The following is a 108,745-nucleotide window of genomic DNA, read 5'->3' as shown; positions in this document are numbered from 1 at the left end:
TATTTAGACACTTTGACCCGACCATGTTTTGCTTAAGTGTTTTTTCTTTAATTGCTAATGCTACCTTTTTACTCCACAGACTGAACAAAATTACTAAGCATTGCTTGGTAATTAGTTGCCCTAAATTGGTATTATCTAATTGTGTACTTACATTTAACAGCTGACAGCCATTTGTGAGACAGCCTAACAGAAAGATGGCATTATCAAGATGAAGTTGTTCTGACACAGTTTAACTCTTGAGTTCTTGTCATATTTTATTACCATTTTCTAACTATAGTGAATAAACTGTGATAATGTGAGAAAAGTTGAAGGTGTCATTTTGGCTTGACTGTATATTTCTTTATTTTAAAAAATTACTTATTTAAATTTAATGTATCATTTTTTTCTCTAAACACTTCCACGAACCCCCTTGCGGCCTCCTGGACCCCAGTAGCCTATGAAAACCCCAGCTTTAATTAATCACATTTTGACATCTAGGACACTAAGGCAAGTGTTTTCAACCCAACCCTGTAGACATCAAAGCAGGCGTGGCACATATTTGCTCAATTACATAATCATATAAAGCAGAATTTTGGTACAAACATTGAATGTGTAGGCTATGCATCTTTGAAGAATCATCTGAGCGCAGTAGGCCTACTCAACAGTTTAATAAACAAGTCATTCCTATCAAGAGTATATAAGCGTAGAAACGCATTACAGACGGTGCATGATTTGTATTGGAAAATGTCATTGAAACACCTCCATGACATAAGTGCAACAAATATGTCCTCAAAGCTGCACGTAATTCAGTTTTAGGTGGCCTACCATATGGCGACCTCTGACGGTCACATGCTGCACTGCAGTCACTCAGGACTAAAAAAAACACTTCACTGATCCTACAGCTCTGATGATGTCAGGGGTCTCAGCTGAATAATAATGCATTTCCAAAGAATCGCGTTTAGCTCAAAATATTTGCAATAAATTGACAGTGACGCAGTCACTAAAAGGGTACAATGAAATAACAGAATCGACTGGAAAAGGAGTCATCCGAACCCGATGTGAAGCTACAAGCATGCAGCAGTGACATTTGACTATATGGAAAAGGTAGAGATCTATTCTCAGTATGACAAAGAACACTGAATGAGTTTTCAAAAACGTTTATTCCTTATCAAATACAATTAAATAAAATCATGTGTTAAAGTTGCATTGCGTCAAGGTCAGGCCATTTCCAAGATGTTTGCAGTCATGTTCTTACCAATTAGTTAAGCATAACTAACTAGAAAAATATACATTCTCCCTTTCCAGGCCTGATTTTAAAATCCCAAGACATTTCCAGGTTCTCCAGGAGTGTGGGAACAATGTTGATTAAACACAAATGCATCCATTAAAAGCTATTCTGTGTTCAAGAGTAAGTCCAAATAACTTGACAAGGATTATTATTATTATTATTATTACTACAAGGAAAGACAACATATCATTTACAATCCAAATACAGCAAAACTCATACATTCAATATGTTACAATAAAGTTTTATACGTACAAATCCATTAATGCAGTTTTTACACAAAAGAGCTTACAAAGCAACTACCCAGTCTTTAAAAACCAGTAGGTATCCTTTAGAGGCCATTCTCAGAGACACTGAAGGACGTTGTTGAGATGGGCTGAGAGGTCAGCGCACTTTTTCGTGAATTTTCAAATGGAAAGTCCCTTTCCAGGATGCCAGCTTCCACAGAGGAAGCTCTCACAAGCCGATGACACCTTTATGCTTCTTTGTATAGTCAGTTATGGGAATCTGTACACCCCTGCATTAGACCCCCACTGGCTTCCACACTGGGTCACGAAGTGCACATCAAAGAGCAGACATAGAAACTGGAGATGAGATCGAACATGGTGGGAGCACCAGCCACACTAGTGGGAGAGACTTTACCAGTCGGTATACACACTGTATAGTGTTTTAGTATCCATAGATGTCATTGTCCACCCATCCGGCTTCTACCGCCGAGGAGCTCCGGCAGGTCTCGTAGATGTCATTAGTGACAAAACCGCACTGCGCAGGGCGGCTCGGGATATTCTCATAGTCCTCAAACTGACTGATTGTGGACGTCACACTAAATGTTCTGTTAATTTCAGAGCTCATGTACTCCAGATGAGCTCCAGACTGGTTGAATTTGTCAGTGTGTTTATAATCATTCTGACTTTTTGGAGCTACTGGACGCACCCACTGTCCTGGCACGGCATAGGTTTCATTCTGTTCTTTTCTCCTGCAAAGACGCAGTCAGAGTATTTTATATGGCAGGATGACAGACAAAATAGTTCATAGAGAATAACAAACTAAGAAATGATTAAAAAAAAATTGCAGTGCGTTACACACCTCTTCGACATGACTCTGAAACAGAAAACCCCCGACACCACCAATATCAACAGCAGCATTACAGGCAGAGTGGCGAGGAGGATGTAGTAAATATTAGTGTCATCTGAAATAGAAACTAAGACAAAGTCCATAATTACTATAAAAAAATGTAATATCCAGAAGACAATCACACGTATACATTAGATAGCTAGATAGATAAGACAGATATTGGTTTTTCAACCAATATTCAATTGACCATTCTTTTCTCAAAAAATACCAGATGACTCAGAGAGTTCAGTTTTTATCCTGTCATTGTCCACTGTAATGGGCGGCTGCTTTGGCACCAGAGTCAGGTCATCAGTACCTAAAAACAATTACAGATCAAATCACTGAGCATGATGAATAAGCATTCATGGTGTTTGGCCTTGATGATTGACCTATTATGGATTTTGAGCTGGACTATGGCGAGCAAAAGTATAATTCCACTTCCACCACTAGAGGTCATCAAAAGCATTATTATTTGTCTTTTTAAACTAATAAATCACCCCAAAATTAAAATTCTGTCCTTATTTACACATCCTCTTGTCCTTTTAGACCTATATAATTCTATACATAATTTTTTCCATGTAATTACATTGAACGGGAAACTAAATTATTATTTTAGTATTTGTATTATTTTACTATTATTTATATACTATTATTATGTATAAATATTTTGGATTACCTTTTATTTAATTTTTTTTAAGCTTTTGTCTTTTTAATTTTATGCTTTTGTCTACTGATTTTTATTTTAACATTTCTATTGAGCTTTAGTTTTTCATCTAATATTTATTTTATTTAATCTTTATTTCAATTACTGAAAAGGATTTTAAATAGTTTTAGTTAACGATAATAACACTGGTAAATAATAAGAGAGTTTACACTTTATGGGGAACTATCCCTTTAATCTTCAAGTTATGTGGGCTATAGTTTTGTTTAATCTGTAATTAAAAGTACTATAAAAATTATAGGTACTATAAAACTACTAATATTTCACAATAATTTAGACACTTTCATATTAATGTATTATATATTAAGTAAAACAGAAGATTATTAGAACCATTATTGTGTCAGAACAAAAGTAGCAAATGCACCAGATAAAGCTTAAGGATTTGTTTACCTGTGAGTGTAGTGAGATTTCCTGCTGGAGTGGGGACAGGATGCTTCTCTAAACACATACAGAGGCGGCACAGTTTACATTTCAAGTTCTCTTACATAATATGTTTACACTAAAGATGCTTGTCTCAGATTTGTTGCCTATTAAATATCTAAATGTGACAGCTAAGATTAACATAAGCAAAAGCCTACCGTCTGAGTACTTGCAGATGAAATTATTCTTGGAATTGCAGTTGTAGTCAGTCCACTTGAACAGGTTGTGCTCCCTCTGGCCAGCAGAAGATGAGGGCCTGTAGAATAACGCCACACACTGATCAAGGCCACACGAGGGCTCTGTCGCCAGCCAATTCCTGGAAACACAACAGACTCACTGAAAATTCAGTTTTCTGTATCACATTTACTATTTTGCTTTCACTAAAAAGTGGTAGTTCACCAAATCAGAAAATACCTTCATAAATCAGAAGACTTAGAATATAGAATACATTAATTGAAAAAAATAATATTATTTTTATACTATTATAGTATTTAGTTTTAATTTTTATTTTCAATTAGCTTTTATTTTTACACTGTCAGCTTTCATTTTAATTTTAGTTGGAAGTTTTAGTAATTATGTTGTGCTTTTGTAATTTTTTAAATATTTCTATTCTATACACATTCACATTTTAGTATTTTGCTTTCACTGAAAGAACAGATCACCAAAAATAAAAATTCTGTCATCATTTACTTACCATCACGATTCAGAAGACTTAAAATACAGAATACATTAATAGAATATAGAATTATATTTATATACTTAGTTATTTTTTTCAAATATATATATGTTTTACATTTAGTTTTCATTTTAAGTTCTAGTAATTTTGTGCTTTTGTCATTTAAAAAAAAATTCTATAGCTTAAATTGTTTTATTTCCATTTGATTAATTTTAATACTATAACTTAGTTATTTAAGTGACTTGCCAAGGTAACTTTTATATTATTAATATGTGTATTATATACAGTCCCCTCCATAAGTACTGGAACAGTAAAGACAAAATTGCTCTGTTGGCTGTGGAGTCAACACATTTGAAAATATGATTAAAAGATGAATATGAGACAAAATTACAGAATGTCACATTTTATTATCAGCCGTTTCTACACATATATGTTTTACCAAATAAAAAGAACAGCACTTTTAGAATTCATCCCACTCATTGATGTGAGCATAAGTATTGGGACAGTTGAACATAAGGCAGATCAATTAGTTGCAGATCAATTTTATGACATTTTTGAGAAGAAAAGTCATCACAGGAATGACATGAGGATGAAGGAAATGATGAAAGAATTTTAATTCAATCAGTTGTCAGAATATTTCAGGATGTTATTACTGCAAATATCCTACCTGAATGTGGCCTTACTGTAATCCAACCAGTAATACTGTGATGAACACTCAGCATTATATTGTGGGCTTCTTCGTAGCCCAATCCAGAAGTCTCCATCAGAGGCCCTGAGCTCCTGAACAAATCTCTCCACCAGACGCTGCTCATTCTCGGTCTCAATGCTGAGCAGCTCTCCATCATCCTCCCTGCATTTCTGTCTGGCTGCCTCGAAGCTCGCTCTGAGCCTGCTGTCCTGGAAGCTTGTGATCTTATAGCAGGGCTTCTCTGTCCCTCTACGACATATCCTGTGATCTGCAAACCACATCACCAAAAAGCACTGATGTTGAACCTAAAGTACTATTATGGAAATACTGTAAGAACCGTTATAGGAAAGTTGGCACAGGGACATATACGAGCAAACCAGGAGGACTTCCACAAATCCTCTCAAGCAAAGTCATGTGTGCGACAGCCATCAGCCATATCCTCCCTGACTAAAAAACAGCTGTGACCCAAATATAAAACCCGCAAACTGTACATAAACACACCACTGCACACAAAGATAACTCTGTGGTTAAACGTTTGTTCGCTAAATATGGTTCTTCAACACAAAAACTTTGTTTAAAAAGACTGCACAGTCTCTTCCCCGAAACAATCGTATTATTAGACTATTATTCTTAAATATTGTGCATTTAAGATGCATAAAACCTCTAACGGAGTAAGATCATTTGAATATCACGGTGTATGAACCGACATTTTACATAAATAAGTACAAACTCACCACCGAGCGCGCTCGATGCGCAGCAGGGATGGAAACAAACTGCCAAAACAGTTCCGATCAGTTTCATGAACTCCATCTCTACATAGTTTCAATGGGTGTGCGATTGCAACGACACGACTGTTTCTAGATCCTAGCAAAACGTCCCGCTGTCAGACGAAACAAACGCAGGCAAGTTTTCGCTGTGACTCGAGAAAGGCTGATTGAGTCTCGGAACGAAAGCGTCTGCTGCTGCCACGAACTGCTGGAGCTGTTTTTGCTCTCCCACTCATTACGTGTGAATTTTAAAAGTGTTCCGAAGTAGGCTACTTTTTCTTTTTGTTTGTTCGCTATGTTAAATACACATAAGTAAATTAGTTAACAAATGTATAAAAGATTAGGATAGAAATGCATTTATGTGTGTTTACTTATTATTTACATGTAACTTTGGAAGCCAGTGTGTGATTTTCATTTAAAGGAATAGTTCACCCAGAATTAGAAATTTGCTGACAGTTTACTCAACCTCAGGCCATCCGAAATGAGTTAGTTTCTTCATTGGAATGGGTTTGGAGAAATTTCATTTGAACGCATTGCATCTCTTGTTCACCAAACAGATACTCTGCAGTAAATGGGTGCCGTCAGAATGAGAGGTCAAACAGCTGATAAAAACCTCACAATAACCCATACAACTCCAGTATATCAATTAAAGTCTTGTGAAGTGAAAAGCTGTATGTTTGTATTAAAAAAAAATGTAAAAGTAAAGTGTTTTAACATTAAACTGGTCAAAATACCATAAAAGAGTCCATAATCCATAATAACACTTCCTCCAGTGGGAAAAGTCCCTCTCCTGTTGTCCTCTCACCTCACCTCCCACCTTGGACTGCTTGATCTGTGCAGATTTCTCTCCTGATTCAGGCAATATGACTCTCTCACTGGAGAAAGCAATATTATGGATAGAGGACTTGTTTTTTAGCAAAGGTTTTACATTATAAAAAGGCTTAATGATAGAAGTTTATTATAAACAAGCAGCTTTTCACTTCATTAGATATTAATGGACTTTAGTTGTGTGATTTATTTGTGAACTGAAATGTTTTTGTTCTCTCATTCTGATGGCACCCATTAACTGCAGAGGTAAATTTCTCCAATCTGTTCAGATGAAGAAACAAACTCATCTTGGACAACCTTAGAGTGAGTTTATTTTGGGGTGAACTATACTCTTACACTGTTACACAATCTTTCAATTGGGAAATTGTTGTTTTGTTCTTATTTTGTAGAGCTTTGACTTTTGTATGTTAAATATGTTGCAGGATATAAGTGAAAAATATTAATGTGCAGCATCTTTTAGCAATGGTTTGTGCTTTTCCTGTATCACTAACACATTACTGTAAGCATCAATCACTGTGTAATCACTGTGGTTTACAGTTCATATAAAATCTGTTCAGAGACATGTAGTGTAGAGGGACCGATTTTCATTTGGCTCACTAGCAAACTGGCAGAGGAAATAAGATTACTTTTTATGAGGTTGACTGGTCTGTGCAAGTAAAAGGAGCTCGGTCACTGCTGTTGACCCTGCCAGCTCACAGTCAGACACACACGGTCCTCAGGAATAGGAAGCCAGTCAGGAAAGGAAGCACACAGTTTTTCAACAGTCGGTTTCCTCTTAATCTTTGTGGTTTGTTTTTTTGTCCTTTTTTATTTCCAGACATTTTCCCCTTGACCCGACAAAGAAAATAAATGCATTAAACAGCTTAAGCTGGGAAATATAAACTGTAAAAACTTTTCTGGTGTTCATGACAGTAACAAGAAGCCCAATTACAACACGGGTTAAATTCTTGGAAGAGGCAACCTCCTACTGTGTAATCATATATGCAGTGAAATCTTTGTAGGGTATTATGAACAGATCCTGCAGATGTCATGAGGTTTTGGAGAAATAAGGGTGAGGCCATCAGGCCAGTGGCATTGCATGTGTAGTTTGTTTGTGCTGATCTCTGGCAGGCTGCCCAGGCTCATTGCCCCTCCTCACTGAATGTAGTCGGTCATGTCCCTTTGATTAGGCACAAGTCACTTCTTTTAAGAACCACTTCTGAACGTATGCTTGACTTTTGTATTGAAACCTTTTGAAAAACAGCACAATTGTGAGGATTTTTTCATTGTTTTATTTACATCATTGCATACATATTTACATTTGTTTTTACATTCTTTTAACAGTTTTTACGTTAATATTGAGTAACTTATATTTTGGACTTTTCATGCCAATTAAAGGATAGTTCACCCAAAAATGCAAATTCTGTCAATAAATACAAAAAATAAAATGTAGGACCTTTGTTCATCTTCGGAGCACAAATTAAGATATTTTTTGATGAAATCTGAGAGCTTTCTGACCCTGACAGGAAAACAACTACCACGTGCAAGGCCCTGAAAGGACATTGATAAAATAGTCCATGTGGCATCAGTGGTTCAACCATAATTTCATGAAGCTACGAGAATACTTTTTGTGTGCAAATAAAACAACAATAACGACATTATTAAATAATTTTGCATGCGTAGTGGTATACTGCCCTGAACATGTCAAAGACTGATACGGAAGAGACGAAATGAAGCTCTCATATTTCATCAAAAATATCTTAATTTCTGTTCCAAAGATGAACGAAAGTCTTGAGGGTTAAAATGCTGTGATGGTGAGTAATTAATGAAATAATTTTCATTTTTGGGTGAGCTATTCCTATTTTTTCTCTGCCACCCCTTACGAAAAAGAAGTTTATTCAAGTGTGCTATTAGCATAGTTCTTTTAAACTAAAAAAATAGGAAAGTATACTTTTAGTCTACTTTTTATGTACTTCTCAGAGATAGGCTTCATGTACTTCTCAGAAATAGTTAAAATGAAAAGTATACTTGACATACATAGAAAAAGTCTAAATATATTTGAGCAATACTTGCGCCCCTAGAATCTGTATTTTCATTGTTATATGGTAGGGGGTGGTACTCCACATCTTCTGGACAAGAATTTCCAAAAAAACACAAGTGAAGAAGAAACCACAACAACAGATGCTTTCATGTGTAATCTAAACACGATCATCAGACACAAAACAGCATCAAAACTTTGTAATGTTATGGAATAAAATGTCCACCAATGAAGAGGTAATAATGACTGTCAAGTTTTGGGGTGTTGATCGACCCCATCTATGTTTTGATTACCATTCTGAATAGTCTTTTTTCAGCTTTTTTGTTCAAAATGTTGTTTATTTCTTTATTTTTAAATGATGAAACTTACCCACATTCAAGTGCTTAAAAAAAGAATGCATGAAGCTAGAATAAAATGTTTTTGTTTACAAGCATTTACCTGTTCTTTCTTTTGATGTTTTGTACGTTCAAATATTCATATAACAAAATATATACAAATTAATACAAAAATAGGGACATAGTAGTATACTTAAAGTATGATGTTAAGTTCACTTAAAGAAAACTTACTTGCAGTATAAAACTACTAAATTAGTTGTTTACTGGGACTATACATCAAAGTGTACTAAAAATGCTACTTAAGTATTTAATTAGCAAACTAACAGTATACCTATAAGTTCACTTTTAGTATAGCTGCAGTACAAGCTAAAAACTTTGATGTAAACTACTTGTGTACTCAAAGTTTACTACTGTTATACTTAAAGTATACTTTTATGTAGTAGAAAGTGGGCCAATTTAGTCCCAAGGAGTATTGAAATAGTACACTTACAAGTATACTAGTAGTACACCAATATTTGTATACTCGATACATACTTAAATATTTACTTGATCTTTACAACCCGAATTCTTGAAATGTTGTTTTTTAAATTTGAATAAAATGAAAACTTAAAGACTTTCACATGAGCCAATATTTTATTCACAATAGAACATAGATAACAAATGTTTAAACTGAAAAATGTTACACTTGTATCCACTAAATGAGCTCATTTCAAATTTGATGCCTGCTACAGGTCTCTAAAAATTCACACGGGGGCAACAAAGGGCTGAAAAAACAAAGGGCAAGAAATTTTGAAAAGATTCAGCTGGGGGAACATCTAGCAACTAATTAAGTTAATTGACATCAGGGGCCCGTTTCAGAAAGGAGGTTAAGTGAAAACTCTGAGTATGTTAACCCTGAAATCAGGGAAACTCTGGGTTTTCGGTTTCAAAATGGGAGGTTTGTCAAACCCGAGAAAGCAGGGTAAGTCAAGCCCGTTTCTGAAAGAGAGGTAACTTATATTCCGAGTCAGTTACCGTAGTAACTTACTCTGTGAACCTAACCTGGTCGGGAGCAGGTTTTCTTCGGTAAACCCAGAGTTTCTTTCGGTCTCCTCCCCCTTTTTATAGTGTTAGCGAAGTTTAAATACCTTATTCATTCATTCACGCTGCAAAATAGATTTTCTTACTAAGTATTTTTGTACTAATCAAGTACAAATATAAAAAAATTCTTAATATGCATCTTATATAATCGTCTACATTTAGTCTTTTTTCCTGGGGGATTTTCCTTTTAAGTGCCTTTTACATAAAACAAGTAAAATTGTCCGCCATAGGGTAAGAAAAATAATCTTAATGCAAACGGAAACAAGAATACTTTTAATTTCTTACCCTATTGGAAGATAATTTGCCAAATAAGAAAAATGCACTTTAAAACATCGGAGATGCAGAGCACATTATAGGTCTGCTGCATGCAGATTCTAAGGAAAGTGAGCATCCCTCTCACACTCATTCTGAGAATTTTTTCCTGGGCACAAATCCGTCAAAGAGGGGTTTCACAGGACTGTAGGTCAGTGGTATAAAAATTGGTTTAAATGAGGCTGATCTGATAAATGATGTTCACTTGATAACATCATTCTGTGACGTCTGGAAGTAACCCAATAATCCGAATTTCCTTCAGGACTTCCAGTGTGGAAGCTTGGATGCACTGATGACAAGCATATCCCCACCATCACCCCTTCTGAAAATGAAACCGATTACTTTATGGAATGGAAGGATGCCAGATGGAAGGGTAGTATAAGCCATAACCACCACCACAGCTGTTAAATAAACAAGTTAGTCACAATGTTTTGGTCATCTTTATTTCCTAATACAAAAGAAAAAGTTATTTTTATAAGTTACTTTTGGATTTTAGAAATCTTCCAATACTTGACCATCTCCTCTTCATCTGTCAACTTCATCTGTGGTGTAGGTGCAGGTTTTCCCCCCTTTTTGGGAGCCTCTGCCTTCTTGCTGTCGACAAGTCAGTAGTTAATTTTATTACTGTAATTAAGAAATGTAACAGGTTGGATTAGAGAATATTTAATTATGTGAAAAAAGCTGCAGCGCATTGAAATAGACACTGAATGATATTTAATGTCAAAAGTCATGTAGCCCACACCCATGAACCTTTCATGTTTAAAGCTTTACCTTGATTGAATTGTGTTTTTATACTTCAGTTTTAGCTGCTGCCACGTTCTTGTTTCTTTTTTCTGTCTTTTTCTTTCTTTCTTTTTTTTGTGATCATGAGATACCATTAAAATGAATTTTAGTTCAATAATTTATAGTTTTCACCTCTGATATTATAAAAGTTATTAAGTTATTGGCAGTTATTAAGAATTAAAGTTATGCATTGACGGAAGTACGCACGCTGATGTCTTTTTGGCGGGAGCTGTTGCCATGGTGAATCGTAATTTCGGGGCTCCGCTGATCATGACTTTTCAGTCATGGTGCACGAGCTTAACTCAGAGTCAACCTACTCAGAGTTGAGTAAACTAACTCAGTTCAGCTGTTTTGAAACCGAAAACTCAGAGTTTCCTGTCTCAGAGTAAGTCAACTCTGAGTTCATGTTTAAACTCAGAGTTGGTTGAACCTCCTTATTGAAACGGGCCCCAGGTCTGTAACATAAAATCAGAATCAGCTTTATTCGCCAAATGTGCGCAAACACACAAGGAATTTGTTGTGGTTTTTAAGAAGCTCTTGGTACATACGTGCATACATACATAAATACATACATACATATCTGACATGAGAACAGAAACATTTAAATAAGACTTAACAATAATAATAGTAATAATGTGTAAGAATCTGGAACAGAAGATTTATGTACAGATTTGTGCCTCATTTACTCTATATATACAGCTGTTTAGAAAAATATGCATATATATTTACAAAGTACTAGGGAGAGAGTCAATAATTACAGATGGGCAATGAATTACAGGCATGAATTACAGAACACCGGTAATAATTCCTGTGTTAGTTGTTTAGGCTGGAGATGGCATGGGGGATTTTTTTTTTTTTTTAATGCCTAGATGTTCTAGTGCACAGAGATCTGTAGCGTCTGTCTGAGGGGAGAAGCGCAAACAGGTCGTGTCCAGGGTGAGAAGGGTCTGTGATGATGTTACCTGCCCGTTTCTTCACTCTGGAGTAGTACAAGTCCTGAAGGCTGGGCAGGTGGACAGCAATGATCCTTTCTGCTGACAGTCTTCTTATATCTTCTTATATCTGATAGCTGCAGTCTTCTTATATCTGATTTGTTGGCTGACCCAAACCATACAGTTATAGAAGAGCACAGGCCCGACTCAATAACAGCAGAGTAAAACTGTCATGTGCACCTGTGGCAGGTTGAACTTTTTCAGTTGACGAAGAAAGTACAATCTCTGCTGAGCCTTTTTCACGATGGAGTCGATGTGAGTATCCCACTTCAGGTCCTGGGAGATGGTGGCGCCCAGGAACCTGAATGACTCCACTGCAGTCACAGTGCTGTTCATGATGGTGAGTGGGGGGAGAGCAGAGGGGTTTTTCCTGAAGTCCACTATCATCTCTACAGTTTTGAGTGTGTTGAGCTCCAGGTTGTTGTGACTGCACCAGACAGCTAGCTGATCAACCTCCTGTCTGTATGCAGACTCGTCATCGTTCTGGATGAGGCCGATGACTGTAGTGTCATCTGCAAACTTCAGAAGTTTGACAGAGGGGTCTTTAGAGGTGCAGTCGTTCGTGTAGAGGGAGAAGAGCAGTGGGGAGAGAACGCAACCCCGAGGAACTCCAGGGCTGATGGTGCAGGTGTTGGATGTGAGTTTTCCCAGCCTCACTAGCTGCTGCCTGTCTGTCAGGAAGCTGGTGATTCACTGACAGACGGAGGTGGGGACGGAGAGCTGTGTCAATTTATTCTGAAGGGTGTCCAGGATGATGGTGTTGAAGGCGGAGCTGAAGTCCACAAAACAGGATCCTTGCATAAGTCCCTGGTTTGTCCAGATGTTGGAGGATGTAGTGCAATCCCATGTATGTAGTGCAATCCCATGTTGACTGCATCATCCACAGACCTGTTTGCTCGGTAAGCAAGCTGCAGGGGGTCCAACAAGGGACCAGTAAAGTCCTTCAGGTGAGCCAACACAAGCCTCTCAAATAACTTCATCACCACAGACGTTAAAGCAACAGGTCTGTAGTCATTAAGTCCTGTGATTTTTGGTTTCTTGGGTACAGAGATGATGGTGGAGCATTTGAAGCAGGAGGGGACTTCACACAGCTCCAGTGATCTGTTGAAGATCAATGTGAAGATGGATGATAGCTGAACAGCACAGACTTTGAGGCAGGCTGGAGAGACACCGTCTGGGCCTTTGGCTTTCCTTATCTTCTGTTTCCTGAAGACTTTGCTTACATCTTCTTCAAAGATCTTGATTACAGGCTGAGAAACAGTAGGGGGGAGGAAGGGGGAAGGTGTTGATGGCTGTGTTGTGATACGGTCAGAGTGGGTGTGGCGTGTCAGACCAGGCTTTTGCAAATCTACAATGAAACTTGTTCAAGTCTTCAGCCAGTTATTGATTGGCCTCGGTGCTGGGTGGATGGGTCTTGTAACTGGTGATGGCTTTCAGGTCTTTCCACACTGATGTAGAGTCGTTACTTGAAAGCAGTTTTTTTAGCTTTTCAGAGTAGTTTTTCTTTGCCACACTTATCTCTCTAATCAGTGTGTATTTGGCCTGTTTGTACAAGGCTTTGTTCCCACTCCTGTCAGCATCCTCTTTGGCCTGGTGAAGCTGTTTGAGTTTTGTACTGAACCAGGGTTTGTCGTTGTTAAATGTTAAATATGTCCTGGTGGGTACACACATGTCCTCACAGAAACCAATGTAGGACGTCACGGTGTCAGTGAGCTCATCCAGATCAGTAGCTGCAGCCTCAAAAACACTAATCAGTAAGTTTGAATCAGGCCTGTAAATCCTGCTCTGCTTCAATAGTCCATCTCTTTACAGTTTTTACGACAGGCTTAGCAGATTTAAGTTTCTGCCTGTAGGCTGGTAGAAGATGAACCAAACAGTGATCAGAGAGTCCCAGTGCTGCACGGGGGACAGAGTAATACGCATCCTTTAAAACAGTGTAGCAATGGTCCAGTATATTGCTGTCCCTGGTGTGGCACGTGATGTGTTGTCTGTATTTAAGCAGTTCGCGGGTGAGATTAGCTTTATTAAAATCACCGAGAATGAAAGAGTCCGGGTAACGCTGCTCTGTGTGTGTGATTTGGTCGGCCAACAGTTCTAGCACGGCGCTCAAATGCGCATCAGGAGGAATGTACACACTCACCAGAATAAAAGAGGAAAACTCACACGGCGAATAAAAAGTCTTGCAGTTAATAAAGAGAGCTTCCAGGTTTGGGCAGCACATCTTCTTTAAAACTGTCACGTCTGTACATCTGCCTTCATTGATATAAAAACATAATCCACCGCCTCTCGTTTTCCCCAACGACTCAGTGATGCAGTCTGCTCTGAACAGCTGGAAGCCCGCTAGATGTAGTTAGCTGTCCGGGATAGATCCGTTCAGCTAGGTTTCCGTGAAACAAAGCGTAGAAGAGTTTAAAAAGTCCTTTTTTGTGCGGGTGAGGAGTTGTAGTTCGTCTGATTTATTTGCAAGGGAGCGGAGATTCGCCAGGTGAATGCTCGGCAGTGGAGTCCTTAAACCGCGCTGTCTGTATTTCAGGAGCGCACCAGCGCGCTTCCCTCGCTTGCGTCGCCTGGAGCGCTTGTATAGGAACACAGTTCCTCCAACTAAAATGTCCAGTAAAGCGTCCGAATGTTCAAACGTCAGCAAAAGGTTATCTGGTGTGCTACTTCTTATGTCCAAGAGTTCGTTTCTAGTGAAGCTGATCAGAAAAACTTTGCTTAAGACAGGACAAACAAACAAAAACAGAAATAGTACCAAGGAGCAACAAACTGAAGCGGCCATGTTCGGCGCCAGTCAGTAGAGACAAAAGATATGTCTTAGAGAGGCAGAGTCTCTCAGAAGTAAAGATGGGCAGAGGCTCTCCAATCTGTGATAGAGTGCATAAAAAGATTGTGGAATACTTTAAAAACAATGTTCCTCAACATCAAATTCAAAGGCTTTGCAAATCTCAACATCTACAGTGCATAACATCATCAAAAGATTCAGAGAAACTGGAGAAATCTCTGTGGGTAAGGGACAAGTTCCGAAGACCTTTGTTGGATGCCCTTGGTCTTCGGGCCCTCAGACGACACTGCATCACTCATCGGCATGATTCTGTCATTGACATTACTAAATGGGCCCATGAATACTTCCAGAAACCACTGTCGGTAAACACAATCTGCCGTGCCATCTGCAGATGCCAACTAAACCTCTATCATGCAAAAAGGAAGCCATATGTGAACATGGTCCAGAGGCGCTGTCATGTCCTGTGGGCCAAGGCTCACTTAAAATGGACTGTTCTATGGTCAGATGAGTCCAAATTTGACATTCTTGTTGGAAATCATGGATGCCGTGTCCTCCGGGCTAAAGAGGAGGGAGAACTTCCAGCGTGTTATCAGCATTCAGTTCAAAAGCCAGCATCTCTGATGGTATGGGGTTGCATACAGTATGGGCAGCTTCCGTGTTTTGGAAGGCACTATGAATGCTGAAAGGTATATAAAGGTTTTAGAGCAACATATGCTTCCCTCCAGATGACGTGTATTTCAGCAGGACAATGCAAAACCACATACTGCAGCTATTACAACAACATGAGTTCATAGTAAAAGAGTCCAGGTGCTGAATTGGCCTGCCTGCAGTTTAGGTCTTTCACCTATAGAGAACATTTGGCCCATTATTAAACGAAAAATAAGTCAAAGACCACCACGAACTCTTCAGCAGCTGGATACCTATATCAGGCAAGAATGGGACCAAATTCCAACACCAAAACATAATAACATTGATGCCCAGATGTCTTCAAACTATTTTGAAAAAAAAGAGGAGATGCTACACCATGGTAAACATGCCCCAAATCCAAATATTTTGAGACCTGTAGCAGGCATCAAATTTGAAATGAGCTCATTGTGTGCATAAAATTGTAAAATTTCTCAGTTTAAACATTTCTGTTATTTATGTTCTATTGTGAATAATATATGGCAGCGGCTATTTACACTAAGTGCAAATAGCAATAGCCGCGCTGTGGCAAGTTTCTGAAGCGGCTCTCTGCGCTGCATCATTAAAGATAGACACCTTGTCTATTTTTGACAGATAATAATAATAATAATAATCGTCTCGCTGTCGTCAAAGGCATCAGCAACAGGCGATATCTTTGACTATCGTCGATAAACTATACTATCGTCTATTGGCACCCTAAATTGAGTTGTGATGACGCTTTGTTTCCTTTCCATAATGTATTCTCTTGAAAATTCTTTATTGTAAAATGTGTGTTGAATGTAAACTCCTATTAGGAATTTAACCATTCAATGTGAATTTATCTGAGAATATTCTTAATTAAGGAAATCTATTCAGTGATTGGTCCATGCATATGTCGTCATCCAAAATACTGTTTGTGGCACAGCAAAGTGTCGTGAATCATCTCTATGACTGACACTTAAGATTTAGTCCTACACTTCGCTTAAATTACGACTGATATGGTTGATAACTAACTTTTAAGTGCAGCTTTGAGCCAAGAATTTTTTTTTTTTTCACTTAAGTCAATTCTTAGCAGTGTTATTGAGAGTAATTCTTAGATGCTTGATAAATACGGGCCCAGGTTTCACCAGCCCGATCTCACGGCAATTCGTACATATTTTACGAGGTGGCTAATTCGTACGAATTTGTACGACCTCACTCGTACAAATTCATACGATTTTTGCTTAATCGTACGTATTTTACGAGTTGCCAATTCGTATGAATTTGTACGAATGACTTACACCTAACCCCGCCCCTAAACCTACCCGTCACTGGGGTTTAGACAAATCGTACTGAATCGTACGAGTGAGGTCGTATGAATTCGTACGAATTAGCCACCTCGTAAAATGCGTACGAATTGCCGTGAGATAGCGTTGGTTTCACAGACAGGCCTTAGACTAAACCAGGATTAAGCCATTGTTCAATTAGGACATTTAAGTAATTTTGATATACATGCTTAGAAAAAAACATTACTGGGGTGCATATTGAGACAAAACAAAGGCCCTGATATATTTTAAGATCAGTCAGTGCAAGTTTATTTAAGTTGAAACAGCTAAGATTTACATTTTTGTCTGGGACTAGCCTTAAGCCTTGTCTGTGAAACCGGGGGATTATCTTTTACCTGCCCGTGTTATGTTACTTTTAGTACATTTTAACATTATTTTTGCTATATGAGTTTCAAGACATGCGCACTAGCTTTGGCATCTAATGACAAAACCTGACAGGCTTTTTGTGCTGCTAATTGCCAGAAGACCAGAAGAACATGCTACCCTGGTGAGTAAACATTTGATAATCTAACATATAAAATAATTTGAATAAACCGTTCTACACATATAATATCTAAGTAATGTTTATTTATAATGAAGTTATACTTGTGAGTTTGCTGACATAGTGCTAGTGTTTAGCTCCAACCATAATCAAACACACCTGATCTAGCTAATCAAGATCTTCAGAATTACTAGAAACTTCCAAGCAGGTGTGAGTTGGAGCTGGTTGGAGCTAAACTTGCAGAGCTGAGGTCCTCCAGGAAATGAGTTTGACACCACTAGTCTACAGTATTGCGACTGATCTCTCTTTTATTTCAGTATTTTTATTTTTTTTCAATCAGTGCAAAGAAATGCAAGTACTGGCAGTGCATCAGATGGAGAGATTGAAAAGTTCATCAAAAGATGGCTGCTGCTCACTTTGGACAGAGATGGGGTAAGAAAAGAACGGGCCTGAATGTTTACAAATTCTTCTAAAGGTATGTTCCAAATGTTAACATTTACCAGAGTTACCATTCATGTTATCAATCTGAGATTGTCTGAATAACCATATGTGTCATTGTCTGTTCCCCTTTTTGTCTCTCTTTCTGTCAATCTGTCCCTCTTTTAGGGTACGCTTACTTGAGGTAGCTCCTGGAGTTTGTCTTTTTGTTTTTTCCAAATAAATTCTAATATCACTCATTTTCATTGTGTCATTTTTATATTTGGGGAAAAGGAGCACATATGGATGTTATGGGGTAATTCATGGGGTAGTTGGTGGGGATGCCATAAAAATAAATGGGGTAAGGGTCAAACCCTTAGTCTTTGTAAAGGTGACGCATTTAGTTGACATGCATAAGTATATGTAGGCTTAACAAGGACACTGTAAAACATTTATACTTTATTTTAGTTGGAAGTAGATGCCATCTTAAGGATTTTAAGATAACAATGTCATTTTGTGGAAAAACTAATTATTCAAAGCTCTGGTTTTATGTAAAAACTGGAAGAAGTCTTTAATACACATTTTAGAAGTTATAATTCATGAGTAAGTGTGTATATATATTTTAATTTAGCGAACACGACTAGTACTGGCTAAGTGTCGGCATGATCGTGAAGCAGTGTCGGCTCAGTTTCAGTACCCAGACTCGGGCCAGTACTGGCTAAGGGTTTAATTTCTCGTTGGTGTGATTGTGGCCCAATGCCAGTGGTGTCGGCCCAGTTTCAGTATCCAGACTCGGGCCAGTACTGGCTAAGGGTTTCGTTTCTCGTTGGTGTGATTGTGGCCCAATGCCAGTGGTGTCGGCCCAGTTTCAGTACCCAGACTCGGGCCAGTACTGGCTAAGTGTTTAAATTCTTGTCGGCGTGATTGTGGCCCAATGCCGGCTGTTTTGGCAGCCGGACTCGGGCCACTGTATTTGGGCCGATTCTGGGGGGTCATTCATCCCATGTCTATGCAAAGTATGGCAACCGCAGCCGGGCCTAGTTATATCTTCCGGCCTGCCGGATCTGGGCCATTATCGGGCCAAACTGTTTTGGCTACCTGGGTAGATGCTAATGCTACTCTCACTATTTCTGTCATAGAAAGATATTAGAGAAATAGGAAGTATACTAGAATGCTTTTCCAGAATCGGAATGAACAATTCAGTGACTTGTTTATAAAGTCTTGCTGTAACAGTGTAACCTGTATGTAAGCACACTTGAAAAGCTGTTTGACCATTCAAATTTGGGGACGGGAGCTAGTTGTTGTGTATACCTGAATATAAAAATGACTATTTTGAGAGAATGCTGCCTTGGCATTTTCGAGGTTATGCTTATTTCACATAATCTACAGTAACATGCAACTTGTACAGTTTGTTTACGTATGTTCAGCTTGTGCCACCTTGTGTGGTTTCTGGTGCATGCATATTTATTGCACATGCATATAGATGGACATTAAAGTTTATCTCACCAAATGCAATGAATTTTCTATAACCTGAATGCAGGAAAGTAGTTATTGCCGCAGCCAGATATGAGTACTTAACAGGCCTACAGACTGCCTCTTATAATTACTAAGAGAGGAGTTTGAGAAGAAACCATGCAGTTTGACAATGGATTGAACTACAACATCTGTTAAAAATGTGAAAGCGATTTGAGACTCACCAGTTGGGTTATATGTTATGTTTAAGTTCAATATGCTGTCTCCTTATTTTGTGCTCGAACCATAGGCAAGATAATAGGCAATCGGGGACACACCATATTTAATTTGAAAAATATATTTTATTTAAAAAATATTGGTGTTGCTATTTTTTTAACCAGCAGGAGGTGGTATTGTACTAGTAGGCCTACTATTGTATTACTTTATGTTCTGAAGATGCTCAACAATCCCTGTCCTTCATTCATACTCTAATGCTGTAACAGTTGCCTTTCAAACGCTTTCCTCAATTTTATTTTCCAGTTGTAAAATTTGCCAGCATTGTATTGTATAGATTTCTTACATGGCATTAGGCCATCAATCATAAAGGAGTCATGAATCATGATTTGACAACAGAGTCTATTCTTTGCAATGGTGTTCCCGCTCTGTGTTGAATTCCTAGTATATCTTTTTACAGAAATCAAGAGGAATCTTAAATTAATTTTATATCCACAAAATATGATTAAATTACAATGTAGTGCTATTTTGCTGGAACATTTTACAACCTCTCCAAATCAGATTTAGTGATCTCTGCAGTCACATGAATTCATCTAAACTGAGAATAAGATTGAAGAACACAGAGTACTAGATTGCTTTCACTGCTTTCCAGTGGACAAGAACAGAAAATCATCAAGGTGGGACGCATCCAAGCATAATATGTGAAATATGTTCTCACACCAAGGGGCTTTTTGGCACAAACAAGTATATGTGCTTCATTCAAAGTTCTTTGTCAGATATCGCCATCACTCAGTCAAAACTGACCCTTTAGCCTTTAGCAGGGGTGTCTTGATCTAGCAGCTCTCAGAACACAATAGATGATGCTTGCATACGAGCCAGACTATTTTTGGTGCTCTGTGTTTCATACCTTGTGGCACATTATCACATTTCTCGTATTCAAAACGTTCTATTCCCAGGAGATGATGCAACATTTTATGTTTCAAATGATTTATACACAATAGACTCTTAATTTACGTTCTAAAGCTTTGAGATACAATACTGTTACAGAAAAAAAATATATTTTCAATTGGACAGTTCAGAAGTTCTGGACAGTTTTTACTGTTTAAAGATATGTTTTTTTTCTTTCTTTTTGTTCATGTAACTTACAGCAATATAACAAAAAAGTCTTACAACAAACCTGCATTTTGTACAAGTAAACGTTGCTCAGAAACTTTTACTCCCTTTTAAAACAAACCAATCAACAATTCAAATTTCAAATGACTGTAATAGCCAATAGGATAGTTTATTTCAATAAGCAGATTTAATTCATGCATTTATAGATGTCAATAGTTTCCAGCTTATACATAATGAATCCTAAAAGTGATTCTAATTGTACTTTATATGTAAAAAATATAAAAAGCAATGGTAAAAATGCTTTTGATTGTAGAATAATGCTAACATAAACCTATTAACATATGTCTTTTATATGTTTGTGGTCATAATCACAACTTTATCAGTCTTCATTTATTTGGCTTATCTGAAAATCAGAACTGGTGTCTCTTGGATATGCATCAAATTTGTCACTGTATTCAAGGACTTTTATTGTTAACCAAAGGCAGAGGATTAATTTTATAATGAGGGAAGGAACTGATATGGTAATTTAGGAGGAGGGATGAGACACTCCCTGCACCTGAATTACGCCTGGGGTTCAACGCTATATAAGAAACATCTCATCACCTTTCTCAAATAGTGTCCGTTCCCTTGCCTGAGAGCTAAACAGGTATGGTATACTGTTTCTTTACACTGATCTCTACTGCTTTTTTTCTCTTAAATGTAAAACAAAAATAACACAAAACATTCAAAGTAATTGCTTTCATCATGATTAACTGAAGTTAAGGTTGTAATATTGGATGATTTGACTTTTCAATAGGTGATTTTATGTCATGTTCTGCGGTTGCTCTGTAGCAGGAATGATGCTGTGGCTCTGCTTCTGTGCACTGGCTCTCGTCCTGCAGCCGGTTCACTCGGCCTTTAACTGCTCCACAGTGTTTAACAGGGTTCCAGGTGAGTCTCTGACCTTCCAGATGTGAGACAATCCTTCATTCTCTGCAATTTCCTCAACACTAACTCCTCTCTTTTTGGCTAGACAATAATGATCTGGTGGTAGACTGTGGCACCAACATGATCACTCTGGAGGTAAACCTGTGCACTGCTGAGTGGGCAGGCTTTGACCCCAATGGCCTGGCCCTGAACGGGGAGCGCAATAATGCCCAGTGCAAGGGGACCATTGATACCACTGTCAACCCACCTGTCATCCGCTACCATCTGCCAGTCAACCACAGCCAGGAGAACCCATGTAGACAGTCTCTGCAGGTGGGAAGAAAAAATATGTTTATGTCTCATCAATCTTCAAGAGCTGGAAAACTTTTTTTTGTTTTTATAAATCACAGTTGTGGTGTGGCAATTTATTTTAAAACAAAATAAAAACGACTAAGGTTATTAAAATGCTAAAAAAAAAAAATTGTAAAATAACCAAAACATTTTTATCCTTTTGCCTAGTTAATTTTAAATGGTGTAAAAAAATAAGGCCATAAAAGTTGCATGCATATAATTATAAAAAATAGTAAAACAAAAGTATAGCTTGTCTGGAAATGTTTAAAATATATGTGCATTTTTAACTATTTGTATACCATTTTAATCAAATTTTCTAGATCATTTTAAATGCTATTAGAAAATACAAAAATGAATAAGTTCATAAAAAATCGTTTAAGTACTAATTATAAAAAACATAAAAAAATAATAATTACACAAAGTATATAAAGTATATATTTTTTTATTAATACAAAAATGTTTTAAAATATCTTAAAGTATATACATATTTTTTTTAAAACAGTAAAATGTAGTAAATAATCAAAGAAAAATGTATTTTAAAAATGTAAAAATGGTTTTATATGTATTGCATTTTTGTACAGCACTTTATTGAATTTCAATTTGGACATTTTTAGATTGTGGATGAGGTGCCCAGCTCCTCTGGTCCATTCAGCATGTTCTCCAGCATTCAGTCCGTCATTATCACAGGATACATTGATACGCCCAGCTCCTCAGAGGGCGTCATCAGTTACTCCACAGACCTCTTCTACCACTTCTCTTGCCGTTACCCGCTGGAATATCTCATCAACAACACTCAGATTGTAGCGTGAGTATTCAGACATTCACAGCATACTTCAATGGCAGTATGACAGCAAAAGGCCTGACTTGGTTAATATTCTTCATGCAGGTCATCAGTGTCAGTGGCCACTAGAGACAACGATGGTACTTTCATTGACACTCTCAGCATGGGAGTCTTCAATGTAAGTGGGGATTTGTCTTAAATTGTTCACTCTGAATTGAAAATATGTACCATTTTAAAGATATTTTTGATTATTTCTGTTTTAGAACACAGATTTTAATAGCCCATTGGTGGTTCCGCCTACTGGATTAGAGCTGCGCAGTAAAGTCTATGTTGAAGTAAAAGCTGCCAATCTCACTGGAAAGTAAGAACACTGCAGTTTTCTCTTGGACAGTGAATGGCATGTTTCTTAAGGGTTTTATTGTGAAATGAAATACAACTTTTCTGCCTTTTTCAGTTTTCATCTTTTGCTGGACCACTGTTTTGCAACCTCATCATCGTATAATCACACCAAAAACAGACAGCATAGCTTTTTCACAGGGTGAGTTACTTCTTATTAAGAATTTATTGCTCATATCACTAAATTTGACTCTTAGTTGTTGATGTGTGTGTGCTAGTACGTCAATGTTTCTCTATTGTTTCATCACAGATGCGTAGTAGAGAACCGGACAACGGTGCTTTATAATGGCCGCTCCAAGTTTTCCAGATTTTCATTTGAAGCCTTCCGCTTTGTGGAGCACCGTAATCAAGAAATGTCTACTATATACCTGCACTGCATACTGCGACTCTGTGAACCGAACAAGTGCCAAGAACTTCTTGATGTATGAGTCTTTTTCTGTTTTAATAGAATGGATTGATTGTCCAATTATCATTTTACTTATTTTACTCGTACAGTCTTGCAGCTCTACCAGAACACGAAGGCGAAGGGCCCTAGAACCTTACGGATCGCCAGCTAAAGATTCTGCCACAGTGTCTGTGGGTCCTCTGTACACTGCAGCCCTGAGTAAGTCAGTCACATACACACATGAATCCAGAATGAGACCAGTCTGAGACCCAGCTTATTGTCAAACATACTGAATTCCAAATGAGAGCGAATTTGAGATGCCTTACTACTCTCTCTTTTTGATCCTGTAGAGAATGATGTTCCCTCTGCATTGGCCTCTGGTATGAAATTCTTTTTGAAACTTCACTTCAATCCAAATATTGCCTAGTTCATTTGAAATGGTGTTAGAATACCAAATTTTTAAAAATTAATATGGTCTTTAAAGCTGCATACATGCGATTTTATTAATGAATTTTCATAGGTAATTTTAAATTCTGTTAGAAAATACAAAATTAAACATTAATAAGGTCATAAAAGTTGCATGCACACTAATGGTTAATATAGTCAAATTTAAAAAATAAATTTTAGAAAATGTATAAATATATTTTAAACCATTGGTATACAATATTAATCACCTTTTGCATAGTTACTTTTAAATTGTGTTTGAAAATTAGGAAAACAATTCAATTAACAAGGTCATAAACCTGCAGACATAACAATTACAAAAATAGTAAAATGTAAAAAAATCTATTTTTAAAATACAAAATTTAAAAATGTAATGTATAAAAATATATTATAATTATGAAAAATATATAAAGTATAAAAAGGTTTTTAAAGGGGTCATCGGATGCCCATTTTCCACAAGTTGATTTGATTCTTTAGGGTATTAATTAAAAGTCTATACTTTGGTTAAAATTTCTCAATGGTAGTGTAAAAAAACACATTTTTTACCCTGTCAAAATCAGCTCTGTTTTCTGTAAGCCATTCTAGTCCATGTTGCTTTAAATGCTAATGAGCTCCGCTGACCCCGCCCCTCTCTTCCGTGGAGTGAAGAGCAGACTGTAAACTCCAGCTGCGAAACTGGCTAACTAGCACATTACTAGGAAAGGCGATTTGCAAAGATTAATAAAAAACCCTTATACTCACTTCTTCTGTTGGTGAGACTGGATCACGAATGATTCGTGCGAACATAGACACATTTAGGCAGATTGGGGATCGGCGCATTCACTTCAAAACAAAAGTAATGTTAATCCTCTGCGTCTTCAGCGGCTCAGATGTCGGGAGTAAATGACGACTGCTATATTCATTATTACATCCAACAACAAAGCACCTCAATCGCTTAATCGGAGACATCTTGTCTTCCCCTGTACCGAAGTCGACACAATGGCGGACAGCTCTTAGCTCTCTCAGGGCGGGTCTAAGACGGCCTTGTCAATCAACTATCGTGGGAGCAGCCTGTGCTGAACTACGTCATTCTGACAGGACTCTCAGAAACAGCCTAATTTGAGAAAGGGGATTTAAAAAAAAAAAAAAAAACACTGGATGGATATTTATCATTATAGGATGGATGTGTACACACTCTTCCAACACATATTTATGTTCAAACAACTTGTAAAGAGAATTTTGCATCCGATGACCCCTTTAAATATGATCAAAACTAGTATTATAAAAAGTAGCATTATATAGCATTTTATTTAAAAATAATAGGTCATAAAAGCTGCATACATGCTAAATAGTAAAATGAAAAACATAATGAATAATTTAATTTAATTCTTTTAAACACGTTTCTATTACTTTTTAATAATTATTTGACAGTGAAATGTGAAATAATTATTAAAAAGTAATAGAAAAGTGTTTAAAAGAATTAAATATATTTAATTTAAACATATATTTAAACATATTGCACTTTGATGTAACTGAAATTCAGATGAAAATACTTCAGCACTAACAGCACAGTGCCATATGTTGACAGCGACTGTTTGTTTGTCTTGTGAATCAGGAGGCAGCCAGCCATTAAACAGGGACAATATGAACGTGGCTGGAGTGGTGGTGGGGGTCATTTTTGCCACCGGCGGTGCTGTGTTGCTGGTTATGGCTGGATGGTTTGTGCTGAAGAGGTTTTGCTGGGCTGGTGCTCTGCCTCGGGCTTTCCACTAAGAGATCCATCAACTCACCATCTGTTTTGCATTGAATGAAGCTTAATTTGATATGCCGCTAAGACGTCTGATCACATCACAGCATCTGCACAAACCAGCAAAGAACTGCTTTGCATAATGCCTATTTAGCATATTTTAATCTATTTAGACAGTGCACTTGGAAGAAAACTCAGATGCTTAATTCTCTCATGTACTGCTATTGACATTGTTTGATATGTTTTAGATGTATGTTAGCTGAATTATAAGAGGTTTGTAGGCACAGCTGAAGTATTGAGAGGAACAAACTGTGGATGAAATCCTTTTGTAATATTTTGATTACACATTGCTTCTTCTACATATTAGCTCAGGGGTTTTCAAACCTTTTGATGCCAGGAACTTGATCGAAAGACCCTCTTCTTGAAATATAAAGGCAGCTATATTTTATCATGTATAAAGAACCATTTATATTGTGTGAGAAATATTAAGTTTGATATTATAAAGATGATGTTGTTTTCTAAAGTAAATAATTGGCTGTTAGTTGGACTGTATCATAAGCAAAGTCATTTTTCAAATAATATCTGGAAAGTTTTCTACTGACGAATTTGAATGTAGTATAAAAATAATGTTTTTAATTCAATTAAGATTTATTTGTAATGAGCTTTTTTTTAAATATATTTTGTGTTAAAAATGACTGCATTTGATAAACAAGTTAACTTTGACAGCCCTAAAATATAATTTTAAAAAGTTTTCTTTTTTAGTTTAAAGTAGTTTAGGGCATAGTTTTCTTTGTGTATAATTTTTCAAATTTTCTACGGACCCCAGTTTGAAAACCCCTGTATTAGCCAATGACGTGCTGCTTCCTACTCTAATATATCACAATTGTTTAGATGTGATTTATTTAGAAATAACTTTTATTCATATACTGTAGTTGAGGCAGTAATCGATGGACAACATAAATTCATTTCAAATATGTACAAATTGAACTTTTTTTATTTACATGTTTCTGAAACATATCCACACATTACACAAAATATATTCAGTAAAAGAAAGAAAGCTTTTCTGTTCTGTCTTTTACTTCAATGTATTTCACTGAACTTTACATAAGGTTCTTTCTGAAAACTGTACAAACAACAATATTGTTCTACAAAAGTTACAGGTCACAATGTACAATCCGAACATAAAAGCTATTATTACAGTACGTTACATTTGCATTTCTGATTGGAATGTTGGTGTGTTGTTTAGTTTAGAGTGTGTACGATATCTTGTAATAAGGCTGTGAGTCTGGTTGAGAAATCCTCCTGTATGGACTCTATGTTTGTCTGATGGAAACCAGCTGACTCACCATGGCTCTGGTTTTCTTGTAGAGTGGTCATCTGTTGGTCTAAGTTAGAAATAAACTGTTGATTCTGAGCTGAGGAATTCTGGCAGAACTGATCCACTTTTGAAGTCATCACATCCCTTGGAGGCTGTACCGAGGCAAGATGGCCTGCCAAAGCTATCTTGAGTGCCGCCACCTTCCCTTGTACCTCTAAACTGAAGGTACACACTTCCTGTCCCAGCCTGGCAGTGACTTCCTCCCAAAGCTCCTTTCTGCTGCTGTCTCGTTCCTCCTCTACAGCCTCAAATACTTTTGTTTTAAAGTCCTCAAAGGCTGCTGTCCTTTTCTGGTGGCTTTCATCCAGAGCTAGCGTGATCCTCTGCACTGCTTCCTGGTAGAGTGTGGCTTCCTCTGGGTTCAGGTCCTGGAGGTTCAGATTGAGTTTCTCACAGAGTTCCTGAGTGTTGGACTGGAGAGCCGTCTGGAGCTGCTTAGTGAAGGGGGTCAGGAACTCCTTGATATTGGTCATGGTGTGTTCTGGGTGGCTGGGGTAAGGAGATAGTCTCTCCCTCAGCTCAGCAAGCTCCTGCTTTAGACGAGCCCTCAGGCGCTCAGACTCCATACTCAGCTTTCTTCTCAGTTCAGCTGCCATGGGGTTGTGAGTGTCTTGGGAGTAAAGGTCACTGCTCACCACATGGTTCTTCCACACACCACTGCAAAACAGGATCAGGGGTCATTGATTTGGACAAAGACTAGAATGTGGACTAGAATGTCCATGTTAAAGAAAAGATAAGGCTAGTTTTTGCCAAGTTATTCAAAATGTACTTTTTTGTTTTCTTGCTAGTTTATATGGTTTAAGAAACTTTTAAAATTTTTCAAGAAAAGTTTCAATTTAAATGTGGTATGACCATCAAGTAAAAAAGAAATAACATTTTCCATACAACATGAAAACGTTTGAGTGTACACCTAATTTTAAAAATTTCAATGTATTTTTCAAGTTGAAAAGTATTTTTTAAATAAATATTAATTATTAATTCATAAATATCTTAATTTTTTGTGGGTTGCACTACATGACATGACAAAAGTTTTTAAATATTAATAAGCGGTTTTGTTAAAATATTTTTTTACCCTAAGAAATAATAATAAAATATTATTCCAAACTACATAATAAGGTTTTCCATTCAAGAATTTAATTATTTTTAATGAGGCATTTTTCTTCAACAGCTGTATCACCTTGACATTTAGAAATTAAACATGCTCATCACAAAAAGGATGTATTCAAGACATGGCATGTATGAATTTTATTTTTAATAAATCAAAATAAAATAAATGAGCATCAAGTTATTGTGCCTGTTAATCAACACTATGAGAGTGAACTTACTTTGAATCTTTGGCAAACATTTTCTTGTCAGTAGCCTGATTGTCTCTCTGCAAACTCCATGCTTCTCGACTGATCTCATTGAGTGGAAATGCTGAAAGGAAGGATGGTTGCATTAGATCAGTGTAAAATAATAATCATAATCCCCATATTAGAGGAAATGAACTTGAAGAGGAAACAAACCTGTTGTGGTAGCAAAGACCAAAGCCAGTGTAACAAGCTGCAGATTCATATTTATTTACTGAAGGTTATTCTAGAAAAAAAAAAACAGAAAGAAGATTTAAGTATTTAGATCCATTCATTTTAATGTTATTGACTGACAATATTTTGAAAGAGGACAATTTTCACCTCATCAATTAATTATTCTATTCTCTTACCTGTTGATGAGAAAATGAGAATTTGTTCTCGGGGTTCACATTTAAAGCAGTCCCTTATCAGAGGTTGTCCTGCTCTTCATCTGTGTCAACACGTACCACGTGGAGGGTCAGTTTGATAACGATAGGCCCTCGGAACCTAAAGGTATTTTGCCGACTGGCCTCTTCAAATCTGCTCTCTTCCAACAACACAAATTCAGAGTATTCAATGATGTCACATCAAGGACATTATTGACGCAATTCCAAGTCAGGCAAGGTCAATGCTATTGGGATATGTTTACTACTAACCGGAGGTGTTTGGTCAACTCTTACTTGAACAGGTTTGAATACTTTTCATTTCAAATGTGGATGCTCTGTCCCAGGACTTATGTTGGCTGTGAACTTAACTGCATGAAATTTGGCTTACTTTTATCAGTCATAAGAGACCCACAGCAATGACACAGAAATAAGTCGCAGAGAATGAACCCTCCAGGCCTGTGCTTGCTGCATTATCTCTGGCTCCACAAACAAAGGTGCTGTTTGTTTGTACTTTACTGAATGGGTCCTTTTTGGTTTGCTTTGAGTCTACAGGGTCGTAGTTAGTGATATACAAAACAGCTTGCTTTGAACATTTGATTATTCCAGTTTAGACCCACTTTCTGGCAGCTGTATAAGTGAGCATTAGGCAAGAACAAGGGAATTTTGCCATAAAAATGCCATAGTTTTAGTTACCAAACATTCTGTTTTGTGTATTGAGTAATGTGTTGTGCAAATCTAAAGCACTACGTCATTGTAATTTGCTCCATTCATTTTGTACCATGGCTGTCTGGGCAATAACATGATTTAGCCAGAGATGTTATGCCATCGTGCAACTATGGTGAACTTTTACCTTTTCCTTATATTTCCAAATATTATTAGTGTATCACTATAGTTATATTCCTTATCTAAAAAAAAATGTTGGCTGTGAAGTTATATCTTATCACTAACCCAAAAACTAAACAGTCTTTATGCAGACTTTAGACACAGAGGCGCTTGCGTCATTGGAGAGTTAGATCTTTAAATAACGACACAGTTAAAGAGTCCAGATGCAAAAGCCAGTAAGTGCCATTTGAAATAATCTAAAATGACCGTTTCTATCAGGCTGAAATGTGGCAATGAATAGATTATTTTCATTACCATTAAAGTGAAATAAATGAACATAAACATAGAAGCCTGAGAAAAATGCTTTTGCATCTGAACTCTTCAGTTGTTCTCCAGGAAGGGATCGCAGGCTAACTCTCCATGTTTGGAAACACGATATTGAGTTAAACTTACGATAACAAATTGTGCAACAGGTTGTTTTGTGGAAATGGGTATCAGTTAACTATATAATCATGTGGTTTTATTCTTTTTATTTTATCATTATGTTTTTATCATATTACCATTTTACAACTGCAACACTAAAGTTACCTCATTGAGTTAATTCTTACGTAGGGCTAAAAGTGTGTGAAATGTCAAAATATATTACATAATTGAAGTTACCATTAGGTCATAGTCCACACACACACTCTGCTAAAGTAATTCAGGGTCCAAGTTCACTGATTTTGAAGCACATTACAAAATAATTATGTCATCATATGTGTGGTTAGCATATAGTGTTTAACCGAATAGATTCATATTGTTTTTTCACTTCAATTTTTATGACCAGTTTACATTGTCAATGCTATGTAGGATTTCTTTGCACAGTTCAAAGATTGTAACAATTTTGTGTTCATTTCGAGCTTGTTTAAATTTGTATAGGGCTGTGGATCCTGCAGATTCAACTTTAACCCAGATATCGCAATCGGTTTACTAGGCTGACCATGGCCTTCTCACCTACTGTGTGCGCATCAAACAAATGAAGCCAAGGGATGTGAAAAACAAGGTTTGTTGTTTCAGCGTCCCATTGCTTGTTTGAATACAGAGTGCCTGGAATGTTCTCTTCTACTGCCAAAGCATTTGAGAAAGTGCACACTAGTAGAACATTTCTGGTAGGACTTTTTTTCATAAGACTGCAACTTGTGACTGATTTAATGTTTTTCAGATGTGCTGAAAGACATTTAAAGCACAGCCAAATACATTAATCAGTTTCACTGTGGCCTGTAATCTGAACTGGCAGCATCAGGTTGCATCTTTCTACCTATTGGCATGTGTGATACTTTATCTCTAGACTGTTCATGAATCGTTCAGCATGGCAGGGAGAGAGCTTCCTGTATGCCTTCGAGCTTTCTCTGGATAGTAAACTGACATGATGTGCTCATTCAGGGTTTGCCTCTGCTGGCCTACCCTACTTTGCTGGTTCTTTTCCCCAAGACTGAGCACAGTTGTTGGATCAAACGTAACTCTAAGACTTCCTGAAAGATCTTCTTGCAAACCAGGTAACTTGAATTTTTCTGGGACATGAGGATGTGAAATTGCATTAAGTGGGTGTTTATTAAAGTCCCAGGAGTTAATATTTATTGCAGTGTGAACAAGACAACTGACTTCAGCTCTTTACCTTGCCTTGATCATGTATGTTGGCTACTCTTATGTGTTTTAATAATAAAATAATAATAATATTTTACCCTTGTTCTGTTAAACTCTGAAAATGCATTATAAAAATGTTAAAATAGAAAGAGTGATATAATCATTTTGATCACTTGTGATTAATTTAATTGCAAGCAATGATATAATTTCAAAAAGAGTTCAAATTAATTTATGTATTGCTAGTTACAGAAACTGGCCTAATCAAGAAGAATTCAGCTATTTTTTGATTACATTTTAATTACAGTGGAAGATGTTGTTAGAAGACCAAGCAAATTAGTTAGAGTGTGAAAAGTGTGTTTTAAGAGCTTATTTTAAAAAATTTCACATTGCCAAAAATTACGTATTTCAAGAAATACTTAAAGAATAGGTTCACCCAAAAATAATCATTTTCTTCCAATTTACTCACCTTCAGGACATCCAAGATGTGGATGAGTTTGTTTCTTCATTAAAACAAACTTGGAGAAATTTAGCATTACCTCACTTGTTCACCAACGGATCCTCTGCAGTGAATGGGTGCCGTCAGTATGAGAGTCCAAACAACTGATAAAAACATCACAGTAGTCCACAAGTAATCCATATGACTGCAGTCCATCAATTCTTCAAACTTCTTGTGAAGTGAAAAGCTGTGCGTTTTTATTCATCACTAATAACGTCATAATTAATACCGATGCTTCTGACGATTTAAAGTTAATACGCTTTATTAAAATTGTTTGATTTGTTTGATGATTAGATGATGGACAAACACACAGCTTTTTAATTCATAAGACATTAATTGATGAACTGGAGTTGTGGATAACTTTTGGATTATTGTTATGTTTTTAGTCAGAAGTTTGAACTCTCATTCACTGCAGAGGATCCATTGGTGAACAAGCGATGTGATGCTAAATTTCTCTAAAACTGTTCTGATGAAGAAACAAACTCATCTAAATTTTGGATGGTCTGAGAGTGAGCACATTTTCATTTTTGTGTAAACTATTCCTGTAAGAATTAAATTGAGTTTGAGAAAGATTATCTTCTAATTTTGTACACTCTGAAGGTTTTTACTGCCCAGAGGGAGGTGAGGGTCCAGTTCCATGTCCCAGAGGAACATTTGGACCAAGTTTTTGGGCCACGTCCATAAACGACTGCATCAGCTGCCCACCACATCACTATGGACCTAGAGAAAGCTTTAGCAATTGCCTGCCCTGTGGACCCTGGTCACAGCAGCCTCTGTCTGGACAGGACAGCTGTACAGGTTTGCAAGGGGGTCAAGTCTTTCAGGTAACAGCTGATTACATCGTTTACATAAGTTCCCATGCATTTGTAGCTAATTGTGGAGAAGCAATCTGTAGACCTCTTCTCAGACATACTCTCATGTTTCAACCTAGTGGGAGTCTAGTTACCACTCTCACTGACTGCTGAATGCTCTTTTCATCAGTTACTAGTCACTAAGGAAATCAGTCAAGATTTGTTGTCTCTAACGGATGCCGTCTTCCCAATCCTGAATGTAGGCCAGTGACGGGCAGCGTCCATGTACTTTGGGATACACACAGAAAGGTGAAGACTGTGTGTTGAAGGTCTATGAGATCTGCAAGGAAGAGCACGTAACCAGAAAGGAGAATGTCTGGACCACAAGCAATGGAAACAGTATTGCTCTCAGCAGGTGAGCGTTCACTAGGACAGAGAAAACCGAGGTAATATTGAGAAACCTGTATTGCAGTCATGCTGTTTGCACAGTGATTATGACATACTCGCCATTCAGCCATTGCCATTCAAAATATTATGAATGGTGCATGACAACTTGGTTATTTTGCTCATGAAGGACAACCAATGTTCATAGTGTTGAATGGTTGACTAGTGTTTTCTAGAGCAAATCAGTGACCTCTAAAGCAAAACACCTTCCTCCATGAACTTTTATCACACACATAGGGGCCACTTGTGTACCACTGAACGTGATATGTGACTCAAGACCCAGTGACGCAGTTTTCTCTTTGAGCAATATGTCAATTGTTTTACCCCCCAGGTGTGTCTATCTCCTGAGCTGTATAAAGGCTATGATGGTTCCCTGGGACTGTGTGCTTGCAGAGGGTGTCCAGGCCTGAGCCAGACAGGGTTGAGTGTCTGGCTCAGCGGGGTAACAAATTATTTTAAGTTTAAATAACTATTTTTGTTTTACAGTGTAGATGCTTTTTTCATCTAATATTTATATTATATTTCAGCTGTATTTCAGTTACCGAGAATTGTTTTTGATATTTTAAGTTTTAGTTTTAATTTAAAAATAACAACAATGCTATACTGGGGGACAAATGCCTTTTGAAAAAAAAATCCAAAAGCAAAACAAAAACATATTACACTATGGAAAAGAGAGATTCTGGAAAGTTTTTAAAAACTAGTGCAAAAAGTAACATCCATAACAAGTATGCAATTCAGAAAAATAATTTATCATATAATTTCATAAATCAACATAATTTGAAAAAAGTAGTAAAATTAAACAATAAACATAAGAAATAAATTATGTTAAAAAAATATATATATATATCATTTTTATTTTATTTTTTATGATAATGAACAACGTAATAGAAATGTAAGTATAGTGTCCCAGTTGACTCTGTACAGATCCTCAACATCAAGCAAAGACTTGATCTTTTGAGTTTTTTATTCCTTTAGTGTCATAATCCATTGGACGATTTACTGCAAAAAAAGAAAGGAAACACAGTATGACTGGATAACTTTACAACAAAGTACACAATGTGAGGGACTTGCACAGGACATTGAGAGTGTAATACAGCCCTGTTTACACACGCTTAGCACAAACAGTGGTAGGATAACACCCTGACCTATTTGTCATTAAACTACCCTTGTGTTTTCTTAAAAGGTGAGCATGTCTGGAAGCATGCTGGAGATCGTCCTCAAACACTAGGACTCCCGTGGGAGCTTGGAATGCAATGTTCATCTCAACTTCTCCAGGCCTGTGTACACAGTGCAAACAGGGGGTGAGTGGCCAGAGACAAGGGTAGGAAGTACAGAGGGTTTTGTGACCACGGTTTATCAGCAGCTTGTGCAGAGGTGGGCTTCTTTGGTCTGCTTAATGCTGTCCCTGTGGAGGTCAGGAGGTTGATTCTGGCCCACAGCCAGCAAACCAACAGCCTTTTTGGACCCAGATACAGACCGTGGTATCTAATACATCATGTCTTATTTATACACGCAACCAGTGTATTAGACATGTTTAATGAGATACGTTTTATTAGGAAACATTAAAGACAAAGAGGAAGCCTGGGACTCTCATTGGTCCAGTAAATCATCAGCGTTTGGTACATCCGATATGAGGCCTGGAGGAGTCTTGAACCCAACAGCATGTCTACATCCAGGAGACATTCTTCTTTTTACCGTGACCCAACAGCACTGTCCTCAGTATGATGTATAAGTACATGCTGACATGTGATTCATCTGCTGCCCATCCATTTTCACTGTCCCAGATTGTCACAGAGGGAATGCTGCTTTTTCCACAGAGACAGCTTGTACAACACTAATGCTGCATTTGACTGGGGACCCTTCAGATTATTGGCACAGGACCAAGAACTGGCATGATCTGCCCACTCCCTTTTTCCATAAGTCTTTATGAGCCTGGGGTGTACGCTTTCAAACTCAGCAGCCACCAGCACAGGCAACTGGTATATGATCCATTTTCACATTACAGCAGATAACCATTATAAATGTTTTTCAAATTCTCTACTATTTAGTCTAAATAAAAATAAAATTTATAATCCCATATTTTAAATATTTAAAACTAAATTCAATTATTTTAAATGTAAAAGTAAATTTGAGGTTTTTTTCCCAATTATATATGTTTACACTCATACTTTGGCAAAATAACAGCTTTAAACAATACAGTAAAAACAGTAAACTTATTAGAATTTAAAATAACTTCTATTTTCATATGTTTTAAAATGAAATTTATTCATGTGACTCAAAGCGGAATTTTCACCAGCCATTAGTCCAGTCTTCAGTGTCACACGATCCTTCAGAAATCAATCTAATTAACTGATTTGGTTCTCAAGAAATATTTCTTGAGATTATAATGTTAAAAACAGTTGTGCTGTTTAATGGTTATGTGTAAACTGTGATACATTTTTCAGGATTCTTCGATGAATAGAAAGCCCAAAAGAACAGCATTTATTTGAAATCTTTTGTAACATTGTAAATATCTTTACTGTCAATTTTCATCAATTAATGCATCCTTACATAATAAAAGTAATACTTGTTTTCTTTTAAAAACATTGTATTTTCTTTATATACTATATTCTAAATGATAAATGATTATTTCTTAGTTTTTCTCACACATCACATCTTATATTTTCATCTCGTATCAACTTTTACAGGCAAATGTGTTTGTTATTGTGAAAATGACATGGTTGTAGTTTATTCTAATTAAAAAAAACTATCTATTCTTATTATCTGAAAATCTATTAATAAATCATTTTCACACAATAAATATTTAAATTGTTTATTGTTTTTATTTCACCTTGTTTAGTTTATCAAAATTGTAAATATTTAACAATTGTTCCTGTTTAAAGATTGAAAGTCTTGGTCTGACAATTTAAGGAAAAAAACAAAACAATGGAAATCATAAAAAGCAACTGAAATGTAGCAAAAGTAAAAAATCAAGGCATAATAAATAGTTTTCAAGACTTTCACATATTAATTGCTAGAATATTGGCTATTTTATAGTACTTAAAAAGCACATATTCTGCATGACCATATTCTACATCCTAATCCTTAACTTAACAATTACTTTACTAAGCAGTAATTAGGAGTTTATTGAGGCTAAATTGATAGTTGATAGTTAATTAATAGCAAGAATTAGACCTTAAAATAAAGTGTGACCAAAAGTTAAAATCTGTGAGTTGTAATAAAATTCAGCCACTATGTCATATATTCACTGATGCTCTTGTTTGGTCTCTTCAGTATGTGAGGGTAGTGCCTGCAGGTGGAGAGTGCTATGACACTGGACCCTTCATGGGCATTGCACAGAGGCGCCAACTGCTGCTCCGCCCCGATTGGCTGATGATCGGATTCGGTGGGCTTTAGTTGGAGCTGTGGTAATCCTGTGCTTGTGCGTCACAATATTGTTAAATTATAAGGGAGGCTTTAACAAAAACCTCAGTGTTAAAAAAGCTTGGCTTATTGAAGTGACTGAACACTGTGTTCTCACAGATCCTGTTCAGGGAGATCTGCAGCTTAGGTACAACATGTACGACTATTCATCAAAGGGCTCCAGGGTGGTGGCTGTGAAAAAAACACATCGAAATCTGCAGGTGGGGTTGACTGAGGATTCGGTGCAGAGAGGTAACCACTGACGTCACACATCACAGACACATGAGCAAACCTTTTTTTTGTACTAGCTGGGGCTACATATGCTGCTACAGTACCTTACACCATTATACCTATACCTTAAGTTACAAGATCACCTCTGACCCTGTGCATCCCAGGTTCATCCGATAGATAGATAGACAGACAGACAGACAGACAGACAGACAGACAGACAGACAGACAGACAGACAGACAGACAGACAGACAGACAGACAGATAGATAGATAGATAGATAGATAGATAGATAGATAGATAGATAGATAGATAGATAGATAGATAGATAGAGTGTGGTTTACGTTTCTAAACATGCGACTGATTGCATTTATATAATCAAAACTGTAATAAAAACTGTAATATATCAAATGCTATTACAATTTCATCAGCCATTACTCCAGTCACATGGTCCTTCAGAAATAATTCTAATATGCTGATTTGCTGCTGAATAAATATTGCTTATTATTATCAATATTAAAAACCTAACTGTGATAGTTCAAAAGGACAGCATTTATTTTAAATAGATTTTTGTAACAATATAAACATTTTGTAACATTGTGTTACCTTATATTAACAATGTAATCATTTTTTTGACCCAAAATTTGATCAGTAATTTAGAACCTTATTGTAAAATGTCTAAACATTAGATTTGGAATGATTTATAAAATAAATAAATAAATAATAATTGTTTCATTATTATTATTTTATTGTTATTTTCATTATTATTATAAGTTTTCCCTTTTCCACCAAGTACAAACATACTATTGGGGGCAGGAAGTAACATATTTCATATATTATTAAAAAACAAACATTATTTATAATGTAAAATATAAATAAAATATTAAAATAAAGTATTTTCTGTTTTTCGGACTGTTGGATATTAGATACATTCCTTTTTTGATATATTATTATTGTAATATGTACTGTACTGTACTGTAGATGCTTAAAAATGAATGATTTCAGGCATCACATCCATTTTTTAACAGTATCAAATTACACTTCACAATAAAAGAGAAAGCAATTACACTCAAAAGCTCTTTTCTTTATTTTCTCCATGTAGCATCCATTGCCAAGATTCCTTGTCTTCTTAAGATAACCATGATATCAGGCTACATTCATGATGGCTGTAGCAAAACTGACCTATTTTATCCTCATGTGGTTCAAGTTTTTAGGATATCCCTCCTAGTTTTGGCAGGACCACATCTCTGTTTGACAAACACTTATAGTCCTAGACAGCATTACTCTTCGCTTTCATTGCAGTGATTGTCAGGAGAAATATTGGGCGTGACACATTTGGCTGTGCTATGGTATTGTGTTGACTCTGTCCAGAGCTAGAATTCCCACAGACTGTGCTCACAGTGCCCGCAGCGGTGGCTCTGGTGTCAAATGAATTCTGGGACTACGAAGAGCAAGTGGATCTCGAAGCCTTCAGTTCCAGCACCTTCTACGACATCCTACTCAAGCACAGCGTCTCTGTCACAATACGTCTCGGGCACCTCAGAGGAGAGGTGAGACTCATAGACTGTGAACAACAGTCTATTTCCCGCCCCCTCTGAGCTTCAAATATCCCTCTCGTAAAGTTCAAACATATTTGCCCATATTTAATAGCATCACTGAGATGCTCGGTTGTAATTAACAGTCTCTCTTATGTCACTGTTCACTATGATACTGTGTGGGATACAGCAGTGAATTGTTACTTCCCTGGGGCGAAGTGTGTGGATTAACTTGTAAAATGAGTTGTAAGTATAGCGTTCCTTTTGTTAACTTGTTTCATTGATGGAAACGTGCAGGTGAAGCAGCTCTATCAGGGGGTGCTGGGGAAGCTGAGAGAGCTCCACCCTGGCTGGAGGATGTTTGGAGGGAAAACCGAAGGCAGGTGGAGCATGAGATGGTGCGACGGCGAGCACTGGGCAATCAGCTGACACAGCTATTGGACAGCCAGCTGCAGATCCTGCGGGTGGAGATGAGAGCACAGCAGGCCATGCAGAAAACCTTCAGAGTACGACTGAGAGAGAGCGTGAGGCTTCTGAGACTGCTGGCTGAGGGTCAGACCTCGCTCTGGAATAAACACATCAAGCAACAGTATGGAGAGGCAGATATGTATCTGTTTTATCTCTGCTTGCTTGTTCATGTGTATGTGTGCATTCGAAACTTGGTGACACACTTAAAGAACAATTCTCAACCACAAAAAAGTGGTTCATAACTACATTAATGCTGTCAATATTATCAAATTAATCATATTATATCTTGAATAATTAATAAAATTTTTGATTAATCATACTTAATCACATATGTGACCCTGGACCACAAAACCAGTCTTAAATCGCTGGGGTATATTTTTAGCAATAGCCAAAAATACATTGTATGGGTCAAAATTATCGATTTTACTTTTATGCCAAAAATCATTTGGATATTAAGAAAATATCATGTTCCATTAATATATTTGGTAAATTTCCTACTGTAAATGTATTAAAACACATTTTTTGATTAGTAATATGCATTGCTAAGAAATTCATTTGGACAAATTTAAAGGAGATTTTCTCAATATTTCAAAAATTTTTTTGCACCCTCAGATTCCAGATTTTCAAATATCTAGTATCTCGGCCAAATATTGTCATATCATAACAAACATACATCAATGGAAAGCTTATTTATTCAGCTGTATGAATCTCAGTTTTGAAAAACTGACCCTTATGACTGGTTTTGTGGTCCAGGTTCACATATATTATAATTAAAAAAGCCCCCAAAGACATGGCATTATTTTGCCAGAAAAAATGAATTGAATGGATATAACAAAAAAGTAACTTTAAAGGCAATATACAATATATATATATATATATATATATATATATATATATATATATATATATATATATTTGATCAAAAGTGATCATAAGGTTCATATGTCAAATGTCTTTCGGATGAGACGTTAAACCGAGGTCCTGACTCTCTGTGGTCATTAAAAATCCCAGGATGTCTATCGAAAAGAGTAGAGGTGTGACCTCGGCATCCTGGCCAAATTTCCCCATTGGTGTCTGACCATCATGGCCTCCTAATCATCCCCTTACGCTGATTGGCTTCATCACTCTGTCTCCTCTCCCCCAGTAATCTGGTGTGTGGTGGGCGTTCTGGCGCACTATGGCTGCCGTCGCATCATCCAGGTGGATGCTGCACACTGGTGGTGGACGAGGAGACACCACCCCTCACAATGTAGAGTGCTTTGAGTGCTTAGAAAAAGCAGAAAAGCGCTATATAAATGTAATGAATTATTATTATTATTATTATTAATCAAATAAATGCTGTTCTTTTGTACTCTATTCATCTAAGAATCATGAAAAGATTATCTTATTTCCACACAAATATTAAGCAGCAAAAACTTTGTTTTCTGCATTGATGATAATACGCCATGTTTATTGAGCATCAAATTAGCTTAATAGAATGATTTCTGAAGGACCATGTGACAATGAAGACTGGAGTAATGATGCTGAAAACTCAGCTTTGCCATCACTGAAAGAAATTACATTTTAAAATAAATAAATTCAAATAGAAATTTAAATGAAATTTTACTATACTTTTTAATCAAATAAATGTACATGTTGAGAGATTTCATTCAAAAACATTTAAAAATCTTACCAACCCCAAATATTTGAATGGTGGTGCTTTTTTTGTTTGTTTTCTATCACTGTCTATCACTGGCCTGCAGATCACTGTGATTTTTACAAGTACATTTTTTACAGATTTTTACAGTTTTAAAATTAAGTTGTCGATCTGTCCATATTCACATAGGATGGATTCTTTTATTTTTATTATTGTCATATTTTTTAAATGTACACATCCAGGCAGGACCCCTCAAAGGGGTAAAATTAACCTGTTGTAATTTGTGTTAGTGTTAACTAAAAGCAGTAGAAGTAGAATTTTATTGTGATTCTTCATTTAGATAGCTAAGTGTGTAAATGCAACTTTGTTCTCAAAATGGTTCTGAATGTCAAAATTTTCAAGGTTCTCAATGACTGTGTTGTAATTATTGGTAGAAAAAACAAGAATCTCTTAGTATCATCTTCATCCCAGCCCTCTTATCGCATTTCCAGATCCATAATCACAAAGGAAGTGAGTAGCTTAAAGCTTTGTTCAGAGTGCACACAATTGTGATTTATTTTCACATCCGATCTTTAGGATTGACTGTCTAGTGGCTGCTGTGATGAAACTGGATCTGTTTGTTTAGGATGTGCTGTTTAAATCCAATATCTCTGCACGGCTGCAGTAAGATTTACACATTAGCATAATATGAAGAGAGTTAAAAGAAAGTAGGTTTCATTGTGGAAAAAGAGGAGGGGGAAACTAGACTAGACATGACTGTCGAAGTCAGTACTGAACTCATGAGGTACATCAGATAACATAAACATCAGAGATAATCACCACAGTGTCCTTGACACCCAGGAAGGGCACGACACAGCCAGGCCACAGTAAAACCAGTGTCTGCCTGACTTAATGCCTCTGGATCTACCCAGCCTTTGCCCTTCACCTTCCTCAGTAGCCAGTACATCCCTCTATTTGCACAAATCACATGCAAAAAAAGTCCAAACACTCCACTCATCCCAATGTGTTGACATTCCCTAACCTTAGTTTTTATCAAAATACCATAGTAAACCCATTATACATTATTTCCCCTTAAAAAACGATCTTTAAAGTATATAAATTGTTTCATTATCATTGTTATTTAAATGTTATGTTAATCTACGATTCATAAGCCACTGTATATGTTGTGCATTGCAGTGTTCTGGAGCGAGTAGCTGTGCTGTCTGAAGAGATGACTGAGATGGTACCAGTGGAGAGCCAGAGGCTGGGGGCCTGGGTTGTGCTCAAAGAGGGCACTGGAGCGCAGCTATTATGCCCTGCTACTGGATCACTCCTAAGTAGGGAAGATGTCATCGGTGAGACCTTTTAAATAATATGCCTGAGTCGTTTACAGATATTAACACTTTAATTCAGACCTAATGCTGTTTACAGTCAGTGACTGTGCAATCATGTCCCCTAGTGGAATATAATAGAAAATAGCCATAACTGACTTGAAAAGTCTTGCTGTACCACTGGGTGGAGGTATTTTACAACATTGCCCAAGTTTTGCTGGTCAAATCCTGACAAATAGCCTCTCAGGCTAAACTTGGCATATCTGTGGCATGACTGATTGATTAAAGTCTGCGGAAACACAGAAAGATTTCACTCTTTTCCCCTCCGCAGCTCCTGATGGAGCTGTTAGAGCTTGTGATGCTGTTCATGTAGACCACCTCACAGGTCTAATTCAACCCAACTCTACTGCCCATATGTTACTGGCCAGTGGACACAGTATGCCAGTGCCCCCGGACTTCTTCCTGCACCCTCAGACTGGCAATCTACTACCTGTGGCTGGAAACGTGGGTTTTGATCCTGCTTCCTCCACCCTTGTCCTTTCAGGCGATGCTTGTGTGGGTGAGTCACTCAATATGCTAGTTAGTACATCTAAATGAATATTCTAGGTTCAGTGCAAGGTAAGCTCAATTGACTTAATGTGGCTTAATGTTGATTATAGCAAATGAGTCAGCAACAGTCAGTAACCAAGGGGGCGGGGCTAAGAAAAGGGTCATTTAAAGGGGTCCTATTATGCTTTTTTTTTACAAAGTCTTGAATTTGTTTTGGGGGTGTACTAGAACAAGCTCTCATGCTTGGTGGTTCGAAAATCGCATTATTTTTCACGTAATTTACATTATGGCTCGATTTACTAAACGGCTCGATTAGTTCCGGGTTTGAAGGCCCGCCTACCGAAAAACAAAATGTGTTGTGATTGGTTAGCTGTCCCAGTGCGTTGTGATTGGCAAACAGCTTAAGCCGGGCTCACACTGCGATTTTTTTAAAAGTCCTTTAGGATTGTACTTGTCAGACTGTACGAACATCATGTCACACTATGGGATCTCAGTTGTCATCTGCAGGACAGTTAAGACAAGTTAAAAACGATTGCGCACAAGCAAACTTGAAGGAGTTTTACATTATCAACCAGTCCAGTGACTGGGAACTGTATTGCACGTGGGACCGAAATGTTGGCCATCATGAAAAGTATATGAACGGCGGCAATACCGGCGTATTTAAGAAGAATAGTGTATGCAGCTCTACACACCCACATGAAAACAGTGGAGCAACCAGTGTTTATATAGAAAAGGCAACATATCCGATGAATAGTTCTTGAAAAGGGATTTTTTTTAAACTAAATATCTCCCTTTGGAGTGGACTTTGAGATTTGTAACTTTGTAGATCGTTTTATGCCTAAACATACACACTGACTAAAATTCAAAAAGTGAAAAAGCATAATATAGGATCTCGTTGAAACTATGTAAGATCTTTTGTTATTTCAATACTTTTTTAGTTTATGATCACAGTGGTGACGAATACCAAATTTATAAAGCATTGTTTATTTGTATAAAATATTTTTTATTTGTAGGTTTAATGTTTGCAGAGTCTGATTCCAAAAAAATTTTTTATTGCATTTTGTTAAATTTGTTTATAGTGCAGCACTTCCAATAAAGTAATTGGGGCCATTTTGGAGGAATTTAAAAGCAAAAATATCAGATTTTAAAGTAGCCTACTTATGTTTAAGCACTGTAAAGTTCTTGCTGTTATGTAATATTAAGTGTTATTTTGGCATGCCTCTGAGGCAAGAACCTCAGACTTTAAACTTCAGAATCAAACAGGTTAGTTTAGTGTAAGGCTAGTAAGGTTTTTTTTTTAAAACTTCAGTCATGTTAACACACCTGCTGTTCACATCTTGTGGCTATACTATTAAAAAAGTGAGCTGTTTACTGATTGGCCTTATCCACTTCTATTGTAACCCAAATGATTGCTTTTTCAAAGAAAAGCAGGGTAGATATAACCTTCATTGTGCTACAAGTTGTTGTTTGAAATTTTATTAAACCCAATGTTGCTCTTATTAGGTGAGGTGGGAAAATGGGAATCACCCCTGCTGCCTTTCATTCTGTACCCTCCGTCCCGCCATGCCGAAATACATGCTGCTTCCAAATTGCGGGGGCTTAGTTCAGGCCAAAGGCTGGTGTTTGGAGGACCCATGTGTTACTGTGACACTGGTGTTTTGGTGCCTATTCTGGCAGTCACCATCCATCCACAAACAGGATTGGTTTATCCTTTGGGAAGTGACCACATGTGTCTCCTCCTAGGCGAGTCCTTCATCGAGCCCTTGAGCGGCCGGATGGCACGGGTTGGTGGAGGCAGTGTGTGAGGAGGAAAGGTGGTGCCTCATGCTGGGGGTTTCCAGGCTCTGGGCGCTTGCTTGCGGGTGGCGGAGCTCCTGCAAGGATTTAGTGAGGAGTGGAGCTCAGCAACTGCAGATCCACAAGGTGATCTGGACAGAGTCTCGGCAGCAACGTCGGAGCTGGAGCAGGCCTGGAAAAGCAGCCAGCGCTGTATGTTGCAGATGCTGAGTCGCCTGGAAGCCGTACAGGAACAGGCCAGGGGTGTGGCGTAGAATGGCAGTAGTGTGGGTGGGTTGGAGCTCTTTATTAAACAACATCTGTACATCTCAAGATCTGCACATTAATATAAGCTAGGCTAATGCCAAAAATGTACCATTCTAACAAAGTTAGCAGTTATTGATAGGTAAAATTGTGATGCAATGGCCCTTCACTGAGTTCTGCCTTAAAAGCTATAAAAGCTGCCTAAAAAACAGATCAGATGTAGATTGCCAACTGTTATGTACAATTTTTTTCAGACTAGCTTTTGCTCTTTTCTAATTTTTATGGAGAATCTATGTGTTTGGACAGTGTTAAAGAAAATTTTATGGAAATTATCCAAAAATGTGATGTCAAGTTCCCTTGAATCACTTGGTAATCACTTTCAAATGAGGCTTTTTATTTTCTGTTGACTTTGAGTGTGTTGAAATATTGTCATTCTGATTTACCGTCTCTGCAGTTTTAAATCAAGCTACTGCATAATTGAACAATTTCTTATAAGAAAAATGCCTAACAAAAATACTTTGCAGTGTCACAATTCATTTCCGTCCATGTAATATTAATATCAAATCACTTTTTACCATTTTATGTGCAGATTTTACTGAAAGCCATGCTGTTCATAGACATCTCCAGTTCATTCTTATGGGATGTTCTGTAAGGCTTGTTTGAGTGAGTTGGCAACAGTAGCCAATAGCGGAGATAAGTTAAGGGTCATTTAATGTTTGATTCAAACAATGTAAGTGCTTTCAGAATCAGAATCAGAATGAGCTTTATTGGCCTGGTATGTTTACACATACAAGGAATTTGTTGTAGTGACAGAAGCTCCACAGTGCAACAGAAAGACAGTAACAGGACAGGACACAGATAATAAAAGAATAATATACAAATATCCAAATAGGCAATGTACGAAGCAGCAAAAACACAATATATAATATAGACAACTATGTATGTACAGGTCAAGTATGTGCTAATTAGAAATGATAAAATAAAAATAAAATAAGAGTATGGTGAATGGATAATGTATTATAGTTGTGTGTTCCACATTTATTGTTGAGTGTTCATGAGATGGATTGCTTGAGGGAAGAAACTGTTCCTGTGTCTGGTCGTTCTGGTGCTCAGAGCTCTGTTACGTCGACCAGATGGTAACAGTTCAAAGAGGTTGTGTGCTGGATGTGAGGGGTCCAGAGTGATTTTACCAGCCTTTTTGCTCACTCTGGATAAGTACAGTTCTTGAAGAGTGGGGAGGGTTGTACCAATGATTCGCTCAGCAGTCCGGACTACTCTCCGTAGTCTTCTGAGGTCAGATTTGGTAGCTGAGCTGAACCAGACAGTTATTGAGGTGCAGAGGATGGATTCAATGATGGCGGAGTAGAACTGTTTCAGTAAGTCCTGTGGCAGGTTGAACTTCCTCAGCTGGCGAAGAAAGTACAACCTCTGCTGGGCCTTCCTGACGATGGAGTCAATGTGAATATCCCACTTCAGGTCCTGGGAGATGGTGGTGCCCAGGAATCTGAATGACTCCACTGCAGTCACAGTGCTGTTCATGATGGTGAATGGGGGGAGAGCAGGGGGGTTTCTCCTGAAGTCCACGATCATCTCCACAGTTTTGAGCGTGTTAAGCTCCAGGTTGTTAAGTGTTAAGGTTGTTAATGTGTGTTAGTTTGATTAATTTTTCTTTTATAATAACAGTCGTTATGTAGGCAATAATATTTAAAAAAGAATATGCTATATGGTATAATTCAAAAGCCTCTGATGCTCACTATCTGCATTTGCTGCATTTAATCAAAAATACAGTAAAAACAGCACTATTGTGAAATACTATTACATTTTAAATAATTGTTTTCTACTTTAATTAATATATTTTTAAATGTATTTTATTCCAGTGAAGGTAGAGCTGAATTTTCAGCAGCCCTTACTTCAGTGTCACATAATCTTTCATGACCATTCTAATATGGTGATTTGACATTTATTATTATTATCAATGTTGAAAAATGATGCTGCTTAATATTTTTGTGGAAACCATGATACCGTGTTTTATATTTTTCTTTGATGAATCATTTATGGGGACAAAAACAGTTCAAAAGAAGAGGATTTTTTATTAAATATAAATATTTTGTGTGGACTATCACTTTTGATCAATTTAATGCATCCTTTTAAAAAACGAAAAAAAAAAAAAATACTGATCTGGACATACTAATACCACTGAATTTTATTTGTAGTAGTTTTTATTTTTAATTTTAACGTTTACAGTCATCTAAATTTCTGCTAAAGCTTGCTTTCTTCTCTCTTATTAGGGGAAATCAAGCTTCCTGGCATTGAGCTCTCCTTGCCAGCTCTCCCTGGGTTGGAGTATCCTGACCCTGGAGGCTCGGGTTTGCATGTCCCAGTTCTGGGAACTCAGTTGGACTGGGTGTCAGGATGCATGGTGCCTCTGGCAGGAACCATGGAGGATGCAGATGGTAAAGGTAATGGAGGTTACTAGCAATGTCCAAATCCTGTTACTTTAATCTCTAGGTGTTAACCTATTATATATTATGACTCTCAGGGCTAGTTCCCATACGTTTTGGAGCGCAGACTGTGGACCCAGTGACAGGGGTGCTGGCTCCGGTTGTGGGGGCCAGTCTGGATATTTGGAATCGGACTGTGGTTCCTGTAACTGTGTCCCAGATTCTGACGTTAGGAGAGAACCCAGACAGTGTCACGGTGAGCGAAGTTGAACTAAATCACAGCCGCATAAAAGCTCATTTGGCTTCGGGGTGTTTATATGTGTGCAAATGTGTGTTTGTTCGCCTCAGGTGGAAGCCCTCCAGAAGGAGAGCAATGTATGGGGCAATTACTGGCGTGAGCAGACACTGAAGGAAGATGAGATGGTGGGAGATTTTGACAGAGCCGTTAAACACCATCTCCCCACATCCGTACATGAGTCTGACTGTGTGAGTTGACTCCACAGAGATGACACTATGCTCTGTGGCCTATTTAAAATGCAAGTCTATTGACCGAGTGTCTATTTTTATTTTTGTGAGTGTCAGTGTGATGGGAAGCGTTTCCACCATCCTTGCATCCTGAATGATATTCTGTGCATGTTCGTGTATGTGCGTGAAACAGATAGACTGGATGGACATAGACAGACAGCTCAGGGAGACCACCGCTGAGATTCAGGAAAGCGCTCAGTGTGAGGCCCAGAGAAGAGCTCTCCAGAACTCAGAGTTATCGCTGCTCCTACCAGTACATGTGTTACACGCTCTCACAGGAGGTCAGTCCTCGCGCTCATACTCCCACTGAGAGCACAAACGGTTATGCTTTAAAGATTCAAAACACAGAACTCATGTTCCTCATGTACACAACTATTCGAGGTCGGTAAGGTTTTTTAATGTTTTAGAAAGAATGAAGTCTCTTATGCTCACCAAGACTGCATTTATTTGATAAAAAAAATTGTAAAATCAGTAATATTGTGATTACTATTGTAATTAAAAAGTTTCTGTTTTTACATATTTTCAAATGCAGTTTATTCCTGTGACGGCAAAGCTGAATTTTCAGCATCGTTACTCCAGTCTTTAGTGTCTGTCACATGAAATCATTCTAATATGCTGATTTGGTGCTTAAGAAACATTTCTTATTATTATCAATGTTGTGCAACAGTTGAAAAAGTGGAAATCATGTTATATTTGTTTTCAGGATTCTTTAAAACTTTGAAATCGAAAGTTGAAAATAACAATTTATTTTAAGGTCTTACTGTTAACTAACTATAAACTATGACTTCTGCCTCAATTAACTTATAATTTTCTGGTTAATAATAGTTATTAAGGTAGGTGTTACGTTTATGTATGGGGTAGGATTACGGGATCTAATACTGTATATAGTCATGCATGCAGAATAAGTGTTACCAAATGAATTTGAAATAGAACTCTTTTGTAACATTATGAATCACTTTACTGTCACTTTTGATCAATTTAGTGCATCCTTTCTGAATGAATACATTTCTTTCAAAAAATAAATCTTACCGACCCCCAATTCTTTTAACAGTAGTGTATAATATATAGACAAGTAACAGACTGCTTTTGACAAATTATGTTTATATTAAAGAAACAGTTCACTCAATAGTGACTGTTCTGTTTTTATTTGCTCCCTATCACGTCCAGTGATCCAATTCTTGAGTTCAAGATTCAATGATCCATTCATAGTAGTTCTCGAGTGAACAGCTCACTGGAAGAGACGATTACCAGTGATTAACTTAATGTTAGTGTTGTTCACATAAAGCTATCATATGACTTGACCAACCCAATCTCATGAGAAAACGGAACTATTTTACAATGTAATTTGTATGTACAATTTTTACAAAAAAACCCATGAAGGTCCAACCTTACCCCACCTGTAAACCTAACCATCACTAGTGCGTAATTAGATAATGAGAAAATGTACAGGTGAGATCATACAAATTCATATGAATTAGCCACCAGTTTTCCAAAACCCAACATACTGTAGTTACAAATTGCATTGAGAGTTTGTTGGCTTAATGGATGTGACTATTAACTCTCCTCAATTTAGTTTCACATAACAGCTTTAGGGTTTGGAATGACAAGATAGTGAATAAATAATGACTAAGTTTTCATCTTAAGGAGACGAGGAAGAGTGGGAGCAGCAGTGTTACTGGCACACCGAGCTTAAGGCCATGCTAAACCGAGTGAGTGTGTCCATGGAGAGACTGCGGAGGGACCGGGATCAGCTGTCAGCACAGGAAACACAGCATCTGGTCAGCTTGTTTTCACATCGAAACATAAAAACACACTCTCGCCCTCAGACGGAAAGATACAATGCTGACAACAGTCTGTTGAGCTCATTACTATGTTGTTAAACAGCTGAATGAGCAGATCAATGCATTAGAAGCTTGATATCCTTCATGTGGCTATTGGTGCAATCTCCAATATTCTGCTTTTGCACTGTCCATTTTCCAGTTTGATGGAGTGTGGTCTGGGATGAATAACACAGTGTCTTGTGATTATCACAGGATGGGGAAGTGAGGGAGCAGGAACTGTGGGAGCAATTAATGCAGAGACAAGCAGAGCTGGATGCTGTGCTTTCGTCTCTCCTCTGTGCTCGTCAGGTCTGCCAGCTGCGTGCTGACACCGCGCAGGTAACACGTGCTGGAGGCCAGACGTGCAATCTATGCTCATGACATTGACTGATAATTGTGTAGTGATGTCCTTGGTTTACCTTAGTGCTGTTCTGTATCTGTTTGGTACAATTAGGAACTCTTTAACATACTTTATTTCACCTTTTTCACTGAATTGATTCGTTTCCTCTAGTATTTGGTTTCTGGCACATTCTGGTATAAGGATTTTGGCGTGCTGCAGCCCAAGGATGTCAGAAACCCTCTGAAAGTAATAGCCATGACTCAGCAGAAAATCCTTCCTCGGCTTGAACAACTTATTCAGCTGTTGGAGGAAACCAAAGCACTTGGCCAGTCGACCAGCACGCAGCAGCAGCAGAGCTCTGGTACAATATCTTCATTTATGTTTTATTAGAGAAATGTTAATCATGCTTTTGTTGAAATGTTTGCGAAAATGGTTGCGAAATGTTTCTCAAAAGGGAAGCTGGCGTTCAGCCGAGACAGCGCTTCCAGAGCGTGGACTGAATCTGTGTCTGTTGTAAAAGGTATTTTTTAATGCAAGGAGAATAAATAGTGAGATTCTGGTTGTCAGCCTGTAGAATTTCACCGCTGTGTTTGTCTCTCCTGCTGTGCCAGGTGTCTCAGCTCAGTCCTTTAAAGATCATATGGAGGCTCCGTCTGCGAGTGAACAGAATGCCATGGTGTCCTCTCTTCCTCTGTCAAACCCATCTTACACTCAGAAAAGCCAGGAAAAAACACAGCTGAACCACAGCCAGGGTGAGGCTGTCTTAAGTCAGAGATGTTACCAGCATCCTCATTTCAGATCACGACATGATGTTCTCTCTTGTTCCATTCAGATGGCCAATCTCTCCAGGAACCCGGTCTGTCCGCACACATCAGTATCCCACAGCTAGCAGGTCAAAGTATTTTACTTGAGAGCTTTAAGCTGAACAGTGTGTTTAGGACTCAGGTTCTTTTAACCTTGAAGGTCACATTTGAACTGCAGGAGAACATTGATGCAAAAACGTGATTGTTTTACTTTGCTTTAGCACATGACTCAAGTTGTAATTGGGGCTATTAGCATGTTTGCTAAGGCAGACATTACAATTACTGCACTTAGGGTATACATACTGTTCTTAGTTACTATAATAATTTTGTTTTCTATACTTTACTCATACTTACTCAGATCCATCTCAAGTTCGATTCCAAGATCATATTTTTTATGAGTAGTCGAGAACAGCTCATTCGTGTCCAAGTCGAATCCAAATGTGGTCACATTTACTTTTGTTCGGTTTTCAGATGTAAAATCCAGTCAGTTCAGTAATCCAGGGCAAAATATTTCCCCATGCAGATTTTGCAACGGGTTCACATTAGTCACTCTGATTCACCACTTTGACCGACAGAAAGCAGGTTTCTGGTTAAACTGTGTTTGTACATAAACTAGGGGTGGGCGATATACTGGTAGACAGGATTAAAAGGTAGAAACTTGTCAACTGTGTGTAAACTCTATCACGGTTACACACTCACGTATGGTTGCCACCCGTCCCTTAAAATACAGAATCGTCCCGTATTTAAAGGTAAAATGATGTATCAAATATCAAATACGGGACGCGATTTGTTTGATTCGACAAGCCAAATCAACAAATAAGTATTTTGCACCGTTTATAATGCTAATAGAAATTATAATGAAATCAATTTCATAAGAAGTTAGAGAAGCTCATCTTGGCGTCTTTGTTTCCATGGCAATGATGGAGCTTTAACACATCAAGGAGCTCACGTCCGCCCTTTGAACACAAGACTCTCAAGATGTAGAGCTGAACGGGAAAGTTATCAATGCGTAGTCCTGTAACTAATGATGAACGTGCAGTTTGCAGAGAAGCATTTGCGGTGGACTGTCTGACTTAAAGGGATAGTTCACCCAAAAATGTACATTTTGTCATCGTTTACACTCCCACAAGCTGTTCCAAGCCTGTAATAATTCCTTTCTTTTGTTGAACATAAAAGAAAATACTTTGAAGCATGTGGGTAACCAAACAGTTTCTGGTCCCCAATGACTCTGATAGTATTTTTTGAAGTTACTGAGGACCAGCAGCTGTTTATTTACCCACATTCTTCAAAGTATATTATTTTGTGTTCAACAGAAGAAAGAGCTTGCAGGTTTTGAACAACCTGGGTAAATTATGACAGAATTTTAATTTTTGGGTGAAACATAGCTTTAAAGTGGCAGACACCTCTGTGCTTCTAAAGGCATAACTCTATTGTTTTATTAAAATTAGGATAGTCTGTTAGCGCTTGATAGACATAGTTATTATATTTTTAGACATTATTAGACAGAAGAATTAATAGATTATAATTAATGTTAGACCCTATTTATTAATTTATAATTTATATTAATCATAAATATATACATAATAAATAAGCATACATGTCATACAATTTGACATTTTAAAATATTTAGATTTAATGTAGTCCTAATTTAAGCAAATGAATAAAAAAAATAAATAAAATTAATCTCATCCAGGTAACTGCATAACTGTAAAAAAAAGACTAATAAGAATAATTAATTTACATATATGAGCATGTTTTCTCATGGTGTATTGTTGAGCTATGAGTTCCTCGCTGATTGTGTCCTTATTTATTTCTTTTTATTTTTTTATTGGGGGGGGGGTCCCTTATTGTGGCTCGCTGAAGGTGGCAACCCTACACTCCTTTGCTGTGCTATGTGATCACAAAAATGTATAATTTGCCCACATTTTTAAGAATTATGGTTTTGAAACAAGTGATTTTAAGCTGTTGAAACACAATCAGTAGCAAAAGACTAATTTTACTATATGCGCACACTGTCTGAGAGACTGTCAGAGACGCATACACACACGTCAAGACGGTGGTGATAGAGCGCAGGAATGTTGAACAGAGTTATTTTTGCAGCTTTAATGGTTAAATAGACACTTGTTTGTGTCTTTATCATCATAAACATTAATTTAGGTCTTAAGTGAAAGCAAACAGCTAAGAAAGAACACGTGTAACAGAGTATATTGGATCCGGGCTGCTCTTAAAGTGACAGCAGTCTAAAATCATGCTGTCTGTCATTCAAGTTAATCAAACAACAAAAGAGAGAAAATCTCTCACTGCTTTTGACTAAATCACTTTTGTAACTTTAAAGGAACATTCCACTTTTTTTGGAAATAGGCTCATTTTACAACTCATCTAGAGATAAACAGTTGAGTTTTACCATTTTTTAATCCATTCAGCTGATCTCTGTGTCTGGCGGTAGCACTTTTAGCTTAGTTTAGCATCGATAATTCAATCGGATTAGACCATTAGCATTTGGTCATCAAAAATGACTAAAGACTTAACTTTGTAACACAGCAGGTGCAATGATATTACGCAGCGCCTGAAAGTAGTCCCAGCTAGGTAACTAGTTGTGATATAGCTGGGGACTACTTTCAGGCGCTGCGTAATATCATTGCGCCTGCTGCACCCATGGTACGACAGCAAATTTCCCTGATTATTACGCCAGAACGAGAGTATAGTTCCTAGCCATATCGGTCTAGAAAATCACAACTTTTAATTTTCCGTCAGTCTTAGTGCACAATGTAACTACAGAAGTGTCAAGCTTTAAATAGGAAACTCTTTAGACTGACTCTTTAGTCATTTTTGAGCGAGATGCTAATGGTCTAATCCGATTCAATGATCTCTATGCTAAGCTAAGATAAAAAGTGCTACTGCCAGACACGGAGATCTGTTTCGACCTCACTCTGACCATCACTAATGGTCTAAATAGAATGATAACCTTCGTTCCGCCTTCTATCGAGACCTTATGTAAACAAAGTCACGCCCGTGATCCCGGAGGCGGAACTCCCCCACAAGTGGGGTTTACTTCCGGCTCGTCCTCTTTACCTTTCTCGCCTTGAGAGACCTGGTACTGGTAAGAACGAGCTAATATCTATTTCACCATTCAATTCTTCACCAGATGGTGCAGGTGCCCTGAGTCCCTGTGAATTGTGGTGTTTTTTCTCTGCTGAATTGCAGTTCATAGAATTTACTATCACTGCATTATTGTTCATTAAGCTAGTTATATATACTGGCTGTTCAATTGGAATTATTCTGATTTGTTTTTCCGAGTATTCATCAGTGGGTATTGAATATACTTCATTACAAAATTTTGGTGAGTATTGTATATTTTCTCATATCCTATATCACTGTTCGCAGTCGTTGGGATTGATAAATGTCTGCTAAGTACGTTCGCGTACTGCTGCGGGTCTCTGGATTCGTGTCAGCTTGATATATTCACTGCTGTTCGCAGCCAATGTGTTGTGTGTGGCTTACTGCGCCAGGAGTATTATGGCTTCTCAGTGCTGCATATTTTGTCACTCAACAATGGACCCTCGTGATGGGCATAGGGAATGTCCTTCATGCTTGGGGGTTGCTCATTTGAAGGAGGATGTGGATAATCCCTGCACTGCAGCTTGTGATCTACCTAGAGATGAACGAATTCGTCGTGCTAATAGGGCATGCAGCTCTGCACCTGAGCGTGGTAGGGCGAGGGAACGTTCATCGGACAGGCATGGTCATAAGCGCCCACACAAGCACTCATGTGACCATCATGACTCCACACACAAATCAAGCCGTGAGTTTGCGGCTGAGGCAACTAAACGTCCAATGCCAGCTCCGACAACAGAAGGTAGTAACACTGATACTCATCAGCAGATCCTAGCAGCTATTCAGAGTTTATCACAGAGAATGGATCAGTTTGAAGCTAATCGGTCCTCCTCCTCATCGCTACCTCCTGGCAAAGAAGACGTTCCAACGGATGGGCAACAGTCTCATCCTTGGGAAGGCGCAAAGGATGCTGATGTGTTATCACTTCTGGCTCCTCACTCTCTCTTTGATGATACATAACAGTCGGGAGAAGGGAGCCAATGTGAGGGAACTCATTCAGACTCTGCAGAAGTTGATGATGAATCAACAATGAAAGAAGAGTTTTCTTCAAATACCCTTATTACTAAGGTATTTAGTGCAGCCAAGATCGTTGGCCTGCAGTCTCCATTGCTTGATCCTGCTCCTGTTGGGGGTGTATGGGAGGGCATATCTCAGAATAGTTCTGCACCTTGTATTCCAGTGGCAGACGACTACACGTCTATGTTGAGAACAGCTTGGAAGAAACCATGTCAAGAGCCTCAATTTAATGCAGGCTGTAGACGATTGGCCAATGCCCGTTACCCTACAGAAACAGGATTGGGGACATGCCGCCAGTAGAACGAGTGATAGCTGCATGGACTGCCTTAGGCCCCGTCCATGCTTCTAATAACCCTCGCTGTCCCAGGAAGGAGTGTGCCAAAACTGACTGTCTGGTTTCACGGTCCTTTAATGCTGCTGCACGTGCAGCCCGTACAGACAATGCTTTGTCTATCCTGTTAGCAGCTTTGCGTAAAACAATAACCGCGGATGACCAAGATTCTAGAAACCTTGTTTATTCCGCATTGGCCGCCCACTCTCAACTGACACGTGATGTGGGGGAGGTAATGTCTTCGGCTATTTTATGTCGTAGACAAATATAGCTGGCACAAACCACTTTGCCTGACACCATAAGAGGTGAGCTAATGAATTTGCCAGTGATGCCTGGTCAGGTCTTTCATTCAGACTCTCAAGAAGTGCTGGATAGGGCAGAGCGCTCTATCACAATGAGGGAAACTGTTCAGCGAGCCTGTCATAAACCTCCCACAGCCTCCAGGCAGAAGTATAGAGAATCCCAGGGGATGCAACAACCTGCTTGGTCTAGACGCACTGGTAGTAATCCAGTTGTTGGTCAACGGCAGAGCTTTCGTTGCCAAGGGTGGAATCCTGCCACATATTCCCAGAGGAAATCTCAGTCCCAGGGTGGAAACCAGCAGGGAAGTTCACGGAGGTATGCAGGCAGAGACGGACCTGCATAGGGATCAGGGGCCAACCGTCGACTGTTCTTCCCAACTTCTGCGGGCCAGTTGGGAAAAAATAGTCTCAGACCCATGGGTTTTATCCACCATAGCTCATGGGTACAGACTGCAATTTCGACTTTTCAGAATGGTGTTTGGGCATAAATGTTGATCCGATAACCTGTTCCATGCCTCTTGATCTTCGTTTTTTGCAATTTCAACTAGACCAAGTCAAGGCGCCTAGCACGATCAAGGTCTATACTTCATCTATCTCTGCATTTCATGGGAGGGTTGATTGCCAGCCAGTAGGCCGACATCCCTTGGTATGCCAGTTTTTGAAAGGGGTTCGTCGTCTCTGTCCAAATCGCATTCTGCGGGCACCAAGTTGGGACTTACCTTTCGTATTAGACTCTCTCACTAAGCCCCCGTATGAACCATTGGCTAACACAGATCTTAAAGCTTTGTCTCTTAAGACAGCTTTCCTTTTGGCCATTTGCTCTGCAAAAAGGGTAGGAGAGTTATGTGCTCTCTGTTAGTGATGACTGTCTACATTGGAAACCAGAGGGCACAGGCGTGTCACTCTGGCCAAACCCTGCATTTTTACCAAAAGTAATGAATCCCCAGTTTAAGAATCAAATACTGAGATAATTCAGTTTCTACCTCCTTCACAGACAGAACAGGAAGGCTTGCTTACCTTATGTCCAGTAAGGGCGTTACGTACTTATGTAACTGTTACTCAGTCTTTGAGAAAATCTCATTCTCAGCTTTTTGTTTGTCATGGAAAGACCAGGCTAGGTTTGCCACTTTCGAAGCAATGTTTTTCACACTGGTTGGTTGATGTTATCTCCCATGCTTATACACTGAGAGGGTTGCCTAATTCTATTTAGACCATTAGTGACGGTCATCCTTCGGTCTCACAGATCCATAGTTATAGTCATAACTTACGATCGGCTGAATGGATTCAAAAACGGTAAAACTCAACTGTTTAACTCTAGGGGATTTGTAAAATGAGCCTATTTCCAAAAAAAGTGGAGTGTTCTTTTAATAAGAAGAAATATATATTTAATTTAAACAGTGAAGAATATGCTGATTTTATACATTTAATTGCTTTATACAATGTATGTAGCATTTCTTATTTATTTGTTGTACTGTTGCTTTTTGTCCTATTGCTTGCAATTAGTTTCTTATTCTTATTTAAAGGTTGATTGTTTACTTGTCTTCAGTGAGTTTTTTTTTTTATTATTTAGACTGGTATTAGTTTTTTGTGATATTGACACTGGTGACAAGAATTATAAAATTTCTTTGGTATCAAAAATGTTGATATCATAAAGCAAAAATAACTGTATTTTGATATATATTGTTACCATGAAATACAATTACTCATGTTGTGATATAAGATTTTGGTCATATTGCCCACCCCTACTATTTACAATAGATAATTTTGCCAATGTGAAACTTTTTTGAGTGTGGACAATAAAGTGATCCCCAAAAAAACCCAATGAAAAAAGGAATCATTTCTAGGGCAAGAGTGTTAGTATTACAGTATGGGCAACATACCAAAAACTACTCAAACTGTGTAGTAACAAATTTTGAGTTAGAAAGAACCACTCACATTTTCTAAATACTAAGAAACTTGACTGCAAAATCAACTTTTATGTGATAGTTCCTGTACTGATGTTCTGTATTTGTTTTATGGTGTTGCAGAAGAGGACTGGTCCAGACTAGTAGCGCCGTCTCCTCTCTTCCAGCTGATGAAGGAAGTGGAGCAGCAGCTCAGGGATAGTGCCAGAGATAGAGGCCTTCTCAAGATCCAGCCCTCGTGTCAGGCTCTAATTATCACCACTGAAACGTGCAATCTGGACTCGTCAGATCTGCAAAGTCATTAGTGTAGAAACAGATGATTTAAAGCCATGAGAACCATGTCATGTGTGGGAATATAACTTTAAGCTTTATTTTTAGCAGCTTCTTAAGGTTAAGGGGCTGTGTTATATCTTAATACTTTTGTGACGATGTTATTAATTAACAGCTTTATTTTTTTGTTAAAGTTTGCAAAGATGATCAGTCTGACACATTAAATGGTGTGTTGTTACATGCATTCAGGTGCAGACCGGTCATTTGTGGATTTCGTGAGGGAGAGCTGATTCAAGTGAGCACTATATATATATTAGTGTTATTATTAGATGGTATGGTATTTATGGTATTTAATATAAATTAATCAGATCTTATGCTGTCACTTTTATTGAAACCCATAAGTTTTTTTTTTTTTTTTTTTGGCAGATACTGTTGCTGATGTTGAAAACAGTATGCTGCCTAATATTTTTGTGGAAACTGTGATATATTTTTTTCCTTATGTTCAGGATTCTTCGATGAATAGAAAGTTGAAATGAACAGCATTTATTTGAATCTCTTGTAACATTGTATCTGTCTTTACTTTCACTTTTGATCAATTTAATGTGCCCTTGCTGAACAAAAGTATTAATTTCTTTAATTTGTTCTTTAATTTCTTTAATCTCACTGACCTCAAGTTCGCATATAGCCTGAAGTTTGTTCACAGCTTTTATTTCTTCATCCTAGATACCAGCAGTAACCCTTCAACTGGCTTCTACTCTTCCTTTCAACGACTACCATAACAATGCTTTCCGCAACTCTTTCGATTATCAGGTATTTCTATTATCATGCATGTACTGAACCAGCTATATAAAGAACATATGAAAAAAAGTTATTAATAATTTACCAAACTTTGAGAAGTGATAATTAGCACCACTTTCTCTGTGATATAATTGGTCTCATGGCTCGTTCGGATGCACTAAGGTTAAATGCCCTCATTTGTCAGTCACTGTTTGAGCGATAATTAATTCATGTTAAGCACACTTAGTGCTCTGTCATACAAACCCCTGTGCACTTAGCACTTCCTATGTCTTCAGGAGGGACAGAAGACTCTGTTTGTTCGCTGTCAGAGGTTGCAGTCAGTGGGTGGCCTCTCTCTGCTGCTAATGCACTGTGCTGCACACATTTCCACTGGTCAGATGAGGACCGACTCCACTCCTGCCTTCCAAAGGGCCTTTTTCAAGGTGCTATTAGCAACTGCCCCACACCAGCACAGCCTGAACAAGCCAAGAAAGGAATGTGTTAATAGTCTTTCTTATAGACATCAAACCCTGTCCCATTTACAGGTGGGCCTAAGTGAGCTGTTCCATGCCAGACTGGGACAAACTGACGACGAGAGGACAAAAGATTTGGCATATGACGCAGCTCTCGATGATCTTCTGCTGGAAAGAGTGCAGAAGCCAAGTCCTGGGGTTTTCTCAGAGGATGTAAGTTTGATTTATTTCGCCATATTCGCCCCTTGCGTTTTCAGTAGCTGTTGCCAAGCATTTCACAGGGATGTAACAGATGCCGTAGGATCAGACTGATGTGGCAGAAGTAATACTCGTTGGAGTGTGAGATTTCAAATGTGTGCTGTTCTCTGGGCAGGAGGTTTTGGGACGTCTGCGCAAATACAGAGAGGCTTCAGTGTTCCGCCAGGTCGAGAGTCTCCTGAAAGAGTCTCCTAAGAGCCTGGAGATCAAGCACCTCAACGCTGACCTGTCACTCATCGACGGCCCAGACAGCCAAGATGCCGCTCCTCCATGAACTGACAATTTAACTTTGAACAGTGCTGCCTTTCTGACAGTGAGAAATCCAGCTTTCAAAGGCATGTTATATGCTGCGAGGCAGCGGATGGGCTTATCGTCTTGGATGGTAATGGCCCCTGGACCGGGTTAGAGCTTCTAGTTTTGCTTCCGCTATTGACCCTGTACAGTTAGATAACTACTTTATTGTGCAAAAGTTAAAAACTAAGATAAATCATTAAAATGGGCATACAACTGCATAGGTCCAACAAGCAGGCCTCTGTTTTAATGTAGTTTTTGAGGATAAGGGCATGTTACATAATTTGACCATGTTGGTATCTACCTAATATGACTAGTTTCCACCAAATGACTCAAATTTGCACCAGAATACCATACAGATTGGACACACAACCTCAGAGTAGAATTTCTTAAAACAGGGGGGAATTAAAATATAATGAATAAAATTAATAAAATTGAATGAAAATGTATTCTTGAAATTTGAATAAATAAATTTAGACAATGTACAAATACAGTGTAATTCATATAAAATTAACAGTAGAAATACAGAGAAAAAAATGAAAACAGAATTAGCTAATTGAAGAAGATATTTCACCCCATGATTTACTCACCCTCAAGCCGTCCTAGGTGTATATGACTTTTAAGACGAATTCAGTCAGACTTATATAAAAAATGTGCTGGTTCTTCCAAGCTTTATATTGGCAGTGAATGGGTGTTGAGATTTTGAAGTCCAATAAAGTGCATCCATCATAAAATGTGCTCCAGAGGACAAACTTTGTAAACCGTAATTTCTAGCTTCCACTAACTGTCGCTCCACTAACTACGCACTTTCACAAGAGAGTGGCGTTCCAGCTCTGGTCGTGAGAGCCAAGTTTTGTTTACAGCAAAGGAAAACCTCCTCTCCTCTTGGCTTATATTGAAATCTTCCAACATTTTCTTTACAAACTTCGCTTTGTACTTCTAATTCATGACCGGTGTTTTGTTTTGCTCTGTCCTCTGCACTCACGTGTTCATTATTTCTCACCGGCGCTTATGCTACACCTACATCCTACATCATCTGCTGGAGTGACACTCTGTCATGAACATGCGTGTAAAAGTTAGCGGAAGCTAGAGATTATGGTTTATACAGTTTTAAATATAGATATTTTTCTTACACAAATGCATCGATTTGCTTCAGAAGGCCTTTATTAATGCCCCCAGAGCCATATGGAGTACTTTTTATGATGGATGGATGCACTTTATTTTGCTTCAAAACCACCATTCATTGCCATTATAAAGCTTGGAAGAGCCAGAATATTTTTATAATGTAACTCTGATTGTATTTGTCATATACACTTAGGATGGCTTTAGGGTGAGTAAATCATGGGGTAATTTTCATTTTTGGGTAAACTATCCCTTGAAATGTATTAATTAACTTATTTACTATAAATTTATGATTATACTATAAATTTGCGCAAATAGCAAAAGAAAAAAATCCAAGATAGCATTTCCACGCCTTTCCCAAGGAAGAGAGAAAAAGGTATATATATATATATATATATATATATAATAAAACCTTGCTAGATTTACAAAGTTAATAACTGTGGAAATTCTTTGAAATGGGACCATGTAATTACATGATTTATTGCATTTAATTATTTGTGTTTAGAACCATAATTTCCTACGGTCCATGACCGTCTCAACACAGGGTCATGACCCAGTACTTAAGACTTATAGTATTAGATTATGACTAAAATAAAAAGACAAGCATTTACAGAATATATAGTGAAATAATGGCCTGAGCTTTGAGTTTAAAATAGATTTAACAGTGCAAAATGCTCAAGGCAGAATTGTAATGATTACATTTTAAAGCAGCAACACAAACCATCTCTGCCTTTTTTTGTTTACTATAAAGCAGTAGAAGACAGTCCATCTACACTTCTTGGGTGTCTGAGTGCAACTTTAACAATCTTGTTTACCAAATACTTATACGCATATATGCCATTGTACTCATTGTATTGTCTAGTTTGATGGCATTTTATGTATTTATAGTGGTGTTTTTCTGCTATTCACATTTGATACAGCTGCTATTTCATGCCTGAATGTCCCTCTAGGGATCAATAAAGTATGTTTATCTTGAGTAACAACAAGCGAAGGAAAGGAACAATAAAACATTTTTATCTGTTTAAGTATGCCTGCTTTTGGATTACATTTCAGACGTTGTTCATATTCATGAATAAACCGGAGAACCTTCATCTTCCCATAAACCCTCAAACATAAACTAGAACTCTGGCTTCATACATTTCAACAGTAATTCAAAATTATGTTTTCTGAAAGAATGAGAGTGGTTCTGTTCTTGTACAAGGGCATGGTGATGATTTTCAGAGTGCTTACTGTTGAGAAAGCATCCAAATAAAATAAGTTTAAAATGAAAAAGATTTTTGAATGGTCATCAAAGACGACCATTAGTTACAAGCATGACGTGGTTACAAGTATCTACCAGCAGGAGCAAACTATTCCTTTTGCACGCGGCTGCTGTTGCTATGGACACGAGGTTACTCACTTCCGTAAACAAAACTGCCTCACTTCTCTTAGGTAAAATTTCTCAGCTGCTGTGCTTTGTAAACTCGTTTTTAAGCATGAATTTGCCAGATAACGACGACCTTGAAAGGTTTTTGAGGGATGTTGACCAGATGAGTAAGTGCTGTTTGTTTACAAACCATATTCCCGCTGCGGTGCTGCCGTTATAAGGACATGTAATTATACAACGCTTTCATTTTTTTTTTTTAATGAACGTAGCGCACATATTTATTCAATCATGAGATAACTGTAATTTGATTTCTAAAAATGTGAATTTGTTGCTTTCTAATTGCAGATGAGTTGGTAAAACAGTTAAATTCCAGCGATGTGTCGTTCCAAGAGAAAGCAGTTGCTATGGCAGATCAATTCATCTCATCCCTGGAGCAGAAGGAACCATGTAAAACCAAAATCAATAAGACTGTTATAAACAAAAATCCTTCATCTGAAAATAGGCTACCGGTACAGTATTTACAGTCTGTATTAGAAATATAATATGAATGAATAAAACACACTTTTATAGCATTTTAATTAAATGTCAGAGTGTATGATTATCCTTAATAAATGAAGCGACTGCTACATGCTTTATATTCATGCCTGATCTTTCAAAAAGTGAGTAAAGTTAACACAACTGTTTTCTTCTTTTCAGAACATCCAGTATGAATCAAGTCAAAATCCAGGTAGGTTTGTGTATTGGAGTATCTTATCTGTTCTCGGTTCGGCAGTTGACAAGACTTCTCTGTCTCTGTTGAATAATTTGGTTTCGAGTATAAAACTTGAATATCTGCCCTCATAAGTCAATACAAACTAGCTCACCTTCATCTTCACTTCTTGTCTTTTTATTATAAATCTTGCAACGGTTTGTTCGTCAGAGAATTTCTTGAGGATATTAGAAAAAGATGCCGAGGAGAGAAGACAGAGAAGAAAGATGAAGGAAGAAAAAGCCAATGGTGGGTACTCTGAAGCCTGAGAGCGAAATGGGCAGTTTGTGTTTTACGTTGTCAGTTTGCAACGTCTAGATTTGCTTTGTCCTCGTTTGACCCACAGCATTAAGGCAGCAGGGGAATGAGGCTTTCACTCAAGGTGACTACGAAACGGCTGTCAGGTTTTATACTGAAGGCTTGGACCAGCTGCGTGACATGCAGGCTCTCTACACAAACAGAGCACAGGTACTTCAACGTTTCACTTCAATGAGTTCTTGTACAATAATCTGATAAATCAGTATCATAACTGCTATTCCTGTGAGACTGTTCCTCTTGTGATTTTATTGTCTTGTACATTCATGTATTATGTAGGCCTTTATCAAGTTGGGGAGATATAAGGAGGCCATAAGTGACTGTGAGTGGGCTCTGAGGGTGAGTAAAACACTGGGAAAGAGGTCAGAGAAGTGCCCTCTCATTTTTCAGTGTCAGCCGAAGCAGAGAGTTTCTCATCCTACCTTGTCTGGTGAGAACAGCAGGCTACATAGTGCTGTATCTATTGAACTGGATAGTTGCGCAGCATTAGAAAATTGGGTTGAAGTTCCTTCCGAGCTGTGCCAAATAGTTTTTGGAAAACTTTTAGAAAGTTAAATAAGAGTACACATACATATACATACATCCCTATGGTCTAAAGGAAAATCCAACATATTGTCTGTTGTGTCTGTGACAAATATGAGTGTCTAAGGTAAAAAAAAAGGAAAAGTCTTTTAAAAATCTAGTTTAAACTGTCAGTGTAGTGCTGTGTTCTTAAAGTAATCTTTGCATTCATGTTTCATATGCTCTAAAAAACGTGTATACCTTTTAATTTTATATAGAAATTTTACATTTGAGGACTCATGATGAGTGGATGCATCTTGATCATTATTTTGAAAAATATTTTTAAATATAATTTAAAAAGTTAATGAATACAAAACATGAAATATTATATTTTTTGGATGATTGCACACATGACAAACATAATTAACTTTACAATAAAAAGCTCAAATTATTTGATATATTGAGACTTACTGAACTTGACACAGTCATGATGGTCTGCAGGGGTTCTTTCTATAACATCATTTCCTATTTTATTTTTCCTGTGTTTCTGCATGTTGACTGTGATTTGGCAGACCAAAGTTATTCAAATGTATTATTTTAAGTAAAAAAATATTTACTGCGTAATATTTCTTCTATTAAATAATAATGATAAGCTACCTAATAGGTTTTCTTTTCACGTATTTCATCCTTTCATATATAGTAGGATGAATTTTTATGCCCCCTAAAAGATATCCAAATGAGCTTTAATTGAGATATTAAAAATGTTTTATGTAAAAGTTGTAATACATTGGGTAAAGTAATAATTTGCCCAATAAAGTAATTGATTGGGACAAAATAATCACTTTACTGATTCTAGTTTATTATGTGTATTGTATAATTTTCAAGTGACTACTGAATATATAAAACTTTCATTCACAGTGCAATGAGAAGTGTATTAAAGCGTATGTACACATGGGAAAATCTCACCTAGCACTCAAGGATTTCAAACAGGTAAGTATCGTTCAATAGAAGTCCTTCTGTCCTTTCAAGTCTAAATCTGGATTACACTTACATTTCTCAATTTATCTGACCTCTCTCCTTTCATCCTGCTGCTTTTGCGTCACTTTCAGTCCAGGATTTGCTATCGAAAAATTTTGGAGATGGAGCCACAGCGTGAGACCATGGTCAAAGGTATGATCCAAAAATGCTGTGAGGATCTGATTCAAGGGAAGGCAAGGTCAATATACTTTAGATCCATGCTTTAGCACCAGAGTAGGATTGGCATAGCTATTATTTTAACATCCACTCTGTCTGGATATGTACCTTTTAGTCAAGCATCTCTCAGAATAAACTGAATTCACTTGTAGTTTTTACATGAGTCTCTCTCACACGTTCCCTCTTTCTCGTCACATGCTTACACCAGTAGTTTTTAGAACATTAGTTGCCCATTTAAATTGATTTTGAACTTTTCAAGAGGAATAATGGCATTATGGATTCCCATTCTATGCATTTTAATAGAATATTTCCACATGAATTTGCAAAAAAGAAATATGTTGGTGAAGCAGGCATTACTTTGCATTACAATAGCTTATCTGAGTCAAGTGGATCTGGAAGAGAAGGTATCTATTCAGGAAAAAACAGCTTGGGAAGAGCTACAGGAGGGAACGGAGCAGGCCATGGTAGTACCAGAGCTGCTGAAGAAGCTCGACAGACCCAATGAGATCAATCTTTACTACTCTGGTGGATTGGAGCTGCTCTCACAGGCTATTAAAGACTGTAAGTTCACATGATTAATTCAGAGTGCTTTGTTTTTTTAATCAGATGTTGTTGTTTTTTCTTATTTATTTCTTTAATTGTCACTGAACTCCAGCGGTTTTTGTAGAATGAACAAATGTTTACACCAGTGTTGAACCTCAGATTTGTGTGAAATATGCCTTCGGTTTACCCAGTGTTGTTCCAGCAACCAGGGCGATATTTCTTGCACTCAGGATCGATACGGAGAGGAGAGGAGTGAGGAATTTTGTGCAGAGGGTCATTGATTCTGCTCTGCGGTTCATTTGCAGTTCATGATGAGGAAACTAATCCTCATGATCAGCCACAGAGGACAGACACAGTCCTATCACAAGCACAAGCTCAAGACCGCTAGTGTTAGTGACCGCGTGCATTACCTTTCAGTTTGTGTTTGCTCCATTCTGATCCTGTGTCAGATCAGTGCAGATTGTGATAAAATGTACTATATATAAGGGAGAAGAACCAGGGCTTGTTACAACACTTCACAACAGGGGTAAAGTGAATACTTTTCGAAATTCACTTTACCCTAGTGAATGTGAAGTATGTTTATTATGAAATCAAATGTAAAAGGTCGATATCAAACCGTTTAGTAATAAATTGTATGCATTTATAAAATTGAATTCAATTAAATTTCAATTAAATTCGATTTCAATTAAATTTCAACTTACATCTATCTTTATTATGTAATTGGCTCTTGTCTTAATGTACACTAGAGTTCAAAAATGTGGATTTGTAAGATTTTTATGTTTATGAAAGAAGCCTCTTCTGCTCAATAAGGCTGCATTTATTTGATCAAAAAATAGTAAAAACAGTGTTATTTTATTAGAATTTTAAATAACACTGTTTTTACTATTTTATATTTTTATGGAAACCTTGATCCATATTTTTCAGGATTCTTTGATAAATAGAAAGTTCAGAAGAACAGAATTTATTTTAAAAAGTAATCTATTGTAAGATTATAAATATTTGCTGTCACGTTTGATCAATTAAATGCATACTTTTACTGGCTCAGAATGTTTGACCAGTAATACAGAAATGTGATGATATTGCGTTCGCTTGTTTACACAAAAGATATTACAAAAATTATTTTGATATTTTACTTTTAATTTTTTCTAACTAGAAACCAAAAAACTATTTCTAGAGAAAGCAATGCACATTTATTTAATATGACTTTTGACTCAAAACCTTCCAGCTACTGAAATATTGTTGTCCGTGTGACAACTAGCACCGGTCTCTCATTTGCAGTTTGTGTTTATACTGTACTTCAAATTGATATATACAGGTACCTTCATATCAAAGTAACTTTATAAAAACTACATGCTAAATCAAACTTTTAACTTTGAATTTTGACGTCCTACTTTATATACTGCAGTCTTTTCCGGAAGATATCCTCTATTAAAAACTGTTTAAAGTTTCAGAAGTATTCTATAAGGGTAAAATGGGCTTGCACATTGTGCAGCACAATCTTGAAAGCATTCCAAGACAGAAAGCTTTTTTTGCCAATGTTTTGTGCAGGTAAGATACCCGAATAGCTCTTTGTAAACTAATTTCTAGTTTTTCCACAGAATGAACGCTGCCTTTGTGTAGATAAGGCAGCACTCTCTTATTCTTGATGAGCTTTTGTTTATTCTCCTTGCACTCTCTTTTGCCCTTGAACGGAGCGTATTGTGTGTCTGAGTCTGGCTACTGTGATTTAGTGTTGATATATGGTTTTCACTACACACCTACCAACACTGACCTTATCTGGTGTCCCTCACAGGTACTGGGCAGACATTATTCAGATCAAACAATGGCTTCAGTATCATTAATGGCAATAACACTGTAAGAAGGTAAGGTTGCTAATGAAGTGAACCTGACAGTTTGTGGTCAGAATGTACTTTGCACATTTGAAAATGGCTGATGTGGTGTAAAGGTCTCTAGAAGTTGGGTTTAATTTTAATTGTATGAGAAGATCTTACTGTGGTATCATAAAGTGTGCATGCATGATCCACGTATGATTGATGGCATCTTCAGCTGTCTCTCGTCTTATTGGTTGTCTTGTTCCGACCAAGTATGCTATTAAAATCAATTGACTAATGACCAATAGATGTGTAATCTGGCTCTGCTGTATGATCATGTCATGTGTTGGAATTTACCTTTTCAACACCAGAATGAAATTGGAAGGGTTTATCTGTGTTTGACAATGATTTATTGGCTTGTTTGGGAGATTCGCTTTGTTTGTTTTATACAGTTTGCACACATGTGGTCTCTCATCTTTAAAACATGTCTGTTTAAAGGGATAGTTCATTCTGTCATTTACACCACCTCATGTCATTCCAAACCCGAATCAGTGTTTTTCAGTATTATGTACTTTTATAATATGTATTAATATTGTGAACTTTGTTTCAATTTCCATTTTAATTTTAGTTTGTTTTAGTCATTTTATTATGTGTTTTTGTCTTTTTTATTAGTTCTTAATATTTTGACTGTAATTCATTTTTATTTTTAGTAATTTTAATACGTAAAAATAATTCAGCTTTTCAAATTTTCTTTAAAATCTGTAAAGTTTTTCATTTAATTTTTTAATTTTAGCTTTCTTTCAAATAAAAAAAACTATTTTTAATAGTTTTAGTTAACAATTACAACACTGAACTGACTATTTCTCTCATCGAACATTTTTTGTGAATGTGCCAATATACATTTACATTCATAAGAAAACGGAACTTTCAAGCTTTAAAAAGGATGCAAAAGCAGATTATTCTGTTTTTAATTTTACTTTTATTTTTAGTCATTTAGCAGACGTTTTTATCCAAAGCGACTTACAAATAAGAAAAAGTAACTAAAACTAAAAGTTAACTGTTTTTGGATGAACTATCGCTTTAACATTTGATCTACAGCGCGAGACTGAAATGTATTTCCTCTTCTGTATTTAGCTATCTCTTACAGAATTCAAAAGATCCATATGCTGTTGATCTATGTATGTCTGTCGTCAAATTATGGAGGACAGTTTGCAGTGGAAACGGTAAGATGAAATGCAGCATGTGAGCATATGAATCTTATTCAGAGACCTTGAAACTCAAAGAAGCAATTGCTGAGGAAAAAATATCAGTCCCATTTGCACATTTCTTTTTTTTTATACTTTCAAACTGTCTCTGTTTGGAAAACTTTAAATGTATTGACACCACTTAATCTGGTTCTGCTTTTCCCTGCTTCTTTTAAAGTAATGAGCATTCGTGAAATTGTCTAAATCCAAGTCGATATCAATTTATCCTGTTCTTGCCTGCTAGCAGTGAAATTGTAATTGCCTCCCACATTAAAAGTCTCTTTAGTAGGTAGTTTGTGCCCTTCAGTTATAATCTCATTAACTGGTCAACTAAATCTGCATTCGTCTTTATTAAACCTTCTCCATAATTGTCTTCCTCCCAGAGCAGAACCAGCAGCTGTTGATGGAGTGTCCCGGTACTAGACAACACATGGTCCAGCTGTTGGCATCACCGGTACGTGAAGTACAGAGGGAAAGCCTGGAATTGCTCAGCATGTACTCACAAACTCAACACGGAAGAGACGTGCTCATCGACAACCTGAATTTAACCCAGTATGTATTTTTTGTACCATATTGAATGCATTGCATTGTAGTTTACAAAACTATGTGCAGTGAATTAATTATTATATATGAAACGACATAGATTAAATTAAATATAGATATATAGACAAATTAAATATAGATAGATTAAATATTTAAACAGCATGATTTATTATATATGTTCAATAAATAATTATCTATATTGCTTGTATAATATTTACTAATATTTATTTGAATCCACTTTGATGTCAAATTCTTCTCAACTTCCTGTGCTGTTTATAAAGCAGAGCAGATTTAAGTGTGCTGTTCCTATGATACCTGCGATTCATCTCATTAGCTAACATGCAGACGACCTCCTACTGTTATAGCATGTTTTATTAAAGTCCTTTTAATGAGCCTATATGAATGCGATCTGTCCCCTGTAGAATGGCAGAGAACCTGATGAGCTGTGTTTGCTGGGATACGAGCTCTGCATTGGCGCTTACAGTTCTGGAGAACTTGGCTGCAGAAAATAAGTATGCACAATCAATATATTTGCCCTTACCATATACCATGTCCTGTTTTCATGTGAAGTTGATGAATGTCTAAAACTGCCCCTTTTTACGAAATCTTGGGCACGACCCACTCGAGAGTCCATTAGATTCCCATACATCATAGTCGCACGTATTAAATCGAGACATATTCAAATTCATTCAGCTCAACAGCCCAGGTCCCTTGAGAACGCAAAGTGAACACATTTAAGACAAAACAATCCATCACATTCACAAATCCCTCCATTTATCTCAGTGAAAGAGATCAGCCTCTCGCCGTTTCTAGTCATTCACCACCTTACAGATAGAATAAGGTGCTCCCTGTGACCAGGAGACGGAATTAAACAGCCACTTCATGCACAGAGGGAAATGAGAATGGCGTAACAGTTTGATAGATAGTCAATGAAAAGTGTTCAGTGAATGCAAGCCGCTCTCTTGTTTCTAGATAAGGATGGTTAGGCATATTGGTCTTGTCTTGTGTTTTACGTTGGGCGTCAGCAACATGAGATTTGAAACCATCATTCTGCTTGGATCAGCGCCCACCACATTATGACGCCTTTTTATCTTTTGCTCCTCTGGCTCTTTTTGTGCATTACTGCGTGAGGGTTATCTGAGGATTTAAGTCTGTTGAGCTTTTTTAGTTAGTAGTTAATTTCTTTATTTAATAATTTGTTGTTGTTGTTTGTCTTTTTCAGATTTAAGATTCAGTCAAGGGAGAACTTCACAGCAGTGTTTGCCCTTCCTCTTGAACATCTGCTGGTGATGTATTATGAAACATCATTCATAGTCATCCTCTTTATGTTTATAATAATCTAAATTATAATAGCGTATAATATTCTCATCAATAATACTTTGTTGTCTGAATTCTCAGACATTTTCGGATTGTACCTGGCCACCATTATCAATCACAACTAGAAGATACTGTATGACAATAAATAACTTGTAAATGACTTGTACTTTATATTGTGTATCTCTAGGACTAAGACCCCACATGCTAAGGAGTCTGTTTAATTTTGATTTTATTATTTTACTATACTGCATGATAGAAAAAGACCCCAGTCTTCAGAGAACGCAGATATGTTGCTGCATTTCAGTGCAACATAGATTACAGTCCATGTACAGTCCACCCAATTAAATCAAATGATTATTAATTGTATTTATCATATTAATACTAGTATCATGAGACAAAAAACATTTTCTTCTGTCTCTTCTATATTTATAAATAGAATTCATAATTATTAAAATACTAAGCTTTACATTGAGCTTTACATCGTTAACTTTTGGTTGGTACAATTTTACAAATATTTCTGTATGAAGTCACTCATCAAGGCTGCATATATATGATTTGTGTTAAAATCAGTTGTGCTGCTTAATTTTGTTGCGCAACCCATGATACATCTTTCAGGGTTCTTTGATGAATAGAAAGTTCAAATGAACAGCATTTATTTGATATAGAAATTTTGTAACATTACATTTTCCTGCCACTTTTGATAAATTTAAAGCATCTTTTATGAATAACATTATATTCATATCCTTAAAAAAAACAAAACAAAAAGATCATATTGACCCAGACTTTTGAATGGTAGTGTACTGTATATAATTAAAATTGTCCACTTTTCAGCTAATACTGTTTTTCCTATACACTTGTAGTCAAATATCATGACAGCTGACCACAAGACACTGGCTTCTGTGATTTCTGTGATCGGGACCATGGCTCTCGATGATGTCATCAGTAAAAAGCTAGCAGGACGTAACGAATTTTGGAGATGCTCTCTTCATGCAATGGTAAGGTTGGAAATGATAACCCTTTACGCCACAATTGAGCTCCCAAATACTCTGTCCTTGAGCATTGCTGAATTATGTATGATGTCTTGCACTGTGAATTTTGATTCCGAGGGTTTGTTTCTAAGCTCCTTGTGCTATCTTGTTGCATGAGCTGTGAAACAGCCATTTCCCACAGACACTAAAACTGCAGAAGGACATGAATTTAATTTTCGGCACTGTCAAGATAAAGCTCTGTTTTGGTTGCAGGAGCGGTGCGTCGGCTGCGAATGTAGAAGTGTCCTCTATCCCCTCCTGGGTTTTATGATGAACTTAGCCTCAAATCCCTCTCAAGTTGTTCAGGTAAAGCAGGAAGTTTAATACGGTGGGCTCTGGGCCAGCCCTCATCGGAAACATCAAGCACTTTTGTAGCCAAAGGGCCTTGGATAGGCTGAATGTTCAGTTAGCGCCTTTCCTCTCCATGTGTTGCAATCATGTCTGAAACACCAAAGGAAAATTGGAGAGAATGTTTTTTTGGCTCTCTTTTAACATACAGGAGCACGCTGTTCTGGCCAGCAGCAGGTGCTTGGACCTGCTGAGCGATTCCTCTGGAGGCGTCATCACAGTGAGTTGAATTCGCTTTAGCAAGGCCAAGGCAAGCTTTAACCCAACCCCTGATGACTGGAGCCGCCAGAACGTTTGAACTGTAGATTTCTGCACATTAATTATTGAAATGTTCATCCTGCAGGATGTGGGTTGTTGTGGAGCCTGGCATATTAGCATCTCTAGAGCATCTCTACAAAACATTAACACATATGGCTTCTACCGGATCAAAAATGGAAGTTCAGAGTTTAAATATATGGATGTAGATGGCTAACATCCCCAAGAGAAGGATTTTGCATGCACACACGTATTTACATAATGATTATCATGGCAGCCGCAGGCCCTAGCCTGGGGACTATTTTCTCTGACTATGTAAATCAGGTTCCAGGTTGTTTGCTTGGGTTTTGCTGCCTTGGCCCTTCATGTCTTTCCAGTCAGGCTGTTTCTCAGAGTACAATTAAGGTGAAGGAACTTTGTCTTTGTCTCCCTTTATATATAATGGAACTGACTGTTTCCACCTTGTGGTGGACTTTTAGTGCTGTGATACAGCTTAAACTGCAGTTTTGACTAGCCGTCACAAAATACTTTGGATTTACAGCCTAATCCTTTTGAAATCTCCTATCCATCCGGTTGTGGTATCAAACATGTTATCTTGTTTTGTTTGGGCTTCAGAGAGCTGCAGGTTTGCTGAGCGTTCTGCTCCCGATGTCTTCTGATGCCACTCAAGAAGTTGTGCGGAATGGAATAGTGAAGAAGTTGCTGAAGATTCTGAAGGTAGAGCTTATGTCAGGTTTTAGAATTCAGTATAGTGTCTGTAAGGAAAGAAAGTCAAGTAAGTTCAACCTTGCTGACACATTACTCTTTTTTTCATAACCAGTATATTATAATTTTTTTTATAATATACTGTCTTAAATCCACCCAGAACCCACATTTCCTCAGTTCATTTAAATATATATTTTTTAAACCATCCTTTTATGCCATATGTATCATAATTTGCTAGCATTATTTATTTATTTAGTTTTCTTGGAATTGAAAGCAATGTAAAGCTACCTTTATTTATTTCTTTGTTTATTCATTTGTATATTTACTTATGACCTGGTTTTATGCTTTGTTGGCATGAAAAGTCATGTAAAGCCATATGTATAATTTTTCTGCCCTTATTTGTTTAGTTAATTTTATCCTTTGTTGCCATTGAAAACCATTTAAAGCCCTTTGTATATTTTGCTGCATTATTTGTTTTATTATACATTTTTGTTTATCTGTTTATTTTATATATTATTTTACCATAAATAATAATAAATATTTATAAATAACCTGGGTCACCCTTTGTTGGCATTGTTTGCTACCATTATTTATTTACTGTATTAATTATTCTTAATTATCTATCTGCCTGTTTGCCTGTTTATTTATTAAATCATGAAATATCATTTGGTGACATTGAAACAGTTTTTAACAACCACAAATCAAAACAAAAAGGCTTTATGAAATTAGATCAATAAAAATAGAAAAAAATCTAATTTGTATTTTTATTTGATCAATAAATAGCCTCATAATAACCTGATCATACCAAACCAATCCTGTATCAATAATGCATAAAACGTAATTGCAATACATATTTTAATATTCATTTATTTATTTCTAAACATTGTTTAAAATTTGAGGCTTTACAGGTTAAAGAGTTTAACTTTGGGGGCTGCCACAATTGCACATTCTTGTATTTTGTTGACCAGGTGTGTTGGTTTTTCTATTGCGAGTATTGCGGTTGCAATCATAAAGATTTAACTGAAATGTGCTTGTGTGTCTGTCCTTCTATCCTGTCAGGTAGGAGGAGAGATGAGCTCCAGATACTCCATTAAAGCCCTGACAGTCTGTACTGCCTCAATCCCACAGGCCTGTGAGGAGCTGGTTAAGCTTGACAAACGTGAGTTCTGAGGGTCAGGGAGGCAGAGGATTGGATTCAATAACGTGTCTTAAGTTCTGTGGCTTTACGGTGACTTTGTGTATGTTTGTGTGCGCTACCCACATTTATTCATTCAGGGCTGCACACTTTGAGAAAACTCCTGGGTGGTATTGATGAATTGGTGGTGGGGAACGCAGCTTTGTGTATGGGCCATTGCTTAGAAGTGGATGGAGCTGCCGGTGGCCTCCTAGGCACAGACTGCGTGCAGTTGCTACTACACCACGCTGCTGGAGACACCAAAAGAGCAGCCGTTCGACAGAATGCAGCCATTGCTCTTGGGAAGCTGTGCAAAATAGAGCCCAGGTATAATTAAGTCTGACTTGCCTCTTGCAGTCACCTGTATTATATTGATTAAAATTCATGCTGATGTACTTATACACAGCAGTGATACTCTGGGAAACATGAAGGTGAAAAGATAATGCCTCCTTATAATTAACCTTAACAAGAATGCATAATGAATTAAAACACCTCAGATTTGATTTTTGATTTGATTCAGATATTAGCGTGTTTGTTTATTGCGTTTGAAATTCGTTGATATTCTTGTCTCATTTTAGGGCTGTTAACGAGAACTTTTACAAATGTGAGAGTCTCTTTAAATATTTACCGATTGGGCCTTTATACTTTCATTGACCTAGAGAACTATTGAGTTTTTTTCCCTTCATCTTTAATTTATGAAGCGTCCACAAGCTCAGGTTTGTGAAAAAGTAGCAGCTGTTAGTTAAGTGTTCTTGAGGCGTCTTATTTTCCCAGTCAGCATCAAACAAGGACAATCCAACAAAGAGGAGTCAAAATCTACAGCATTCAACTTTAATGAGCTTTCAACTTTTTAGAGGTAACGCTGCTCAGAGCATGAGTCTTTACAGTGAGATTTCAAACCTCTGAGATCAGAGTGCAGCCTAAAAAAGACATTTTAGACAGAAAACAGCGGAAGGTACAGACACTGCCAAAAAATATTACACATAACCGATGAACCTACTTTGTATGCAGAGCAAACTGGCTGATGTTTTCATGTGCTTGTTTGCATTTCATATTCTTAGCTCTTAGGTTTTATATTTGACTGCTTAGAGTTCATTGTGTGGTCAAAATGAGAAAGAACCTAATTCTGTTGGTTTGATATATCTCTGTTTTGATTTTTTCAGGCACATGGAGAAACTCAGGGAGCTCCATGGTTTAGAAATCCTTCACTCCTGTGTGAGATTGATCACGTGAGCCACTACCACTCATTCGGTTCCTCAATAAATGACCCCATAACTCAGGACACGCATGCAAACACACACACACACACATACACACACACACATAGAGATGAATGCTGTCCTTTGCTTCACAGCTTAAGATGCTCATCTTAAGTGAGGCCACAAATTACTGTCATGCCTTAAGGCCTATCTTGATTATGCAGCTGTTTCCTGTGTTCGTTTTAATTAGAGAGAATTCACATTGACATGTGATTCTGTTATCTGCTGTTGTAGAGAACATGTTGCCCTGGGACGATATTCGAAACGTTTCAATTTCCTTTCATCCCAAATGACTTGCTTGGGGAGTGTGTTGCCTTGATTACATTTTGCTCTGCTTGTTGATCAATGGATTAATATTGGCTTTCATGTGTTTAATAAATAAAGATTAATAAAACTGCATTTGAAGATAATTATGGTTAAAGCCTGCTCATCTTTGACTTGATAGCTTTAGAAAGCATTTGATGATGTAATAAGAAAAATAAATATTGTTACAATTCAAAAGGGTTTAGCAGATATGAGTCTGACAGTGTAATCCAGGGTTTGGGACAGGATTTCGCAAACAGACTGCAATATGGAACTTCAACACTTCAGCTTTGTCCCAGAACATGTATAAAGGTAGTTCACCTAAAATGAACCTAAAATTCTGTCTTTGTTTACTCAACCTTATGTTGTTCCATATCTGTATGACTTTCTCTCATCTGTGGAATAGTTAGCCACATTCTTCAAAATAGTTTTTATGTGTTGACATGAGGGTGAGTAAATGATAGGAAAAATTAATTTTTCGCTGAGTCAATAACCTGGAATGACATGAAGAAACAGAACAAACTGAAGCAGACTAAATCCAGAAGAACTGTGGCAACATCTCCAAGATGCTTCAAGAGGATCTTATAGACGTTGCCACAGCTGCCACAGTAATGACACACATTAATACAACACTGTAATAATAATAGTATTCTTCCAATTCCCAGTTTTATTTTAGAGAGTGTCTCTTTAGTGATTCCATTGCTTTAAACTATTGTTCCATTGGTTACTCAGTGCAGTGACTATTTATTTAGAAATGCTTATGAAAATGTCAGTTTATATCATATAACCCCAATACCTGAAAAGTTGGGACATTTTGTGAAATGCCATAAAATCAAGAATATGTCACTTGTTCATTCTCTTGAACCTTTAATTTAATTGACTAATTACAAAGAAAAAAATCCAATGTTTTGGGACAGAGGCATGTTTACCACTGTGTTTGCTTTTAATTACACATTTGAATCATCTGGGAATTAAGGATGATGATTTTCAAAGTTTTGCAAGCAACATTTTTGCCCAGTCTGGCTTGATACAAGACTTCAGCTGCTCAACAGTCCATTGTCGTTGTTTTCTGATTCTCCTTTTCATGATGGGCCATACATTTTCAATAGTAGACAGATGGCCAGTCAGTCACATCCACATGTGTCTGCAAAACCACGCTGTTGTAGCACATGCAGAATGAGACCTGGTATTGTCTTGATCCAATTCCCATGGATTCCCATGAAAGATGTCATCTCTTGATGGCAGTATATGTCTCTGTACAATCTCAATATATGCCTCCATGTCAGTGGTACCTTTATACATATGCAAGTCACCCATGCCGTTTGCACTGATGCACCCTCAAACCATAACAGATGTTTGTCTGGATGGTCCATTTCATCTTTGGAACTGACAAATTGATTTGTTTTTCCCCAAAAACTAGCTGAAATGTGGACTCATCTGACCACAGCACACAGCTTCATTGTCTTTTGGACAGTCTAAGATGAGCTCGGGCCCAGAGAACTCGCTGACGTCTATGCCTAGAATTGATGGCAGAGTTCTCCTTGAGTAACGGACATTCATGTTGCATTTCTAGATGCAGCTGCAGACTGTTAAGTGACAAAAGTTCTCCATAGTACTCCTGAGCCCATGTGGCTATATTTCACACAGCAGCATGACGGTTTCTCATGCAATGCCATCTGAGGGCTCAGAGGTCACACACATTCAATTGAGGTGTCCTGCCTTGCACTACATTTACTTAGATTTCTTTGGATTCCCTAAATATTTTCACAAAATGATGTATGTTAGTTGGTGAAAGACCTAAATTCTTAGCAATTTTGCATTGAGAAATGTGATTTTTGATTTGTCTGACAATTCTCTCATGAAATTTGGCACAAAGTTATGAGCCACGATCCATCTTTGCTAAGACTGAGATGCTCCAATTATTGTCATGATACCCTGACCTATTAACAATTCACCTGCTTATTGTGGACTGTTTCAAAACAGTTTAACTTGTATATTCTATAAACTTTTCACTTTTATTGAAAACTGTCCCAAATTTGTGGAGTGTGTTGCAGCCATCAAAAATTTAAAATTGTTTATATTTGCAAAATACATTTAGGTTGGTCAGTTTTTGCTGTTTACAGAGCCAAGTGACAGGTGTGACTTCTCAACACCTATTTCACAATTTCAGTGATATCTGTCATGTAGTAGGGAAAATGTAAAGAATCGCTTACAGTGCCTTTAATATATTTCTACTGTTTACATTTATTCACTTATCCAAAGCAACTTACTGAGTAAGACAACAAGATGATTCATCATAAAGAGCACGGGAAGTGCTAACAATACAAAGTTTCAAACATTGTCTAGAGTAGTACTTTCTAGAACAGGAAGTGTTTTAAGAAATAGTGAAACCATATAAGACTTTTTTTACGAGTCAGCAGGACACGGTCAAGTGCTCACAGAAGAGATGAGTTTTTAGCCATATAAACTACATTCATATATTCTTATATTAAAGACAGAACCAGGCCCCCAGAGACATTTGTCTTTGAACTTTCCAGCAAGTGAACAGTGTTGCAGATAAATCAAATTTCTACCCAACTGCAGATTTTGGCACACATATGCGTCATTTACCATGAGTGGATTAGACTAAGCTTTAATCTTTCTGGTTAAGGAAATGTGTAAACTCACCTGAAGATGAATTGACATGAAAACTACAAGCTCTCTACACTGTATTTAAGCCTTATCTGAATCTGTTTAATAATGGATGACTCGAATACTACCTTATCATAGCAGCTCACACAAGCCGAGGTGCGCATGAAAAATTATACGCAGTCTAACGTGATGAGGGTGATGAGGGATTCTACTGACACAGAAATCCGTTTTATTTTTCTCAGCTTGCTTTTGTTCACGTGCCAGTAATCTAATCTACTTATAAATGACTAGAGAGCAAGGAAAAGCTCACAGTAGGCTCCTGCAGAGAGTGTAGCGTGAGCTCTGTTGGATAGTATCCTGTGTAGTGCATCTCAACAGAACTTCATTATGGTGTTATGTATGTGTAGCTTAAAAGAAGCCAAAAGAGAAGATTAAGTATGGGGATTGGTTTCATATTTTTCATTTTCGGACTCACAGGTATGTACACTAAGTTTTTCCTCAGTAACTACCGATAGCACAATTAAGTGATTTTATTGCCAGCAGCAAATATCATAAGACATGATTGATTAATGGTATTTAAGTTTATAAAATATAGTTGTAATATTAATGGTTGTCATTATTATGGTTGTTTAAATTAGTTTTAATAATAAAACGCAATAATTATATATGATAAGAATATTATGAATATTATTAATTGAATATTTAATGCGTTAATATGTATAATAGTGTTATTAAATTAACATATTAATTAAACACATATATATATATATATATATATATATATATATATACAATACTACAAATATATATTACAGACTTATAATTGTTTATTTCAAAATTTATTTTATGAATTAAATTACAATTAAAATGATAATATAATTACATTTTTAAGTTAAATAATTAGATTAGAATTTAAAATGAATTATTTCTGTATATAATTCTACATTATGTAATTTATATTTTATATAGAAGTTTTGTTGATATTTTCACATAATTAAAAATATATTATTATTTAATTTTGAGACACATTACACCCACCAATAAGCTTTTAAACAATATTTACATTTAATATATTACAATAATATATTTTTATTATAATAATACATTAAAAATGTTATTATAATACAGGTCCTTTTCAAAAAATTAGCATATTGTGATAAAGTTCATTATTTTCTGTAATGTACTGATAAACATTAGACTTTCATATATTTTAGATTCATTACAACACAACTGAAGTAGTTCAAGCCTTTTATTGTTTTAATATTGATGATTTTGGCATACAGCTCATGAAAACCCAATCTCAAAAAATTAGCATATCATGAAAAGGTTCTCTAAACGAGCTATTAACCTAATCATCTGAATCAACTAATTAACTCTAAACACCTGCAAAAGATTCCTGAGGCTTTTAAAAACTCCCAGCCTGGTTCATTACTCAAAACCGCAATCATGGGTAAGACTGCCGACCTGACTGCTGTCCAGAAGGCCATCATTGACACCCTCAAGCAAGAGGGTAAGACACAGAAAGAAATTTCTGAACGAATAGGCTGTTCCCAGAGTGCTGTATCAAGGCACCTCAGTGAGAAGTCTGTGGGAAGGAAAAAGTGTGGCAGAAAACGCAGCACAACGAGAAGAGGTGACCGGACCCTGAGGAAGATTGTGGAGAAGGACCGATTCCAGACCTTGGGGGACCTGCGGAAGCAGTGGACTGAGTCTGGAGTAGAAACATCCAGAGCCACCGTGTACAGGCGTGTGCGGGAAATGGGCTACAGGTGCCGCATTCCCCAGGTCAAGCCACTTTTGAACCAGAAACAGCGGCAGAAGCGCCTGACCTGGGCTACAGAGAAGCAGCACTGGACTGTTGCTCAGTGGTCCAAAGTACTTTTTTCGGATGAAAGCAAATTTTGCATGTCATTCGGAAATCAAGGTGCCAGAGTCTGGAGGAAGACTGGGGAGAGGGAAATGCCAAAATGCCTGAAGTCCAGTGTCAAGTACCCACAGTCAGTGATGGTCTGGGGTGCCATGTCAGCTGCTGGTGTTGGTCCACTGTGTTTTATCAAGGTCAATGCAGCTAGCTATCAGGAGATTTTGGAGCACTTCATGCTTCCATCTGCTGAAAAGCTTTATGGAGATGAAGATTTCATTTTTCAGCACGACCTGGCACCTGCTCACAGTGCCAAAACCACTGGTAAATAACACCTCAGCAGTGCCACAGGCTGATTGCCTCCATGCCACGCCGCATTGAAGCAGTCATTTCTGCAAAAGGATTCCCGACCAAGTATTGAGTGCATAACTGAACATAATTATTTGAAGGTTGACTTTTTTTGTATTAAAAACACTTTTCTTTTATTGGTCGGATGAAATATGCTAATTTTTTGAGATAGGAATTTTGGGTTTTCATGAGCTGTATGCCAAAATCATCAATATTAAAACAATAAAAGGCTTGAACTACTTCAGTTGTGTTGTAATGAATCTAAAATATATGAAAGTCTAATGTTTATCAGTACATTACAGAAAATAATGAACTTTATCACAATATGCTAATTTTTTGAAAAGGACCTGTATATTTAATTGTGATATAAGAGCACTATTGATTAGATGCAGGGTAAATGTTTCAAATCAATTGTTTTTACAGTGGGCCCATCTTTATGTGTGCGATTCTGTACTTCTAAATTTTCTGTTCAGTGGTAGCAACATACTCACAGATTTCTTAATTTCCCAAGCTCTCAAAATATATATATATATATACACATTTTTTTTGCTTACCCCTAAATACACATTAGTACCTTTTGAAAGGGTGCTTCCCCAGTGACAGCACTGAGACACAGTACAAAAAGTACTGAATTATTAATTAGGGCAAATGTTGCAACTTGCTTATCTGTATTATGTTACGGAACAATCCTTATGCATGCAATAATTTTAACTGCAACCATCTATATATTGTGTATTCAGTCGTAAAATTTTAATGGCTCTCGAACTGTTTATAGTATGGGTATTTATGTGTATTTTAGGAGGCATCTCACAAGCAAAATTGCAACTCTGCTTTTTTCAGTGAGTGCTAAGGAGGAGGACCTTCAAGGCTTTCATTCCATACAAACAGAGAGTGAAACCTTCATAACAACTATGCCATCAGAAGAGCAAAACAGCTCCAGTGACAACGGTGGAAAAGTTTCCACTGAAAGCCCTGCTCGCCTGACTATGGTTGTAATCGGTTCTCCAGGGACAGATTTGTTCCATACGCCACATGAGAGGCAGCACTCAAGTACAGTAAATGCAACCACAACCACTGATAAAGATGCAATTACCTCAAATGGGCCGAGCTTTGTCTTAGCTTATGGTACAGGTTCACATTCCACGGGTGAGGACAGCACGGCAGCGAAGCCGTTTCAGTCTGACGGAGACCTCTCATTGATCGCCAGTGATGAGGAGAGGCTTCATCCATCAGCTGAGGCTGAATTTAAGTCAGTGATAAATGACACCATGACGCCTGCTGCTCATCTGTCCAGAGGCAGGGAAAAGATCTCTGCTGTTTTTCACGCTTCGCTGGAAAGCGAGAATCAAAGAGTCTTGGAGTCTATTACTCCTTCACCCGCAAATGGCATTCCCATGATATCGGCCACTGATCCAGCAGTAATTGATAACCTTGGGAAGTCAAACGAGAGCGTGAAAAGATGGGGTGAAAACAAGACTGAAAATTGGACTCTGGAGTCGTTTGGAGCTGATGATCCTCTGAATCGTACTGAAGAGGTTTCTTTGAATAAGAACCATTCAACCATTTTGCATTTTACAGTTTTGCAGGGTACAGGGCTTTTAACCACTGAGATTGGTCAAAATCCAAGAAATGGATCTGAGAGTGAGCCAAAAGAACAGAGGAATCTGCTTTCACCAAGTTCACTCATCCTTGATACTCCACTACAAGTGAAATCAACCACCCAAATAATAGTTAATAAAATGGCAGAAAGCAGCACCAATGGACCAAAACCCTTCGGGGTGTCACTAAAGCAACCAGACTCTATGTTTTTATTCTCCGCTTCAAAGCTGACCCCTGCAAAGAATCCAGACACAACCACGCTGAATTATTTTTCAAACATGGTAACAGCTGCTGGCAAAATGCATGTGACAAAACAATTTGTGGCCTCGCGGTTGATATCTGACTCCGTGCATAGAATTGTCTCAGCAAGGGACGGACTAAAAAGCAAATCAATTTTTCACACCAAATCAAGTAAAGAGCGTCAAATTAAAGCAATGCTCCAAACCTCACCAACAAGTTTCCTTCATCGTCTGAATATTTCTTTGGCCACTCAAAACTTTTCATCTTTACTCAAAATGTCCAATCTTTGTACCAAAGGAGCCAGAACATCTAATATCTCTGTGATGGAGAAACGTAACAGAATGGATCATTTTCCAGTTTGGCTGAGTGAATTGATGGCTTTTAGTACTGCCTCATTAACCAACGCTGAGGAAGCAACTACAGTGAGTGATAAGCGAATGTTAATGAAACAGACTCAAAGTTCACTTGCTGCTCCCCGTACCCTTTCACCTCGAAAAGATGCTTCAAAACAGCAAGATCAGTTTGACGAATTATCTACAGCGGCACCTCTTCCACCTCTGACAAAGCTTAAGAATGTGTTTCATGTCTTCAAAGTGAACGATCATCAGCCTCGACAGCCTCTAAATCATTTTCCCTCAGAGAAATTAAAGCCTTTTGTATCGGTTCAAGCTCCTGAATCGATTCCACCTTCGTTTACATATGCAACTGTGAGGAGATTCACAAATATGGAAGATTTTAGTAAACTTGACTCTACGAACCAAAACCGAAAAGCCCCATCTGACATATCAGAGAGGCCAAACACGATCTCAAACAGATTAGCAACACACGAAATGGTAAACACAACCACAATCAACAAAAACATATCACATTTTAGCGTTCGCCCAACACATCAGACTCCTAACAGCTACATATCCACAACAAAGTCTTTCATTACAACAACTATGTTTTTAAAACCCTGGGAGTCTTTTGCCAACATCTCCCTGTTCTCTCAAGCAGTTCCACAAAACAAGTCCTTTCTGCCACCAACAACTTTCGCAAAGTCACAAAATACAGTGACAACAGATGCCAGAGTTTTGTCCATCTCTAAGAAACTTAATAGTGAGTATGCCTTTTTAAATCACTCGATGACAACTGGAAACATTGGTCTGCCATTAGACAACAAACATCATCTTAAAAACCCAAGAGGGACTGTGAGGCTTTTTTTGGGCAGCTACACAGTTAGCAGTATCCCATCAGTCCAGCAGCTCGTTGAAGCTCACCCTGGAGAGAAATTCCTCACAGAAACACCGCAATCACAATCTGGACTTCAGATTGAATCATACTTAAAGAAGAGAGATGGCACAGTTAAACCAACAACTCTGAAACACCATGATCAGAGCAGTCATTCCGTTGATGGCATCAATCAAACCTTGTTCACGTCAATTTCGCACAGGATTGTTTCAAGTCCAATTCACACTACTGTTTCCTCTGTTGCTCTCTCAAATACAGAGTTTAAACAACATTTGACTTTCTCTGCTTTGCCGTCAGTATCTGTTGAGCAGACAATGACCCAGATAAATGGACTTGACAACCACAAAGATTCACTTCATATGTTTGTCAATTTATCAGATGTTAAAGAGCATCCTCAGAACATGACATCTAGCCCAATTTCTGGCTTCAGTAGGCACACAACAGCTGCAGCACAACCAGAAGGGGCCTTGAACACGTCACCCCTTCAATCATTCACTCGAACAACTTCACCAACTTTCCCTTTGGATCTTATTCATACGCAGAATGTATTGCATAAAGAGCATGTGACCTTAGCTGAAAACCAGACTGAATTTTTCTCAACAGTAAATGAGCTTTCGCGAACAACGCAATCGAACTTTCCTTCTGACGAAATGTCCAGTTCAGACGCAACAGAAGATGTACAAAAACACCTTGGGCAGACTATGCTGTCTGCTGTTACTGGGGAAAGGTTTTCTCCTATTGTCCACACGGACTTGAGTTTCTCAAGTACAGAGACACAATCGCTCCCCAAAGGTTCATTACAGTCTAGGGAAGGGAGTGAAGATATTTCACATGGCACAACTCCATTTGCTGAAAGTAACTCAGGGGTATCTGCTGAGTTCATGTCAGACCTGCCAGTGATAAACAGGAAGAGGAGGATTATATCACCCGATTCCCTCAGTGGGTAATGACAAACAACTCTTAAATCACTTTTAATGTGGAAAACAAACTGTTTTATTAGCATTTGTGTAGTGCTAGATCAGCATAGGATGGATGGATGGATGGATTGATGGATAGATAAAAAATCAAACAAAATAAAAAATACACCATTTAAATTAATTAAAAAAACTAAAATTAAAAGCAAAGTAAAAATAAAGTTTCTTTAAATAAAAGCATATTAATATATTTTTTATATCAATGCCGAAATACATTATCAATAAAAGCTGCCTAAAATCAATAAAACCCATTTAAAACCATTGGGTTTTAGAAAACCACATGTTTTTGTGGTGTTTAATCTTTTTATCTAATATGCTGTATTATTTTTGTTCCATTACTGTAACTTTATTTTTGTAAAAGTGCATATACACAATTTAGACTAAAACTGTAATTAAAAACAAAACAAAAAAATCTGAAACTATCTGATGTACTACTTGTAATTGAAAAACAATTCATTTATATTTTTGTTTCAAAAATTGCACAAATTTTATTTCAGTTTAGTGATATCAATAAAGAAGTATGTCTGCTGTTGTTGTGGATGGAATGTTACTTTACTGAATAAACTTTAGCTCCACAAGTACAGATGCAATCTATAGAGATGCCAGCATGGTGATAAACTGTAGTCAACATGATTAATTTTCACCGCACTCAATTGGATTTTGACCGTCTGATTGTCTTCTTCCAGTCTAGCGCAAATCTCAGATGATATCTGCGGCACTGGCAACTACACAGCAGAGATGAGTCTGAACTTGGAGAGAGATATCATGCCCGGGGATCTCATCCCTGCCCTCGGAAACCTACGCGTCGTCATCAGCCTCAAAACAAATAACAGCCAGGTGAACCTAGAGATAAAATCCTGCTGCCTCTCGCCCACCATCAGACTTGATGAATTTAACACCACCTGCTGCATTTTTTCCAGGTAATGTGCACCTCTCAGGTTATTTTAGATTAACTGAAATCACATGGTGCCCTTGAACCAGGCCACATTTCATATTATGGTACCAAATCAGCTACATGGGCAGAGCATGGCTGGATTATACGGATCCCGTCTCCCAGATTTTTATGTGGAAGTTTAATACATCAGCATTAGTTCCTGTTTGTATGACTCAGCTACGTTTTAACTGGTCACCTTATCACAGGGGAACAGCATTATAATGATTGGCTAAGAAAAATTCCCTCAAACTGTTTAACTTGAGAAAGCTATAAATATCCTGGGCAAAGCATGTCCCTATATCGAGCTGTTAGAGCAGTACAGTAAACTGCTGATGTCTGTGTCCCTGCTAGTGTGTGAAGTATTCACTTTCTGTGAGTCTCTCGGGTCTGTTGCCAATAGCACATTACCAATTTTTGCCATAAGTTAAATATATTAAGGTTCTGCAATATATAAATATATTGTGGAAACTTAATTTCCTGTAGAGCTGCTTTGCAACGATTTGTATCTTAAAAAGCACTATACAAATAAACTTGAACTTGAACATTGCCAAAATATCCAGAGACAGCACAATGTGTATTCAGTAAATTTATGTACTAAACCTTTTATCAAAATAAACATCTGTTAGGTAAATTCTTTCAAAATTCAGTATTTTGGAAGTACAGCAATGTATATTTGAAATATACATTTTGTGCTAAGTATACTACAAATATATTTACATATTTATACACTTAATAATAATACCCTGCCGTTGTACTTTTGGTATATTAAGCTGATATACTTAAAGTCTGCTAAATTGGAACAATTAATTTTGTACTCAATGCACTTTAATTGTGCAGAAGTAGTGCTGAAGTCCAACAAAAGATATACTTAAGTACAACCAAAAATTCCAGTGGCTTAAAAAAATGATCTGTTGGCGCCGATAGCCTCTTGGGCAGCATGCCGACATGTTCCTATTGCACTTCAGGCATCCTGAGTTCGAGTCCCGGCTCGCAGACCTTTCTTGATCCCCCCCCCCCCCCCTCTCCACTGCGTTTCCTGTCCACTTACTGTCCTATCTAAATAAAGGCATAAAATGCCAAAAATCAATCATAAAAAATTATCTAATTTTAGTGGAGTAATGATTGAAATCCAGCGTATGTCACCACATTTGAGACATTTGACATTTTGATTTAAAGTTCTTTTTATTCAATGAATCACATGCACAAAACAGACAGAGTTATGCAGACATTAATAAATGGTAATGTACAAAAATATGCTATATGCTGGATGCCAATGATAGTATAAGATAAATTATGTTAAATGATGTTCAAATAACCCATAAACTGTATCCATTTCACGTTGAACTAAATCGAACCACTGCTTTCGTTGTTATTATAATTACAAAACCATCAGATATTTGCATATAGCACTCCATCCACAGGATTTAATTGGCACGCTTTTCTGCACCAGACGTTTCACCTCTGTTTGCATCACCCAGCGAGTTCATTATTTTAGTTTTGTTCACACTATCAGAGCTAATGCGTCTCTTTGATGTGAACTCCCTCAGGCTGCCTATAGACCCTCATGGCATTAGACTGCTTCCTAGCGTCCTGTCAAAGAGGGCCAGCTTCACCATCAGTCTCTTCCAGATGATCAATTACTCCACCGCTTACCTGCACTGTGACCTGAGCGTGTGTTTGAGGAACCATTCTGAGTGCGAGAGGGTGAGTCTGAAGCCGGCCTCACAGATGAAAACTTTGGGATCATTTATCACTGTTGAAGAGGTCTCAATATTTCTCCTGAAAGATTTTGTACTTTTCATTACTCTCCCTGTTTTGATGACGGCGTCTGCAGTTTGTAAATAAATGATCTTCCCCGGCGTGTGACTCTATCAATGCAAGACAGAAAGTGAAGTGGTCGGCAATTCGTAGGCTAACAGAATAACTCGTCGAGCCTGTAAACAAGTTTAAAGTATGCAGAAGTTCAGGGGATTTATTTTGGCCCCGTATAATGGCTTGATTTCAGGATGATGACATTATTGTTATCCATTTCTCATCTCAGCAGTGCGTTCAGAGCCGAAATGCGCATCTCGGAGAGGAAGTAGGGGCCATCTTCAGCAGCACGGGAAACCGCATTTCTTTCGGCCCTGTTTTGAAAGAAGCAGACAATTCATCATTCTCTGAAACAGCAGGTAACGTATTACCAAGTTGTTCTGGTGGGGTAATAAAAGAAACTAATGGAAAAATATTTCAGCCGAACTGTTGGTCTGATTTGGTTTGTTAATGCCGTACAGATGACACTGAAGCCGTGGTGGTGATTATCAGCTCAGTGGCCGGCTGTTTCCTGGCATGTTTGGCTCTCTTTCTTGTCTGGATGGCAAACCGACGTTGTCTGCAAAGGTCTGCCTACTTCTGGTCCAGGGCCCTTTGTGAATGCTAACAGAACAGAGCTCACTGCAAACCAGCCAACCGGACTGAAATCTGCATTGAGCATTCAATCATTATCTGACAGTTTTTGAATTGCTTATCATTATGTTTAGTTAGCTGCACTGGGAAGCTGATGAAACTATTAACATTGTTAAAAGAGGCCCAAAGTGCTCTTGAATACGCGATTATTCTATCATAGTGCCATGCTTTGAATATTGCAATAGAGATGTAAAAAATGCAAGCCAGTCAGCCGTTTCATTGTGAACACTTATACATGCTAAGTAAATGTGAAAATAATGAAAACAGACAGTTTAGGGATAATTCATACAACAGCTTGCCCTCATGTCGTTCCAAAACCTTTCTTTCCTCTGCGTAAAGGAGCAGTCAGATTTACTTTGGTTCCACACATTTTCACCAGCAAAATGCAATCATTTCTGTGAATTTCGTGTGAAGGCAAAAGTTTTCGCAGTGGGTTCAAGTTGGTCACACAGACTGTTTAATAGAAAATTGTCACTCTAGTGATAATTTACTGTGACTGTAGACACTACAGTTTTTTATGCACTTGTCAATTTTAAGATTTTGGTATTTCTCAAAATATATCTCCAAAGTATTTGCTCAGACTAGTGGAAGGAAAACACACTTAAAGTGCTTCTTTTATAGCACTTTATCTATATCTGTTTGTAGATTTCAGTCACAATTCATATCTTATAAAGGCTGTTTTCTCAAAATGTGATTCTTCTCCAGCTGCTGAGTTAACAATCTCCACTTCAGTATCACTTACATGAACCATATTTTACAGTTTTATTTCTATCTACATTCTATAGGTTTTTACAGAGGTTTGTTCATGTATAATTTGCCTGGTTTTATACAAAATTTTATCCCAAAAAGAAAAAAAAAATCTTTTTATCTGGCTTTTGTCAGTATTTTTAGATTTATGGAGTGATAAAAAGAGATATCCAAAAAAATGAAGCAAGTATTTTGAACCGGACTTCATCCCATGTTAAGATTTTTGTTGTAGAATGTATGCAGTTAGTGCATATTTATTTAGATAACACCTCATTTGCATACTTAAACATAACATTTCAGAAAACATTTAATACAAAAAATTTTTGTAATTCCTAATGTAATCAATCAACTGGGTAAGTATGGCAATATCTATTAGTTCTTTGATTTTACCCTATTCACCTGGGGTGAAAACAAAAGACATTTTGAAGAATAATTGTGAAAGTTAATGAAGTCCAAAACAAGATTCATTGTATGGATGAAAAAGAACAATAAGACATTTCTCAAAATATCCTCTTTGGTGGAAGAACAAAAGTAATTCAGGTTTGAGCAACATGAGGGTTAATAAACAATGACAGAATTTTCATTCTTATGTTTTGGGTTGCTCAACCTAACATTCCCTATAGTTTCTGTGCTGCTTTGAGATTTACCATTCTTTAATGTAGGACGTACTGATGTCAAAGACATACATGAATGCAAAGATATACATGAATGCTTCCCTTTATGTATCACTACCCCAGCGCTCTCGAAGATTAGACATGTTGTTCAGCTACTTATTAGGTTTCACATTATGTGTTTCCCTTTCAAATACTCGCCGTTGGAGGAAAAAAGAAGCAATTAAGTAGCAACAAGCACACTGCCTTTGAGATGCATCTCTTTGTAAATCCCACCGCCAGGCTGGGACAACCTAGGGGCACAGCAGATTTACTGGCTTGAAGATCACTTAATAAAAAACATAATGGCTTCTTGTAATTGAAAGTACAATCAAAATGGGCCCAACGGGAAATGAAGCGAATATGTCACAGAACTGAAAAGAAATAAACTAAGATATTAAATCTTTGAAAGTAGAGAAATAGACCATTAGAAACACTTGTGGTTGCTTGTTGCGTAATTACTCCTTCAGTAATTAAGGTAATTAGCTTATTGATTCCGTTATCTTATGTGGTAAAAGGTCATTTACAACCGTTTCAATTGCTTTGCGCACTACACACTGAAAATTACTGCCACCGTCACCACATCATTACAAAGCAGAACATTATGACAACTTTTGACTGTGAATCTGGTTCTTGCATCAATATATACCCTAGAAGAAAATCAACAGAGCCCGTATTCGTGTTGAAATGCAGTGGCTGGCTCTTTGTGCACTTCTTAAAGGATGAAGTGTCTCTTCGGGGGGCCGACAAAGCCTGAATCGCAGTGGCTGAATGCCAAGTCTCTCCTTCAAAAGCGTTGCAATAGTGCTGGTGAGGCAAGGTATCGTCACCTAAAAGTGCTGCTCACTGCTTAATTGTTAATTACTGTTATCAGTATTATTACTTTATTCTTTGAAACCCTGTCATTGAAGGTTGCAGTAATTTGCATCACAGTTTGGCTTAGAATAACATTCACTCCACAGGTTTTTGCTAATGTTCCAAGAAATTCAAGACATTCGCTTGAGTGATTAATGAACAATGGGAAAACTTCCAGAGAACAACAGTAATTATAATGAAAATATGACATGCACTTTATGTATCTTTTAAACTGTAAGACAGTTAACCTTCAATTAAGTATTTAGCATCAAATATCTTTGGACATTCCGCTGAAATATATTAAATAAAATGAAACTGCTTCCCTAGCAACAAACCGCAAACATGCACGCATACACACATGCCTTATGAGGCAATTCCCACTGTTATGTAAAAACATGAAGCTGGTATATCCGGTTATCAGGTGTCCCGCACAAATCTCTCAGCCTCATTCAAAACTGGCTTTGTTACGTATCTTTTCTAATAATCAGGGCTCTTACTCCTCCCACCAAAACCAGCAGAACTTTTTGTTTAATATGTGTTTCCTTGACCTGGTTTCTGTGTGCCAAGAAGCGATGTCGAAGGGCAGTGTCTTCATTTCCTGAGACTGGAAAACAAAATGACAGCAGCTAATTCCAGTGTACAGGATTTTTTCAGAGATGGTAGCCTTGAGAGATTTATTCATTTTAAAAAAGATGAGTTTGAAAGTGACTGGGAGAAACTGGCTGAGCGCAAGTTTGGTCGTGTCTATAAGGTGAAGGTTAAAGTCTGGCGGGAAACATGAGGACAACGAGAAAACGACCAATGATTACAGGTACAAGATTAAAACTATATTACTGTTAAAACTATGAGATTGTAAGTATTTGGTAGTTGTTAAAATGTATAATATGTGACTGCTTTATTAAAAGCTAACTATAGTAAATATGAAATACACGGTATATTATTTAATATACAGTATTTAATTATTTGATTAATATACTGTTTCCTATCTTTTTATTTTGGATTTTACTCTGTATATTGTGTGTGTGTGTGTATATATATATATATATATATATATATATATATATATATATATATATATATATATATATATATATACATATACGTATATACATATAATTTTATATTTTATGGTCCAGGAACATGGCACAGATGTCCAAATTTGTGATGTCCAAAACCTGGTTTAGTGATGGAATATATGAGAAAGGGATCCTTGGACAACCTCCTCAGCAGTCATTTCTTAAGAAGTTTCAAATGATCCATGAGATGATGATGGGCATGAATTTTCTGCACAGCATGAAACCACCCATTCTTCATTTTAACTTGAAACCAGCCAACATTCTTCTTAATGATCATCTGCACGTGAAGGTGAGTCAGATACTACTGCTCTTGTCTTCAAAATGTTTCTGAATTTATTTCTGGTAAAAAGAGACTTTATAAAGACTTTATAAGAAAGAGAGCTAGTGGTTTTGGAAACCCGGTTGTATAGGTAGCACTTTTATCAGTCTTTAATGTTACTTTCTACATATTTGTTAGGTTGAAATATACAACCTCAGAGTGTTTTCATGGTTTCAGACTTATTTTATCTTTAAAGATTTCAGATTTTGACCTCATTAAATGGGAGGAGTTTTCTGGTAAGACAGAGTTTATTGAACACCTGACAGCCCGAGGGAACATAAACTATGTGCCTCCAGAGACTTTCACCCAGAATCCTGAACCACCTGGAACAAAGTATGATGTTTACAGGTGAGAGTTCATAACTTAAAGTACTTTACATTAAGTGCATAAATTTACAGTCTGACCGTGAGTTATGATATGCCATGAAGTAAACATCTAAACATTCTGACTTTGCAGCAGTTCTATTACTGTGTGGGAAATTGTAACTCAGCAGCGTGCATATCAAGGTATTTATTGTTTCTAATTTTGGCACTTTCCACAGATTTTTACACAAATTGTAGTTTTGCATTTGTCATTCAACCCAATTTTTTTTCAAGAGAAAAATGATCAAATAAATTAGATTTTTGTTTTGTTGTAGGTTAAATGTGCAAAAATTATTTTTTGTTGAAACTTTTAAACAAACTTTTAAACTATATTTAAACATCCTGAATTTTGGTAATAATGTTGACTGCAAAAGACAAACGTCTCCTTCCATTCGTAGGGAAAACACTCAAATGAGTTGTCTTCAACCAGCTCTCACGGTTTCTTTCACAGTACAACAAACTGGATGCTAAACAGTCAGGTTTCAGGAGTGGCCATTCAACAGAGACTGCGCTACTCTCAGTCACTGAAGCCCTGCGAATTGCAAAGGCCGATTCCAAATCATCAGTCCTCATTCTGCTGGATCTTTCTGCTGCTTTTGACACTGTCAATCATCAGATTCGCCTGTCTACCCTCTCATCACTGGGCATCACTGAAATTCCACTTCGCTAGTTTGAATCCTATCTCACCGGTAGATCTTTCAGGGTGGCCTGGGGAGGGGAGGTATCCAAACCACATCAAGTCGTGGCCTAATGGTTAGAGAGTCGGACTCGTAATCCAAAGGTTGCGGGTTCGCGTCTCGGGTTGGCAGGGATTGTAGGTGGGAGGAGTGAATGTCCAGCGCTCTCTCCACCCTCAATACCACGACTGAGGTGCCCTTGAGCAAGGCACCAAACCCCCAACTGCTCCCCGGGCGCCGCAGCATAAATGGCTGCCCACTGCTCCGGGTGTGTGTTCACGGTGTTTGTGTGTTCACTGCTGTGTGTGTGCACGTTGGATGGGTTAAATGCAGAGCACAAATTCCGAGTATGCGTCACCATACTTGGCAGTATGTCACTTCACTTCACTCAACTGGTCACTGGAGTTCCTCAGGGATCGGTTCTTGGACCCCTCCTCTTCTCCACATACACTACATCACTGGGTCCCATCATACATGCACATGGCTTCTCCTATCACTGCTACGCCGATGACACACAGCTCTATCTCTCTTTTCAACCAGATGACCCAACGGTAGCTGCACGGATCTCAGGCTGCCTGGTGGACATCTCGGCATGGATGAAAGAACATCACCTACAGCTCAACCTGGCAAAGACGGAGCTTCTTGTCTTCCCTGCCACCGACTCTACAGCATGACTTCACGATTCATTTAGGCTCATCAATGATTACCCCATCAACTTCGGTCAGAAATCTTGGTGTAATCTTTGATGACCAGCTGACCTTCAAAGTGCACATTGCGAAGACTGCTCGATCCTGCAGGTTTGCACTACACAACATCAGAAAGATCAGGCCCTTTCTGACAAAGCATGCTGCACAACTTCTTGTCCAGGCCCTTGTCGTTTCTAGACTGGACTACTGCAATGCTCTTCTGGCTGGTCTACCATCAAACACAATCAAACCTCTACAAATGATTCAGAATGCAGCGACACGACTGATCTTCAACGAGCCCAAAAGAGCACATGTTACACCTCTCTTCATCTCCTTGCACTGGCTACCAGTGGCAGTTCGCATCAAGTTCAAGACACTGATGCTTGCATACATAACTACCACAGGCTCAGCACCCTCCTACTTCCACTCACTATTACGAACTACATCCCCTCCAGAAGTCTGAGATCTGCTAGTGAGCGACGCCTTGTGGTACCATCAGAGAGAGGCTGAAAATCACTCTCCAGAACATTCTCGTTCACCATTCCTGGCTGGTGGAATAATCTTCCCACCCCTATCCGGAATGCTGGATCCCTGTCAATCTTCAAGCAACAACTGAAAACTCATCTCTTTCGGCAGTACTTGACTTCATCCTAAACTCTATCTTTCTCTCCCTTCCTTACTAGCTTGTACTTATTTGAACAATGACTGAGACTTGGTGTTACGAGCACTTCCTCTGTCTGATTGCCTCTTCAAGATGAATCGCTTTTTGTAAGTCGCGTCTGCCAAATGACTAAATGTAAATTAAATGTAGCAAAAACAATATATATATATAAAAGAATACAGAACAAAATAGCTTAACCACCTGAGGTTGTCAGTCACAATTTTTGAACCATCTTCCACTCACTGTTCATTGAAGAAAATTAGTTTGTAGCAAGTTCCTTTTCCTCTATGTTTGTTCTGAGAGTGCTTGAAGCACAAGTGTTTGTTTACAAGTGCATTATTTGGAGTTTGTATAGTACAAAAATAACACTCCAAGCAATTTGTTCAATTCTCCTTGTCACAGGTCTGAATATGACAGAAATATTAATCAGAGTGTCATCTGGCAAAAGGCCTGGTGTAGAGAAGATCCCCGAAGACAAGCCCCCTGAGTGCGAGGACATAATTGGTGTCATGCAACAATGTTGGCACCAAGACTGCAGCCGGAGACCAGCTTTCTCTGGTAACAAACCTCATTTTTGTTCTTGTTTCTGTTTAATGAAGACTATAATAGTGCTTGATTATATACAGACAAATGAATTCCAAAAGTCCCAGCAGACATTTACTCAGTTGTCTTACTCTTCTGAAATAACAATGAGCAAAGAACCAACATTGCTGCATCTTTTATCATCCTCCCAGTTCCTCTGTGACTGTTTCTTCCTCAGGTCACCTTCAGTAAAAGTTCTAATTAAATTATTTGATTTAGTCACTGCGATAATGAATTTGAATATTCACTGTTTGTGTTCTTGCATTAAAGCAGTTTAATAAGCTTCTGCTAATTCTATTGCAGTGTCGTATTGTGTAATGAGTTGATCAGATTACTAAAAATGCAGTGTGATTAGCACAGTTATATCCCCTGCGCTATGATTTTATCTCATACACTGCCCAATTAAGTTGCTCCTCTATGAAAGCGGCTAAAAGGCTGTCAATCATTGGCTGGCCATTTGCACATTTTTATCCAAATGATCACTCTTGTGTAAGAAGGCCTGAAAAAGAGCTAGAGCAAAACTGCTCCCCAAAGTGACATTCAGCTGCGTCATATGCATTTCTCTGCAGAGACTGTTCGGTTGACTGAAGTCCTTAGTGAAGTCCTAAAAATCCCAGACACGAATGCAAGGGGTGAGATAAGAAAGCGTCTGCCTGAACAGGTATGGAACGTAAGTGACTCTTCCAGTGCATGTTTAGACCACAGTACACTGTCAGCTAAAAGGGGGTTAGTTTGAGTAATACTCTGGGATCTGTGAACACATTCCACTATTTTCTTAGTGCTAAGGAATGATTTAAACATGGTAAAATATTCATTCACAAAACTATGTATATCAAACTTTTTTTTTCAGACTAAAAAGTAATTCATCTTTTTGTCATAAACACTTGAAATTTAGCAGCCCAGTTCAGATTAATAGACCAAGGAAAATAGATTGCAGCTCAGCTTGGTCCAGTATTTATGCACGTTAGCCAGACTACAATTGGCGGCAATGTTGAACACTTGCTTGATGATGCACAACATGTTTTTAAACATGAAGATTAGCTTGACTTGCAAGACTGCAGCTGGAGACCTGCTTTCTATGGTAAAAAAACACACTTTTGTTCATGTTTCTGTTTAATAAAAACTTCAATAGGGCTCAGTTATATACACTTCAGTGTGACTGAAGTTGTGATGCAATTGACCATTCGCAAAGCGCATGATTGACAGGCGATCTGACCAGTCGTAACGCCGAATCCGCCATCTTGCCCGACAAACAAATAAGACAGGAGAGTAATTAAGTTCGGTGAACTTAAAGTTTAAAAATGTTGTGTATTGACGCTGACGTTGTGTATTGTGTCTTGAAATAAAACACGTTCTGATGTTCATTCATGTTTATTTTGTGCTTGATTAAATATGAAAATACGATTGGTTGAACTAAGGCAATACAGTGATGTCACGACACGTTAAAGAGCCACAAAACAATATTTATTGATTAAAATTCGTTTTATTGGTGAGAAAAATAAAAAGAAGTAACCTGCTCTGTCTTATCTGTCGGCATGTTGTCAGTTTCTTCTTTGCTCCACAATGTATTTGTACTGCATGAGAACATGGTGTGTGGCGTTAGAACAGCATGGCTTGTCGGACATAGCAACAGTAACTAAGGAGGGCGGGTTTTTGCCAATGGTCAATTGCAGATTGACTCTTCAGTTGGCTTCAGGGGGAATTTATACATCACTGCTTACAACTAAAAATTTAAAACTTTTTATTTTTATGTTTTTTTTCTTTCGTTTACACATTATATTTTGGGGCTTGAAAATGCAAACTTTTGAAAACAGGTTTCGAAGTGCAAGTTTTTGAAAACAATGCTCTTATCATGCTAAATGCAAGTTTGTGAAAACCGTGACAGTGAACCAAAAAATTAACACAAACTTTTTAAAATCCATGACTATAACAATTTCTTTTTACCACTTTCTGATGTCAGCAAATTGTGTTATTAGTGACAAAATAAAAAATAACATTCAATTTTGTTTCTCTCCATTAGCCAAAGAAAACCGCTGACTCCTCAGGCAAGTATTTTGTCCAAGTCCTCGCATTCAACCTTCTTTTTTTGTTTTTTTGTCCAATTCTCCATGCTCTTACTCTATATAAAACTGTCCTCCATCCAATTTTTTTCTCTACAGATGATTCTAGCATTCACTCTCTCCTTGTAAAGTAAGACTTTGAGAGCTTTAAGAAAGTTCTGCGAAAGTTCTCTCCTTCATCATGCCGTGGCAAGTGGGGACACAGAAAGCGTGCAGATGGTCCTAAATCTGGGAGCCTCTGTGAATTGCCAGAGTGTAAAAGGCTACACCCCGCTCATCGTTGCAGTTCTGCACAAATTTTACGAGATCTGCAGCTTGCTGACAGACTGTGGGGCTGACGTCAATCTCAGCGATGGCGACCAATGGACCGCGCTGTATTTTGCCGTACAGGCTGGCGACAGCAGAGCCGTTCGCCTTTTGTTAGACAATAAGGCGAGAGCCAATGCCAAGGAGAAGGACGGGTGGACGCCTTTGCATCTTGCTGCTCAGAACGGCCATGAGCACATCGTGAGAATCCTGCTCCGGCGTCTGGATGCCGTGGATGAGCAAGAGCGCCAGTCTGGCCGTACGCCGCTTCACGTGGCTTGCATTTACGGTCACGTGAACATCGTCAACCTTTTACTCAAAAACGGAGCTGACGTTAACAAACCAGATAACCTTCAATCCACTTCCCTACACTTGGCGGCAGACGAAGGGCTAATCATGGGGCTGATGTGAAAACAGTCGATGAGCAAAGCTACATTTTGCTGCTCTAAAGGGTTACACAGGTATCTGCAGACTCCTGTTGAGTAAAGGAGTCAACCCGGAAATCAGAACCTATCAGAATTGGACAGCCATGCACCTGGCAGCCCTAAAAGGCCACCCGGAGACTGTCCTCATGTTGGAGGAGCACCATGGCTCAGTCAATGTCCAAGGGAAAGATGGCTGGACTCCTCTGCACCTTGCTTGCCATCATGGGCAGGAGGAGGTGGTGACTGTGCTGCTAACAGCAGGTGCCGACCCTAACCTGGCTGAGGATAATGGCTGGAGACCCCTCCACTTAGCCTGTAACAGTAGCGGCTTCCCTAGCGTTCTGCAGCTGATTTCTCACCAAGCCAATGTGAATGCCCAGAATAATAGCCAGTCGACGCCATTGCATTTAGCCGTCCAGCTCAGCAACATCCCAATCATCAAAGCCTTGCTGATGAATAATGCACAGCGGGATATGCAGGACTCGAAAGGATGTACCGCCTTAACCTTGGCTCAACGGTGCAACAATACAGAAGCCGTGGAGCTACTGAACAGCTAGCACACCGGTGGAGATCCTGGCGGAGAGCAAGGCGTGTTTGGTGACAGATAACTCCACCATTAGAGAGAGTGGAGCATTGATTTCTGCTATCGATTTTCTTCCTCCTGCAAAGCCTGTTCTTATAAACAGTCCTGCTGTTGTTTGTGATTTAGATTCCTAGAATTTAACGCCTTTGTTTGGGTTCGGTTAATAGCTCAGGTGTGTTCTCAGAATGGAAGTGTTATGAATGAAGGATTTTAAGACTAGCAGTATGTAGTGGAAGTCAACATAAAATTGAAATTGCGTTAGTTTATTTATCTTGAATAATTCATCAGAGCATGTTATTCCTAAGAAGACAATTGTTTATTTTGGTAATATTTAATCAAAAAATAACTTGCTCCATTACTGAAACGACTTTCTTATTCACTTAAATGAATAAAAAATATTGGAATTCCAATATTTGGTGACAACAGGCAATTAAAAAATGTTAAAGGGATCATTTACCTTTAAGTTTTTGGGGTGAACTTTCCCTTTTAATAATTACACAGATAACAATTATTTAGCACACTCACATTCGGACTGTCTCCATTCTGGTGTATAACAATCTAAAACAATTTTTTTTCTTGCTGAATATCCAATGTAATTTAAAAAACTCATCATATTGGAGGAGTAAAATAACTTAATGGTAATTAATGTAGACAAAATTGCCTACCACAAAGTGTGGTATTTTGAGACCTAATCATGTATTTAACATGATTCAATACATTCATAGCTGCATGAATTCCACTACTGCCAGACATGCATATGTCAGGGTGAAAAAATCATAACCATTCATGGCATTCAAATGGCATTTTACTTTCACAAACAAAAGCCAAAAAAACTGTTTGACAACATGCTTATCGCTTTCCAGCACGCTTCCACTCACGTTCGACAGCTTTGTCCTGAACACAAAGGGCAAAAAAAAACCTATATAGAATGAATGTAACAACCTCCATTGTCATTATACAGTTGTGTATATATATAATAATTGAACTGGTAGTATGGTAGACATCATTACATTATTCATTTTTAACAGGTGTAAACTTGACTGAAATCCACCAGTTTTGTATTTCACACACTGTAAGGTACATTAAACACAACATTATAAGGTAAAGCTTGAATTACAATGTTCATTTCAGTAATTTCACATACTCTCTTGGGTCACACAGAAAGTTTTAATGAGGATTCTGAGCTTTTGAAATAAACATCAGAATATCAATCACTTTTTTAGCAAGGTTCTGGCTTGCGTTTTTCCCTCAAGTGAATATGTTAATAAAACATTAATGCTTGTGAAAGAATCCGAACACATGCAGCCCATTATCACAGACTGTGGTTTGCACTGTAATGTACATGACACTTTAAATGTCTCATTAAAGTCTGCATAATAACAAAAGCGTCTATACAGCACGAATTGATGCAATATTCATTCATATGCAGTAATATGAAATTAAACAATATTTTGTGTAATAGCATGTTTCTCGGGTGTTTTTCTCACGCAGAGGAACCTTACATGAGATTAGAAAGCTCTGAAAATGTGTGAATAATATAATTTCCTGTCTTGTGTCTAATTCCAAGAAAGGAAAAGAAGAACAATTCTGCTCAGTGTGTGCTTGTGTGTTCATGTTTACAGAGTAAACCGAAAATCCTCAATTTAAGGTAATTAAATAGTTGTTAGTGTTTGGATCCTGAGTGGAATTTGTGAGGGAACATTTTTCTTTAAAGCTTCAAAACATTCATAATACCAAAGCTGAAAATATTCCCAGTGGACTATTGTTAATGCACCAAAGAGCATCATATATGCGGATTAGGTTTAAATCTGCACAGCAAATTTGATAAAAATGATTTTATACACAAGACTGCACATCCAAAGAAATGTGCTGAAAAATACAGTACCATCTCCGAGAGGAGATTGCTAGTGAAGTATGATCAATTATTGCTCTGTCAGACTTTCATTTCATTACTTTTGGGTCCTTTAGGCAAGCACGTAGATAGCTCTGCTAATGAGTGCTTGATTAAGTTTTAACTCTCTTCCAGAGAATGACACCATGATTTCACTGTCAACACATTAGCTGTTGCTATAATAGACCATTAAAATAATTTTGTTTATATAATTGCTATAATAAGAGGCCACCACTGTTGTCACAAAGCATGCCATTTTCCATCCCATGAATTATGTTAGCTTTGAGTTCATCTACTGTATACTACTACTAAAATTTGACGGTCTTTCTCTTCTTGGCAAACTGACCAAAAATACTGGCGGCTTAACCTGCACTGCACAGATGTTTGTTCAATCAAATGCTTTCTCGAATTTTGAAAATACCTGAGGAAAAAGAATACAAATTATATTTAAAATGTACCACTTTCTTAGGAAATTAGAATAACGGCAATTAAAAAGAGCTATTAGAAAAAAAAAAAAGTCTACAGGAAAAGTAACTTTTCACTCGTCATGAAAGATATATATATATATATATATATATATATATATATATATTTCTATATATATATTATTCATTTAATAGGCATGAACTAAATATGTCAAACTCATACAATAGTTAAAAACGATAAGCTTACTCCAGATTTGTTGAAAGGAATCATCTGACAGGCAGTGGTGGAATGTAACGAAGTATTTGTACTTCGTTACTGTACTTAAGTAAATTTTTACGTATCTATACTTTACTTAAGTAAAAAAAATAATGCATACTTATACTTTTACTCAAGTAGATTTTTCAGCAATTATCTGTACTTTGTACTCCACTACATTATTAAAATGCGTGTCGTTACATCCTTCCAAATCTTGCATAAATTTTTTTTGGTCGACTGACGTTTTGGCGTTGCTGCCCAATGCACGTTGAAACAGATCGGAGATCTGATTGGTCAAAGAACTCACGCCGAAAATAGTGAGCGCACGTTTTGAAACAACACAAGCAGAACTGATGTAAATCGAAGAAAAGGACACCAAATATCAAACATGGACGAAGAGCCAACAACGTCGACTGAGCTTGAGCCTGTGCCCTGCAGCTCTGATTCTGAGAGACACCCCTGGCCTTATTTAAGCAAGTTATTTGAATTTAAAGGTTCAAAGAATGACTCCTGGCGTTTTCAATGTGTCAAGTGCCTACCTCAACGCAAAGAACTGTTGGCGTTTAAAAACTCCCCTTCAAATTTGAAGAAACATATAGAGGTAAGACATGCAATGGTAGCTATTCATATTTAAGTTACTAACTTGCTATGACATGGTGCTATGACTGTTATAGAAAAACGGATGTCAACATAACAAAAATATCACACCAGTATAATATTTGTTTGACGTAAGTTAGTGGTACCCTAACAGGGCAACTTCATTAGCTGGTTATTAGCACAGCAGGGACGATAGCTTGCTAGTACGTTACATTTTTGGAGATGAGCAAACTACTGCTATATCTGTACATTCGTAGTTGGCTAAAATAGCTGTTTGTTTTGACTCGATTAAAAATTTTTCAAACTTTTTATACGGCCCCTAGCTTCTTTACCATTCAACATTGGGTATTTAGTTGACATTCGCAAGTAAGCATGCAGTTAAAACTATATCTAGGTTTGATTCGATTGTGAACAATTTTGCACTATGACAGTTGTTTTTCGTCAATATCATGACATTTTTTTGAATTTGCAAATATATATATATATATATATATATATTTAGCAATTTAGCGCGAAGTATATGCGAATATCAAACCAATTTTAAAAATAAAATAAATTGTATGTCATAATTGGATTAGCTTAATTATTATTTAATGAGTAATAATAAGTAAATAACCAGATTTTTACAGTGTGTCAGTATTGCAGAGAGCTTGCTCAACTACCCTTTCCAATACACAATAGAAATTGTTTGTGATTATTACAATTGAACAGCCCAGACATTGAGACAACCGATTGTGTACTTTTACTTAAAAAAATACTTTAAAGTAAATTTAAAAGTATGTACTTAGGACTTTTACTTAAGTAAGATGTTGATGTAGTAATTATACTTTTACTTAAGTATATATTTTGCAGGGTAGTTGTACTTTTACTTAAGTACTAAACTTAAGTACTTCCTCCACCACTGCTGACAGGGTAACACAGGCATGAAAGTAGTACACTATTTATTATTTTATGAACACATCGTTAAATTAAATGCCAAAGGAAAATATATCTACTTGTTTCATATTTTATTAAAGATCCTTTTTGTTGCCAAGAATCTTTAGATGCTGCTCAGAACATTTTAATAGAACCCAAGAGCCCCAAAAATAGTCTTTTGCTTCTACCTAAGACCATCTGTCATCCAAAAAACCTCTGAATCACCTTTTTAGGAGCAAATTGGCAACCAAAGGTGCTGATGCACATGATGATAACCCAAATGTTGTGGTTATATGAAATAATGGTTTACAGATTATTCATCACATTGTTTGAAACTGGCTTTGTGAAGGGCCTTGTATAAGTTTAATGCAAGAACCGCTGGAGACGATTCAGGATTCCTTAGAGATGTGCAAATAGTCCAATTTTATGCCAATGTTGTTAATTTAACATTGAAATATGACAGAAAGAGGTTAATGTGATTTTTGTTTTGGACAAAACCATAATATGGGAGTTTCACAGGCTACTGTATTCTGGCCAAAGATATTCATCTTCATCAGGCTTCTTGATAACGTTGTTCCTACCTCGTCTGGCACATGACGGCATGCTCTCGCTCTATTTTCACCTGAAATCAGGAAATTCTCAGTGTGTTATTGTGATATAATGCCTCCTCAAACTGAACCTTGACAGGACTCCAGTACATCTTCATCGCTCAGACTCTTTTCATCTTGGTTGAAGGTCACAAAATTGTCACTTCCTGATGTATAAACCAGCAATTTGCCTTCACTGATCTGGGTCACGTTTTTCATTCACTTTATACTCCACTGATTTTTTTCCTCTTTAATGTTGATTCAATAAATTGCTGTAACTCACTCTGAACTGGTTTACTTACACCTGGGTGGATGAAAAAAATTACTTTCATGATGGCTGAATTCCTCAAAATCTAGAAATTCTTCCATTCAGGTCTGTCCATCAGCTGCTCATATTTGCCAGACTCAAATCACTGCTTTTGACATTTATCGCATCCAGAGGGTTGGCTTACTGTCAGAAGTGTCATGCCCATCCAAATGTATTCTGCTCGATGTGTATTTGGAATGCAACTTCTAAAAAATGTCAAAAAAGGAAATGTTTTTGATGACATAACATTTAAAAGCGGAAACTTGCTTTTATTCAAAATAAATACGTTTCTCCACATGACATAAGACCCAAAATCACATATCTGTGCACGTCAAAATTCTTTTCTTCACTATACATCATTCTTATCTAGTTATTTTATAAATAACTCTATTCTTATAGGCCCTTCTTGGTATCAGCATTGTAAAAAAATTGTAACAGTAGGGTGAAATTGGGTTAGTTCTCTTGCGCATTGATGGAAAAATAATTAATCTCAACACATTTACTGAATGGCTATGCCATCTTTAACTGTCAGTGTATCTGAATACTAACATTTGTGAGATTTACAACTAAGTGAACAGATGTTTCTGTTTATTTCCCTTAGTAACTCAATGGCTGATTGTAACCTACTTTCCTGTAAACTGCATTAGTGGAAGTGTGTGCTTAGAAAATAAATGTATATATGGCAGATGTAGTCGATGAAAATTCCCTTCAAATCAAAACACGGCTTTACTTTGATTCGAAGGGATATTTCCTCAAATAATTACATAATTGTGCGGACAAATGACTTCTATTTGCAATTCCTGACAGCATTGCCCTGGTAAATGAATCAGCGCTGTGTGGTTTGTCTGGGTGGGGTGTGTGGAATACGGTCCAGTGGGCAGCAGAAGCACTCTTATTAACACATCAGAAAAACAAACACAGCACCTGCCTGTGGCTCAGCTGGCCCAGCTTAATTCTCTTTAGTTGGGCTCATAGGAGGGGGGTAAACGTGCCAAGCAAGTGATTATAGCTTCAGCGCTGTGGGAGCCCTCACACCCTCCCTTCCTTTCTCTCTCTCTCTCTTTCTAGCTACTTGCATGCAAAACTCATTCTCAGCCCAACATCCCCAGCCGAGAGATTTAAGTCCCAAAGTCTTTGAAGTCCCAGAGATTTAAGATGATAGGACACTGTCTTTTGAAGAGACAAAAACATGCTGTACATACTTGAATAAGTGAATGAGTAAATTTGAAATTTTCATTTGTTTTAAACTCAAATGATTTGTAAATGTTACCCTTCTTCCCTTGTTACGTTCTGTCACCTGTCACATCTCCAAAATGACTTCATATCCCACCCACGTGACCCCTTTCAGGTTCTGTTAAGTGCTGACAGCAATCAAGGGTTGTTGAACTTGTCTGATGATGAAACCTGCAGTCGCATTTGTCCTTCCATCAACTCGCAAGAAACATAACCCTGATTGCTGGGTATCAAAGGAGCAATTTAGTTAATTAGCAACTGTCCAAATTCATGACGTTTCTTGCACGTAATGTCATACTTTGCATTCAGGAATTTTTGGTGCAAATTACCTGGCTGCTCTCTGCTGATAGAGCCCGTGCTAACAAGTTATTTTTAACAGGTAATTTAGTCGGCTAATGAAACTTGAAGAATTTTAGGTTCTTAATCTGTTTCTATTGAAAAGCCAAGTGCAAAGTTTACTTTGCTCAAGTGTCTCTCATTTTTCAGAGCAAAATCATTATTCACATGCAGCACTTTCACATCCATTTGTGATTGCAATGCAGACAAGTGGTGAAAAATGTTCTTGACAGATTTTATTTGCAAATGTGAAATAAATGACTAGTGCCTTACACATCCTTGGTGTTGAGGGTCAAACATCACAGGTTTAATCTCATCTTAAGGCCATCATTGCCTGGCCGTGAGAGTTTTGACTGATCTGTGCTTCACAATCAACACAGGCTGATGATTTATAATGTGTCACTTTACCTTACACTCTGTAATTTCATTTGTGATGCATTTATATGTATAGTGATGTTGAACAATTAATCTGAAAACAATTAATCGCATCCAAAATAAAAGTAAAATATGACAAATAAGAAAAGTATAATAATAAGAAAAGTGTAAATAAGAAAAATGTTATATTTGTATATGAAATATATTTATATATAATATAAATTATATATATACATGTAAATATTTTCAAAATATATACTGTGTGTGTATTTATATATACATAATATTGTATGTATACATTGATTAATCGTTTGACAGCACTAATATATATATATATATATATATATATATATATATAGGTATGCATTTTACCAAGTATGTAACTAAATAATATTCAAGACTTAATGTAAACTTGGAAAATGTAAAAAATGGAGAATCAGCAGTTCAGTACAAATGCACACATATAGCAGTTGGCCTATCATTTAGTTTCAGAAGACATTAATTCACCAACTGGGGTCATCATGTTACTTTATTTTCACTTTGTGTGGTTTTTTTAACCTCAGATTTGGAGGTCCTGTACACTTGCATGATATGGACTCACAGAGATGGATTCTTTTTCTAAACATCTCTGTGTTCATCTGAAGAAAAAGTCATATTCATCTGACTGCATGAGGAATTTTTGGGTGAACTATCCCTTAAAGATTTTTTCCTGGGATTTTTGAATTCTTATATGGATTCTGACAACAAAAAGTACATCTAAACTACACAAAGTTTGTGTAGCCAAGAGTTTAGTGGTGTGTGTGCAGTAGTTTAGTTATGCGTAGCCAGCAAAAAGCAGTGTGTTGATCATCAGCTGAGTCCACAGATGGTTGCCATGGGGCTAATGTCATTTTGTTGTCCACAGAACATGCAATCATATCAAACGCTCTGTGCCACATCAGTTGAGTCAGCCCTCAGGCCAGGGACTGAAAACTTTGTTTTATGGCTCCAGTGTTCTTTTGCTTCATGAAGTTTGCTGGAAAGTCTGTCCCTATAGTTCTTCCAGGGATTACAGTGATAAACCAAGATATTGATGTCAAATAGCAGATTTTGTTGGGTTGTATCACTATAAGCATCTGTCCTGATACGGCAAACCATCAGTGCACAATTACTTTATTCATAAGCTTATATCATTGTGCAACATACATCTTATGAGAACATGCATTACAATGCAACGGCAGGCCCATCACATTCAAAGTGTGTCATATAAAGCATGAAAAGCTACATCTATAAACATAATAAATAGTAAAAAAGCTAAATTTAAATTTACACTCATTTTGCTAACATGTTTTTGCACGCTTGGCTGATACTGTCGTCCATTCACATAATCCAAACCTCAGGGACGGCATGCAGTTCGTCCTTATCCTCCCCTTTCACTCCATCAGTATTATCTTTTCCTCCTCAAGGCCAAAACAAAGAGCTGAAATGGTTAATGCTTCCACCAGGAAGGCTAACAAATGACGGTCAAGTTTTTTTTGTTTGAAACTGTATTTATTTTCTCTGCTATTTTATGTTAAATCCACTTTGCTGTAGATGTGGCACAAATGTTTTGATACTGGTATTAGTTGATTACAGATTTGCTGAATGTATTATTTAAGGTTTCTGCTGCTGTTAGTTTTCTGAGAGAACATCTGACAAACATTATAAACTTGGGACATAACATTGCAGACGTGACTGGCATAAATAAGCTTTTCAGCAAATAAATTACAACCTCCATGCAATGCATGGCCTATTGGTTACTACAAAGCATCTGTTTGCATCACAGTATGTACTACTATGATTTAAAACGCTGTTTCCACCTAGTTACATTTAGGTTTTGAGCAAATAATCAAAATTATAATAATACTGACAAACAGATAAGCAAAGGCATTGCTTGAAGCAATTCCAAACAAGCGTTTTTGTCTGTGCTGAAAATGCTGCTTTAAGCCCCATCTCCCCTAAGGATTTTATATGTGTTTTTTTCTTTTCTTTTCTGGGCGATATGATCTTGGAACAAAATTATTTTTATAATACAGACAATTTATATACATTGCTTTAGTTTTAATCTCTGTGAAATGCAAGAGATGTAGCCTCAGGCCATAGTCCACATGGGATCCAATTTCAAATCTTTACTTGACGTTTTACAGTGTGTTCACTGCAGACGAGGTATCATTTCATTTCTATCCCTTCTGCTCCAGTGAAGTGAGTTCTCTTTCAACAGTGTAAAATCTTAATGAAAGCTTTGCGAAACTCAATGTTGAAAGTGGTGTATATGATGGGATTTACGGCACTGTTCACGTAGCCCAGCCACGTAAAGGCAGTGTAGAGTTCAGGAGGGACTTGGCAGTAAGTGTTCACTATGTGTGTGATGAAGAATGGCAGCCAGCAGATGATAAATACACCTGAAAATAAAGCACACAGAGGTAATAATTCAGGTTTGGGTGGAAAATGTTAAGAAACTTGAGCTGAAAACCTATATAAAATGTTTCATTCAGGGGTATATATGTACGTACTGAACAATATTCAGTTAAATGAAATCAAACAGTATTGTTAAAGCTGAAGTGGGTAATTTTCTCACCATTAGCATCACCAAATGAAACTGCAAAAATCAAACACAATACTCTGCCTGTATGCTATCGGTTGGACAAACAGATAGTCCTGCCCCAAAATTCACATCATTGGCTGTGCCAGTGTCGCTGTTGTCAGGCCGGTTTTGGGGGTTGCTAAGTCTACAGTTTTCCCTCAAATTGGGCTACTTTTCAACTGTTGCTGTGGGACACTGTTTATTCTCTGCTGGTTAAAGGTTTGACAGATTATTTAACTGTGCTAGATCTTCACAGTTTTGTAATGGAGGGTCCTTTATAATGATCTACAAATTGAAATTGTGTATAATGCATAACAGTGACGGTGAAATATACATTTTAGGTATGGGAGTAGCATATGTTGAATTTTGATATTTGGGGGATAGGGTCATTGACGTAGTTTTGGGATATTTTTGATTGGCCATTGTGCTAGTTTTGATACGCAGATCTGGCAACCCTGGCAATCATTTGTGATGATGAAATACAAAGTAATGTTTTGAAAGTACCACAGTGTTTACACTTTACAAGCAAATCAATCAAAAATGTTTAACTTCTAGTATTTTAACATAAAAAAAATCACACTCTTCACCATTAAAGTAGTACAAAGCAACACTTACCAAGGACAATAGCTAACATTTGAGTAGCCTTCTTCTCCTTCTGCTGGGAGATTTTGCGTTTGTTAAGAGTCTTGACCGATGTCTGTGTTTTGCCGGTGGGGGAGACCTGGATCTCAAATGCTTTGGCCCCTTTTGTGATATTGGTGTTGCCATTTCTCTCAGGTTTGACACCAGCTTCAGGCGATGGGGGTGATATGTCAGTCTCTCTTAGATTAGAGTTAACCAGCCTGCTGTGTTGTTGACTTGTACCAGACTGATCCTGCTTCCTCTGTCTCGGAGGGTTTAAGTTTGTTATTTCATCCATTTGGATGTCATCGCCATTGTTTACCACCTCCTTTATGAAGATCTAACAAAAAAAAGATGAAAAAGAAGTCATTTTGGTTAAAAGTAGTGCTGAAGTGCTCAGGCTTTGATAATAGAAATGAAATGAATTGGTTCACTTTATCAAACAGCTCTATTTAATAACAGAATAGTGTCTTGTTTCAGTCAACATAACTTTATATGAAGTCTACACGGGATGAAGAAATTAACATTCAATATTTGCTTATACACTGTCATTTCTCAAATGTCATCTGTCGTTATTATTTCTGGTGCATATGACAAGCAGTTAGAAGCTCAAGAATCCTGTCAAGCGCAATATTTGGAAAGGGAAAGTAAAATTGGCTGTACCACGTTTTTGTTGTTCACAGGAAAATTCCCACTGGACTTGACGATCACAGTGCAGAGTTTCACATCATCAGGGTGGGTGCATTTCTGAAACACATGGGAGAAACACCAGACTGTTTTGACAGATTTAGACCAGAAAGGAATTAGTTGTTCTACCCTAGGCCCAGTTTAAATTTATTTGCAATTATAGAAACGTGCAACAGGAAGGTTGGTAATTCCATTCAGTCACAGTGATATTTTTCCCAAATGTCAGATTATAGATCATGTTTATAGGTAATACGCTAGGAAAAGTTTAATTTAACATTTTAAATTATCTGAGGATTGCCAAAGCTTTGCATTCTCAATCTCCAAAGCATACGTTTTGGATGCACAAGTGGCCAATCTAAAGATCATTTCGGACCTAAATCCAAAGGTTCAGCGTTTTGAAAACAAGACATTTGCTATATAGAAGTATTAGGATGAGTTTTGCACTTCAAAATGAAAGCGCTCCGGAAATAAACATGATGTTGATCTGAGCCTGTTTTCACATGAGAATGCTTTGTAGGAGACGCAGCAGTGACAGAAACCACTGATAGGAGATATGTTTACTTATGCCGTCAGGACACAGTATGAGAACTCCCTAACCACAAATGGCTCTCAATAATGCACTGATGCCCTTGCAGAAGCTTAGGATGGGTAGATAAGCTATTGAATTTATTCTGCTGCAGCACATGCTCCATGGAGAAGCCTGGATGTCTTTGCTCCATGTAAAACAATGGAGACTATAGCCATGTATTATAATAACAGTCATATGAAGCAGCGGTCATTTCCTGCATGGCACACATTGATTTGCTGCATGTCGCCAGAATCAATACGAGCAAAAAAAGAGGAAAAGGTAATTCTAGACACGTTATGATCACAGATCTAAAAAAATATTTGCTACTATTTACTACTATCCAACTGTTCGTTACAGATATACTGCTAATGGGAATTGCAGTGCTGATTAATTACTTTGGAATTTATTGACTCTGCAGTTTTTAACAATCCCAATTCACTAAACTCAACTGGAGTGCCAAGTAAGTAGAAACTTTCATCATCCTGCAGCTGTCTCACCTTTAACGTCAAGCTCATATCCATGTCCGTAACTGGGCATGTGCGTTTGGTGTTGACACGTTTCCGTCTCTTTCGCAGTACCACGTAGATCTGCACGTATACTAGCAGTGTTATGATGAAGGGAACGTAGAAGGATACAATAGAGGAGTATACTACAAAGGCAGGGTTTGCGATCACACACAGAGCATCGTTATGAGTGACTGCAATCAAAAATAAAGTGAAAATTAGTGACACTGTCTTATGTATCATATAATCAAAATGAAGTTT

The 108,745-nt window shown here is 37.4% G+C and overlaps 7 protein-coding genes and 1 pseudogene across 29 annotated transcripts in view; 5 read left to right on the top strand and 3 right to left on the bottom strand.

The window, feature by feature from the left end:
- Positions 1-1,120: 1,120 nt before the first annotated feature.
- On the bottom strand, positions 1,121-5,920 carry LOC306851068 (layilin-like). 3 transcript variants are annotated; one of them, XM_079387125.1, is made up of 7 exons: positions 5,617-5,920; positions 4,862-5,150; positions 3,677-3,834; positions 3,489-3,536; positions 2,607-2,693; positions 2,351-2,465; positions 1,122-2,240 (listed from the first exon to the last, which is right to left on the bottom strand). In XM_079387125.1, exons 1-7 carry the CDS (start codon positions 5,690-5,692, stop codon positions 1,934-1,936), a joined length of 1,080 nt encoding a protein of 359 aa, XP_079243251.1. In that variant the 5' UTR covers positions 5,693-5,920; the 3' UTR covers positions 1,122-1,933. The 3 variants fall into 3 exon arrangements, with proteins under 3 accessions (XP_079243253.1, XP_079243251.1, XP_079243252.1); XM_079387126.1 differs by having other exon boundaries at positions 2,351-2,453; positions 5,617-5,890; XM_079387127.1 differs by lacking the exon at positions 2,607-2,693 and having other exon boundaries at positions 1,121-2,240; positions 5,617-5,905.
- A 15,379-nt stretch (positions 5,921-21,299) lies between these two features.
- Positions 21,300-26,497, top strand: LOC306851102 (zona pellucida-like domain-containing protein 1; the record flags this gene model as incomplete). Its single annotated transcript, XM_079387193.1, has 10 exons — positions 21,300-21,393; positions 21,476-21,702; positions 22,335-22,525; positions 22,607-22,679; positions 22,765-22,862; positions 22,956-23,039; positions 23,148-23,319; positions 23,393-23,501; positions 23,633-23,662; positions 25,321-26,497. The coding sequence occupies 10 exons, from the start codon at positions 21,300-21,302 to the stop codon at positions 25,476-25,478; spliced, it is 1,236 nt and encodes a 411-aa protein (XP_079243319.1). The 3' UTR covers positions 25,479-26,497.
- Positions 26,429-28,591, bottom strand: LOC306851103 (uncharacterized protein). 2 transcript variants are annotated; one of them, XM_079387194.1, is made up of 4 exons: positions 28,530-28,591; positions 28,336-28,405; positions 28,156-28,246; positions 26,429-27,487 (listed from the first exon to the last, which is right to left on the bottom strand). In XM_079387194.1, the coding sequence occupies exons 2-4, from the start codon at positions 28,382-28,384 to the stop codon at positions 26,695-26,697; spliced, it is 933 nt and encodes a 310-aa protein (XP_079243320.1). In that variant the 5' UTR covers positions 28,385-28,405; positions 28,530-28,591; the 3' UTR covers positions 26,429-26,694. The 2 variants fall into 2 exon arrangements, with proteins under 2 accessions (XP_079243320.1, XP_079243321.1); XM_079387195.1 differs by lacking the exon at positions 28,530-28,591 and adding an exon at positions 28,501-28,517.
- Positions 28,592-28,666: 75 nt separating this feature from the next.
- LOC306851100 (uncharacterized protein) lies at positions 28,667-60,701 on the top strand. Of its 19 annotated transcripts, none has more exons than XM_079387187.1 (25): positions 28,667-28,846; positions 28,942-29,038; positions 30,285-30,408; positions 30,789-30,901; positions 32,086-32,309; positions 32,540-32,691; positions 33,052-34,699; positions 35,994-36,141; positions 36,243-37,900; positions 38,183-38,474; positions 41,166-41,323; positions 41,631-41,858; positions 46,177-46,347; positions 46,428-46,585; positions 46,678-46,815; positions 46,988-47,135; positions 48,499-48,632; positions 48,888-49,013; positions 49,186-49,375; positions 49,469-49,534; positions 49,626-49,766; positions 49,847-49,906; positions 56,609-57,050; positions 57,479-57,565; positions 57,829-57,845. In XM_079387187.1, exons 10-23 carry the CDS (start codon positions 38,281-38,283, stop codon positions 56,788-56,790), a joined length of 2,094 nt encoding a protein of 697 aa, XP_079243313.1. In that variant the 5' UTR covers positions 28,667-28,846; positions 28,942-29,038; positions 30,285-30,408; positions 30,789-30,901; positions 32,086-32,309; positions 32,540-32,691; positions 33,052-34,699; positions 35,994-36,141; positions 36,243-37,900; positions 38,183-38,280; the 3' UTR covers positions 56,791-57,050; positions 57,479-57,565; positions 57,829-57,845. The 19 variants fall into 19 exon arrangements, with proteins under 19 accessions (XP_079243313.1, XP_079243312.1, XP_079243314.1 ...); XM_079387181.1 differs by lacking the exons at positions 28,667-28,846; positions 28,942-29,038; positions 30,285-30,408 and adding exons at positions 58,078-58,218; positions 58,379-60,701 and having other exon boundaries at positions 30,521-30,901; positions 56,609-56,725; positions 57,005-57,050; positions 57,829-57,975; XM_079387182.1 differs by lacking the exons at positions 28,667-28,846; positions 28,942-29,038; positions 30,285-30,408 and adding an exon at positions 58,053-58,191 and having other exon boundaries at positions 30,521-30,901; positions 56,609-56,725; positions 57,005-57,050; positions 57,829-57,975.
- Positions 60,702-60,817: 116 nt separating this feature from the next.
- On the top strand, positions 60,818-80,150 carry ttc12 (tetratricopeptide repeat domain 12). The gene is made up of 22 exons (XM_079387172.1): positions 60,818-61,209; positions 61,388-61,551; positions 61,739-61,769; positions 61,962-62,039; positions 62,137-62,258; positions 62,385-62,444; positions 63,525-63,596; positions 63,716-63,776; positions 64,173-64,361; positions 66,136-66,205; positions 67,289-67,377; positions 67,782-67,950; positions 68,364-68,453; positions 69,164-69,227; positions 70,119-70,253; positions 70,500-70,592; positions 70,786-70,854; positions 71,505-71,606; positions 72,654-72,753; positions 72,870-73,095; positions 73,932-73,997; positions 80,011-80,150. Exons 1-22 carry the CDS (start codon positions 60,990-60,992, stop codon positions 80,018-80,020), a joined length of 2,280 nt encoding a protein of 759 aa, XP_079243298.1. The 5' UTR covers positions 60,818-60,989; the 3' UTR covers positions 80,021-80,150.
- Positions 80,082-87,277, top strand: LOC306851098 (uncharacterized protein; the record flags this gene model as incomplete). The annotated part of the gene is made up of 5 exons (XM_079387171.1): positions 80,082-83,182; positions 83,900-84,133; positions 85,695-85,851; positions 86,189-86,318; positions 86,421-87,277. 5 exons carry the CDS (start codon positions 80,082-80,084, stop codon positions 86,564-86,566), a joined length of 3,768 nt encoding a protein of 1,255 aa, XP_079243297.1. The 3' UTR covers positions 86,567-87,277.
- A 2,183-nt stretch (positions 87,278-89,460) lies between these two features.
- Positions 89,461-96,555, top strand: LOC306851634 (ankyrin repeat and protein kinase domain-containing protein 1-like; annotated as a pseudogene). Its single transcript has 7 exons — positions 89,461-89,655; positions 89,981-90,209; positions 90,436-90,587; positions 90,696-90,745; positions 93,028-93,183; positions 93,777-93,893; positions 95,367-96,555. The product of its transcript is annotated as an ankyrin repeat and protein kinase domain-containing protein 1-like (transcript).
- Positions 96,556-105,735: 9,180 nt separating this feature from the next.
- LOC306850964 (D(2)-like dopamine receptor) overlaps positions 105,736-108,745 on the bottom strand; it is a gene marked incomplete at both ends in the record, with an annotated part of 8,046 nt that continues 5,036 nt past the window's right edge. Inside the window, 4 exons of the mRNA XM_079386946.1 lie at positions 105,736-105,923; positions 106,721-107,066; positions 107,390-107,473; positions 108,479-108,678. Coding sequence (XP_079243072.1) covers positions 105,736-105,923; positions 106,721-107,066; positions 107,390-107,473; positions 108,479-108,678 — 818 coding nt within the window. The remainder of the gene's footprint in view (positions 105,924-106,720; positions 107,067-107,389; positions 107,474-108,478; positions 108,679-108,745) is intronic.

The sequence above is a fragment of the Barbus barbus genome (genome assembly GCF_936440315.1).
Source record: "Barbus barbus genome assembly, chromosome: 31".
Lineage (NCBI taxonomy): Eukaryota > Metazoa > Chordata > Actinopteri > Cypriniformes > Cyprinidae > Barbus > Barbus barbus.
The sequence above is the reverse complement of the archived record's forward strand: the minus strand, read 5'-3'. Positions and strand labels throughout refer to the sequence as shown.

Bases quoted from the DNA above. Each gene is read 5' to 3' on its own strand.
- LOC306851068 (XM_079387125.1), bottom strand. From the start codon at position 5,692: ATGGAGTTCATGAAACTGATCGGAACTGTTTTGGCAGTTTGTTTCCAT. The intron at 5,151-5,616 runs GTGAGTTTGTAC...TGTGGTTTGCAG, and splicing joins CGCATCGAGCGCGCTCGGTG to ATCACAGGATATGTCGTAGA. The intron at 2,241-2,350 runs GTGTGTAACGCA...GCGTCTTTGCAG, and splicing joins TTCAGAGTCATGTCGAAGAG to GAGAAAAGAACAGAATGAAA.
- LOC306851103 (XM_079387194.1), bottom strand. From the start codon at position 28,384: ATGAATCTGCAGCTTGTTACACTGGCTTTGGTCTTTGCTACCACAACA. The intron at 28,247-28,335 runs GTTTGTTTCCTC...CCTTCCTTTCAG, and splicing joins GGTCTTTGCTACCACAACAG to CATTTCCACTCAATGAGATC. The intron at 27,488-28,155 runs GTAAGTTCACTC...CCTGTTTTGCAG, and splicing joins ATGTTTGCCAAAGATTCAAA to TGGTGTGTGGAAGAACCATG.
- LOC306851100 (XM_079387187.1), top strand. From the start codon at position 38,281: ATGGTGCGACGGCGAGCACTGGGCAATCAGCTGACACAGCTATTGGAC. The intron at 41,324-41,630 runs GTGAGACCTTTT...TCCCCTCCGCAG, and splicing joins AAGTAGGGAAGATGTCATCG to CTCCTGATGGAGCTGTTAGA. The intron at 46,586-46,677 runs GTGAGCGAAGTT...TGTTCGCCTCAG, and splicing joins AGAACCCAGACAGTGTCACG to GTGGAAGCCCTCCAGAAGGA.
- ttc12 (XM_079387172.1), top strand. From the start codon at position 60,990: ATGACGTGGTTACAAGTATCTACCAGCAGGAGCAAACTATTCCTTTTG. The intron at 62,040-62,136 runs GTGGGTACTCTG...TTTGACCCACAG, and splicing joins GAAGGAAGAAAAAGCCAATG to CATTAAGGCAGCAGGGGAAT. The intron at 73,096-73,931 runs GTATAATTAAGT...TGATTTTTTCAG, and splicing joins CTGTGCAAAATAGAGCCCAG to GCACATGGAGAAACTCAGGG.